General features: G+C 39.0%; 1 protein-coding gene across 6 annotated transcripts; it reads left to right on the top strand.

Annotated features, from left to right (window-relative positions):
- Nucleotides 1–40,202: 40,202 nt before the first annotated feature.
- Nucleotides 40,203–122,750, top strand: fgfr3 (fibroblast growth factor receptor 3). Of its 6 annotated transcripts, none has more exons than XM_049481322.1 (18): nucleotides 40,203–40,781; nucleotides 50,441–50,712; nucleotides 67,893–68,165; nucleotides 71,168–71,233; nucleotides 83,595–83,761; nucleotides 94,325–94,448; nucleotides 94,564–94,754; nucleotides 100,245–100,389; nucleotides 103,866–104,041; nucleotides 105,890–106,038; nucleotides 107,608–107,729; nucleotides 107,923–108,033; nucleotides 109,442–109,632; nucleotides 109,804–109,926; nucleotides 111,181–111,251; nucleotides 114,309–114,446; nucleotides 115,555–115,660; nucleotides 117,494–122,750. In XM_049481322.1, the coding sequence occupies exons 2-18, from the start codon at nucleotides 50,571–50,573 to the stop codon at nucleotides 117,656–117,658; spliced, it is 2,460 nt and encodes an 819-aa protein (XP_049337279.1). In that variant the 5' UTR covers nucleotides 40,203–40,781; nucleotides 50,441–50,570; the 3' UTR covers nucleotides 117,659–122,750. The 6 variants fall into 6 exon arrangements, with proteins under 6 accessions (XP_049337279.1, XP_007230953.1, XP_022540650.1 ...); XM_007230891.4 differs by having other exon boundaries at nucleotides 83,592–83,761; XM_022684929.2 differs by lacking the exon at nucleotides 100,245–100,389 and adding an exon at nucleotides 98,373–98,517 and having other exon boundaries at nucleotides 83,592–83,761.
- The last annotated feature ends 2,276 nt before the right edge of the window (nucleotides 122,751–125,026 follow it).

Below are 125,026 nucleotides of genomic sequence, written 5' to 3'. Positions count from 1 at the left end.
GAAATCTGGTCCACTCCTCCTTTTAATACAGACACGTTGAAGGTGTTTCTAGCATTGACTGCCTGCTTAAGCTCATCTCAATCAGACTTTGACTAGGCTACTTCAAAACCTGTTTTCTTTTTAAACCATTCAGAGGTGAACTTGTTTGTTTGCTTTGGATCATTGTCCTGCTGCAGAACCCAAGTATGCTTGAGCTTAAAATCACAAACTGATAGATGGGCATTCTCCTTCAAGACTTTCTGGTAGACAGCAAAATTCCTGGTTCCATCTATTACAGCAAGTTGTTCAGTCCCTGAAGCAGCAAAGCAGCCCCAGACCATCACACTACCACCACCATGTTTTTTTTAAGTTCAGTATGATGTTCTTTTTTTATTGAAATTACTGTGTTTGTTAGTTTTACTGTATGTAATAGTTCCACTTTTGTCACATTAGTCCATGATCAAGATTTTTTTTTTGCAAATATGAGATGGATTTGGAACATTGGAACCCTACTGTGGATACCATTTTTGACCAGTCTCTTTCTTATTATTGAACCATTAACACTGACTTTAACTGAGGCAAATGAGACCTGCAGTTCTTCGGATGTTGTCCTCGGTTCTTTGGGGACCTCCTGGATGAGCTCTCCATGCCCTTTTGGAGTATTTGGCTGGTTTGGAGAGCTTTTTTCCCTTAATGAATAAAGTCTTCATTTTTATATTCACTAAGATTAATTTTGTCTTATATTTAAAATGTGTTTAAGCGATAGCATCTTCACATTAGGTTGTACAGAATAAGTTGGCTGTACAACGAACAGACTTAAATAGGGATCACATGTGTGGTACATGGGCTAGGTCAGTTTCAGGCAGGCATGGCCTCAAAATATGGGTTTATACCTGTATGTTATGACTGGGAGACAGTTGGTCTTCCCAAAAGGGCCCCATTGCTACATTGTTGGGCTGTGAAGCTTTGGGACTCGCACAATTCGATTCAGAATTGATTCTTGGGGTTACGATTAGATTTCTTTTTCTTCATCCTGCATACTTTAGCGGCGCAACAACAAACACCGCAACAGACACTACACGCCTCTCTGTAGCCTAATAGGGAGAGGCAGTAAGAGCAAAAACTTTCCCTGTCCTGTTGCTGCTGTCTCGCGACACTCACCTACGGTCCTGCAGAGCTCACCTACTGTCCCATGGAGCTTTTTAACTGTCTCACCGAGCCTTTTAACTGTATTGCGAAGCATTTTAACTGTACCGCGGAGCTTGTCTCGCAGAGTTCATCTACTGTCCTTCGAAGCTCAGCTACTGTCCTGCGGAGCTCTTTAACTGCAAGACAGTTAAAGAGCTCCACGGGACAGTTAAAAAGCTCCGCGAGACAGTTAAAATGCTCCGCAATACAGTTAAAAAGCTCCGCAAGACAGTTAAAGAGCTCCGTGTGACAGTTAAAGAGCTCCCCGAGACAGTTAAAGAGCTCCGCGAGACAGTTAAAGAGCTCCGCGAGACAGTTAAACAGCTCCGCAAGACAGTTAAAAAGCTCCGCGAGACAGTTAAAGAGCTCTGCGAGACAGATAAAGAGCTCCGCGAGACAGTTAAAAAGCTCCGCGAGACAGTTAAAAAGCTCCGCGAGACAGTTAAAGAGCTCTGCGAGACAGATAAAGAGCTCCGCGAGACAGTTAAAAAGCTCCGCGAGACAGTTAAAAAGCTCCGCGAGACAGTTAAAAAGCTCCACAAGACAGTTAAAGAGCTCCGCGAGACAGTTAAAAAGCTCCGCGAGACAGTTAAAAAGCTCCGCGAGACAGTTAAAAAGCTCCACGAGACGGTTAAAGAGCTCCGCGAGACAGTTAAAAAGCTCCGCGAGACAGTTAAAAAGCTCCGCGAGACAGTTAAAGAGCTCCGCGAGACAGTTAAAGAGCTCCGCGAGACAGTTAAAGAGCTCCGCGAGACAGTTAAAAAGCTCCGCAAGACAGTTAAAAAGCTCCGTGAGACAGTTAAAATGCTCCGCAATACAGTTAAAGAGCTCAGTGAGACAGTTAAAAAGCTCCGCAAGACAATTAAAGAGCTCCGCGAGACAGTTAAAGAGCTCCGCTAGACAGTTAAAAAGCTCGGCAAGACAGTTAAAGAGCTCCGCGAGACAGTTAAAAAGCTCCGCGAGACAGTTAAAGAGCTCGGCAAGACAGTTAAAGAGCTCCGCGAGACAGTTAAAGAGCTCCGCGAGACAGTTAAAAAGCTCCGCGAGACAGTTAAAAAGCTCCGCAAGACAGTTAAAGAGCTCCGTGTGACAGTTAAAGAGCTCCGCGAGACAGTTAAAGAGCTCCGCGAGACAGTTAAAGAGCTCCGCGAGACAGTTAAAGAGCTCGGCAAGACAGTTAAAGAGCTCCGCGAGACAGTTAAAGAGCTCCGCTAGACAGTTAAAAAAGCTCGGCAAGACAGTTAAAGAGCTCCGCGAGACAGTTAAAGAGCTCCGCTAGACAGTTAAAAAGCTCGGCAAGACAGTTAAAGAGCTCCGCGAGACAGTTAAAGAGCTCCGCGAGACAGTTAAAAAGCTCCGCGAGACAGTTAAAAAGCTCCGCAAGACAGTTAAAGAGCTCCGTGTGACAGTTAAAGAGCTCCGCGAGACAGTTAAAGAGCTCCGCGAGACAGTTAAAGAGCTCCGCGAGACAGTTAAAGAGCTCCGCTGCACCTGCAAAAAAAAACGCTTTCATTTGAAAATGAAAATTGATTCTGAATCGTTCGATGTTAGAAATGCGATTCCAGCTCGAAACGATTTTTTTCCTGCACCCCTACTTCATTGTATAAATAATTACATGAACTTCAGAATTTCCTCTAAAACTTTATTTATATAAATTATATTAAAATATATTATTATAATTATATTATTATAATAAATATTTATTTTTATAAATTCAACAGGGCTACATGATATTTTATGTTAAATGTGGAGGCGGGTCAAAATGAGTAATTATGAAATGTGAAGAGGACAAATCCCCCTCCGATATAATAAGGGCGACGCCCATGCTATATGCTCTGTATAGAAGCTGCATTAAGTTTTCTTCCTGTCTCAGTCAGAATACAAAGGCAGTCTCAGGCGCACGCACACACATACACACACACACACACCATCGTTACAAACACACCATCTTTCTCTCTCCATCTGTGTCTTACACACTCACTCGCGCTCTCTTTCAGCATTACACACACACACACATAATCACACCTGGTCTTCATCAGCCAGCGTATTCTTCAAAGAGCGGTGAGTGCCCAAGACTTAGAGGAAAAACACAGAGCTAGACAATCTGGCAACCCGCGGCTTTCTCACAGCCTGGCACAGAGGTGAAAGGTTTACACAGGCGCTCAGACGGCCTTTCTGAGCATGTGCGCGTGTGTGTTTGCCTGAGTGAAAGAGAGAGAGAGAAATAGATAGAGATACTGAGAGAGACAGAAAGAGAGAGAGAGTGACAGTTAGAGTTAGTGTATTAGATAGGGCTGCATTTATAAAGCTCAGACTTTCCACAGCAGCTTGGGTGAAAGTTTGTTGTTTAGTGAACCATGAGAAGAGGCTTGTGTGTATATATGTGTGTGTGTGTGTGTGTGTGTGTGTGTGTGTGTGTTTTCAGTAGAAGATTTGATGTAGTCTGTAGTCTGTCAGAACTTTAAGGGCCATCTCAAACACTTTAAACCCCCTCAGTTTATTCAGTAGTCCACTGGCAGTATTGCACAGCCTAGGCAAGTTCTCTTGTCTATCTTAGAAAATACTTTCTTATAACCAGAGCGACCCATCAAACCTGCAGGTTGAGCACTTCTTCTCACAGCTAAAATACCTCCAAAAGACTTTCACCAGTGTTTATCTGTGCCGTCATGTGTTGTCATGTGAGCCGCCTATTACACAAGCTCCAGTAGTCTCTACACGAGCTCTAGAGTCTCTGAAATGTGTCTTCTGGTGTTTGCCGTGGAGTTAGGCCAGCCAGACCACATCCTGTCACAGTTTCCTCCAGTTTCCAAGAGTTTCCAAGATTCATCTGATGGTTCAGGTCAGTATCTCTCAATCCCGGTCCTGGAGCGGCATTTTAGATCGTTGGGCGAGATTTTAGTTATTTAATTAATATATTTAATATTTTAATACATTTGCCCTGGTGATAAGAAATGAATGCTAACATATAGCTTTATATTTCTGTGTATTTCTGTGTTTTAAGTTTTATTTAATTGACGGGCAGCACCAGACACCAGGGTGACAACTTGCTTTATTTTTCAGATAATAATAAATAAATAATAATAATAATAATAATAAATAATAATAAAAGTGAATTTCAGTTCAATAATAGCAAAGTGAAATAAAATTTATTTATGTTCAATCGAAGTTCTTTTTTCTTTTAATTTTTTATTTCTAAATCTCCAGCATTTGAGTGAGAATAAGCATCTGTTAAAATTCTCAAACAGCAGAATGTCTATATCTGCTATATTAAGCTACAGTTATTAAGTCTGTGTACTGAACATAAATATAAATTCCTTATAAATGTCAGAAATGGCCACGCCTCGCGCAGGGTGAACAATAAGGCCCTTAGAGGTGCAGGCAGGCTGGCCTGGGGCCCACAGACAACTACTGGTTATGAATTGAATGCAAAGACAAACTGTGTGAGAGGACATTTATATTCTGTGACAGTCAATGCAAGAAAGAGGGGGGCCCTCCCACTAGTTACTGACAGTAGAATATAACCAGACTGGAACATGTTCAGCAGTATCCATGTACACCAGAACGGATAAAGCTACTGACCAACTGACATTAGTTTCACTTTCTAATCATGTGGTGGGGTCCATTTTGCTTAGGGCCACCACATGCCTTGAAATGGCTGTGGGTACAGGGGGTGTGTTAAAGCAGGGAATCCACAAAAATGTGAAAGACAAGGGTTCCTCTAGGGCCAGGATGAAACGAAACACTGGTTTAGGTAACTGTACACACTGACACCATGACTGGAACAGCTTCTTTAGCTGATCTGAAGACCGAGTTGCATTTTTCTAGCCACCGTGATGGAAAGATGGATGGATAGATTGACAGGTGGACAGTCAGATGGACTGAATGTGAAAATGACGTGAAAATGTCCACAAAAATGCCCTGTGAACTATGTTGTATTGTCCATGTGGGTTTCTTCTAGGTACTCAATAGTACTCTGTGATTGAACTGACTAGAAAAGAAGTGTACTAGTGAAACTTAAAGAATTAGAAAAACATTGAAAAGTCACTTTACTTACATAATTCAGTTCAAAATGAGAAACTCTATATATTATATAGATGTATTATACAGAGAGTGATCTATTTTAAATGTTCATTTCTTTTATTGTTGATGATTATGGCTTACAGCCAAAGAAAACCCAAAAGTCAGTGTTTTCTTGCTGGAAAATGAAATCCACATCTTTATAAAAGTTGTCAGCAGAGGGAAGCATGAAGTGCTGTAAGATTTTTTGGGACTTTGGACTTGATAAATCACAGTGGATCAACACCAGCTGATGACATGTCTCTCCAAACCATCACTGATTGTAGAAACGTAACTCTAGACCTCAAGCAGTTTGGACTGTGTGTCTCTTCGCTCTTCCTCCAGACTCTGGTCCTTTGATTTCCAAATGAAATGTAAAATTTACGGATGATCAGTGACGGTTTGGAGAGACATGTCATCTGCTGGTGTTGGTCCACTGTGTTTTATTATCATGTCTAACGTCAGTGCAGTGTTTTCCCAGAAAATCTTACAGCACTTTATTCTTCCCTATTAAGTAGACGAATGGATGGATGAGTATACATTATTATTATTCTTTGTTTATAATCTTCTTCTTTTACCCCTCGGCAGTTTATCATTAACCTTTGTACCATTTCAGGCTTTTTAAGACTCTTTTTAAAACTGCTCAAATGTCAACATGTGAACAAACAACTGACAAACGTGTGACCTTGGGAATAATGCCACACTCCACACTTTCCTGCTCCTCGTTGTTTTGTCAGCAATCTCCTGCAGCTCAAACCTGCCAGCTGTTCAAACCAGAACTGGGCCAAAAGATTTCCAATAAAAATGTTTCTTTAACAACAGAAAAAAAAACCTGAGAAAACTGTCAAATCATTCTTTAGGCAAAATTTGCTCCTTACCAAGAAAAAATATTTGAGAAAAATGAGGATAATCACTGCAAAATATGTACAAAATATTATTGAATAGTCAGTTTATTTTAGAAGCCCCAAATCCATGTATTTCCGTGTATCCGTGTATTTTCTTACTTTTTTGTAGAATCGGCTTATGATGGGTATATATGGGTTAATGTAACAAAAAACAAACAAAAAAAAAACATTTTTACAGTAAATGTTTAGTTCCTTAAAATTCTCACAGTTTGTCACACTTTCTGAACCTATTTTTGGGCTGCATTACCCAGAATTCTCAGACCACAGGCACACGCTCCTTTACAAACAACCACAGACATTTCCCACACTCATTGTCACCTGAATGCTGATTCTCTGCACCTGTAATTATTAAATCACAGCTTTTACCTGATTGCCTGTGATTTAAGCCCTGTTTGTTTGCACTTGCCCTTTGCCAGGTATTGCTGAAACTGTTTGTGTTTATTTCTGTATTTTGACCTTTGTGTACTTTGTGTTTTTTATCTGCTTATTTGGATTTGCCCGTTTGCTCTGTTTGTTGGATTTTCTGCATGTTTGGCTTTAGATTTTTCCCTGATTTTTGTCTATGTCCATGCTTAGTTGTTAAGAGACAATGTGCACTGCCTGGAATTGACTTAAAAATGTAAATGTAAGAAGAAACCATAACCAGTCAAATGGATCTAAGCTGGCATGGATTGGTACAATGCAATGTTAGTATCTATTTGGCCCTGCAGTGGAAAAGTTTCTGGAGTTTCCAAAATATATCAAACTGGGCCTGTCATGATAATGTCATGATTGGGCATTTATCTAAACCTTTTTCTGTTACTTTTCTTATGCTGGCTTCATACTGAGCATACATGTTTGTGCTCTATTGTCAACAGTTTGAGTTTAAATTTCCACAAGGAGCATGATGGGAAATAATCTCAAAAGAATTCAACTAGCACTACTTTATGCAGTAATGAAAACTCTTTAGATGCGAGAACTTTTAGAGTCCTTTATAAAAAACTTACTTGAGAAGTCTCTGAGTTTACACAGAGGACAAGTCCTAGAATACACGTTTTTAAAGATGCAGCCTTCAAACGAGGTCCACCAGGGCTTTCAGAGCATCAGCAAGTTCAGAGCTGCGGCATTAGCGTCTGTGTGACCTCCTAACTGCTTTCTGAACCTATATTGCTCTTCATACTGACTCTGGGAAAAGTGTGCAAGATGAAAGCTATGATCTATTAATATTTGATGCTGATTGAGTTTTTTTGATTACAGTTGAGTTGCATCATTTGCCCATCGCCAACGTCCACTTTGCCCAATGTTAGCGTTTCTGCTCTCTCTCTCTCACACACACAGAGACACACAGAGACACACACACAGACACACAGAGAGAAAGAGACACTCCAGCGAAGATGAGGCAGATGAATAGACAAAGTAAAAGAAAGAAAGAGAGAAAGCGAGAGTGAGATAAAGAGGGGAATAGTAAGAGGGGACAGAAAAAAAGAGCGAGAGAGATAAGAGAGGAATATAGAGCGAGAGAAACAGAGAGTGACAGAGAGAGCGAGTGTGAGAGAGAGAGAGAGAGAGAGAGAGAGAGAGAGAAATGAGAGTGAGAATAGGGATATGTGTGTAATTTGTATTTTGCCAACAAAGGCTCTAATCCTCTATACAGCTCCTGCTCCTGAGGCTGGCCTTTGTGCGTCCGGCTATTGTTAGACTGAGCGAGAGGGATTTGGAGCTGGGCTCGCTGGGGTCTGCGGGGTTTTTTGGGGTCTCTTCGTGTGTCAACCACCCACCAGTTTCTGCCTGATGGAGTTTATTTGAGTTGAGCTTGCCCACCCCCCGCCCCTTTGTCCCGCTGTGGGGTTAAGGGGTTAGTGGGGGGCTGGAACACGCCTGTTTGACTGGTTTAACACAATCAGATGATCAGATGAGCTTAGTGACATGAGTGAGCTCAAATGAAGTCACCACAGTATGACACACACACACTCAAACAGAATCACACACACACTCAGAGTGAAACACACATACGGGTTTGAACAGGTCTTGAATTATAGAACCAGTTTTAGTTTTTTTTTTTTTGTTTTTGCACTGCTTGAGAAACGATGAAAAGTTGTAACATGTAATGGCTTTGTGTTTTCATTGCTGTGGGTTTTCGTTGGTGTGGGCATGTCCATGTGTGTGTGTGTGTGTTTTCTGACTGCTCTTGATTCGAAAATTAAAGTGCTGTATTAAATACGTCTCATCTAGTCCTTGACAGTATACCGGTTCACCCAGTATACCAGAAGGAAAATTAAAACCGTTATGCATTTTTCTCATACCGCCACACCACTAGAGGCACTGTGGAACGCTGTGTAGAACAGCGCCACCAAAGAAGGCTCCAGAATCGGCCTTCATAGCCACATAAAGGGGCACCAATGGCTCCTCTACAGCATGATACTTAATTTTTTAAATCACTGACTCTTTGGCCTCATATTGAGAAACTTTTTGTATAAATTAACACATGTTAACATTACACTCAATTGATTGAAAACTAGATGAATCCCAGTCAAAAGTTTCTACAGCCAGTCCAGACAGAAACATGGGCCAGGTTAAAATTTTCATCCAAATTCTCATCCAAATGTTTGGAACTAGTTTATTTACTGTATTATTACTGTAGAAAGGTAAAACGTTGTTTTAGGACTAACTGGGTCCTTCTGATCCCAAATGGCAAGGATATTTTTTAAATGTTAAAATAATCTACTCTCCCCATATGTTTTTTGTTGTTGTTTTTTTTTTTGCAAAAATACTTACTGTACAAAGACAAAGTTTAGGTTTCATACTTGCAATATGAGTATTTTTATCCGAATAAAATGGAAAAACAACATCAAACAGCTATTAATCCCTTAGAAATAGACTCATGGAATTACTCTATCGATCCACAGCTCTGAAAAACTTCTTAGATCCTACTTATTCGGTCCTACTTATAAGCTAGGAGAAATTAAAAAAGCACACCAAGCTCCCACGTCCCAGCAGGCTAGCTCCTGTTAAAATACATGTTATGAATTTTTGTTGTGTGTAACTTACTTTTCATAGGGATTGTAATTAATTTTAATATATTAATATTAAATATATTAAATATATTAATATTTACAGTCATGTGCACTCTTTATCACTAAAAGAGTATTTAAAAGAACAAAAAAACATGAAAGAGCTGCTCAATTAATTGAACTGATTCACCTTTAAACTAACTTGGTATCAACTTAAATCTACTCTGGGCTCTTTTGAGTTAAAGCCTCATTTAGGCCTCAAACACAGCCCTCCACCGACCGTGCTCTGATCAGCTCCACAGCTCCACAGTGTAAGAGATCATTGTGTAAACGTTGAGTTAAACGCACAACAGTGAGAGTGTATCTGATTCTGACCGTTCGACTGACGTGACGGACGAACGAGAGAGAGAGAGAGATAGAGGAGAGGAGAAATGAAGCACTTCTCTCTGCGCGCCCCCGCAGTCATTAGAGCAGGCAAAGCCCCTCTCGCGCTTTTCCTTTCACCCTTTTCATCTTCTGCCATCTCTCCAAGTCCCTTTCTCTCTCAGTTGCTGCAGCAGATTACTTCACTATCAGGCTCATCTCTCCCTCTCTCTCTCCCTCTCTCTCTCTCTCTCTCTCTCTGTCTCTTTCTCTTTCGCTCTGTCTTTTTGATGTTGGCCTGATCAGTGGGGTTTCAACTGAAAAATTCACCAGCTAAATATAGAGCCTGCAATAGGCTGAAAATAGGCTTTCATCTGCTCTTTCATAAAGTGTGTGGTTGTGTGTGTGAGTGTGTGTACCCTATGTGCGTGTGTGTATGTGTGTGTGTGCACATATTAGCGCACATTAAAAATCCTACTGTCTAAACATCCATAATAATCACAGATTAATTCTGACTGAGACGTAACTGGAATCAAAGGGTACTGGTTTATATAAGCTTTATCTAATACTTATCTGTCCAGTGGGCGTGGTCAGCTTCTCTGCTGCTTCTCTGCTGCTTTACTGATCTAACACCATAGCAGAAGCAGCATTAGCAGGTAGAACCATGCAGATCTTAGACACTGATGTCCCTTTCATGCACTGTATCAACGACAGTGAACAGATAGTCAGGCATTCTTTAATACAGCATGCTTTACAAGCTTGAAATTATCTTTCAGGCAGATATGTAAATAATTACAGGTGTAGACTAGTTAGACACTGAGGGCCCTATTTTAACTCTTGCAGCTAAATTTAGGTGGTGTCGGTGTGTCCTTAGTATCGTGATGGTGCAAAAAATACGCTTGAAACGTGCAAAACGCATGTACTTATTCTCTTAATTAATCATGGGTATGTTTTGGCTGAAACATGAAATGAACCAATCAGTGAGTCACTTGCCTTTTCTTTTAAGAGACAACTGTGCACTGAGGCTACTGATGTTACTCCAGCAGCTTATTAATGGGAACAGCATTGTTATTTTATTCTATATTCTTTTTTTTTTTTGGCGTATTGCTTTTTTGTGCCACTAACTGAATGAACCTAGAATAATACAGTCAATCATCAGAGTCCATTCCTATAGTGCCATGCGTGGCTCTCAGGGGCTACCTTTGGGTAGTGTACCTCTTGGTGAGAGATCATTGACTGCTAAGCATGGCTCTACGAGGCACTTAAAAACTTTTTGCTCAGTTGACAGAGTCTTCATCTCTATCATTATATATGCTGTCCATATATTTGCAGTGGTATCGGGGAACAAGTAACCTGGACTGCTATGAACTGGAACCGTATATTCTTTAACTGCAAATCCAGTTGTTTCTGTTTGAGTTTTGACACTGGTCGGGTGGAATACATATATACAATACGTATATGGAAATCAGTCACCCCTAGTAGTAATGTGATTAACACAAGCAAGATATTCTGGTATTCTGTATCATATTTTTCAGCAGGATAACGCTCACTCACACACAGCAAGGATTTCCCTGGAATACTGTCTGGTCACCACAATGTACAAATAAAAAAGTTTTCATTTTTGAGTTTTGAAGTAAACTGCAACCAGTTGTGCCAATTAGAAATCTGTACTTCAGATCATTCATTTTCATATGTATAAAAACTTCAAATATTAAGTTTCACCAAATTAAAAATTCACTTTATGTATTTATATGGCCTAATTAAAGTTCAGTGAAATGTGTATAAAAGTGTGTGATAAAAAAAAAGTTGTATCAAAGACATTTTTTTTTCATGAATCAAATTCATGTATTCATTTGTGGATTTAAGTTAGCAGTAATTAAAATGTGACCAGCTGGACCTGGTCAGCATATAGTTGCACTCAATAACACAGAACATATCAACCTGCTCTTATAGTCTTAACAATAAACAAAATTAGGTGAAAACCCCTGCAAAATTGCTCAGTAGACCCCGTCGAAATGAGCATCTGCAAAATAGCTGGCTTAACTAGGCCTCAACTAGGCTTCAACTACAGTTAGTAAATTAAATATTTTTTTGCTCAGTTGACTTTATTTTTATTTATTTATTTTTTTTTTGCAGATTTTTTGCCAATCAAGCAGCATTTATAAGACCAGCTGTGATGTCAGCTTCAACAGCTGCAACATCTGTGGGCAAACGGCTACAGGTTGCCAAACAGAAACTACTGTATATTCCTACATGTCTAACCATATCTCACCCTGTATCCTGACTAAAGCCAACCCAACAGGTACTAGAACCTCCTTTCAGTTCAGTACAGTTTCCTCAATAAACTTTTATTAAATAACTTTTTCCTTTTCCTCTAATGTTGCCATTACTCACATATACTATATAATCATCATTTAATACATTCCCTTACTGTATATAACGTTTCATTCTATTCCTCCTTGGGTCGTTATTTTCCTGTCAGTGAAGTGTACAGTAGTTTGTATCAGGAGCGCACGGCACACTTTAGCGAAGCTGTCCATAAGCCAGCTGGTAGATTAATGGAAGTCACAAGGACTGCTTTCCTGGAACATTAGTATTTGTATAGTACATTGACTTTGTTTTATTATGTACAGTTACGGGTAGCTGTCCTGTTCCACTGCTGCCATGAATCATGTGAGACAGACTGAAACAGAAAAGTGTGGGTGGTAAACAAACAGCAGTGTGAGTATTTAGCATTAGCGCTGGCAGTGGAGGAACAGTACAGGATATGTATTGATCGTGATCAGTAGCAGCTGTAGTCAGTATCACACACTCTAAAAAAAATACTTCTGATGTCCTTTAGCCATTAGAGTAATTAAATAAATACCCAGTTGTAAGATAAAAAAAAATAATTAGTTGAATTTGGGAGGATTTTGATTTTCATTTATTGTTTATTGAGTTGTTGTGACATAAAAAAAATGGAAGTCTTGTATCAACAAACTTTTCTGACTAACCCAGACTAAATATATTCCATTAAACTAACACTCAGGGTTCATACACTTTTTTAACCAATAAATTGCCCATACCATTTTTAAAACAGTGCAGATATGGCCAATAAAACCAAAAATCAACTAAACTATAATGAAAATTATTTATAGTAGGCTTAAAATAAACCTGACACACAATTTCTAAGAAAAAATGCGTATCAGATCCTGAGAGCTCAATAATGTAGGGCTAAATTACTAAATTATCTTTGAGCTGACGTATTTTATTAGCTCAAAATAGATTTTCTCCATCAATAAACGCAAACACAAAGATATGTGGACAAAATTTAAATGGCTTTTCCAAAACTTTCTGGGTATTTTTTATTTTTTCAAAACTTATCCAGCAAATTTTAATGACCATACCATTTTTAAAACAATGCAGACATGGACAATAAAACTAAAAATCAACTAAAACTATAATTAAAATTGATTATAGCAGGCCTAAAATAAACCTAACACAATTTTTAAGAAACAAATGCGTATCAGATCCTGAGAGCTCCATTATGTAGGGCTAAATTACTGAATTAACTCTGAGCTGACATATTTTTTTTTTAGCCCAAAATAGATTTTCTCCATCAATAAACGCAAATACAAAGATTTGTGGACCAAATTTGAATGTTTTTTCCAAAACTTTCTGGGTATTTTTTATTTTTCCAAAACTTATCCAGGGCTGGAAATTGCTATTTTCAAGTTTCATGACTTTTTCAGGTTTTTCATGACCGTATGAACCCTGAACACTTTTATTCCATAAAAAAAAGACATTTTCTGGCACTTTAATGATCTGTTTTGGAGAACGTAATTTTCTCATCCATCTAAAATTCTTCCGCCAACTCAGACATGTCAGATATCACTCATATCACACAGAGAAGTAGAGAAACTCCACCAGACACCAGTTTTAATTATGTTAGGGATGAGCCGTGTGATGAAAGTACTGTATAAATCTGATCATACTGTTGAGTATTGACATATTGTAGTTTGACTTTATTAGGACAACTTATTGTCAGCAAAACTGACATTATAAGGGCAATAGAGACGGCTGAGAAAATATATATTATATGAGGAAATCAATATAATTAATAAACCCATTTTTGGAAATGATGACAAAATGACAAAAAAACAAACTTAAAATTGTTCTACTTAAGGTGACTTTTAAGTCAGCTGAACATGAAATATTGAATTGCAACATACACTATAGCAAGCTAACTGCCTCAACTAACATTATTATATAGTTTCTTATTATGTAGTTGGCCTAAATAAATCATTTGTGTTGCAAAATGTACAAATTTTACAAAGTTAATTCCAAGCCAACTACTCCACACTACTACTGCACATGCTCAGTTTGACTCTTTAGTTAAACGTTGTCTACTGGGCAATTATGCAATGGTTTTTAAACTGATGTTGGTCATTCTATTTGCATATTTTGAGGCGTGTCCTCCAACCTCTCACTCACCATCAGTGTGTAGTCAATCCCTATATGCTGCCTTCTCCTGGGATTTATGCAATAACTGTCTGGCCTCCGTGTTTAAGGCTATAAGAGCAAGTTACTGTGTTTTGTGTTGTTGAGTGTATATACAGTTTTTTGCCTTGCAAAAGTATTTGGCCCCCTTGAACACTTCAACCTTTTGCAACATTTCAGGCTTCAAACATAAAGATATGAAATTGTAATTTTTTTGTGAAGAATCAACAACAGGTTGGGACACAATCGTGAAGTGAAATAAAAAAACTAAAAATAAGTGGGGCGTGCAATATTATTCGCCCCCCTTGCATTAATACTTTATAGTGCCACCTTTTTGCTGTGATTAAAGCTGCAAGTCGCTTGTGGTTTGTCTCTATCAGTTTTGCACATCGAGGGACTGAAACTTTTGCCCATTCTTCCTTGCAAAACAGCTTGAGCTCAGTGAGGTTGGATGGAGAGCATTTTTAGCTCTTTCTACAGATTCTCGATTGGATTCAGGTTTGGACTTTAACTTGGCCATTCTAACACCTGCATCTCAGCGCTTTAAACAGAATTCTATCACAGACTATCACAGAGCAGGTGCATTTATACGGTGACTCGATTACACACAGATGGACTCTATTTATCACTGGATAAATTAAAAAATAGATCACCAATGATCACCAGCATTGGATCATTTAGAGATCCTCACTGAACTTCTGGAGTGAGTTTGCTGCACTGAAAGTAAAGAGGCAGAATAATATTGCACACTTTTCAGTTTTTTATTTCCAAAAAAAGTTTAAAATATCCAATAAATGTCGTTCTACTTCACGATTGTGTCCCACTTGTTGTTGATTCTTCACAAACGAATACAATTTCACGTCTCTATGTTTAAAGCCTGAAATGTGGCAAAAGCGTAAAAAGTTCAAGGGGCCCGAATACTTTTGCAAGACACTGTAGAGTATATGCTGTCTGGGTCCAGCTGATCATATCTGCATTAGTGCAATATTTATATGACTGACAGTCAGATGTGACAGATAAGTAATAGTGTAGTCATGAATTCTCAGATGGTAACATACATACATACAAAAATATAGTGTTGTGCTCATTATGTGAGTTTGCTTTATGTAAATATGTTTTTTTCAAAATTTTTGTGCAGTTTATGTAAAAATATTTGTTATTAAGTTCATGCTATTTAAAATGTGTTCTAGTATAAATGAAAAAAATAATTCACCATACTTAAAATACTTTTTTGGATCAATGTAATTCTAATGGAAGTTGACAAACTTAGGAAGTCTATTTTTTTTGTTGTTGACCCAAGTGCACTTTTGGCTATTATTAGCCATGGGTAAACGCAGCAGTAAGGCTTTATACGCATCATCAGAACAATCACTACTGTAGAAGTATGTAGAATATGGATTATGGACTTATTCTGTGCCCAGAAACCATCATATTACCCCTGCAGGTTAATTTATGGTCCATTTGTAATAGATATTATGACGTTTCCATGTGCGTACCTGAATGGAAAGCACAGCTTTCTCTCATTGATAAAAGCTCTCCGCGCTCCTGCTGAAGGTTACGGGGTCCTCAGCTACTGCAACTCCAGCCAAGAGTGAACGCACACACGATGCATTTTAATACAATCCTGATACTTGGGCAAATGACTTTCCTATCTAAATGAATGGGTGTGTATGTTGTAGACGAAGTGTGGCCGTGTATATAAATCTCTGAGCTGATGGGCTGTGAGCGTGCAGCAGCTGGCCGCCTGGCTGGTAAACAGCAGATCAATGGAAGCCTCCTCCTACAGTCCTCTGAGCGAAGGCAGCCATTTATCATACTAAATCAAAACAGGCCGGGCAGCTCAGATTATATATATATATATATATATATATATATATATATTTCTTTCTTTTTCTTCTTTATTTCATCTAGCTCCCAATTAAAACGACAGCGTTCCCAATTTTCCTAGGTGTGTCCTTTCTTTTTAAATGTACCTTTAAAAGTAAGTGCATTGCGATGACTGTACCCGCCGAGATGTCTGCTAGACGTTCCCTCATTAAACGCTGACGTGAAGATTCACTAAATGCTCCCGCTGAGTGATTCTCTCTGCTCAGAGCCCGGGGCACGAGTCTTCACGGACAGACGTGAGAAAAGCCGCTGAGGGGGGGAACTGTCGAAAGCAAATGATACTGATGCGCTTATTATAGAAAATATTTCATAACTGGGTGTCAGGCTGAGACCAAACAACATTAGAGAGCTTTGAAATATATATATATATATATATATATATATATATATATATATATATATTATTATTATTATTTTTTTAAGCATGATGTCATCTCTTCCTTGGAATTGCTTCCATGCTGGGATGAGATTGAGTCTTCTTTAGAGACGGCAGGTGGCAGAGATGGCCATGGGTTTCTCAACCGTTTACGTCTTTATTTGCAATTTAATTTTAATCCTTTTTAGGCCCAATTTTTTCCCTTTTTTGGTTGCTACAAATTCCCACCCACCAACTAAGTAAGTCTCAGTCTCAGTTGGGTGGCACAGTGACTTAGTGGTTAGCATGTTAGCATGGTTAATTTCTGCATACAGTATTACCCAATTACAATTACTTAATTTATACAATATTACTCAAATAATTTATGATACATAATATATTATGATTCCTGAAATGTATATATTTTTAGTAAAAACACACACATTAAACTCTCTCAACAAATGGATGGCATGTAATTTAGTAGTATACTCAAAAGAATGTATTAAATGCCATCCATGTGTTAAAACAGTGAGACTTGGTTTGTTTACAAAATAAATCTTTGAGATCATGTAAATATATGAATGTGTGTTTTAACAAAAAATATTTACATTTCAGGAATTACAATATATTATGTATCAGAAATTATTTGAGTAATATTGTATAAATTAAGTAATTGTAATTAGGTAATATTGTATGCAGAAATTAAGTAAAGTTTAGTAAAAGAAAGGATTGACTGAAGTTCAGTTCACTTATTTACTCTATGTAATATTTAAGTCTTGAAACCGAGTTGAAGTTACTTAAATGTATCTGAAATTAAATTGACTTAAAATTAGCAAATGCAGAAAGTTGCGAAACTATTTTTAAGTAAATTTTACTCATCATTTTTTTCAGTGTACAACTAAACACATCACATCAAAATGTGTTACTGCTAATCAACCCCAGGCTACAGATGAGGTTGAAACGTGTTGAAATGCTGTGATATTTCTGTAAAATTCATCCTTATGTGCCTTTATGGAGCTTTATAAGCTTTTTTTTTTTTTTTTTTTTTTTGCTAGAACTATTGCTCCCAATGCCCATTCATCTTAATAATGCCTCCAACCCACACCTTTATTCAATAAACCCTTAACTTACTGCACTCCGTCACAGGGGCAGGGTGCCAACACAAACACACACATAGATACTCATACACACACACACATACAGTACAGCACACACTCGTACGCTGAGTCTATTTAAGTAAGATATCTGTCTTGGTTTCTCGCCTGGTGATTAGATAAAGCCGGCGGTTTGATAAAAACGAACTACATCATAGAGTGAAGACATTTAGAGTGCCAATCCCCCCCTGCCCTGACCGCCCCCCCACCCCCTCCCTTTACTCCATTGCAGTGGTTTGTGTTGGGCTCCTAAGCTGCACAGTGAGTGTACAGTGGTGTCTTTAGAGCCGGGGCAGTAATCCGGCTCTTTCACACGGCTCAGTTTGAATCTCAATAGGAATGTAGGAGCAGATTTACTCCCAAAATCCTTCAGCAAACAGCACTGTGACACGCCGCTCGGGCTACTAACAGGACTGCCGTGTTCGCTCCCTGTTTGTGTGCCTGTATGGGTGTGTGTGTGTGTGTGGGTGGCCGTGTGTATGAGTGTGTGTGTGTATGAGTGTGTGTGTACTCTGTGTGGACAGCTGAGGGTGTTTCTTTGTTTGCTTTAGTGACTCAAGGCTCACGGCTGAGAGTGTGCAAAGCCTGATCAAGGACTGCTACAAGGGCTACTTTCAATTCCATATTTGATATTCCGTGGTTTTTATGGCTGCTACTGTTAGAAAAGGTGAAATAGTACAACCTTAAATCTTATGTGTAAGTATGAGACAGTACAGAAAATTTAAAAATATTTTTTGTACATTTACTTTGACTTTTATTTCAATTTAAATCAAATGAAAGTTTATTTGGGTCTATGCATAGTCAAATACAATACAAGTAACAGTAAAATGCTTTGATAACTGTTCGCTTACATGAAACAATCCAGTCAAAAGTTTAAATCCAGTGGTTTTCCATTATTTGAAAAGAAATCTGCTTTGTTGATTAATACTAAAGTCATCCAAACTATGGATCAAATGGGATTATTTAGTAAACAAAAAATAGGTTTTATATCAAAGTAGCATCTCTTGCTTATATGACAGTTTTGCACATCTTGGCTGGATTTTCTCGGTCGGTTTTATGAGGTAAAGTTACCTGGAATGTTCAGCGTTCAGTTAACAGCTGTGCTGAACTCATCAAGAATTAAAGTAAAACTTTGAATTGAATTGCTTGTCCTCTTAATGTGTTTGAGAGCATCAGGTGTAAAGTTATGAAGAGGTAGAGTTGATATACAGTAAATAGCTCTATTTGAATAATGTTCTAATCCATATTATAGCAGGAACTACTCAACTAAACAAAGAAAAAAATACTCTATGAAAGAAGGACAGTCAAGAACTTTGGTAGTTTCCTTAAGTGCAGGTGATAAAAGATCATCAAAAACGTCATGATGAAACTTGCACTCATCAGGACTGACCCAAGAAAAGGAATACCCAAAAAAATGACCTCTGTTTGTGATGAAGACAATAGTTATCTTCATCACCAGCGTTGATACTTACCTGTATTACTTACCTTTTTGTACCTTTTTTTTGTCTCTGGGGCAAGCTGAAGGGCCCTCGGCTACCTCAGGGAGGGGTAAGGGGTAGAGTAATCCCTAAAAGGTAACATCAAAAAGTAATGTTAGCATTCATGTCGACATTTGTAAAATCGTTCTTTGTAAGGCCTTATGTAAATATTATAATTTCATGTCTGTTATGTTTGAAACCTCTGAAGACTAGCTATTTTCCCCTGTAGATCTAGAAATGGTGTGATCCATTAAATTAGGGGCGGGGCTAATTGATTAAGAGGGACTGGGTAAGCTTTGGTGGGGAGGGCTGGCTCAGTTATGGCTGATCGATGCTGAGAGGGGGCACAGGTGCGGGTCGAGCTGGAACCGAGTTTTGAACCTATGGCCTTGCGGCCTTGGTTTATTTACCTGTACTGAAACCAGTCAGGAATTTGAACTGCGTTTATTTTCCGTTTTTGCACAGTTTTTGTTTGTATTTTTTTCACTCGCACTGTAAATAAAAGCTCACCATTTGAACTGCTGGATTCACTGCATTTTTTCCCCCTTGGTCACTACCTACCCGCTGACTTCGTGTCCCTGAGCTCGGGGTTCGGCGAGGCAGCGTCACACTGTTGTATAGGATAAATTCACCAGAGTAACCAGCCTCAGAAACCAAGTTAGCAGCACCCATGAAATAAGAACTTATATACAGTCGAGACCCAATGGAAATACAAAGGCATGTGAATGTAGGTTTTATAGAAAAAACATTCTCCTTAGGAAAAGATAATGAATGAATGAAGGGCAGAGGTTTGTAGTATGTGAGATGTAGTATGTATATATGTAGTATTAAGACCTAGTGTTATTAGGTTATTAATTAGTAGTATTCAAATCCAGTTTGGGTCACAATCTCATTTGGGAGTGGTCTTGTCTCAGTCTTGGGATGAGGTATTTGAAAATTGTTGTTGAGACCAGTCAAGTTTAATGCTCCTCTCTGAGGAATTATTAAAGGTCATAAAACGATTTTATTTCTGTTTTTTTTTTTTTTTCTTTAAATTTTTATTTGACGAAAAGAAAATTGTCACTCCGTTAGTAGTCTTAGTCTTGGACTTGACTACTAAAAGTCTTGGACTCGACATGTTCTAGTCTTGGTATTGGTCTTGGACTTGGACTCGGCTCTTGACAACAACACAGTTAAGAACCTTTCAAGTTAAGAAACTTGATGTAAAGAAGATTCTTGACTTAAATCAAAACTGGTGCTTCTGTGGAATAGCTGAGAGCTCATCTCTCAAGCAACTTTATTTTTATTTTTATTATTTATATCAATAAAGAACACAGCACTTGACATGATGAGGTCAGCCTGTATTCATGCACACCACATGAGATGCTACTGAAGGAGCTTTAGAAGTTTAAATTGGAAGTAAAAAAAAGCATCATTTACAAACTGAAAAGTTCCACGACTAGAAACGACGGGCATTGTTCATCAAAAGCTGTCAGCGAGTGGGAGGAATAAGCACTTCAAATGCCAGGTTGCATATTACCTCCGTGGCATGAAACCATCAAGCCTCTTGACGTGCGTGTGCATCTGAAAGTGGTGCTCCCCGTCTGATAAATGGGCTCTAATCGCGTCTCGGACGTTGAGCTGAAATCACTAGGGAGAAACGCGGCGTGTAATCTGTCTGTTGACTATCAGCTTTATAGGAGCCCGATGCTTCAGAGGCCTGCATTAAACTCTTATCAGCGCAGAATGTGGCGTTAATTCTGGGTGTCTGAGCAGGAGATTAGGGGAAGACGGAGAAGGGCTTTGGGGTGGAGAGGGCAGAGGGGGGCAAGAATTCCAGGGATGCCTCCAGGATCAGGGTCCAGTGCTGCTGTGTTTGGATATGGATCAACAGCAGCTCTTTGCCATCACAAGCTCTCGCCTCGCGACTCTACAGAAGCCTGCAGTCCCACGCTGTTCAAAACAGAGGCGGAGGGGATCATGATCTCAGCCTGACTTTAATTAAACACCAATTAAGTTTGGGAGGTTAAAATCTGTTGTCTGAAGTGCAGCACTACCATGTTATTATTTAGTTGTTAAGAAGAGTTATGTTTTAACTTATTAGTCTAAATCAAATTAACTAGATTTTCTCCGTAACCCAAATGTAATCAGTCAGCTAAGATGTGTTGGTTGGCCTAAAACTGTTTTTTCAGTTTTGTCCGACAAGGTGATAAATAATGTTTATTGTAAGTTCAAAGTCTTGGTGAAGGCCTTGTTGTTGACCCAAGTCTGTAACATCTCACAGACCCTCGCAGATCCTGCTGTACATGGATTACAGGGGCGGAACCAACCACCCCTAGGCAGCCGATGGGACCAAACTAGAAGAAGTGTAGGATAGGAAGCAGTTTAAAAAAAAAATCAGCATCTAAAAACTCTAAAATCTGTCATAATTCCTCATGGATTCTACAAGTTGTTTGAAATATACTGTATCTTTGGGATCAGGGGAAGTCTACCGAAGATCAGATAAAATCTCCTGGAATCTAGAACGAGTGGCCACGCAAGCAACACAGATTTTTTTTCCCCAATCACATGTGTGAAAGAGAGGGAAAGGGAGGGAAAAGTGTCCCCTGGTTTGCATATTAATAAAGCTCATGCAAAACAGAGAGTGTTCTGATTGGCCTGTTCTCTGCAAAGAGTCTGTAAGTCAGCCAGACAGTTTTTAGTGTGGGCGGACAGTGTTTTTTTTCCCCTCCTGGACGGGATGTATTCAAGAGCATCATGGCTCCCATCAAAAGTCATTTAACCTCAGACTACTCTAAAGTATATCTATGGCTGGTAAAAGTAAAAAACAATGAAAGTCTTGCCTGCTGTACAGTTTGTAATAGTGATTTTAGCAATGCCCAAGGGACTACATGATTGTAAAAGGCATGTTGAGGTGAGTTAATGTGACGATAGATAGATAGGTAGATACAAAGAGTGGTCAGAGTAAACAGGGTCAATGCCAGTAAACAGGAGCCAACAGGGAATGACATACCGTACATGGGAAACAGTCCAGGGTCAAAACACACGCAAACATTTAAGTAGGGCAGGCAAAAGGCACACGGAAAAAGGGTCATAAACAAGAAAACAATCAGAGCATAGAAAAAGGGCATTGTAATGCAGGACGAACCAAACAATACTCGGACAGGGGAGAATGAATTGAAGGGGTATATATACAAGGGGGAACAGGTGAGGCTAATTACATTGATTACTTCCTGAGTGGGTGCAGAATCATGTGGTCTGATGAGTCAGTGTAGTACAAGTGTGATGCGTTTTGGGTTTTGTTGTTCAGTGAATGAAGAGTGCAGGAAGAGCTGAGTACGAAGGAGATAGAGACGTGACCGTTTTTTAAACAGAAGTTTGTCTATGATAAGCTAAAAGTTCAAATCTTAAAAAGTATATCCTTTAACTGAAATTTAACAATGAAAATTTAGCAGTCTCTCTGTTCTGCTGTGCTTCAACCACACACACAAAATTAAACAGCACTATGTATGCTGTTATTGTCTGATGCTTATGAATTTAGAAAAATAATACAGCAGACTGACAATCCGCCACTGGAAACTGGAGTGAATTATCGTTTTATCTGCTGAAAAAATGAAAGTAACTCACCTGCCTTCAGTACATGATAGTTTGGGTCTATTTTTTTCTGATGTGATTCACTCAACTCTCCTGGCAATGACCCTCAGTTTCCTTTACAGTCATTTTTTTTTCCTTCGACACCCCTAAAACTCCAATACTGTAATACTGTGAATATGGTTGTTATGCTTTGGTTAACTTGCTGTCTGGCTGTTAGAGGACTGGTAAACTGTAGTCATGAAGGGATGCACATGGTCAGCAACAATCCTCCAACAGACTATTCCAATGGCATTCATGGTTCGATCATTAGAATTATCCGGCCCAAAGTGTTCCAAGAAAATATTTCTAACACCAGTACACCACTTCCACCAGTCTATCTGCTTCAATGAGGCTGCTCTTTTTGTTGACCTGAGAATCACTGAGATGTAAATGAATGATGTTTTTTCCTCATTCTGATGGTTGATGTGAACATTATATTTTCAGATTTCAGATTTGTTTTTCTTTCTTGCAAAATTACATTTCCATTTCCAGTTTTCACGCTTTGATCTGGTTTAGAGGTCTTTTGGTGAGTGCATGCTATCATCGCTCATTAGTGGCAATAGCCTTAGGGCTAAACTAAAGCAGCAATTATTAAACATCATTATCAGTCAGCTTTATTTGGGGTGAGGGGAACAAATGTGTAAATGTGATGTTTCCCTGTATCAATAAACATATAGTATAGTATTACTATTCAGTAACTACATGCAGAGGTAAAGGGGATGATGAAACCTACAAACTTTTCCATTTGTGTTTCTTTGATGAACGTTTAGACAAATTTATGTTTCTGCGTTGAACCTACGTCGTAGTCTATGCAAATGCAGTGAGAGTGCGCATATAAGTGTCTCTGCGTGGCCCTGCAGTTTAAACTGCAGGCGGGAATGTGTGGTTGGGAACGTGAGGCCTGGTGGACCAATCACAGCTGCAGCAACGTGTAGTTACTTTTTCAGGGAGGTGTGCATTGAGCTATGGTGTAGGGTATGGTGTCAATTTCTGTCAATAGTTGAGAGCGAAGTTTTTAAATGCAAGAGCCAATTTCACGCAGGGCTCACAAATTTTATTTGTTCACCTGTAAAATATAGGTGTGCTCTCACTGATTTACCATGCTCTCTCTCAGATTAACTTTGCTCTTGTACAAAACTGTGCACGCGCTCTCAGATAAATCATTCTTGTGTACTATCTGTCTGTTCTTAATGTTTTGAGAGATTTTCACTGCAACAAAGCTGCCAAAAGTCTCCAGACAATCAGAAGTGGCATCAGGGTTTGACCAGTTAAATTCTTAATGCCACTTGCTCTGCATTCTCATTGGTTGGAAAAAACACAATGAAAGCCCCCATCTCAAGCCTCCCCCCCTGTCATCCTGCCCCCTGTAACTTCTCCAAGATGCATGGTTCAGGTCAGCGGCCTCAGGTAAAAAGATATATGTATATATATACATGGGTTGGACAATGAAACTGAAACTGTCATTTTATTGTGGGAGGTTTCATGGCTAAATTGGAGCAGCCTGAAGGCCCATCTTCATTAATTGCACATTGCACCAGTAAGAGCAGAGTGTGAAGGTTCAGTTAGCAGGGTAAGAGCACAGTTTTGCTCAAAATATTACAATGCTCACAACATTATGGGTGACATACCAGAGTTCAAAAGAGGACAAATTGTTGTGCACGTCTTGCTGGAGCATCTGTGACCAAGACAGCAAGTCTTTGTGATGCATCAAGAGCCACGGTATCCAGGGTAATGTCAGCATACCACCAAGAAGGACGAACCACATTCAACAGGATTAACTGTGGACGCTGTAAGAGGAAGCTGTCTGAAAGGGATGTTCGGGAGCTAACCCGGATTGTATCCAAAAAACATAAAACCACGACAATAAATTACTGTGGTCTAAAACCAGGTTTTTCAGTTTCTTTGTCCAACCCCTGTATTTATTCTAATGCTCATTTTGAAGCTATATATGATGTTCTGTGGAATATAATTATATATATATATATATATATATATATATATATATATATATATATATATATATTATGGTATTACGAATGCGAGACAGATCTAGAGACTACCTAACTAACATAACCATCCATCTTGGAGAAGTTACAGGGGGCAGAATGGCGGGGGGGTTCTTCGAGATTTTTTCCAACCAATGAAAATGCAGAGCAAGTGGCATTAAGAATTTATTTGGTCAAATCCTGTTGCCACTTCTGATTGGCTGAAGACTTTTGGCAGCTTTGTTGCAGTGAAAATCTCTGGGGAAAAGTCTCAAAACATTAAGAACAGACGGATAGCACACGAGAATAATTTAAATCTGAGAGCATGTGCACTGTTTCGTACAAGAGGAGAGTGAATCTAAAAGAGAGAGCATGGTAAATCTGTGTGAGCACACCTATAATCATATTTTACACGTGAGCAAATAAAATCCGTAAGTGCTGCATGAAATAGGCTCTTGCATTCAAAAACTTCGCTCTCAACTATCGACAGTAAAATGATGACATAGTAAGGTAAACAGTGATATGTATGCTATGGTGCAGAAGCATATGTTGGCTGTTTGTAGTTTTCTTTTGCTGTGTTGCTGAGTTTCAAATCAAAATGGATTAGACTTAATGCTTCATTCTCTCTTCCCTCCTCCTCTTCACATTGTGTGTTTCAGTTTCTTTCACTCAGCATTGTTTGTCTTCTTGGTCAAATAGGAGAATAGCCCTTCCTAGTTCTTCCCTCTGAAACTCACACACACACACACACACACACACACGCTCACACACACACACAAACACAAAAAAAGACAGAGGAAATTGAGGGGCTCTCAGAGTGAGATGACACCAGTCCCTGTGGTGCAGAGAGCATGATGGGTAATGTGTTGTCATCAGTGACCTGCTGTTATTCTCCTCTCTCCACTTTCCTCTCTATCATGCCTCTCATTAATGGGAGAATGAGGAAGAGTGAGAGGGGATGAGAGAAAGGATGTAAATAGAGTTCTGATATGAACGCCCGGCCGTTCCAGAGAGGCTCAATTCTGGGCGATCTTGCATCATTTTGGCTGTCGAGGAGGAGCGGCTAATATCAGGCTCTATGAAGATCTTCATTTCGCACATCTCAGGAACGTCAAACCTCAATAAAACAAGAGGGTTTTGCTTAACCTTGCTCCCTTAGAAATCCCTGCACGGCGGCTGCAGCGTGAATGTGTGTCTACTATGTTACTGTGTGCAAAATGATATAAGGGTTGCCTTTGAATTGCAAGGAAATATAACCTTCTTGTAGTTAAAGAAAGAGATGATTAGCACTTGAACTAAAAACGCTAAAACTGAAAAAAATCTTTAGCTTCAAATGTTCTTAGCTAAATGTTCTCATAAGCATATTGTATACAGTTGCACCAACATGCCACGAACATTTTGAAATTACCTAGATTTCTGCATTCATTTACTAACTAATTAAAAATGTTTTCTAATCGTTATCTAATACAGACAAAAAAATAAACTGGAATTTTGTAGATATTGCTGCACGATATGACTTCAAATATACATCATGATTAATATAGCAATTTTACAATAATAACTATAAAGTAACAATTACTCTTATGAACAAAAGACACAGGGCCATGTCTTACACCCTGCACAAGACACGTCAAAATGTTCATTGCTATGTTACACTCTACCAACTACCAACAGTCTATTTTCACGCCTTCCACTTGCATCGTTTAAATAGCAACGGTGCTTGTAAATATATCCACACCAGTGGGAGTGGTGTCCTTGAAATGAAGTGTGTTCAGGAACAAGTACATTTCAGGCGTACTGCAATCTTGGCAACGGAAAGCACAGGTGTGCCACTGACTTTTAATTTTTATTTTCTATTTTTTTCCCTCCTTTCTCTTAATTTAGCTATGCCAATTGTCACACCTATCACTGGTATATCCCCCATCATTGATGATGCCACACCACAAGGAAGGTGAAGACTTGCTATCTTCGACTAGAGCCAGCCACCACCTCTTTTTGAGCTGCTGATGCAGCATTGCCGAGTAGCATCACAGCGCACTCGGTTCACGATAAATCAGCTCACAGACGCCTTATGCAGACCGACATCACTCTAGGAATGATGAGGGGAAGGAGTGCCTTCTACCCACCAGAGAGAGCAAGGCCAATTGTGCTCTCACAGGAATCTGGTATCTGATGGCAAGCTACATGCCCAGGATTCGAACCAGTGATCTCCCGATCATAGTGGGTGCATCACTGACTGAAAGCAACCTAGACAACAGTCAACTGTCAGATGTTCATTGCTATCTTGGCAGTGTATTGTCAACATCGGCATGTTGGACACATCCAGGTAGCTGCGCCATTGAAAAAGCAATCTGCCAAAGTCAGAGCATACCTCACTCTTAAAGGGAATGGCAAATGAGACACTGATTGGTTTATTGCATGTTACACACAAATGACCTCCATGAATATTTTTATTTAAGTATAAGCTGCTCGAGTTGCTCTCCATGTTATCTTCAATCCACATAGCAATCTACAAATGTAGAAGCTAATAAACTCTGCTAAAGAAGATCCTATGAGAGCTTGGTTCAGAAGCCTCTCTGAATGCCTTAAAGATCTGTACAGATTCATGTACAAACATTGGTATATCAATGTAAACAGCATGAGATTGTGTTGGGTTTTTGGGGAGAGCACTTGAAAGAGGCTTTAGAGAGTACATCAGTGTAATCAGTTTATCAATGTAACTGAGTTTATCAGTACTGTCAAATCATTCATCAAATTACTGAGAGCATAATATAATTATGCTCTCAGTAATATATATATATATATATATATATATATATATATATATATATATATATATATATATATATATAGGTTACACACAGGTTAATGTTCTTATAAACTCAATGTGGGCATTATTAATCTGGCCTAATTGCTTGATTAGAGTAAGAAATAAATTAACCCAGTTTAATACATTTTCAATATTGTGCAATTCATGTTTAGCTGTTTCTTTTGTTTTATAGTTTTAAGTTTCAATTCATCTCTTAGGTATTTCTTAACTACCTTTACAATGTAGGCTGAGAGGAAAAACGGCGGTGATGATTTCATCTGATTTTTCTTCTTGTAAGAAAAGGGTTTAACTGCAAGATGTTAAACTGTTTCTTTAATGATTACAACACAGAGAGAGAGGGAGAGAAAGAGAGAAAGCTGAAAAGAAAACAAATACCACATTATCAGCTTCTGAGGTTATCAGTAGAAGTATGCACACTGATAAGAGCTGAACTGGGAGAAAGAGCCAACACACACACACACACACACACACACACACACACATACTGTTTCCGACTTATTTTCTCCTGATTCCGTGTTTCTGACACTCTGACGCATTTAAAAGCCAGTTCTTCATACTGTGCCGTGTCTCAGGTGGAACATTTTTGGGATGTGGTCACACTTTAAATCAGTGTAAACTCGCTCTGATGAAACTTGGCCCTCAATAATCGTTCAGAGTTCAGTGGGTTAATATTGGACTATGCAGGTCTATAGTAGAAAGGAAGTGGATAAGTAGATTTGAGCAACTGGAGGTAAACAGGAACAGGTTATCTTAAAACAAGCACTAAATACAGTGAAAATAAATAATAACCTTCTACAAGCAGATTCTTACCTGTGGAAAGAAGCTATAACAGGACTATAACAAGACAGGACTGAGGTTTAGGCACATACAGGAGAAACTGATGGAGAATAAAGTGGTAATAAACTGACAAAATATATATTTGTTGACTTAACTTATTTAAGTTGTCGTTTTGCTTTGACTCTGAGTTAAGTTTTAAATACATATTATGTAAATTACAGGTTTATTTAACTTATTATTTTAATTTAACCAAATAATTTTGTTTTCACAACTTTCTAAAGAAATCAAATTCTTGCACAGCCTACAACACTGAGGCCTGGCAGCAACCCAATACATAAAATACAAACACAGACCCAAGAGACGGTAGGTTCAGGGAAATGACTACACACTGATGGTAAATGCTGAGGGAGAAAATCTAATATGTGATAATAAGTTACCAGAAATCAATGGGAAAGATGTGTGTTTTAGAACCAACACAGAAAGAAAAAAAAGAGCCTCAGAAAATGCAGAGTGAATAAAAATTTACTTTTCAATTATTTACAAAGTTTACTTGGCATGATAATAACAGTATCTCACCTGACACACAAAATCACTTTTTATAGTGTAGTATAAACAGTGTGCAACAAATTAGGAACACAAATCTGTAAAAAAATAAATAATCACAAGCCTGTGTAAAAAGTTTTTAAATCTAGATTTAAAAATGAGTCTCAAACTGAATCACAAACTCTAATGAGACGGCTGCTCCTAACTAAGGAAGCTTTAAGAGAGAAAACTCTTCTTTCTTCTAATTTTAGAAATTGACAGCAGGCCAGCAGTTTGTGAGGGAAGTGTATGTGACAGGTTGTGTATATTGTGAGGCCAAACCACTGAGAGCATTGTAGATCAGGAGAAGTACTTTATAATCAATGCAAAATTTCTGGCAGAGGAGTGGAGGGGGGCAGTAGAATTTTGGCTCTTGCTCATGAATATTATTCATACATGCAAACATATCGATTGCCTCTGATTGGCTAACAGCACTGTGCCGCAGCGAGACGAACAACAGTTAGAAACATTTTAAAATAAAGACATTTTCCACTAATAACAGTCTTTGAAATGTCATATGTTACTTTACAACATGTGTAACGCCCTGCTAAGTGCAGCCACTGACCTAGTCTTAGAGTCTCTGTAAAACACAAAATCCACTGGAGATCCTATGTAAAACCGTAAAAAAAGTCACGAGGCAAGGTGGGCAAGGCCATTAATACTAATTCACAGGTTGAAGTACACACAATGCTTTTCCTGATTGACTTGTTTTTCTGAATATTTTCTTTTATTAGCTGTTGCAGACAATAAAGGTTGAGGAAGAGTTTCATACACAGCATCCTTATACAACTCAGAGAAACCTACTGTATTTCAAAAAGAAGAAGAAAAAGTGGATTTTAGCGGAAGGACACCTTTAAAAACATGACATATAAAATGTTAAGAAACTGAATACATATACTGTAATGCATGAGAGTTTAAAAAAGCTGTTTTTGATTGGCTGAAGGTAGCTGTCAGTCAGTGTTAGGCTGGTATTCACCTGTTGATTGGTGCTGTGTCTTACTTCTAGACTCCTTAGTAGTTAAAGCTTAGCCCTTCTATTCATAGATCTCTACTGATGTCACTGATTACATTACCTCAGTAATGGACGGCTTGGGAACACCCACACCTGTATAAGTTGCGAGGTGTTATCTTGCGAGTGAGGTTTAGCACTGGCCAGACATGGCAAAAGTCATGGGACACAATATCAGTTCCTCTTGCATATTTTGTGTTGCCATTTGAGTTAATAGCTTCGAGCAGGTCATTGTACCATGATGTTAGCCTTTCATCCAAGATTCATTTCTTCTTGAACGGCGCAGCATTATCTAAGTTTGAATGGGGCACAGACTATAGATTTTCTGTTGCATGCTGAAGATCTTCAGGCTGTGGCGGAAATGAGTTAATGGTTAAGTGTGGAAGATTATCAATAAATGCATCTGCTGTTGAGGTTGTTATGCTACGCTTGGTAATACAGTGCGACAGCAGGCGGATATTGTGTTTTAAAACCACCTCAGACATGATTAGGTTTTCTCAGGTTGAGGAAGACCACTCAATACCCAGAGTCAATACTAAATGTAAGGTACGGTTACATCAGTGATTAGGTTCCATAACATTCGGAGTGAACTCCAAAGCATCTAATATTGATTCAAAAGAGGTTTTTAGCCGGTCATGAATCTTCTCAAAGTGAATATTAAAATACGTAATGATTTATCTTGTCTGTAGAAAGAATAATATCTGATAGAAATTCAGCAAATTCAGCAAAGAAAGTCTGTATAAGAACCAGGAGAACATAACGCTGTACATTTCAAAAGATCTGTATTTGAAACTGTGGCCACACCATTGCTGTGACTGGTCTGATGCAGTTTTTTGTAATAGCTATAGCCTAGAGAAGTGGATTCATTCAAGGCTGTGTAATTATTTGGTTTGGCCCATGTTTCAGAGAGAAACAGTACAGTGAAGCATGTAGTGAACACCAATATGGTTGCCCCAATCAATGAGTCAGCAATGAGAACTACGATAAACAGTTCATTTACTACAATAATTAATTCAGTATTTACTACAAAAGATTTGGTAGGTTAGAAATTGATTCAGTATTGACTATAAAAGATTTGATTACTATATATGTTTCAGGAACTATGATAAATGATTCAGTATTTGCTATGATTTGATAACTATTATAAATTATTCAGTATTGACTATAAAAGATTTGACAACTACTATAAATGATTCAGTAGCAACGATAAATAATTCTGTATTGACTATAAAAGATTTGATAACTACTATATATGTTTCAGGAACTATGATATATGATTCAGAATTTGCTAAGATTTAATAACTACTGTAAATGATTCAGTATTTGATATGATTTGACAACTACTATAAATGATTCAGTAACTGCGATAAATGATTCAGAATTTGCTATGATTTGATAACTGCTATAAATAGTTTAGAACCGACAATAAATGATTCAGTGTTTACTATAAATAATTTGATATATATAAGAATTTGCTATGATTTCATAACTACTATAAATGATTCAGTTTTTGCTATGATTTGACAACTACTAGAAATGTTTTAGTCTCTTACATAAATGATTTAACAATTTGCTATGATTTGATATCTATGATAAATAGTTCAGAAAATACTATAAATTATTTGTTATTTACTATAATTAATTTGAAAATTACTATAAAGGGTTCAATACATATAATAAAAGATTCAGTATTGACTAAAATATTTGATATTTACTATAAATATTTAATAACTACTATAAATTGTATGAATATTGTAAAAATATGATAAATGTTCAGTAACTATAATAAATAGTTCAGTAAATAAGATAAGTGATTCAGCATTTACTACAAATGATTTCAGAATTACTATTAATGATTCAGTAGCTACGACAAGTGACTCAGTATTCACTATAAATAATTTGATAACTGTTACATACTTACTATGAATTATACACAATATTTGAGAGCTTCTTGTAAGTATTCACTAACTACTACAAATGATTTGGTGTCTGCATATGTCACGCCTGACGCTTTCAGTCTGCCTGCTCTAGTCCCTGTTACTCCTAAAGACTTTAACTCCCAGCATGCTCAGCTGGACTACAATGATGCTGCTGAACATGCGACACTGTCGCGCTCTGCCTCTCCTGACTATTGATAGGTTGATTACTTGATTACTTCCAGGTATCTCTGTGTATTTAAGGCCCATTGTTCCTTTCTTTTGTTTCCGAGTATTACTTGGTTCTTCAGCTCTGTTACAACACATTTTTCCTTGCTATCCTGTTTCCCTGTTTATGACCTGTTTTTGTTCTCTCAGTACTCTCTAGCCTAGCCCTCGTACTTTTGCCTTACATAATTGTAATATTAATACAATAATAACATCTATGTTATTTAAGTTAATTTACATGTGGGGAACATATTGGACCTCACAGTCTTTAGGGTTAATTAGAGTAGGGTATTAGTGTGCTTTAGTACCACTACTACACTGGTACAGGGCCAGGTGGGGCAACTGCTTAAAAGAGAATTCAAAGCGTCTGCAGGGTCACAGGGGCGGTTGCTGAGGTTAAGGCCATTTTGAATGTCAATATTTAAAACGTCAGAGTCTGCGGTCTGTTTGACCCTTTATCATCATCCTCCTTTTTCACATAAACACACCATAATCTGCAGGCATTTGGCACAGAAACATACAAACTCCATTCTACACTGCAGTGCAGTCACAGAGGTCACATCTTCAGTAGATATTTCTATTCTATATTTATATATTCTCTTATTTATTCCATCAGTTGAAACGGTGCTGCTCATATGATTGGTTCCTGTAATATTCATTCCCTCTAATGCAGTAGAATCTTTGACTGGTTTTGCCTTTTTAATGCTGGTGCTGCTGTAATGGACATGGTGGTTCCACTGGTGTGTGAGTGCCGCTAAAACGCCACCATAAACACCCACACACAGGTCAGCGGTCACTGCTAACAGCACAGAGTCAAGCCTGTCAATTAATGCATGAATATATTATCTCCCAGTAGTGGTTTGACTGGTTACGTCATTACTGGCTCTGAAGTGCTAAGTGCTAAGAAGATGCACTGCAGCAGTGGGCTTTTATGCCTTAAAAAACAGCGGTCGGCAATAGGCGGCCAGATGTGGCCCTCAAGCACGAAACAACTGGCCTGTGAGGTTGTTTGAAATATAATAAACGATAATGAAAAATATACAAAATAAAATGCTTCTCTGGCAAGCTTTTGTTTACATTCCTACACTGTCTCTCTGTCAGGCTCAGCGTGACTTCAATTTCCGCCCGTTTTCGTTTTTCCATTGGTTTTTAGATAGATAGATAGATAGATAGATAGATAGATAGATAGATAGATAGATAGAGTGCCCTCCATAATTATTGGCACCCCTGGTTAAGATGTGTTCTTTAGCTTCTCATAAATTGAGTTTTGTTCAAAATAATATAGGACCACGATGGAAAAAAAAGAGTAAAATACAACCTTTAACTCAAGTGAATTTTAAGGGGGAAATAAAATCCCTGACTAAGAAATAATTATTCTTCATAAAATCACCTGTTCCACAATTATTGGCACTCCTAACAATTCTTAGGAAATAAATTTAATAAAAGTATTTCTGTCACTTCTACAGTAGTTTACGAAGTTGATCAGAGTATGTAGGAACATTTAATTAGTAATTCACAACTTCCTGTTTCCCTGGGGTATAAATATGACGTGACACAGAGGCCATTTATCTTCAACATGGGAAAGACAAAGGAACATACCATTCAAGTGAGGCAGATGTGTGTTGACCTTCACAAGTCAGGCAATGGCTACAAGAAAATCGCTACTCGCCTACACCTGTCCATATCTACTGTCAGAGGAATTAGTAAGAAGTTTAAAACAACTGGAACAGTGGTAAACAAGCCTGGACGAGGACGCAAGTTTATTTTGCCACCACGCACAGTGAGGAGGATGATAAGAGAAATAAAAAGTTCTCCAAAGCTCACTGTTACAGAATTGCAACAAATGTTAGCTTCTTGGGGTCACAAAGTCTCCAAAACAACCATCAGGCGCTATCTACATGCCAACAAGCTGTTTGGGAGGCATGCACGGAAGAAACCATTTCTCACTCACAATCATAAATGCAAACGTTTGGAGTTTGCTAAGCGGTACTGGGACTTCAACTGGGACCGTGTGCTTTGGTCAGATGAAACAAAGATAGAGCTTTTTGGCAACAAATGCTCTAAGTGGGTCTGGCGTAACACAAGAGCTGAGTATGCAGAAAAGCACCTCATGCCCACTGTGAAATACGGTGGGGGATCAGTGATGCTGTGGGCCTGTTTCTCTTCTAAAGGCCCTGGGAACCTTGTTAGGGTGCATGGCATCATGAATGCTCTAAAATACCAGGACATTTTAAAACAAAATCTGGTGGCTTCTGCCCGAAAGCTGAAGATGGGTTGTCACTGGGTCTTTCAGCAAGATAATGACCCTAAACATGTGGCCAAATCTACACAGAAATGGTTCACCGCACACAGAATCAAGCTCCTCCCATGGCCATCTCAGTCCCCAGACCTCAACCCCATTGAAAACCTGTGGGGTGAGCTGAAGAGGAGAGTGCAGAGGAGAGGACCCAGGTCGTTGGATGATTTAGAGAGAATGTGCAAAGAGGAATGGTCAAAGATCCCTCTTTCTGTATTCTCCCATCTTGTGAAACATTACAGGAGAAGATTAGGGGCTGTTTTGTTGGCAAAAGGGGGTTGTACAAAGTATTAACATCAGGGGTGCTAATAATTGTGGCACACATGATTTGATGTTAAATAATTATTTCTTAATGTGGGATTTTTTTCCTACTGAATAAATTCACTTGAGTTAAAGGTTGTATTTTACTTTTTTTTCCATCGTGGTCCTATATTATTTTGAACAAAACTCAATTTATGAGAAGCTAAAGAACACATCTTAACCAGGGGTGCCAATAATTATGGAGGGCACTGTAGATAGATAGATAGATAGATAGATAGATAGATAGATAGATAGATAGATAGATAGATAGATAGATAGATAGATAGATAGATAGATAGATAGATAGATAGATAGATAGATAGATAGATAGAACTTTATTGATCCCTTGGGAGGTTCCCTCAGGGAAATTAGGGTTCCAGTAGCAGCATCAATACAGTACACGCAGATAGAAACAAAGAGTAGGTGTATATAAAGTGTATATAAACAATATAAAGTGCAAAGCAAGTAGACAAAAGTATAAAACAGCAAATATAATTAGTATAACTATAAATATAAATATGCAGTGAATGTATTTGAATAGAATTTTTATTGCACTTATTCCGTATGTATTATTTTATTGCGCTTAGTCCATATGTGTTATTTTATTGCACTTAGTCCATTTGAGTTGCTACTGCTCCTCCTCATCCTCTGTCCTCCTGTTACTCCTCCTTCCCCCAGGGGAGGAATTGTAAAGTCTGATGGCATGATGGACAAAGGAGTTTCGGAGTCTGTTGGTCCTGCATTTGGGGAGGAGCAGTCTGTCACTGAACAGGCTCTTCTGGTTGCTGATGACGGTGTGCAGAGGGTGACTGGCATCGTCCATGATGTTCAGCAGTTTGTCCATAGTCCTCTTCTCTGCCACCGTCACCCAGGAGTCCAGCTTCATGCCGACCACAGAACCAGCACGCCTGATCAGTTTGTCCAGCCTGGATGAGTCCTTCTTTGATATGCTGCATCCCCAGCACACCACAATGTAGAACAGGACACTGGCCACCACAGACTGATAGAACATCCACATGAATTTCTTGCAGATGTTGAATGTCTTGATGTCTTGGGTTCTCTATCTCCTTATAAGGGCATGGATTCGATCCCATGTGACGAACAGTGTGTTTATTTATTTATATTTTCCTTTCTTTGAAAATGCATTGAGGTGAATGGGATAAACAAGGAATAAAAAAAAGACAAACAGGTGAGTATGGGTCAGTATTGCTGTGTATTCAAATTTGGGGACCTTCTCTGAAGGAGTAAATGCAATTTGGTGGTTGTTGGGCAAAAGAGGACCTTGGGATTTGGTAGGGGTGAAAATAATTGGGAGTGAATGGGAATAAGGAGGAATGATGATAAAATGACAAATAAATTGTCCACAAACTATAACAAAATGTGTGTGTGTTTGTTTGTTTTGGTACACTTTCAGGACAAAATTGTCTAGGATTATTACAGTAAACTTAGGACCAACAAAATGGTCCTTACTTTACCCTACAAATCATTTGGGGTGTGTTTATGGTAATAAATATGTTTGTGCTATTTTAAAACTATGTGACGCATTTTACTGTCTGTGTAAAACAGTGTGTAAGAATGTGTATTTTACTGTGTGTGTGTTTGAAGGTGCTGACGTGAGTCAGGTCAGTGGGCGTTTCTCTGGGTCTTCGCGTTTACATGCTGATTATAACACTTAGGAGCCAACGGGCCTTCTCCTAGAGTAAATACAGATGGACAGCTACTGAAGGACACACACACACACACACACACACACTCTCTCTCTCTCTTACAGCACCCGCCCCCTCAGCGTGCCTGTGATTAAGACGAAATTTCTCCTCTTTATGGTCTCATAAAGCTCCCAGTGCAAACATGTTTACAGCTGCAGCAGTAATTGAGTCTTTGTTTGGTGCTTATTCTACAGAATTACAGCACTCATCAGCACTTACACACCGCTAATCAGCCTTCCTGAGACACACGTGGGACAGCTTTATGATCCAGGTAGATACGAGGAGAAACACAAACACTTAGGCACGCACTGAGCCGCACACTTAGATTTAAACACAGTGTTTTTATCCTTCACTCAAATCAGTTGGAATTTGTTGTGAATGCCAAAAAAATGCAGTAAATAAAGATTCTCCATTTCATTTACAGTCAGCGTTTGTATCAACTCTGCCATTTGAGCTTCAAAACACATTTTATCAGGCTACTGACTAAAACAACTAAAGCTCAGTCTGCAAATTTACATCTCTGGGACTTTCCTCCAGCTTCATCACTGTCACCGCTTTGTTGTCGTAAAAGCGCAGATTGCTGCTTTGATGAATGGAGAGAAGTGTTCGAATATGACAAGTATCAGAATTAAATATTTAAGCCAAAAGATGCATAAAAGCAAAATACCTTAGACAGCGATTGCAGTAAATAATGCTGTGTTTTAAAGCAAGCAGTACACTAAATCTCACAGCTATCAGAAGTACACTGCTTCTGCTGCAGCTCAGCCTATCAGCTCTCCCTCCTGCCCTGCCTCTAAACCCATACATCACCAATGACCCTCCCAAAATACCTCTCACATTTTTAAGTCTTGTTCAAATTTGAGCTGAGGGTGAAGTCAAAACTTTAAAGATAAACCATAGTTAGGATATTTTGCTAGAGTTCTTTTGAGTTCTCTTGGATCTGGATGGAGCTATTTATCTGGATAGAGTTTTTTTTATATTTAACGATGGCAAGCCTTAATAAGAACAAGCTGAAATGAAATGGGAATAACAAGGCTATTTTTTAAATGAGCAGGAAGTTTAGATAAATGTGTTAAAATGTAAGGAGTAAAAGTAAAACTTTGTCTGAAAAATACTTACTCCAGTAAAGTATAGATAACTAATATTTGTACTTAAGTAAGGTAACAATTAAGCAATAATGCAAGAGTGGGAATGCTTTAACATGAAATATTGGCACTGCTGTATATTACGTGCCAATATTACACGTTGTAGCATGAACCTTGAGTGTATTATTGTGATTATACCACTGTTCGATTATCGCTGTTTATTGAAAGATTTTGAGTTACAAAGGACAAGAAAATATGATTGTTTGACTTTTGGTTATAAACTCTTAGCTAGTTAAAATAGTTCCTTTGCTGCTCTGTTTGTAACTGTGCTGTTTTGGTTTGTAACGGTGCACGTCCACTGGCACTTTCCTTAACGCATGTCGCCATGCCGGATCACTCGACTCACTGCGTGTGGGTGTGGGCGTGTCCGTGATGTTTTTTTAATTCAAATGAAGCAACAGATGTAGTCAATCAAGTAGTCAAAGTTTAAGATTTTACATTTTTAGTAAACCTCACTGTAATCTATAGTTCTATAAATCCATATTCTGCCATTTTTAGCCTCTCTTTTGTGTTTGAAAGGCTTCTGTTCTGTGTGTGTGAGGCTCGTATGTGTGTGGCATAGCAGCCTGCTGTTCCCTGATTGGCTGGACGCAGCATACATAGTGGCCGGACTCATTTGACTAAAGTTGAGATCTGCTGAATTTTTTTGCCTGAGGACAGGGCTGCATTCAACACAACGCAACCCAGCATGCGGTGGGTCTCTCTATTGAAATGAATGGGATGCGTTGGGGTTTAAGTGCCAGAGGAGCTGCATCATTGCTAGGTTATCTGTATGTGGCGGAGCAATACATAAAGCGCTTCAGTTACAGACTATTACCGGCTGATAATGGCACTCATAGAATCTCTTCCAGCCAATCACATTGCGGTGTCGGAACTAACTGTGGAATAATGAAGTATTTGTACCTCCTTACATGACGCCTCTGCTTGCTAGACTAGTAGATTAATTTATCACTGTCACCAAGGGCGTAGGAGCGGGCTTGATATTGGGGGGGACACATTTGCCAATATGAACCCACGCCCACCCAATAGTTTCCTAGAACAACATTTGTGGAAATTACTTTTAATTAAAAGTAAATTATTATTATAAGGTGATTTTACAACCTAAACATGTTACTCCACATTACAGCTACTGTTGTTAGAAAAATTATGCAAGCAATGTCTGAGTTATCACCTAATATTTAAAATAATATAACAGATTATTATTATTGTTATTATTATTGTTATTATTATTATTATTATTATTATTATTATTATTATTATTATTATTATTATTATGTATTGGCATGTCAATTCTGTTGTATATTTACATTTTCTCCTGCACTTTTATTTTTTTCTACTGAGAGCTCTTCTTAAGATGGTGTCCTTTTATGTAAAAGAATGTAACTTTACGTTTCATACAGACTTTTATAAACGTCAGGATAAGTGGTCTTACTGTGAAATACAAATGAACAGAAGTCACGTTACAGCAGTGTTTCTCAACCCAGTTCTTATATATTCTACTGCATATTAAAACTGTTCTGCATATTCTAGAGCTTCCTCTGGTGGATATACATGATTAATTTAGGCTCCATAGGGGGCTAAAGGATTTTAACAGGTAAACTCAGTAAATGACTGTTTATTAGCTGATCAGGTGGAAAACACTAGTTTAGGGCAGTGATCGGGGTTAAGTAACTGCTTTAAACTACCAACTTAAAGTACTGTACGAAATTCGGGCGATCATCTACATCCAGCTTCTAGATAACTAGTTAGTTAAATCAATTTTCGTTCATTATAGCTCACAGTAAGTCCTGTAATCCTAAATGAATAAACAGTTTGAAAATTAAAGTGATTAGCTGATCAGGTACAGGGAAACATTACATATATATTTTATTTTTTTCCTTTAACCCTGACTCCCAATCTAGCTAATTCCAAAGATAAGCTTACACACTAACACAGCTGCAGTTTATTAATCACAGTGGGTTTAAACTGTGTGCTGATTCAGAGACGTGTATTTTTAACCAGCTATCAGAAACATATCATCACAGTTGAAGTGGTTAGCCTATCGTTACCTTTCTTTTAGAAAAATCTCCGTATATCCATATCTGTTTTAAAATCAGCTGAAGCTGCTGCGTCCCGATCCCGCTGCTAAATCTCACAGCGAGGGGGCGGGGCTTCCCCAACAGCAAACTGCCTCTGCTCCGCGCGCCGCAAAACCAGCAAGCTGATTGGCTGTTTCTACTGAGAGGCGTGACTTAATACTTGAACCGGCTCCGTGATTGGTCCGGTCTGTCTCCTCATTAATAGTACAGCTGACCTGAGCGAACTGATATCATTTTTGGGGGGGACAAATCCACCTGTTTCTAATATTGGGTGGGACATGTCCCACCCATCCCCCCCGGTTCCTACGCCTATGACTGTCACTAAATGCACTAAAAGCTCTGGTTGGGGGCGTTGGGACTTTTATAGCCAGACCACACCAGGCCACGGCTAAAGAGCGCTAGCGCTAACTTAATAACACTGTTTATAACAGCATTATCTGAGCTGAGGGTCAGCGAGTGTGGACTCACTCTCTCTCCCTCTCACTGACCATCTGCAGCCTCAGGCCACAAACCCCGAACCGAGAATAGAGAGCAGAGAGCTGGTGCTGGGGCGCAGTTAGTTGTTGGCTGTGCGGTTATCTGTAAGGCTGTGTTTGTGAATTCTTCAGCACAGCACCTTCCTGCGGTCGCGGTGTATAGCTATATCTGAAAGGCACGCGCGGTCCTGCAGCTGCAAGCGGGAGTTCAGCGGTTTGGGATCGCTGCGCGCGGCTAATTTGACAGGGAGCAGCGCGCGCTGGAAGACAGAGAGAGAAAGAGAGAGAGAGAGAGAGAGAGAGAGAGAGAAAGAGGGAGAGGAGCAGATTGGGTGGTTAGATTTGGGCGTGGGGCGTGGTCGTGTTCGTAAACCACGCCCCCTAATTTCTTTCACTCTCTCAGTGAGTCTGTGAGCCCGTGCCCTGTGTGAGCTCTGGAGGGGGCAGCGGCGGCGGCAGCAGCAGCAGGCAGGCGAAGGGACCGGGGGCTGAAATCTGATCCCTCGTGTTTTTTTTCTTCTTTTTTATAAACCTCCCCTCTCCCTCCATCCCTCTCCAAACTGTTAGTGGCAGCCCGTGGCAGGCGGGCAGGCTTTCACACAGCGCGAGGCAGGAGGAGCGCGCGGAGCACGGAGCTCTCTCTCTCTGCTTCTCTCTCTTTACTGAACACGCGCACACCTCCCCGGAGCGGAGCCCCTCAGCCCCGCGTCCCCCAGCGCCCGGAGAGACCTCTGACTGGAACCGGGGGCTTTTCTAGCCGCCGCTTGTTTATTTGGACGAGTTCGCGTGGAGCGGCTTTGCTGTGGAGTGAAGTTTGTTGGATGAGCTGGAGACACGCAGCGCTGAGCGCGAGCGAGCGCGTGAACACCGAGCACAGAGCAAGGTGGACTGGACCTGTGTGTGTTTATGAGTGCGTGTGCGCGTGGAGGAACTGTTTATGGTGATTTGTGCTAACTAGCTTTACCTGCTGAAAAAAAAGGATTACTGAGAAAACGGAGGGAGTTTGGGTAAGTAGTCCTATTATTGTGCCTCTATTTTCACTAAGATTCATAACCTAGCGTTATATTACAGAATACAGCTCTGAGAAAAAAATAAGACACCACTTAAGAGACAACATGATGAGTTTCTTTGATTTTACCTCTGGAATATAATCAAGAGGAAGATAAAGGTAACCCAGGAGTGACATACAGTTATCCAAAAGCAGTGTGTAAGACTGTTGGAGGAGAACATGCCAAGATGCATGAAAAATGAGATTAAAAACCAGGGTTTTTTTATACCAAATATTGATTTCTTAAAACTTTATGAATATGAACTTGTTTTCTTTTTATTTGAATAGAAACTCTGCATACTGTTTGTTATTTCAGACATTTCTCATTTTCTGCAAATAAATACTCTAAATGACAATATTTTTATTTGGGAGAACTGTTGTCAGTAGTTTATAGAATAAAACAGCAATGTGTAGTTTCACTCAAAAATATACCTGTAAGTAGAAAAATAAGATAAACTGATTTAGAAACTGAGTGAAAAGTGGTCTCTTAATTTTTTTTCAGAGCTGTATGTATTTTATCTATCGATTTATGATTCTATTTTCCCTTTATTCCCTGTTTGTTGCTGTTATTATTTTAACTAGCCCTCTATGGCATTAATTATATATATTTGAAAAAATATATATCACCACCACTGCTTTTTTGGCATTATTCCCCTAACAAATGTGGTCTAACCATATACTGTTGCCCAGAGGCAACAAATGAAAAAGAAAAACAATGTTTAAATACGTAAATAAAAATGTCTATATAAAATCATTAAATAGCGACAAATGCTTTTTCTTTAATGTGTTTATGCACAATATTTTTTTTATTATTTTGGTTGTTATTACACCATTCAGTACCATACCTTATTTATTATTTATTTATTTATTTATTTATTTATTTATTTATTTATTTATTTATTTATTTGTATTTTAATTTGTTCCCATTGGGCAACATTATATAGGTCAGTTTTGTTAAAACAGTGGTGATTCAAATAATCAGCTTGTTATCAAAATAATAAAAAAGTGGTCTGAAAAAAAGTTCGGAAAGTTGCTAAATATCTGTTTTGTTTCTCCCCAAAAATATAATCCATGCCATAGAGGGTTGACCTATAATAATAATAATTATTTATTTATGATTTTTTTTATGAGTCAGTAGTAGCTCTAGATTAGCTAAGCATGTGCCTTTTCCTCATTTCCTTGTCTTCAACTCAGACAGACAGGTCTGTTGAGTTTTTTAGGCTGCGTCCAAAACCACATATCTAGCTATTAACTCTAACTACCCTAGAGCTTACAGCTCACAGAATAGTACAAATACTTTCATTATTAGAGTAACATTGAACAACCTTTCATACACAAAAAAAAACCTTCAGTTAAGATGTACTTTTGTTTTATAGTTAGTATAGTCCACTCAGTGTTGTATATTTCAAACATCTAAATCATTTCAAGCCAAGTGAACTGTGTATTTGAGTTGATATCACTCAAATTCACACTAGCTTCTTTACTTAATGCTTTGATATGTTAGGGCCAGTTAACCACTTAGACGTCTAATGACTGAAACATTAACCCTCTGGAGATGCCACCTTTTCTAATGACGTAATTCTACATTAGTGTGTCAGTGGTGACTGTACCTTTTAGCCAACATTAATCCACTTTCAGCAGCAGAGGAAGTGTTATTTTGCCCTTACAGCCTTTATTGATGAGACCAAAATATCGTACAAGCAAACACATAGGGAAAAGGGTAGCCTGGAGGGAATGACTACACACTGAAAGTGAGTGAGAGTGAGGTTGGAAAGACACACCCAATATGCATATATATACAGTATATATAGATGGCACCGGGAGCCTATGGTAAATAATTATTTTGCTGTAATTATGTCAGCTAGTAGCTTTTACAGTACGGTACATGTACAGGAGATTAATGTGGTGTATCATAGTACAGTACTGTGATTTAGGACCTCGCTGTGCCTCATTCAGTCAAAGCCAAGTGATTGTTATTGCGTCTGGAACTCACAGTGCTTTCCCTGAGAGTACCTGAGCTCCTCCACTGACCCAAACAGACTAATTTCTCTTGTTTGGATTTATGTAAAAGAGCTTTTTAGCTTTTAGCATTTAAACATACAAGAAATCCACACATGCGTCAGTTCTGTGAGATGTGCAGGAAGCTCTACAGTCCTCCAGGCTGTAGTATAAAGAGGATGAGTTCTGCTGAGTGTTAATAGATTAATGTCACAGGCTAACTCATTAGTTTAATTTTCCCTCCTGAACTACAGCAACACAAACCACAACAGAGCCTTAGCCGTGAGGCGTCTGATGTAGCTAGCAAGCTTTTTCCTGCTGGGAAGAGACTGTGAGGTGTGTGTGTGTATGAGTGTGTGTGAATGAGTGTGTGGGTGTGTGGCATCTGTCTAAAAATAGCTGTAAGAATAGAAAAGGGCTAATTTGGGCTACTACTTTGTTAGCCAAATATTCCTTCAGAAGTCACTGGAGAAGGCTTGTGTGTTTTTGGTCCAGCTGAACGAACCCACAGTGTGTGTGTGTGTGTGTGTGTGTATATGTGTGTGTCCGTTTCTGACCCGCATAGGCGCAGGACATCTGAAACCAATTGTGCACATTAGAGTGAGTTAACGTCTCCCCAGGTGTTAACGGGGGGCTTCTGGGGGTAATTAGCCACCACCACTGAAGTAGCACTCGTTCAGGACTCACTCGTGTCCCTCATGGGCCATGTAGACTACCTCAGCCAGACAGAAGGAGAGTAGCAGGAGCTGCTGTAGCAGAAGCTGCTCTGGAGCAGGTGTGTTTGTTTTAAACTCTCTGGCTGATATAGGATAAAGCTGTGATGGTCTAATGTGGTCACAGCTGGTCAGAACAGTGGCTTAGATTATCCTTTGGAGACTGTTCTGTTTTAAAGAATGATTGTTGGTCCAAATGAGGAGCAAATCTTAGGATTTGTGGAATCTGCTGAACTTGTGGAATGGAGTTCAGGTAAAGGTGGGCAGAATGGCATATTTAATCATATTGCGATAAGGTTTTTTTTTCTGTTATCGTGATACATTTTAAGGCTTCCTGAGCATGTTAAGTATATCGCTGACTAGGGCGGCACGAAATTGGAAAAATTGTTCTATTTCTGACAATGCCCCCACCCGAGCGCTGTTTCGCGCCATGACCGATCAAGAGCTTAGTCAGCATGGAGCACTCAAAACCAAAGGAAAACAGCAATACAACAGTAATCAGCCCTTTAATCAGGCATTTAATGTCTCTTTAAAAGTTAATAAGAGCATTTTTCTGGGATTAAAAGCAAGAATTCAGCTGTAACTGGAAATATCTGTGCAAAACTGTGCTGACTGAGGTGCACAGCTTTCGACACATGCGTTTACAAGCGCGTGCCAAACCATGTGGATGGAGGCCATGCGGTTACCTCGTGTTTACTGCGTGCAGCCCTATCGTTGTTAACAAAATGATTATTTTGGTATTCGACTAAACTGACGATTATTTTTTCGATTAGTCGATAAGTAAACGATTATTTCTGCCATGTCCTTCATCACTAAAACCAATAGAAACAGCTGAACATGAGATTTAAAAAGGCATTTAAATGTCTAGATGTTGTTTAAACATGGAAAGTACTAATATTTAGTGAGTAAATATGTAATCTGTTCTCTGTGGGCATTTTTGGAGGGAGTTGAGCTGAGTGAGCCATTTACCCCCATTTATGTCCCACTGCACTTCTGTCCTCAGCACTTGTGGTCGACAAATTTAAATAATCGACATTGTCGATTATATCGACAAATCGTTGCGTCATTAATGACACGTTTCATTAAACAGTGCCACTACACTAATTACCGCTGTTTAGTTAGATGAAGTGCAACATATCATGAATGGAGAATATTTAAAGTGTACTTTTAAGAATCTATTTCTCGATTTCTAAAGCATCTGAAAGTCTGCAGTCATGGTTATCGCAATAGATATTGTGTAAAATTGTGCAAATGTCTTAAAATTATACAAATTATACATTTTATGCTTTATGTTTAGCTCTAGAATAATAGGATAGAAGTTCAGGTGTGATTTTCCTCTATCAGCCCATCTCTTTTGACATTTATTATGCATACAAATAAATATAAAGAGAAAGAAATTAGGGCAGAAAATGCACTGATCATACTCTAGAAGAAACACAGCCTTTCTATATTGACTGGCCTCCTTCACTCACTGTGGCAGCGCTTAAAAAGCCGACTCCCCGATTGGGCCTGACTCAAGCCCAGCGTGTCACCTTGTGAGGATCTTCTCAGAAGAACTCGGAAAAAACTCGGCACAAGCAGACCCTCTGATCAGCCCCCCGACTTTTGGGCTCATCCTGTTTTTAATCAGCCGCTCTTTGCGTTTTCATTTTGCAAGGATAACAGGCTCAGCAGAAGCCTGGCAGACCTGAGTAACCACCTTCATATATGGCTACAGCGAGCCTCCAGTGACCTGCTGACAGGAGCCGTAGATCCACTTCATGAAATGATCTTTTACCGTTTGCCTCGGTTGTCTGCTGTTGTTGAGGATCAGTGGGCTTTTTTTTAATATGGAACGTGGTGAAAACGGCTTACGGCGTCTCCTCTGCAGCACAATATGCAGCTTAATCAGAGCAAACTGAGCCACAGGAGAGACTGAGAAAGACTACTTTCAGAGAGTAATAGAGACATCACAGACTTTTCACACAGATTTTCACCTGCTCTGTACTCTCTGATCCCTGTATTAACCCTTTCAGGCATGTGCAGAGGATTTTTTTATAATTTATTATTTTATATAAACGTCAGAACAGACTTACTGTTCTGGGAAATTACAAACCATTTAATCCAAACTATTTATTACAAAATTTAGATGCAGGGCTGGATGTCATTTCTTTAGTGGATTCTCTGAGCAACCAATGTGAATTAAGTGGCTTTGACTATATGATTTAGCCTATGTTTTTTTAATTAATGTCGTAGGTAAAAGAAGCAGGCTGGAAAGTTTTTCTTGCTTTTGTGCTATACAGGTTGGTTTATGCACAAAAAAAAACGTCCATGGGTCTGGTCAATACATCATCGTTAGAAGACCAAGACCCAGCTTTTCAGAATAAAAAAAAACACTTCCTGTGTGTTAAATCTTTCAACTATCCACAGAAAACATCAAGACTTTTAGAAATGTTTCTTAAAGTTTCTATAGCATAGGTAGAAGAAGCAGGCTGGAAAGTTTTTCTTGTTAAAGCTCCACTAGGTAGGATTGAGATTTTGTGCTCGTGGGCTCCCCCTACAGTTTTAGAGTGTAATAAATGTTTCAGGCGGATTAGTTACTCTATCTCATTTTCTGGCTTTCACAGACATATTTGGTCTCTTTCCAGCTTCTGCCAGAGTGTCTGTATGTTAGTTTGTAAAGAATGAAGCAGTAGTCCTTGTAGAACTGTTAGAACTAAAGGTCGGAAAGCAGGTCGCAGTTCTCGTGAGCGTTGGTCACGGCCGCCTCGGAAAACTTACAGAGTCTGGTTTGAGCTCAGAGGAGCCCGGCACAGACACGAGAACACTGCTATTCCTCCTATTACAACTCAATGGAGCACTGCAGTGAGTTTCAAGCTGTAATTTCACTTCTTTAAAAAGATCAAAAATCAAGGAAATCCTACCTAGTGCTGCTTTAAATCTTTTAGCTATCCACAGAAAGCATGAAAACATTTAGAAAACACATAGATATCCCATTTAAACATGAGCAAATTGAGAAATTAATAAAGAAAAAAAATAAGAAAAGATTTCTTAAAGTTTCTTACAGTGTCCAACTGTCTAAAATGGTTAAATGACACTTTAGCTTTTGGCTTCGCTTAAAAAGTTCCTACAAAGTCTTATACTGGCCCTTTTAGCTGAATATTTATTGTTCAGAAGAGAGCAATTAAAGTTTGTGTACATATTTTGAGTGCCTCGGTCATCTCCACTAAATAATCACAACTTCATACACGCACAAACCCTCTCTCCGTGCCAAACCGCCTAGCGCTTCAGTCCAGCCTCCTGTCACCAGCAGTGTTAGGCCCAGTATGTAGATGTTTTTCATGCATATTTCCCTTTGATTCAGATCAGAGAGGCGCAGAGGGAACAACACAGCGAACAGTAAAAAGCAAAATGTGGAAGCTAGCACCTTCATTTATGAGCCCCCAACAAGCAGATTCAGGTTTCAGATCAGATTCTTCACAAATCCTGTTGGATAAATACGGCCTATTCCGCTCACATGCGCAGCCCATTTACGCTGTTAACTGTTAATCAGTCATAATGCCCTGCCTCGCCCCGCCACCCTCACCGCCGTGTGTTTAGACTCCAGAAGCTAACTTTAAACTGCGCTAAAGCACAGGCACTATGTTACGCTCGCTGTAAGCGACCCTCGTCGAGAGGCCGTGTCGGAGACTGGATCCAGCCGTGTGGATTTAACTCGACCTCCTGCCCTCTCGCAGTACGTGCACGGCTTTATATGGGCACTTTGATTCTTCTAAAATAATAGGGATAAAAACAAGAACTTCATGTTGTAACAAGTGGTTTGGCTGCTTTTAGCCAAGTCAAATGAAGACTCTGATCAATGCTTTATACCCTGGAGGTCTGAAGACGGGCCAACTCACTTTTATAATGGCATTGCATTAGTTGTGTATTAGTTTTAAAGCAGTTGGGAAGGAAAACCTTAAGGTAATTACTGAAAATGAGGCACACGTGCAGCATTAAAGGACATATCAGAGATACCCCGGTTGTTTCTATTGAAAATGAAAGAGACTGATGGCTTGGATTGTAAACATTCACTTAAAGAGTACAGAAAGATGACATATGTAGAAATTCTCCTGAAAAATGTACAATTCATTTTTTTCATTTTGTGATGTCATAAAAACCAGGGACATATTCACAAAGTGAGTTTTAAAACAAGACATTTTTCATAGATGCATTTGTTTCCTCAAACTTCAAGGTTAATAATGAACAGTTAAGATTAATTAATATCCTTAAAAAATCTTCTTTGTATGTTTTTTTTCTTTTTATGTAAAAAAAAGCTTGAATTTAACTCAAGCTGCTTTAAGCTGTGAAATGCAACATGACAAAAACTTGGATAAAAATCTTAACAAAACCTTTAACACTTTCTTAAAATTTAAGAACGTTTTGGCTAAAAAAAATAGCATGTACAAAAAAAGTTATTATTTATTTTTAAAGTTTATTTTAAAAGTTTTTTATGGCTGGTGAATCCAGTCCCAGCATGTTTAGTAACACACAGTATGGACAAATGTATTGGGAGACCTGCACTTGATTTCTAAAATCATGGGTGTTACAAAAAGGTTATCCTGGAGTTTTTGGAGTAAATGTCTCTACTGTCCGGGGAAGGCTTTGTACTATAGTTTGGATAGCTGTGAGGATTTGATTGTTTGATTGATTAGTGCCAATAGATTCATGGTTATCAGCTACAGTCCTATTTTGTTGGCAGTAGCTGTGTGCACAACTGGGTGTTACTTAAAGTAGCTGGGGGCTTCGAGTGATCCAGCAGGCTAAGTGCTGCCACTATGAGCAGGAGATTGCCCGTTTGAATCCGGTTCATGCAGCTTGCCATCGGCTACCTGAGCCCTGAGAGAGCACAGTTGGCCTTGTTCTTTTTGGGTGGGTAGATGGCGCTCTTTCCCCACATCACTCCAAAGGGTGATGTTGATCAGAACAAGGCTGCGTCTGTGAGCTGATGTATTGGAACCAGATTGCTGCGCTTTCCTCCGAGTGTGCTGTTATGGTACTCAGCAATGCTGCATCAGCAGCAGCTCTAAAATAGGAGGATGAACATGTGTTAGTCTTCATCTTCCTGGTGTGTTGGGGCATCTTTAGTGATGGTGGGAGTCCTAATGAGTGGGTTGGGTAATTGGCCATGTAAATTGGGGAGAAAATGGGATTAAAAAAAAGTATAGTAGCTGATTATTATGCATTTATTACATGTTTACAAACATAGCCTATGGATTTTCAGCGTACAGCAGTCTAGTCCTGCCCATTCACATTGAAGAATTATTATTAATTGTATAAAACTTAAGAAAAACATAGGATATGAGCAGGAACAGCTACAAGCTTAATTCAGTTTAAGCTGAAGCAAAAGCAGAGTCAAGAGTAGACAGATCACTAAAGACCTAGATATACAGTCTCCACGGAAAATCAGCGCTAAATAAAACTAAAACAAAAAAAAAAAACACAAGTGACATTTTCCATCAAACCATCTCTCTCTCTCTCTCTCTCTCTCTCTCTCACACACACTCCAGCCTTTTCTGTTTTTAACAGTGGTGTGGGTTTGGGTCTGGAGTGAGTGAGTGAGTGCTACGTCAGCTAGAGCTCCACTCATCAGTGTGTTACTGTAAGACTGTAAGATACTCCAGGAGCCAGCCAGACACACACACACACACACATGCTCACACACACTCACACACACTCCAGAAATACACCCTTCTCTCATACAAACAGACCCAACCTGATACACTATCACTCTACAGCGCTGAACACACTGCTGCTCTGCCCAGCCAGAAAAAACACACTGTTACTCAACACGCCAGCCCTGTGTGTGTGTGTGTGTGTGTGTGTGTGTGTGTGTAAGTGTGTCGGTGTGTGTGTGTGTGTGTGTGTTTTTTAGACCTTTCCTCAGTATTTGCTGACCAAGACGTGATCCTGTACTCATCACGAGAAAGGAAAACAGCACCACGCCACCCTTAGGGAGGGTGCGGGTGGGTCATCTGTGGTCGTCCTAGAAAAATGCCACCGTTTAACGTTAATCTAAACACTGTGTGTGTGTCTGTGTGTGTCTATGGGTCTGTGTGTGTGTGTCTAAGCCAAGGCTGCTCTGAAATAACAGGAGTTAAGATGTTTAAGCAAACACACAGTTCTCTTATTCTCTATAGTGGGATATAAAATAAAAAAATATACTATATATACACATTCTCATCTCTGTATTTGAGTGTACTTGTGTGTGTGTGTAATAAGTGTGTGTGTGTGCATTTTAGACCACTTTACATTCCTCGTATTGTGACTAATGTAAACTCTCTATGTGGCAAGGCCCAATCTCGAAGACACACACACGCACAGAGGCCGCAGTGTGTGAGGGGAGCGTGTGTTTTCTTTACAGCGATAAGTGTGTTTGTGTTAGCTCAGCGAAAGACGTGTTTGGGAGCAGTAGGAGAGCGAGTGAGTGCAAGAGAGAAGGAATAAAAGAGAATAAGAGAGAGAGAGAAGCTTGAGAGAGAGAGAGAGAGAGAGAGAGAATGAAGTAATGAGAAGAAGCGTTTACAAGAAGTCGGGCCGTGTAAACCTGCGTCGGACGAATGCAAGTAAATAATTCCATTTTTATTCAGCGCAGGCCCAATTATCACCTTGTTCCTCTCTGGGCGCAGAGCTCTGAAGCAGTCTGCAGAAAGCATTTCCACGTCAGCGGCCCAGAGCAGAGAGTAGCTCACACTCTCTAATAGCGTGTCTCGCGAAGAACGACAAGCAAACACTTCTTATCGTCTTGTTCCGTTAACATTCTGTTTACAGCCTTTTCCACTTCTCTCCTCCTAAACCTCTTCTAAACCTCTCAGCTGTTTGTTTTCCCGTCACAAAGAGTCTGAGCTCTTTTATAAATCCAACTTTTTTCTGCTGTTGTCTTTTTCAGGTGGCTGGTGGACCCAGGACACGTGTGTGTGTGAGTGAGTAAGCGTGTCAGTGTGTGAGGCTTCACGCAGTGTGTGTGTGAAAGTGAGTGGGAGTGTGGTTTGACGCCATGCAACGCGGGTGTGCGGCGGATGTGTGATCGTGGTTGCTGTGGTGAGGAACCTGGGCCCCGCCCCCAGGCCGGGATGATCGCGCTCTGCCTCCTCCTCTACCTCTCCTCCGTCATCCCGCCATCCGTACTCAGCGCCCACCTGCCCCCGACAGAGCCCACGGGTAAGTTCTAGTTCTCTCCCACACACAGTACACTACAGTATCTCTCTTTCTGACCTTTCTGTTTACACCTGGTCACAAACATTTGAGTAGTGTCTAAAAAAATCTGGATTATTTGATTCTGGATCCTGATATGATCTTTACTATGGAATGGAATTAGTGCCAAATTGAAAAGCAAACTACACTAGAGCACACTACCATGGAAGAATGCAAACACAATGCACAAAATGCATTGCTTTTCCTCACTAGCATGCAGAATATGTGCTAAAATGAAATGCAAAAACACTAAAACATTACATTTAACTGCACTTTATCTCTTTGTTGATAAAGAGGGAACAAGAATTTACATTTTCAAAACCAGGAGTAAACACTAGCTAACCTCATGGCTTCTATCCACATGGTTGGGCACGTGCTTGTAAACGCACGTGTCGAAAGCTGTGCACCTCAGCCCAGCACAGTTTTGCGCAGCTGAATTCAGATCCCAGAAAATCCCAGAAAAACGCTCTTATTCGCCTATTTACCTGATTAAAGGGCCGAGACAGCTGGTTGGTGGGGCGGGGCTGGTGATGTCACAGGCCCTGCATTGTTTAATATCGCGATAGAGTAGATTATATTTTATCAGATCAGTTTGAGACAGCTGTTTTAAAAGCTTTGAACCTGAAGAACCAACCCATGGAATTTCTTTCTCACAAAAGCTGTCAAATCATGAATGACTCTTGCGCAAGATCTACTTTTCATACCAAGCAAGACACTTTGATGGAATTAAACTCACTGAGCACTTAATGAGGAAATAAATCTGCTAAATCTAGCAGCCTCTATTCTTAGTAGCATGGATTCTTTTCTTTGATTGTTTGCCTTTTTACTGCATTCCAAAAGACTACTGAAGAACACTGAACTCTTTGTCATGTTTGAGTTCTCAAAAAACAGTTTGAGTTGACTTTTGAGATGAGCCTGTGCTCATGATGAGATGCTTATGATGAGACTTTTGAGATGGGCCGGTTTGCGACATGCTTTATTTTATTAAACTCATGAGAGCTGAACAATGGAGACGCATTGATCTTTTGAAAAAATTAGCTACTGCATCTACCTCATCTGTTTTCATTTGATACATATATATACCACTAAAAGGTCGTAATTCTCATTTGTGAATGTCTGGTTTAATGTCACTTTGAAATGAAGTTGGAAAAAAGTAAGCAATTATATTATTTTGTCATATAAGAATAACTTTAAAAACATATTTAAATGTGGTGTATCATGATATATATCGTTATCGTGATATTAAAAAATTCCATATCGTGATATATGATTTTTCCCATATCGCCCAGGACTAATGGCAACTTCTGCTGTTGTAGCCTGTCTCCTGTAAAATTTTACATGTGCATTCTGGAATGTTTTTGAGCTCACCACAACTTTACAGAGACCAGTTTGCTCATAAGAATACATATAGAGGGATATAGATTTCTCATTGTGAAACTTTTTCAAACATCTAAGAATCATGTTAGTGCTTTAGTAAGGACCTTTTTGGAAAACCCGTCCCACAGTAGTTGTAGTAGAATAGAATTACTGTAGACTTTCTGCCAGCTCCATCCAATTTGGCCAATTTCCACTGACAACTCTCACTGGATGTTTATATTTTGTTAGTATTTTGAATAAATAGTAGACTGTATTGTGCTCAAATATAATTCAATAGCAAACTTTCTATATAGGCTTGTGATTAAAGGCCATGCTCTCATCTTTAAAGTGATAATTCTACTTTTAAAGGGAGAATCTTCTGAAGCTTTGAGGGACTGTTGTCAATTAAGAAAGTATAGTGTGGAGATGAGTAGAGGCGATGGAGTGGAGTGTGTGGTGTGTGTGAGTGGGAGAGGATGAAGAGCAGTGCCAGCGGTCTAAGCACTTTCAGTGAGAGCTTGTAGTCATTATTGAGCACAGTCTGAGCTGGTGATTTATTACACAATCCTGAGCCTGATGGATTGGGCGCTGCGGAGTGGATTACATGACAGATAGGGGTGTGAGGGTGCGCATTACGTGTGTGTGTGTGTGTGTGTGTGGGTTGTGACAGGCTCAAGTCATGGCCTTAGTCAGGGCATGGGATGCTGCGTTTTTACTTTATGCTGAATAATACCGCCATCCAATCAGATTGGACTTCATTGAGTTAAGTGTATTCCAATTAAAAATTAGAATATTTTTTTTACATATAAAAAATTAATCAGCTAAAGAATTATGCCTGTCATGATAACTTTATTTTTTCGGAATTATAAATAATTCCAAAATAATTGAGATCAATTATATTGTCATGTTATATTGTCATGCTATTCTGTGTCTCTCCTGTAGTTCTCTGTGTTTTTACCTGTGTTCACATGTAGCTCCGCCCACTCATAACCTGTCCCCAGGTGTTTCTTGTTTCCTGTTACTTCCATGTGTGTACATATAGTCTCTTTGTTTCAGAGTCCTTTGTCGATTCTTGTGCGTGTTTAACTTGTGTAGATTGTAGGTTTTACTTTGTTTTCTGTCTGAGTGTATTCTGTGTTTCTCATAGTAACCCTGTCTGTTTGTTTATCCTATGTTGTGTTTACTGTAGTTTATTTCTTTTATTAAAGTACTTGCATTTGTGTCTCCCTCTGAAAAATAGTATAATAATAATGGTATAATATAATAGTAATAATTAAGTAATAGTAATATTCTGCAGTTCTTTCCTTTTAAAGAACAACGTACTTTGAATAATTAGGAATATTCATACACATTGGTTTGTAAAGAATGGTTAAATACTGATATCTCCTTGGAAATTGTTGTATATTGGAAATATTGAGCTCTACAGGAATAATTGAGATTATAAAATGTAAAGTTAATAGCATAATTATTGTGACAGGTATACTTTGAAATTACCACAACTGGTTTGATGATCATTTGCCAGGGTTTCTTGGTGATCCAACCAAAATATCCCCACTTTTTATGTTCCAGACCAGCATATTTAGCATTGTGCCAATTTAGCATTGTACTGTGTTTTTATTACTTATTTAATGACACACAAATCAATAGATGTGATAATAAACTTTATTTTCTACTTTCTACTGTTTATTGTTGTTGTACAGTGAAGCAATCTCGGGTTCTAGATTTGTTGAGGCTCCCCCAACTTTCCAAAATGTCCCCATTAAAAATCACCAAAAACTCCCATATTTTAATGCTTAAGATGCTCATTTCACGTTAGGTTGACTTCACACTTAAATGTGTGTGTTCTGTGAGTTTCTGGCTGTTGGTTTCAGCATTTAATGCTGAACTGAGTGATTTTCTCTGTATAGAATGCTGAGCTGGGGCCGCCGCCTCTCTGAAATCCCCGCTTGTGGGTTTAATTAAGACAGAAGTTGCTGAAATTTGTTTGGTAAAGATTCTTCTGTTGGAGGAATTCCTCTCTCTATGTGTTTGAGGCCGTTCAACATTACAGCATATTAACTTTAGTCGGGAAAGGAGTGTAATGCTTTGCTGGCCTAAATTATTGGTGTGTGTGTATGCTTTATTGGTGTGTGTGATCACTGCTGTGTGTGTGTTCAGTGATGTATGTGGTTAGATTGGGGTGTGTTCGCCTCATTAATGCTCTTTGAAATCTCGCTGCAGGTCAGCCAATGAATTATGGATGCACACAGTGACTTTCGGAGCATCATCTAGAGCCACCTGTTCAGATACACACACACACACATACACATGCCCACACACCAACACACACACACAGACACCAACACACACATCTGTTTGTTTTTAAAGCTTTTAAGGACGTGGGGGGTTCCCCAATATGTATAATATGTAAATGCAGTTTAAACATTTATATATAATGTGTAGTGTTATGTTTGCGGAGTTATATTAGTGTGAGACACATGGATATGGGTTGAGTATATAATAATAATAGAAAACTTGAAGTAAGGCAACCTCAGAATGCCCAACTCCACAATTAACTCTTAACCCTCCTGTTACGTTTGGAGTAAATTTGACCCCATTCAATATTTAAGGCCTTTAAATAAGCAGTTAATGGGGAACAACTGTGTAAACATAAAATTAACATGATGAATTCTCCTGTACACATTTTGTATGCATCTGACATAAAGTTGGGTAACAATTTAAGTATTAGGTACCACTTTAAAATAAGACTACCTTTATAAAGGGGTTATACATGGTTTACAGTTAGTTTATTAATTACTAATTAGGTTGTAAATGCCTTAAAATCATTAATAATCAGTTATAACACATAGGTAGAAAGGGCATCAATGACCTGTTGTTTGCCAAATAGAGATCCCACAGCCATCTATATTATTGGCCTTTCTACGTATGTGTTATAACTGATTATTAATGCTTTTTAAGGCATTTACAACCTAATTAGTAACCATTAATAAATTGATTGTAAACCATTTATAAACCCTTTATAAAGGTAGTCTTATTTTAAAGTGGTACCAATTATTATATAATCATTTTCTATAGGTTAAAATGTCTTGGGACAAATTGGCCCCAAGCATAAAAGATGCTAGTGAATTTGTAGGTAACAGAAGGGTTAAAACATCAGTAACTGTGTCAAAATAAAAGTCACTGATACAAGTTAACACACACAGACCAAACTTGAACTTCAGTGGCAACATGGAAGTTCTAGCTGTCACATCCTGGACCTGTTTGATTTCTGTTCTCCTTTCTGTGCTTGTGATTATCTCTGATATTTACCCTTTTCCTCCTTGCCTGTCATTCTCCCACATGTTCCTCCTGAGTGTTTCTCCTGTGTCTCTACCCTCAGTGTTTTCACCTGTGTCTCATTTGTAGCTCCGCCCTGTAATTATCTGTTGTCAGCTGTTTTCTGTTGTCCGTCTGTATTTATAGTTTGCGCGTTTCCTGTTCCAGTGTAGGTCTTTGTATGTTTATCTGTTTGTTTGTTAAGGTTGCGTGTGTTTTTCTATGTCCTAAGTGTTGCTTGGTTTATTCAGTTCTTTGATTGTTTATTTTTGTATTTTCTATTATTTACTTTCTATAATAAATACCTCACATTTTCGTCCGCTCTCCGCGTCTTCTCCTTGCTCCTGCTTCACAAACCTGACACTAGCTTACTGTATCACAATATATTATTGTCATATCTGATCATGTCCCTTAATGTCATTAATAATATAACATTGTCAGCCTAATACTAATAACATGACCCTGTTCCTTACACTGTTTACTCTAGGCTGGTGGTTCTAGTATCTAGTCCTTTTGAACTACATTATATTTGGCTGTATTTTACAAAATAATGACATTGAAAAGACCTTAAAGTAAAAAGATTGAAAACACACCCACTCTAACACTCACACACACACACACACACACACACACACACACACAGAGCTTAAACACACTAATCCTTTGCTCCATTGTGTAGGACTGTGGTGTAAATTTCCTTCAGGGAAGCTGTGATTGAAACTCAAACTCCCATCAGCCCACCTGACAGCAACCTACACAACCTGCTCAACATGCTGCGCAGTCTCCTCAGCAACCTTCACCTCTCACACCACGCTCACGTCCATCACACACTCCATCAGAGCTGTCTGAGCCTGTGTGTGTGTGTGTGTGTGTGTGTGAGTAAGTTCTGGCTGACTGTATCTGTGTCTCTGGAGGGAGAGATGAACGTCTGTGTTATCAGTCTGCTCTGTAAACCATGCAGACCGTTCTTCTGTGATTCTGATTTTTGGACACCAGAACAAAACAAAATTGTTTGTTGTGTTTGATAAGCACTGTCTGAGACTCTCAGTGTGTGTGTGTGTGTGTGTGTGTGAGTGTGTGTGTGTTCTTGATTTCCCTCAGCTCTCTTATATTGCTGCTGGCAGTCATGAACAGATGGCCCGTTATGTGCTGTAAGAAATCCAACACACACACACACACACAAACACCCCTCCTTAGCCACCCATGAAACGACCCTGTGCCCTGCCATCCCCCCACTGCACCTCGGAACACACACCCTCCGATACACACCGATATTCACGGAGCCGCAGAGCAGGGACTGTGCTTTTTAGCAGCAGAGCAGCAGACGTGCACATATGTGTTCATTAACTTTATCTGATCACTATAGTATTACACACAGCTGTGAGTGTGAGTGTGTGTGTGTGTGTGTGTGTGTGTGTGTGTGTGTGTTTCTCTGCTTCTCTGCTCTTTGACTGCCCGCATTTCTCTCTTTCTACAGACTGCTGTTTAAGAAAGTTAGCCAGTGCATTAATAATGCATTATAGAGGTGTAATGAGGCTTGTACTACACAGTAACAGATCCTATTGCGCTTAGTGAGACTGAGCTCTGTGGGCACCGATCTGTCTGTGTTTAAAGTTTTTAGGTCCCTATGAAATCAGATTTTCTCCTTTTCATTTTCTTCTGATTGCATTTTAATTATTTTTTTTACAGTTTATTTATTATTAATTATAAACTACAGTTAAGTACACTGTAACTCAGGATGCACAGAATATTAAACATATGAAAAAATGAAAAAAAACACTTCAGTTTCTGAATCAGTTTCTCTGATTTTGCTATTTATTGGTATATGTTTGAGTAAAATAAACATTGTTGATTTATTTTATAAACTACGAACAACCTTTCTCCCAAATTCCAAATAAAAATATTGTAATTTACAGCATTTACTCGCAGAAAGTGAGAAATGGCTGAAATAACAAAAAAGATGCAGACTTAAAACTTCAGACCTCAAATAATGCAAAGAAAATACGTTCATATTCTTTAAGTCTTAAGAGTTCAGAAATCAATATTTGGTGGAATAACCCTGTTTTTTAATCGCAGTTTTCATGCACCTTGCAATCTTCTCCTCCACCAGTCTTACACACTTCTTTTGGATAACTTTACGCCACTCCTGGTGCAAAAATTCAAGCAGTTCAGCTTGGTTTGATGGCTTGTGATCATCCATCTTCCTCTTGATTATATTCCAGAGGTTTTCTGGATTTGGTAAGATCAAAGAAACTTGTCATTTTTAAGTGGCCTCTTATTTTTTTCAGAGCTGTATTTGGTAATTTTGCAGCTTAAAGTACGTTTATGAACTGTACTGGGATAAGATGAGTGAAGTGAGCTTTAGCATCATTTTAAAAGGCAATTTTGTACTGTGTAATTCTGTGCAAGTTAGCCAGCTACATTTGACTTCAATAGCACTGCTGAGGTATATTTATGACTAAACTTTCACTCACTTACAATAAGTTTCTGATTAGCATGAACCAATCATATTGATCATTTTTTAGACCAGAAAAAAAAACAATGGAAAAAGTGTGAAAAGAGTGTGTGATTTAATAAACCACTGCTTAATGATGTTGCATCAGGTGACCTGCTGATGGAATTGAACACATCCACATGCTAACTGGAAGATAAAATATTACTGTACTTATGTTTATATGAAGTTTATTATTAAATTTATTTGTAATCTGCTTTATCTGAATTTTAATTAGCAACAGATGCTTGTTTTGTTGAGATAAATGCTTTTGAATAAATACGGTAATACTGTTACAGGTGCCTAAAACAGCACAGTGCTGTATATGGATGTATGCGTGTTTAAGTGCAGTACAATTATATGTTAATTATATAGGTGTGTATGTACAGAGAGAGAGAGTTCATGTGTGTGAGAGAAGGAGTTGATGTGTATGTGTGCATGTATATCCGTGTGTGTGTGTGTATGTGTGTGTGTGGATGTCTTAGAGCAGCTGTTGCCAGTTGCTTGTGTGTGTCAGAGGCTGTAGGGAAGGGAAGGAGAGGATTAGGAGTGTTCCTGCTCCGAGAGACCCCCTGCCCCCGCACACACACACACACACACAACACACACACACACACACACACACATACACACAACACACACACAACACACACACACACACACAACACAACACACACACACACGCACACACACGCACACACATACACATACATGAATGCACACAGACTATCTCTTAGTCCAAACTACTCACTTCATATATTGTTCAGTTTTAGCTGTAAAGTTAAGTAGTGAAGAGATAGACAAGTGTTGGTGTTGTTTTCTCTCTATTTCTCTCTGTCTGTCTCTTTCTCTATTTCTCTCTCTCTCTCTCTCTCTCTCTCTCTCTCTCTCTCTTATATACACATATAAGAGGGTTTCTTTTTCTGTTCTGCTTATCTTTCACTCTCTCTGTTTTTCTCTGTCTATTTATCTTTGTCTTTCTCTCTCTCCTCTCTTTTTCTTTGTTCTCTCTCTCTATCTCTCTCTCTCTCTGAGATGAAAAGAGCAGCAGAAGGAGTGTGAGGGAGTGATGTGATAACTCTGTTAGGGCGCTGCCTCATTTCTTTGTATTGCACTGCAGGCGTGGTCCCTGCTACTAAAGCTCCCAGCAGCCGTGCAGTGTGTGTGTGTGTGTGTGTGTGTGTGTGTGTCTGTGCATGTCTGTGCGGTTGGATGCACACTCCCCAGGGTCAGGAGGTGAAAGGGCAAAGTGTCAGCTCTGCCTAATGTCCCTTTCCACTGATATGCAAATGACCCACTACTGACCTATTGATCGTGCTCTAATAAGAGATGTCTTACTCTGCAGAACAGAGCGGGACACCCTCATTATGAGCGCTTGGTCACTGGGGTAACGCACATTGTAACTTGTTGATTCTGTAGTTTTTTTCACGCTGTTACTTTATGATACATGAGCTTTATCTGATCAATATGAATAGACATTTTAATTCTGGGATTTTTTTATTAGTATAACTAATTGAAACTGAGGGAACCAGGCAAAATATTGCACAGATCATTACATTTTAAGACTTTTGTAGGATACACTATATTTTTTAGAATATTGTGACAATAAATACTATACAATACTAAATTGTCCACCCACAAAATGATAACAGATCATTTCATAGAACAATGGAATATCTCAGATATGCTACATTTGAATGGAGGAGACAAAGCCTTAGTTGAAAGCAGACTGGAGTTCTGCAGATGTCAGCCCTGTTTTGAGGGTTTAGGGGCAAATCCCTGTAGTGTGTTCTCTGTGTGATAACACAGAGCTGTTATTGATAATATCAATGGAAACACCAGAGATCAATAATGTCAATTCATATGATGGATCTTGCAGCTGTTTGAGCTGTTGTATAATACATATAATTAACAATACTTACTTTTACAATATTAAGATTTTGATCATTGTTGGTGTTTTGTTGTGCTTTACAGTATTAACATTTTTACATTTAAAAATGTCTATAAACAGTTGATTGAATACTTAAAACGAAAAAAGTTCCAGCACTGATCCAGCACTTGCGACACAAACACCCGGTGAAATAAAGCATATATTTATCTAAAAATAAATCCTACCGCTTCTAACAACTGCAGCGTCATCGCCCTAAGGTGAGGATCTGTGATTAATTGTGGAAAATAATAATGATCACTCCTTTAAAGTTTTTCTGTGACTCAATAAGTTTGTTATTTCTCAATGTTCAGTCACAAACCCGCGTTCTAAAGGATAATCCAGTGTAGACACGAGGTCAGGAACGTTTTGAATCATTGATTTACTCAGTGTTTCGACTCAACCCAAACAGAACATATAATATATATATATATATATATATACCTAGTTTGGAACCTGAAATGGGCCATAATCATAATTTTAACATTTTCCACATTTCCAACGATCAGGCAAAACATTAAAATCGGTAAGGAAAAGTCAATAGCTTTGATTCTATGGTTACAGTGGTCCTTGTCAAGTTATGGGATATACAGTATTAGGAAGTAAATAAACAGTCAGTTCTTGAAATTGATGTGTTGGCCTCCTAATGATATATAACCCTTCTGTTTAAATTTGACATTGCATTGTCTTTGGCGTTGTAATCTAGTAAAATATTCCTTAGACTGGTATTGCGCTTCCTTTGCGATTATATCAGCTGTGTTTGTGTGCTTGTGAAAATCTCTATCAGCACCTCAGGGCACCTTAAAGAACACACTTGCTGTAGCTGCAAATGATTGTAGTCACTGACTCCCAGTGTTGGGAGGACTTAATGCAACTCTATGGCTTTTTGATATGTTGAGTTTAGACTCCTGAACTTATTATATTGAATTATCATTCACCTATATTCACCTATAGATTAAACAAGGTGCACTCTAAACTAGCTATTATAAAGTATCATTATTTGAGGATTGTGTGGATACTTTGTTACTCATAGTATGGCTGAATACACTCATTATAAGAAGGTGTCCTCACCTGTGCTGTCAAGTGTCTTCTCCGTTTCCTAGAGTTCCTAGAGTTCATCCTGTCAATAATTCAAGCTTCTAGACGCTCATGCATTGACATTGACTTTATACCCCAAATATATGAAATAAAATTGCGTGTATTGAAGGTTTTGATGCTGCTTTGCTGTGTATGAAACGATACAGTGAGAGCTTCTGAGTTCTGGGAGGGTTGAGTGCAGGGAGTGTAGGGAGTGCAGGGTGTGACCCAGAGCAGAGAATTAACTCAGACTAATTGGAGGAAAAAAAAAGACAGAGCTGTATTCAGTATATGAACGTGTTTAATGTGGCTTCCAGTGTTTATTCCGTACAGTTTATGGGGGTTTGAATCTAGGCCATTTTGTCTGTGGAATGACAATTAAGACACCCTAATTCTTGTTTAGTGCGTGCGACAGCGAGCGAGAGACAGAGGGGAAGGAGAGAGAGAGAGGAGAGAGAGAGAAATACTTTAAAGTGGAGAGACAAGTGAGAGTGAGAGCGAGAGTGAAAGAGGTGAATTTCTTTGCTCGCAGACAAGGTGTGTGTGTGTATAAGTGTGTGTGTGTATAAGTGTGTGTGTGTGTGGATGTATTTTTAAAGGTTTTGGCAGAGTATAGGGGCTGGGAGGTTGAATGCTGTAGCTTCCGTTACTAATTAGTGCAGTGAGGCGGGATTGTGTGTGTGTGTGTGTGTGTGTTTGAGTGTGTGTGTGTGTGTGTTTGTAAAGGGGTCTTTGGATGCTGCAGCCGTCTTTAACTTTCCTTGGGGGTGCTCACACACACACACACGCCTCAACAGGGCAGAAGAAAAGAGGCAACAAGCCGAAAAGCTCTCCTCTCCCACCTCCCATTCACATCGAACCCCGATCACTCATCTCCCCCTCTATCTCTCTTTCTCTCTCTCTCTCTCTCTCTCTCTCTCTCTCTCCCCTTCACCCCTGGAGCCTTTTCACAGCAGCCACGCACACACACATACACACTCAGGACCTCATCCACAGGTGTTTACATCCACCCACCATCTGAGAGCACGCACACCAGCAGCTCCACCTCCAGCTCCCTGACACCCCACCTTCACAAACACGTTCAAAAAATTGTGTATTTTAACACACTTTGAGTCACTCTGTGTTAAGTGTGTGTTAAAACAAAACGACAGCGAATGCGGCGTCCCGCAGCGCTCACGCTACAGTGGTAGAAATGACACACTACGTGTTGTTTTTAACACATCTTTGTCTGTAAAACACACACAAACCCCAATTGAATACACACAGAAACACAAATTGTGTAGTTAACAATTATGTAACTCATGTAAATCATGCAAGAAGTGGCTGGATGACGAGAGAGAGAAGTGTGTATGATTTAATCAGAGGAAGAGTGTGTGTGCGTGTGGGTGTGTGTGTGTGAGGTTGGGTTGGGTTGGGTTGTGTGCACTTTGAAGGTCGTGTGACAGTAGGGGTCGACAGCTAATGTGATCATGCCAAATGGTTGGTGACAGCAGGAAACAGGAGAAAAAGAGCAGAATAGTCGTGTGTGTGTGTGTGTGTGTGTGTGAGAGAGAGAGAGAGAGAGAAAGAGAAAGAGAGAGAGCGGGCTGAGTGTGGGGGGGTGTTCTTGTGAAACCTACTATTGCAAAAGCCAACATTCAGCAAAGATCGTGCTATAGATATTATCAAAAAGGTCACACACACTCTTAATACCTCTGTGTTAGATTTATGTCCTCATTATAATAATGATTATAGCTCATACTCTAGTTCATTTAGCTGATACTTAATAAAGAAATCCATACATAATCCAGTATATAGCTGCCAGTCAGAGACTGGGGTTCAATTCCTGGTCTGGGTGACTATGCAACGCTACACTAATCCATTGTGAAGAAATGTGAACCTCACTTCCCCTTATACTTCTATGTATCCTTTACACTGGCATGAATGCTATTAGCAATACTGTAGCACTGCAGCACAGCTTAGTTCAATAAAACACGTATCACGTATATTCTAGACTAGTCATGTAAAATTGTTTAATTATTTAAAAATTCTTAATAATATGATGAGGTGAATGTACTGTAATTTCTATATGTTTCTATAATGTGTGTATGTTTGCATTAGTTGCATTACAGTTAGAGTTAAAGTTAACTTCCACTTAGTTCTGAATGTGCTGGTTTAAAATAAGACTGCACGATATATCGTTTAAGCATCATCATCGCGATGTGCGCATGCGCAATAGTCACATCACAGGACGTGTGATGTCACTTAAGGCAATTAAATAAAACATGTCATGTTGCAGTGTTTTGATACCTGACACAAGAAGTAGACACACAGCGCTGTCTCTGTGTCTGTGTAAGTGAAAGACTGCTGCTGCCTGAGAAGCACAAGGGGGAGGGGGGGGAAGGGGGGGGCAAGAGTAAACATGAGGTAACCGCCGACTTAGTTCTTTATGAAACCAAAAGTGTTTTTCTATGGAATTGCTTAAAGAACTAATTATAGCACCTTTATTTTTAGTAGAGTAAACTGTTGGCATTCTAAAAATATACACCAATATTTTTTTTATTATAATAAAGCTTCAGAAATTCCAGTCTTCCACAAAGCAGCTGACTGTAAATCACGCCTCCAATCCCCTCTGTAGGCCATGCATAGCACAATAACATTTCATCATTCACTGATCAAAGAAACACTGTCCTAACTGTGCGCCTGTGCGCTTGTGTGTGTGTGTGTACTTGTTCCGAGGCTGAGGAGGAAGGCTTGTGCTAAGACTTCATAAACGGCTGAAGCGTGGCTGAGCTACGGCCCCCGCGAGGTTCCAATATCAGCGCTGTAAAAACACACGACACACACTGGCCCCATTCTCCACCACACACTACACCTCTCCACAGACTCCACGCAAACTCACAGGAGCCCCTTATGATATTTATTTATTATCCTCCTGTGTATATTAGGAGAGATTTGCTCCCCTGACGTCCTCACGTACACACAAATTTAAATACACACATTAATTCAATGATCCACGTACCAAGGACGTACTATTACCAGTAGAGGAGGGTGTGGGGATGAATTGGCCTCGTGAGCAGCGGTAGGTGAAGCACTACTTAAACACAAACTGTGATGGAGGGAAGGATGAGGACGAGTGCAGAGCCAAAGTCAGAGTCAAACTCAGTTAAATAAAACACATTACAGTCATTGTTTAGTCTTTGCTTAGTCTTTGATTACACAAAGAGGCAATTCCACCCAATTACATGCTATTACATGCTATGTCTCAGTATATGTGTGAATGTGTGTGTGTGTGTATAGATGTATGTGTGTTATATGTAATATGCGTGTGTAGGGCTGGGCGATATGGAAAAAAATCTTATTACGATATAGTTTTTCATATCAGCCGATATCGATATGTATCACGATATAAATCAAATCACTTTCTGTTACACTTAAAGGTTTCTATTTTTACTCAGAAGTGACAGAATAAGGGAGTTATGGACAAAATCACTAGCAGGCTCAGAGCCTTGTGGACAGACACTAGGATGTTAACATCTTGCCAGGTGGGTACAGCTTTTAAATTAATTTTAAAAAGGGGACAAATATATAAACTAAAAAATATGTAAGACCCTTTACATTATATGTCTGTTTAATTTAAATTGCAATAACACTTTATTTATTTTTATAAAATTATATTTAATCAAAAGATCATTCCCCTCCCTGAATGCAGGCAACTACATAAAGCAAAATACAAGAGTATATCACAGTGTTCATTTTGACAGGTGATTTTGATACAGTCTTAGTCTTTTCACTAAAATGTATAATAGTTTTAGTTACATTTTAGTCTATCGGATATTATTAGTTTTAGTCAGATTTCAGTCTAGTTTAATTTTGGTCATATAAAAAGTATGTATTACATATGTTTTACTGTTTTTCTATTTTCTATTTGTTGTAATTTTAGATAATTTACTGCTTATGTTTTTTTTTAAATAAGAGCCTTTAGTTTTTTTTTTCATTTAAATTAAGCTAACATTTAAATATTTAAAAAAAAAAGTGGCCTATAATGGAGGTGGGAGGAATAAAGTCAAGTTTCTGAAATGATCCACTTCTACTGCAGTACAGATTTATACTAACATTACTGGCTTTCAGTAGACTAGACTTACATTACTTAAGTGTATTTAAAACTCCAGTTCAGTAACAGCAATGTTTAGCTCAGTTCAAATACAGCTAGACAGATTATATAATCTTCTGTATTTAGTAAAATATCCAGCATAACAGACTCTCTATCTGTTAAAAACTATAAAACACAAAGACAGAGGAGAATGCTGCCCTCAGGGTTTTCTAACAGAAACAGTGAGAGTTAGGAAAAAAGATGGAAAGTGCTTCCTTTCTGTGTGTTTATATACTAACCCCTCACTCGTGCTGAAGTTAACCTTAATTTACACGAAACGTGGATTAACACGGCTAACGTGCGTTACCCATTAGTTTATTAGAATGTAAAAAGCAGTGAAAGCATCTTAGCTAATGATGACAGATTGCACAGATCCCTTTTACACCTAAACATCGCTAACTTTAAACTGGAGACAAGCTAATCTAACTAGCAGCAAACAGAGCAGCGTTTACCTGCCTTCAGAAATCTGAACAAGCTCACCTCTCTAAATATCTTGGAGACGCATGCCTCATATTTAAAAGGTGAGTTTTCCAGTGTAGCGCCGCTGAATAGTATAAATGAAGTTTATCCAGTAAATGGGAGAGAAGGAGCCGCTATGTGAGGAGTTCAGAGTGGAGGGGCTCGGGGGGTGGGGCGGAGGGGGATGGTGGAGAGGGGAGGGGAGGGGTTGTACTGGGCTGAGCAGCAGTTCAGCGTGCTGCCTGATCTCGTGCTGCGCCTTTTCACTTAAACGGGAAATAGAAAATTTAGTTTATCGAATTTCTCGCCCCGACTTATCGCGATATATAGTTTCCTCGATAACTATCGATATCGTTTTATCGCCCAGCACTATGCGTGTGTATATGAAGTGTGTGCTGCACACTGGTGATCTATAATTCATACCACTGATTCAGTATTCCTCTCAAGTTTCGAGTCTCGTCTGAGTCTCGTCTGCAAACGCCGCTCTACTCTTCCACCTCTCTCAATCTCTTACCTCTCTTTTTCTCTATATCTCTCAATCTCCATTTCTCTCTCTCTCTCTTTTACAGGCAGAACTATATATTTCTGTATGGCAGACGCAGCTCTTTGGTGACAAGATGAATAGAAGTGATGTCACTCAGTCACAGAGAGGGAGAGTAAAAAAGAAGTACAGTGTTATAGAAAAACAGAGAGAGAGAGGGATAGAGCGAGAGAGAGAGAGAGAGTGAGTGTGAGATGAAGGAAAATCTCTGTCAGGCTAAATTCTTGTTTGCGGTTGGTGCCTGCCTGCATCTCCGTCTCCGCGGGGTCTCCATGCTGATCAGTGGGGTGGCTGGTAAACATGTTTGTTTGTTTATTTATCCCGCTATGCAGTTGTGTGTTTTGGACCCGACTGCAGGATGACCGTTGAAGGCTTCGAGTCCCGCTCACACACTCCTGGCAGCACTATTGCGTAAAGGAGAGGGCAGTAATTACCGCTGGTCACTGCCGCAGTTTCCATTTCATTTTTTTTCCATTTAAGTTTGGCTTCGGCTTTTTAATGCAGAGCTTTTTCTTGTTTGTCAACAAAAAAAAAGCCTTAAAGATATTTTGGTCATTGATGGTCTGGCTTCAACTCGGACTTCTATTAAAAAGAACTATTTTTATGACTATGATTATGGTGATACAGCTGTTGAATGCAGTCCTGTGTGAAAAGAAATGAGTAAAATAAATATTGTATTATGATATTAAAAGACATTTTAACAAAACACTACTTTTATAGCAATATTCTGAAACTTGTGGTTCAAATAATATGCCGTATAAAGTACAATGATTGGTATTTAATCTGCTAAAATATGAAGTTGGCCACTGTTTTTTAAGAAGTGGAAATATCCACATTTATTTTCAGAAACACCCATAAATACAACAAAAAAAATAAGAGACCACTTAAAAATTATGAGTTTCTTTGATTCTACCAAATAAAAAGAACTCTGAAATATAATCAAGAGGAATATGGATGATCACAAGCCATTAAACCAAGCTGAACTGCTTGGATTTTTGCATCAGGAGTGCAGGCATAAAGTTATCCAAAAGCAGTGTGTAAGACTGGTGGAGGAGAAAATAACGAAATGCGTGAAAACTGTGATTAAAAAACAGGGTTATTCCACCAAATATTTCTTTGCAATTTTTGAGGCCTGAAAGCTCTGCATCTTTTTTGTTATTTCATCATTTTTGATTTTCTGCAAATAAATGCTCTACATGACAATATTTTTATTTGGAATTTGGGAGAAATGTTGTCTGTAATTTATAGAATAAAACAACTATTTTCATTTTACAAAATCTGAGAAACTGATTCAGAAACTAAAGTGTTCTCTTAATTTTTTCCGAGCTGTATATTGTGCAACACAATCACAAAATCACATGATCACATGATCAAATATTGTCATATTGCCCATCTCTAGTTAAATGTGTAAAAAAACTAAATGACTATAATGAAGTTATAAAACTAGCGAGTATAATGGGTATAATGGGTGAAAAATTCCCACATGAGGTTTTACATGCCTATTCTTAATTTATGGTAAAAAGAAAAGAACAGCTGTGCTCTGATAGGCTAATTCATGTGACCAGGATGACTCCTGACAGAAATGTGATATCTGTCCTCTCAGTGTCCACTCAGCATGACATGTGGTCACTTAGTGGAAAAGACTGTAGTTAGCTTTAGCTTTTAGCCTAGCATGGTAATTTCAAAACTCTTTTCAGTGGGTTTAGTTTCCTTGCTCAGCACTTTTGAGTTCAATTTCTAGGATGTGTTTAGCTGTGATTTTGATATTGATCACCAATCCCATAATCCCGTTCAGAATGAAGTATCCTGACTTTCTCTCTCTCTCTCTCTCTCTCTCTCTCTCTCTCAGACTGGCAGTCGAGTGAGGCGGAGGTGGAGGTGTTTCTGGAGGACTATGTTGCGGGTGTGGGGGACACACTGGATCTCTCCTGCACGCCACAGGACTTCCTGATGCCTATTGTCTGGCAGAAGGATGGCGGCTCTGTGTCGCCTAGCAACCGCACGCGGCTGGGACAGAAGATGCTGCGCATCATCAACGTGTCGTACGAAGACTCGGGGGTTTACTCCTGCAGACACGCCCACAGCAACACACTGCTCAGCAACTACACCGTCCGAGTCACTGGTCAGTACCACGCACACACACACACACACACAAGCTTAATCTCTGCAATCTGCTCACATTCAACACTTCTACACTTATCCCTCACTTTCTCACTCATTCAATCACTCTCTCTCTCTCTCTCTCTCTCTCTCTCTCTCTCTCTCTCACAAACACACTTTTGCTTTATTACGTTGGCACTTAAGGATTGTCATTTTTCAACAATAGAGCCATGCGGCTCCTGTAGAGGCTTGCAAAGCATTGATAGTTGTGTGTGTGTGTGTGTGTGTATATGTGTGTGTGTGTATATGTGTGTGCACACGAAAGAGAGTGTGTGTGGCTGGCAGCCAATCAAAATTCTTGTCGCACTGCTCTTATGAAATAATCCTGCCAAAAACACCTTCAGGTAATCAAGCATTGCGACATCGCAGAACAACAAGAGCAACACACACATATATTAACGCACACACACAGACACACACACACACACACACACAAACACACACACACAGACACACACAAACTCAGTAAACTCTAATAAAGGTGTGTCAAACGACATTTTTAAGCAGTCAGAGCCAAACTTCTTTTTTCATAGAGAAAGAGAGAGAGAGAGAGAGTGAAAGTGATAGAGAGACCTAAAGAAAGAAGAGGAGGAGTATTTTGTCGTTTTTTTCCATATTTCCAGCAATCAGCATTGCGTCCGCTTCCTGTTCTAAGCAGAACAAATATTACAGTACAGTTATCTGTCTAAATTAGACCCCCAAACACGCACACACGGCACACCCACCACACCCACCACCCACACACACACACACACACACACACATTCACAAACACACAGTCAGGCGGATGGGGCAAAACACATTTATACTCTGAGGACAAAATATAATTAACTCAGAGAAAATAAACTCACTCTCACTCCAATTATGGAATGCTCAGATCTGTATGGGTGTGTGCTCTCGCACATGTGTGCAAGTGTGCGTGTGTGTGTGTGTGTATGCATGTATGTGTGTGTGTGTGTGTAAACGGTAGCCTGGGTTAGACTGAGGTCCTGTAAACTCAGAAAACTGAGGGACACCAGCTGAGTCGCTCATTGACAACTAATTAGAAAGCAATTGTCTGGAATCACCTCATCATTCAAACCAGATGGAGAGAACGCGGGAGAAACGGAGCGCGCAGGAGAGAGAGAGAGAGACAGAGAGAGAGAGTTTTCTTGCTTTCGCGCACATGTGTTTGGCATTAGTCCAGCTCCAATCTGCCCATTCTGCAGCCAGTCAGTAGAGGGAGTGGAAGACAGAGAGAGAGAGAGAGAGAGAGAGAGAGAGAGAGAGACAGAGAGAGAGAGAGGGAAGGCGAGAGAGAGAGAGAGAAAGAGAGGGAGCTAGAGAGAGTACGAGAGAGAGAGAAAGAGGAAGAGAGAAAAAAGCGAGCAAGAGATCAGCTCCAAATTCTGCCCCAATTACTATACATCGATAAAACGTCCACAAAGACAGCAATATCCTGTTCTAGCCACTTAAACACATGCCTTGACAGCCAGCAACACACACACACACACACAGTCAAACATGCAGCAGAACTCTCTCTCAAACAGCACAGAACAAAGACGCCAGCAGCACAAATACACACTGTGAGCACTTCAAAAGGGGGCATGCAGTGTAAAACATCTCATCAACAGTTTTGCAACAGTAAAACAATGCAAACACATAAATACACACACACAAAAACACACACACTCTTTGAAAGCCAGGTTCTTTGATAAAACACTATGTAAACACTTTGAAATGTAGCTGTACTAAACTAAAATACACATAAACACTCAACACACACACACACACACACACACACAAAAACACCCAGAAGGAAGCATCAGATTGCGATGCTATTTGGAAGGAAGATCCGAAAAGTTAACAGGATCGATACATAATAATTAAACATATAGACTGATATTTGCAACTCTTGGTCATATTTATTGAGATACACATACAGAAGTAGTGTGGAAAGCATGTGTAACACAACATGCCGGACATCTCGGCTAGGAGCTGAGTTGTAGAGGTTCTTAATGGTGTCCTGTGACGATCTGTAGCATACAGCTTGAACAGAACATTCAATCTGTTCCTGCAGTAGAGACGGAGTGGCAATAGCGTGTCTAATAGCATCAAACGCATATTTTTATTTATTTAAACCATGATACGTCTGGCTGGCTGCAGTATGTGGACGAGCATTGTCCTGTTGGAATTGCGTACACCGGGTTGTGTTTTCCCAAAAAAACTGATTGGATTTATTTTTTTTTAAGTTAAAACACGCTGAAACACCAGCGTCAGAGGAGAACAGGGTGCTTATAGTGAATCTCATATAGAGTCCCAGGCAGGTAAGGCTTAGAGCCGGGTGATTAGCTGCGAAATGGGGATGTGTGTGTGGAAATGTGTGTGTGTGTGTGTGTGTGTGTGTGAGCCACTACCTGTGTGAACGACTGTTGAGGTATGGTGTGAATAATCTCCCTCTTTTTCGGGGTCATGTTATTTTTTCCTCCCTCTGAATGAGTTCATTTAGAACTACCATACGGGAGTGAGCCTGTCAGTGTGTGTGTGTTTCAGAGTGTGTATGTGTGTGTGTGTGTGTTTCAGAGTGTGTGTGTGTTTCAGTCTGTGTGTGTGTGTGTGTGGTTGTGTAATAATACAGCTGTTGTCAGAAATCTCATGGACGTTTTGCTTACTGAGTGCCTATGCCTACCAACATCTGCCAGCCATTAACCACTGTGTGTGTGTGTGTGAATGTGTGTGTGTGAGTGTGTGTGTGAGTGTGTTTGTGTGGCTGTTTAGGAGGAGAGGGGGTTAGGGGGTCATTGTGAATGCCTGTGTGTGTGTGTATATTTGTGTATGCAATAATTATTTTTGATTTGTTATCAGTTCACTTTTCCTCACTCAGCCGATTATGAATAGATTCATTGTTGTGTGATAAAAGCCACTACTGTGCCACGAGGTAATTTAATCTCTCTCTCTCTCTTTCTCTCTCTCTCTCTCTCTCAGATTCCCTCTCGTCTGGCGACGATGAAGACTATGACGAAGAGCCAGATGATGCAGGTAATGGAAATGGTGTGTTCCCTCATTTCATCCTTTCAATTTGAAATTCCTCCTTTTGGAATTGGATGTTTGGGTCCATTTGTCTGTATTTTAATAAGCTCATTCTGGGCCTGTCATTCATGATTTTAGCTTGCGTTTCATTTCATCATCTACTCTCCCCTGGTACCGAGAAACAGACCCTCGCAAGCAGCTCTGTGTGTGTGCAGCAGGGAAGAGAGAGAGAGAGAGAGAGAGAGATCATTGGAGTTTTGCTGACAGCTCCTGTGGCTCTGTGGACAGAGGGGATTGGGGGTACAGGAAGCTCAGAGAAAGCTCTAATGTGAATCTCTAAACTGGATCTGCTTGGCTCTGCAGTTTGATTCAAGTGAAATTTTAAAAACTGACAAGCTGAAAAGTTTACGAGGAGTATTGCTGCACTTGTGTGTGTCCTTGTTTTTTGTGTGTAAGCTATGAATAAAATTATATTTTACTATTAGTTTATAGGTTTAACCCTTCTGTTATATCTAAAGGTATAGAACAGTTAATGGAATAATGTTTCTGGGTCAGACTGACCTGGTTTAGAAGTAGAATATTTGTGTTTATTACATTAAAACCCCCGGTAATACTTTGCTTGGATGGTCTATTTGATGATGCTTAACTGACATTTAACTAACATTCAACTGCATGTCTAATAAATGCAATTGATCTGAAATGTGAAAGTAAATTATTCTCTATTGAATGTAACCCAAAATTCAACTCTTACCCAAACGCTAATCTTAACATTTGGAGTTAGATTAAAAGGTTAGGTTAGGGTTAAGTGTAGGGTTAGATTTTAGGGTTGAATAAGGGTTAAGGTTAGGGTTAAGTGTAGGGTTAGATTTTAGGGTTGAATAAGGGTTAAGGTTAGGGTAAGGTGTAGGGTTAGATTTTAGGGTTGATTAAGGGTTAAGGTTAGGGTTAAGTGTAGGGTTAGATTTTAGGGTTGATTAAGAGTTAAGGTTAGGGTTAGGTGTAGGGTTAGATTTTAGGGTTGATTAAGGGTTAAGGTTAGGGTTAGGTGTAGGGTTAGATTTTAGGGTTGATTAAGGGTTAAGGTTAGGGTTAGGTGTAGGGTTAGATTTTAGGGTTGATTAAGGGTTAAGGTTAGGGTTAGGTGTAGGGTTAGATTTTAGGGTTGATTAAGGGTTAAGGTTAGGGTTAGGTGTAGGGTTAGGTTTTATGGTTGATTAAGGGTTAAGGTTAGGGTTAGGTGTAGGGTTAGATTTTAGGGTTGATTAAGAGTTAAGGTTAGGGTTAGGTGTAGGGTTAGATTTTAGGGTTGATTAAGGGTTAAGGTTAGGGTTAGGTGTAGGGTTATGTTCTATTTTTAATTATTTACATTCAACATAGGGTTAAGTTGCAGTTAATAGACATTCAGTTGAAGGTTAGTTGAATGTCATCAACAAAGCCATCAAATGGACCATCCAAGGGGGTTACCAACCCCCTAACAGGCGAGGACTTTTGTCAATTTTCTGCCTGACACCCCTAAATCTGTAAAAGCTTTCATGTTTGATAAGAAACATTATTGAACTGCATAATTATAATTGTAATAGAAAGTATAGAAAAATAGTCTAATAAATCTGCAAATGTCAAAATTTAATAAATAAAATTATAAACTTGAAAATCAAAACAAATCCTGAATACCAATTAAACAATTCACCGCCTCCAAGCATTTTAGTTTCTTTATGTTTGTCTAGTTTTTACGGCTATTTTCAAATCTGCAGAATTTGAGTTGATTCATGTTACTGATCTAAACTTATTATGTGAAGTAAAGAGAATTCAAGCAGCTTCTCCAAGTGTCCTGTAGGAGATTTTAAAGCCCTTAAAGCCCCTTTACAGAATGTAAGTTGTAATTTATTTTACTGCAGAGAATAAGGGTTTTGTATCACCTACACCTGTAGCAGGTACACGGGTTAAGGCATGTTAACAGGATGAGCGGTCCCTTAAGTTTTATAGTTTTTTTTTTGTCTCAACAAATCACTTCTGCCTAAATTTTTTTATAGTTTTACATTTTGTAGCCTCTATACAGGTGTGGTTGGTGTGGTGCAGTGGATAACACCACTGCATGCCAGTGAGCAACCACATCATGTGGGAGACTGGGGTTCAGTTTCCAATCTGCTACACTGCTACACTGCTCTACACCAATAAGAGTCCATGGACAAGACTCCTAACCCTACATTGGCCAAACTCTGTAATAGGAATAAAATTGTAAGTCGCACTATATAAGAGCTTTTAGATAAGTGTCATACATGTAAATGTATACAATGTTCTAAATTACACAAGTATGGGTTTAATGCAAACGATTCACATGCAGTATTGCATTAGTCACTGTGTGTGTTATCCAACATTTTTTGCATGTTAATTACACTCATTACACCCCAAAATTTAACTCTGCTGAAAATAAAACAGGCTTAAACATTCCTGTGTTTTTTGACCTTTCAGATCAGTTTGACTACATTCACACAGCATGTAAAGAGACCCAAATCTGTGTTTTTTAGGTTGTTCATTATCACTACATCACTATATTTTAACAAAATGAGAAAAATTAAGCAGCTTCAGTGGCTGACAGCTAGGCTTTTCACTGAGCTTGCTGTAAAATGGCACTTTATTTTGCCATGGCCACTTCTTTGATTTGTGGCCTTAGTATCTTTAACCTTTTTATGTCTCTTGATGCCGCAGACATGTTTTTTTCGTGGCTGCGTTTGGCCATTTCTTTACAAACCTTTTCAATCAAAAAGTGGTTTGCAATATGTCCTTTTAGTTACCTAGAAGTTTGTTACCACACTATTCCAGCACTAAAAACCTTCGTCAACAATTTCTTTCATTTTACATTGTGTCTAGTCAAGGTCTTGATGCTAAAGTCACATGAATTCTGATTAGGCTGTTCAAACTAAGTTGCACTGTGATGTATTGGATACATTTCAGATTTTAGTACCACAGTGTATGAAAGTGGCCCAAATCAGAATTGATTTATTGATGTATTTTTTTGCTGTTCACACTGCAGCACAGATCAAGATCAGATTTGAGAAACTTTTACCTGCTCTGTGAATGTATTATTTTACTTGCAACATAACAGGTGGGTTCAAATTTGAATTAGGGCTGCATAGTATATCATTCCAGCATTGTCATTACAATGTGTGCTTATATAAATAAAGCAAATTAAATCAAACAAACTTCATACTGCAACTTTTTTCTGCTTAATACCAAAAGGAAATATTGTATTATTAAAGGAAAACTCCGGGCTTTGGGTGTAGTGAAACATAATACGAGTACTAACCTTTTATGAGTAGCTGACCTTCGTGTGTGAACAGCATTCCGGAATACAGAATTATTTCCAGTTTATCCAAACAGGTTTTAGAATGGGCGCAATGGGGCATATTTTTGAAGAGAAATTGTTTTTTTCAGGGTCAAAATAGCACCATAGTTCATTGGTGGAATTCGGAAAGCCTTGGCATCTAAAACGTGGCATTGAGAACTTTGAAAGTGCACAGAAAGTTTTTTTAAATAGTCTTTTCACATTGCGTAGCACTAACTAGTTCTCCGGATGCTTCGGATCTTAGTTAGGTCCTGGCAAGTCAACTGTCAAGCATGAACGAATAGGTAGGATAATGGAACCGGCTCTACCAATTCTACCAATGAAGTGTGGAGGTACAGGGGTTGGACAATGAAACTGAAACACCTGTCATTTTGACATACCAGACATACCAGAGTTCAAAAGAGGACAAATTTTTGGTGCACGTCTTGCTGGCGCATCTGTGACTAAGACAGCAAGTCTTTGTGATATATCAAGAGCCACGGTATCCAGGGTAATGTCAGCATACCACCAAGAAGAACCAACCACATCCAACAGGATTAACTGTGGATGTAAGAGGAAGCTGTCTGAAAGGGTTGTTCGGGTGCTAACCCGGATTGTATCCAAAAAGACATAAAACCACGGCTGCTCAAATCACGGCAGAATTCAGTGTGCACCTCAACTCTCCTGTTTCCACCAGAACTGTCCGTTGAGACAATAAACTATTGTGGTCTAAAACCAGGTGTTTCTGTTTCATTGTCCAACCCCTGTGCTTTGAGCTTGTTAGTGGTGGAAAAAGCGATTTTTCAACAGGGACAAATATATGCCCCTATAGCGCCAATTCTAAAGCCTATCTGGATAAACTGGAAACAATTCTGTATTCAGGAATGCTCATAATTAGTACTCGTAATTACGTTTCACTATACCCAAACTTTATTTCACACCGGAGTTCTCCTTTAATGTCACACCATGTTGAATTTTTAAGAGTGCAAAGTATAGAGCAGATATAAACATATTGCTTTATCACTTTTTTTTCCCCAGTATCAATTTCTCCTCCACTAGTCTTACACACTGCTTTTGGAAAACTAACAAATTTGAGTGAGTTTTGGTTGGACTATCAACTGATTATGCATGTAGATGTAGAAATCCTTATATTGTCCTATTTGAAATCAAATCACTTCTTTCACCATAGTTACTTAATTAACTTACATTAAAAGTTAGAAGCCTGATGTTGCACTGATAAATCCATCTGCTTTCACACAGTTCAGCGTCATATGTGTGTGGTGTGAGTTGCCTGCGGCTGCTGGATTTCGGAGCAGGGAGGGGGTGGGGGGTGGATTAGGAGAAAACTTAAAACCCCCTTTAGAGTTTAATGACCAGTAATCCACCTCTAATGAGAGAGAGAAAGAGAGAGAGAGAGCGAGAGAGAGAGGAACACATCATCATGATCATGTGAAAATTCAGCTTTGCTGTGAGTTTAGAACATGTGAGTTAGTCTGATGACATCACTGTCTCACACATCAGGGATCTGCGTGCACACAAGGTTCTGCTCTTCTGAAGTGAGAAGAAAAGAAAAGATGCTGTCAGATCCAGCGCAGCTCGGGAGGGGTTATTACTGTGAATTAAACAAGAAGTGACTGCGCTTCAGAGACAGCGGCTTTTTTTCAGTGAAATTGATGTAGAACACCTTGATTTCTATAAACTGATAAACAGTTTCAGAGTTTTAAGGTGTTTGTTTTTAAATTACATTGCGAGTGGCAATCAACTGGTCTAATCGCTATGTGCCATTTTAGAGCTACTTCAGCTCAAACAATGTGCAGTAATGGCTTTGTTTATAATATAAGTGCAGTCTTTAAAGGAGATTTTGGGACATTGCTCGAATTTGAACAGCTGTTAAAGTCTTTAGAGTTTTAATTTTCACCACCGATGCTCCCCTGAGCTTAGCCCCGCCCCTCTCTCCCTCGCGCAGCCCCGCCCCTCTCTCCCGCGTGCAGCCCCGCCCCTCTCTCCCTCCCTGCTCTTATAATAACATTAAACAACACGTCAAAAAAACTAATTTATGTAGTTTGCGTAAAAATAAAGTTATTTTGAGACGTGACTGCCTGTTTATAAAGCAACAGAAGTTCATTTGTTGAAGTTTATTTGTATCATTTCTAACATATTTAGAGTGTTTTTTTACTCACTTTTTTCTCTCTCACAATATTAATCCTTTACAGCTTCAAAAACATGTATTATGCAAATTAGGCAATGACGTCATTTAGCGACTTCTAGCGAACTCTAGGAGATTTATAGTAGGGGAAAAAAATCTATTTAAATCGAAAATCTGATTTTTTTTTTGGGCCATATCGCCCAGCTCTAATATATATATATATATATATATATATATATATATATATATATTATATATATATATATTAATAATATATATATATATATATATTACCAAATTGAAAACCTCTGGAATAAAATCAAGAGAAAGATGGATGATCACTTACACTTATAAATAGCAAAATCAGAGAAACTGATTCAGAAACTGAAGTGGTGTCTTAATTTTTTTCAGAGCTGTATATGTAACAGTGTGCGGAAAAATAGTGGGTAGTGGCTAATGAATGTGATCTGTGACCACACAAATCCCGCAAGCCAGGGCCATAGAGTTCTTCAGCTTTCTTATAAAATGCCAAAAGTGATGGTACATTCGTCTAATCAGTGTAGAAAGTAGTAGAATATAGGTAAGACAGGCAATGCATTCAATATTTGTATATCTAAAAATCTCTCTCTCACTCTCTTTAAACTTTATATTATTATTTATATTACACCAATCAAAGTGCAAACAACTGCACCGTGCTAAAACCGTATTCATCTGCGTTTGCACTAGTTCAGATCAGTGAATGAGTGTGTTTGTGCCCTCCTGTGCACCGTCTACACTCGCACAGTTAACACTCTGTTCACCGGTGTTTGAGGCGGCTTTGGATAGCGGTGCTCTGCTTATTTTGGCAGGGAGACCGTCGTCCACTCAAAGCTCTGATTGTCCTTAGTGAATTCTACAAGAGTGTCGGAGAGGGCAGCCACACCACACACACACACACACACACACACACACACACACACACACACAGGGCTGAACCATTCTTGTCCTCCTGCTGGATGCGGTCCACTAAGCGGCAGCAAATCATCTGAGACTTTCACAGAAGTGTAATGTAGCAGTGCTGCATGTGTTTGTTTGTTTGTGCGTGGGTGTGTGTGTGTGGGTGTGTGTGTGCTTGCGTGCCAGGGTATGTGCGTGTGTGTATATGTGTGTGTGTGTGTGTGTGTGTGTGTGAGCTGGACCTCTGTACCCATTATGCCAGAGGAAATTCCAGCATGCAGATCACCCTTCACACTGTGATTCCTGATACCAGCTTTATAGCAGCTCGAGAGGGAAAGCTGAGAGGGTACATCTGAGCCAGTCACGATAACTATTTATATAACTTCTGGGATGATATATTGTCCTAAAAAGTATTGCTTTAATTTGTATTATTGTAATTTTAAGGCCATTTCAAGCAAATGATATGATAGATTTGACAATGATAATATAGTAGGATAATAATATAATAACATGCTTTAAATCAGCATTGAATCTAGGGGCTCCTAAGTGCTGCTACTGTGATCAGGAAATCCCCGGTTCGAATCCTGTTCATGTAGCATGCCATCGTCTACCGGAGCCCTGAGAGAGCACAGTTAGCCTTGCTCTCTCTCTAGGTGGGTGGGTAGATGGTGTTTCCTCCCCATTATCACTCCAAAGGATGATGTCGCTTAGCACAAGGCTGCGTCTGTGAGCTGATATATCAGAACCGAGTCGCTGCGCTTTCCTCCGAGTGTGCTGTGATGCTACTCGGTAAAGTTACAAAAAGAGAAAGTTACAAAAGTGGAACATGTATCTGAGGAGGCATGTGCTAGTCTTCCCCTTCACTCCTGGTGTCGGGGCATCACTAGTGAAAGGGGGAGTCCTAATAAGTGAGTTGGGTAACTGGCCGTGTAAATTTGGGAGGTAATGAGAAAAACAAAATTCTATTAAAAAATTGTATTAAAACTGTATTTATTGGCTCAGAGTGGTCCAACAGGTTAAGCACTGCAACTATGATCAGGAGATTGCCCATTCGAATCCTGTTCATGTAGCTTGCCATCGTCTAATTGGCCAAGTAAATTTGGGAGATAATAGGAAAAAAACAGTATTAAATATGTATTTATTAGGAATATAATGGCATCTTTTAAATATTATAAAAAAATGATGCATACATAAAAATAAACTACTATTTAATTCTAAATAACAAAGTTTATATACCAGCTTATTCATATAAATACTTTAATAGTTTAATCATAGTTTAGTTTATGTTGCTTTTTGCAAAGCATACACACATGTAAGAAAGGTTAAAAAATAGATAATAAAGAAAAGAAAAAAAATCACATCCTTTATCTTGTATTTAAACATTTAATACAAACCGAAAAGGTATAGGCTGAAGCTTTAGCTTATTTTGCCTACCCTTTTTACCTAACTAATGTATATATATTTATAAATGTTTATGTTGCAGAGTGTAGTGACACAAAACAAAACAACAAAAAAAAGTAAATAAAGATCATTAATCACCTAAAATAGACTGTCCTTGGTAAGAACAATATAATAGATATTATTAAAAGTTGGCAAAATGAATTATAGTCACGTCTATGAACGTTGTTCATATTTCATCTGTTCAATAAAAATCAAGGATCTCCAAAATGAGGAGCTTATCTTTTAATGGAAAATTTTATGGGAAAAAGTTTAGTTCAGGTAATTTAGAGCATTTCTATTGGTCTATCCATCTAGAATCGTTTACAAAAAAAATTGTATGTTTTTTTTTCATTGGACAGCAGAGATATATTGTACAATAAATTAATAATGTAATTATCAAGACAGGTCTATTACCAAAAGTTACGACTGCTTTAGGTCCACGGCTGTGCTTCAAATGTGCTCTAAATCAGTTTTAAACCCAGTTTATACCCAGACCTGTCTTAGATTCATTTCTGTAATATCTCTGGGCTTAATCTAATCTCTGCAGTGAACAGACTGAGCAGATATGAAGAGCTGTTGGCTTTCTTGGCTCCGATCATCCTAAAGTCCACTCTAGAGTTTCCACTTTAGATTGTGTCCGTTCACTCGTCCAGCGCTCCCCTCAGCGGGCTGTGATTAAGTGTGGGGTAAAGCAGCTGCTGACAGCTGCAGTGGTTTTAGAGAGGACAGAGCAGAGCGGGCTCAGGATTAGACATAGATGGGGGGGTGGGCAGTGGGACAAAATTAAATCAGGATACTTGAAGACCTTTACGCAATACAGGAAATGTGTACTGATATTAAGTTACAATAGAAAAACGTCATCGGCAGTCAGAGTTTGATATGTGCAGTTTGTACAGTGTTCAGTGTTATGTGAAATAATTTATCAATAAAAAAAAAATATTTCCAACCCCTGTGCAGAGAGAGAATAGTGTAAACTGTAGGTATAAAACTATGAGAGAACTATGGACACTAGGAATACTGAGGGCCTAGCATATTGTGTCATTAGTCAACCATTAACTCTGTATTTTGTATATATATATATATATATATATGTATATATATATATGTATATATATATATATACATATATATATATATATATATACATATATATATATATATATATATATATATATATATATATATATATAAACAGCTCTGGACAAAAATAAGACACCACATAAAAATTTCTTTGATTTTACCTGATTTAATTAAAAAAAGAGGAAGATGGATGATCACAAGTCATTAAACCAAGCTGAACTTTTTGAATTTTAACACCAGGAGTGGCATAAAGTTATCCAAAAGCAGTGTGTAAGACTGGTGGAGGAGAACATGCATGAAAACTGTGATTGAAAAACAGGGATTTGTGTACTCTTTATGAAAACTTTATGAATATGAACTTGTTTGTTTTTTTTTTTTGCATTATTTGAGGTCTGAAAGCTCTGCATCCTTTCTGATATTCTGCAAATAAATGCTCTAAATGATAAAATATATATATTTTTTATTTGGAATTTGGAGAAATGTGTCTGTAGTTTATAGAATATAGAGTATATAGAGAATATGTTTTTTTTATATATATATTTTTTTGTAATTATCTGACGAATAAACCCATTTTGATATAAGTTCAGAATGAATAGGTTGATACAAATTTCAAGGCAGAAACTTTTTTTACATTTAATTATTTATTCAATTTAGAGTTTTTATATTGTTCAATGAATAAATAGTAAGTACATTATTTAAATTCATTGTTTTAACCTATTTACAACCCTGTTACAGTGTTTTGCCACAGAATAAAACACACTGATTTTCTTTATGAAGGGTCAGTTTCCTTTCTAGTGTGTGTTTAGCTCCAGCATGGCAGTCAGATGTGGTATTTTCAGCCGTTGTAGAGAAGTAAGTGTTGGAGAAAACACATAGTAATAGCTTAAGCTAGCTTTAGCTTTAAAAAAAAAAGAAAAGCCATGTTATGAGACCTGGTTAGCATAGCAGAGTCTAGAGGTCATGTGCTGCTCTCCAGTATCAACAACATCATATATGTTTTCAGGAGTCATTATCACCTTTATCCTTTATGTATATTTGGTGATATGATTGTAATTAATCAACATGTAAAAAAATTGTAGTTTTTGGTAGAACTCTCTTGTTTTCCAGCTCTGTTTCAGTTTCCAAGTCTCATTATTCAACTATACCAACGTTTTAAAGTTTAAAATAAAGTTTTCCATCCTAAGACACCTTTAAACTTCACTTCAGAATGTGCTTTCCTTTTTTAAAGTTAGCGTTTCTGAGTTAGAACATACACTAAAGAAGATTCATCTTGACGTGTAGAAACATTACAGCGGGTTTGAAGTTAGAACAGGTTCATCATGCTTCTCAGCGTAGGTGCTGATCTAAGAGATTAAAAAAAAGTTCAGGCAAAATCAGGGACTGATGTTTAATGGTTGAGAAAGAGCTACCAGAGTGCGTTAAAATTTCTGAAGAAAGATTTTCTTTTTTGGCTCTCAGGCGTAGATTCACACTGTTGGTGTGTGTGTGTGTGTGTGAGTGAGGGTATGCATGTGTGTTTTCCTTTTCAAACAAATCTTTATTCAGTCTGGGAATTAGGCAGCCAGTCTGACGCTGCCACAGTGTACAAGAGACATTTTCCATAAACATTCACCCACACAGAGACTCCACACACACTCGTACACTCACACACACACACAGAGAAGGGGAACACCCCCCTACCCTCACTGTAGAAAATGGCTATAGACCCTGACAAACTTTTACACACACACACAGTCATACACACACAGTCATACACATACATCTTGAGCAAAGCAAAGCATGCACTCTAGATTATATCTGTAATTTTGTACTATTTGATATGGTCTGCTAACATAGAATAAATAGGAGCTCTTGTATACTCATTTGAAGGCATAATCGAGGCAGTGTTTTAGAAAAGTAGGCTTACAGCACACTGTAGATGTCTGGTGTGATTTGAACCCCTTAAATAGGGCTGGGCAGTAAGGTTAAAAAACACGATCACGATATTTAAGGACAATTTAGCAAAACGCAACATTTGAAGACAGAATACACCGGTAGAGGCAGATATAAACACTATCCCATGCTTAGTACAGTGATTTGTACTTGCTTAGAAATTGCTGCATTCCAGAGGACTAGGGCACTGCCACTATGATCAAGAGATTGCTGGTTCGAATCCCAGTCATTATCTCTCAAAAATTCTGGGAACCAATCACGAAAACCCATTGTGCTGTGCAACTGTGAAGATATGTCCTTGCTTATTTCTGATTGGCTCTTTGAGTCATAAAAAAGCGGCAGACTGTTTGGAGAAGTTCATTCAGAGTTCACTCTGGTTCAGTACAACAGTTTCTGTCAGTGTGAACATGAGAGGCAAGAATATAAAAAGGTGAATTGAACACTTCTTCCAGTTTAAACTGACTTCCACAAGCAAAGCAGTCTAGAGCCAGGGCTGCTCCAAAGGTTGATGATGATCAGCACAAGGCATCTATGAGCTGTTGTATTGAAGCCGAGTCGCTGCGCTTTCCTCCAAGTGTGCTGTGATGGGACTCAGCAGTTTTAAAAGTGATGCTGTCGGAGGAGGTGTGCTAGTGTGCTAGTCTTCACCCTCCTGGTGTTGGGGCATTACTAGTGATAGGGGAGTACAGCTGAGCAGCTGAGTGGGTGAGATAATCTGCATAGCTTAAGAAGAGGGAAGAAAAGTGGGAAAAATCATAAAAAAAGAAAACTGCTGCATTGCATCTAATAAAGCAAAACAAGTTACACAATGGCAGTGATTATATTCACATTATGCCCATTATAACAAATTGTACTGTATATCACAATAAAAGTCTTGATAGAGTAAAAAAATTGTTGGATTTCCCAGCTCTTCCCTTCAGTCCTGAGTGCTTTTATGGGAGATACATACATTTGATACGATCTTGGTGAGTGAAACACTATGGCCAGATCCAAATAACTCCCTGAGGCTTTCAGAAAGAAGTGTGTAGATGCAGATGAGTCTGGAAAGCTATTTTAAATGTCTCAAACAATTACAAAATCAGCTGTTCCACTGTCTGAATAGTAATTTAAGTGTAAAACAACTGCCAACATGGCCAGATTAGACTGTTCTAGCAAGTTTAGCCCAACTGTAGAAAACAAGATATGTAAAGAAGTCTACAACAATCGTTACGTGTCATCATGGGACCTGCAGATAGCTCTTGCCACATTTTATGTCAAATTTCATATAACTTTCTTGAGACCACAAACAAATCTGATTGCCAATAGAGACGTCGAAAAAAAACATGGCTTTCATAAAACACCTTAGAACTTCTGCTTTAGAACTTAAGTCTTTCCCTAAATCTCTTTTTTTTGTGACAGGAATGTACATATTAGATGCATAGTGAAACTTAGAATACTGTAAAATGAGTCTTAATTTTAAAAATAACTGTATATTAACTCTAGTGTTCAAAAGGTTAATATCACACATCTCTGTCTTCAATCAGAAGCTCCCTACTGGACACATCCAGAGCGGATGGAGAAGAAGCTGCTGGCTGTTCCTGCGGCCAACACGGTGAAGTTCCGCTGCGCTGCTGCTGGAAACCCCACCCCCACCATCCACTGGCTGAAGAACGGCAAAGAGTTTAAGGGGGAACAGAGGATGGGCGGCATTAAGGTGCGTCTTTCAGTCATATGTGTATGTCTCTCTTTCTCTCTCTTTCTCTCTCTCTCTCTATGGGAAGTGTGCACCTGTTGCTGTCTCTCAGGATGGTAGGAGTTAGGAGTTGTAACAGTGATTAGTGCACTCTGTGTTCTTCCTGCTGTTATTTACTATCAGCATAAATCAGTGGGACAAGTGTTGTCCTGGAGAGAGACGTTTAGAAACAAAACATTGACCTCTTCCACCTCTCAGGAGGTTAGGGACACACCACTTACATGCAGCCCTCACACACACAAAGGGGGGCTTTATTTTGGTAAAGGATCCCAGATATGTCACGCTGTTTATGTATTTCAAATATCAAATACATTAGACGAGACAACTGCTCTAAATCTGATGAAACAGTATCAATCATGCTCACTCTATAATAAAACATGTACATTTATTTAGTTATTATATAGTAAAGATATACTAATAATGCACATATTGGAATACATTACATGTAATGTAATTTATACCAGTAATAACAGCAAATATCAAATATCATTGTTCAGCTTTGCCTATTTAACCCTGTCCAGGACATGCTGTATGCAAATGTGTGCACAAATCTGGTAAAACAACATTTAAATGTTTAGCTTTATTTAAAAAACACATTATCATTTTCCAGCTTTGTCTATTTGACCCATAAGATACATAAAGAAGTCTACAACAATCGTTAAGTGTTGTCATGGGACTCACAGGTAGCTCATGCCACATTTTATGTCAAATTGTATATATCTTTAAGTATATTTCAGTCTTTTGCTTTATTTTAAAAAAGGACGAATCCACAGAAATCCTACAGAAAACACAATATCATTATTCAGCTTTGCCTATTTGACCCTGACCAGGAAATTCCTTTTGCAAATGTTGCACAAATCTGGTAAAACAACAGTTGAGTTTTTTGACTCATTAAAAGAAAACTAAGAATAATAAAGAAATAAATCATACAGTAGATATTTGAAACTTGATTTTTTTTCCAAGAAAAGCATTAGTTATAACCACATGTAATTACACCAGGAGTACCAAAACTTTGCTTTTCCCTAATTGATCTTACCCTTGTAGTACAAAAAGGAAAGATCTAGCTTTTATCCTTTACAAGGTCAGTACCGTTTTGTTGGTCCTCACAATGCAGGTGTCTTTTCTAGTGTAAGGACATTTTTTGTGACACGCACACAATCACACACACACACACACACACACAAATAGACTTTAACAGAGAGAGAGGAGGAATGTTACGAGCAAAGCAGTTCTAACTCATATAGAGACTCACATCTGTGCTGTAGACGTTCAACTGTTCCTGATGGGTTTTATTAGCACTACGCTTAGACTTTACTTCAGACTCAATAAAGCCAAGAGTATTTCACTATTAAAAACTCGCTTTTAATAAAGCCAGACCTACAGCTTTAATACCACCACAGAGGTTCCAAATTATGAATATAGTGCGTTTAATTGGAGCTGTGTAATGTGTATTCCTCTCTACTCTCATCGCCGCACATCTCTGATGCCCAGCTGCGTGGTGATAAGTTCATCTGTAGGGTCAGAGTTGAAGATGGCATTGACAGCTTTATTGTTGTTGGACCCTCCCCCCAACCAAACACTCACCCACACCCACACACAAACAGGGTCAGGGTCAGGGCTCGAGACTCGGCCTGACAGCTTCACAATGAGTTCCTTCAATCTCTATTAAAGCAACAGGCTTAAAGTCATAACCTTCAAAAGCTATGCATATGTAAATATGCCATGAATGTGTGTGTGTACTGTTTTATTCTCTTTGTGAAGATGGAGGATCCTGACACAGTGGGGACACTTTGCTCATCTGCATGAGGGAGACGACTTTATTACTCCAAGTGAAACTTTCATTTTACTATTAAAACTGTTACTTAATTGTTGCCACCTTAGACAAGCAATAATACAAAACACACAGAATTCACAGATACAAAAGTTCTAGCAAAAGTTAAAGTGTGTAAGAAAGTTAATGTTGGTGTTGTAGCCCATTTATTGAGCTAAAGCATTGATATAGATCAGTGGTTCCCAGCCCATAACCTGGAGAACCCTCTGCCCTGCACATCTTCTGCCTCTTCCGCACATGTCCAGATATATTTAAGTGGACAGATATATTTACAGAGGATTTTTTCACCCATCCACACAAAAACATAATTTTTCATAACTGAACATGTACATTTTGGGGAGCTTGAAAACTCTAACATGTTGCCAAATGTAATGTAATGTAATGTATTGTAATGTAATTAGTGAACCACATAAGTTAACACACAGACAGCACTACATTTCCGATTTCCACATAGAAATAAACGTAAATACTGTATCTATTACAAAAATACATTGTTCTGTTTGAATTTAGAGTCTGTAATTTACTGACTAGCATAGTTTACTACATAGGCATTAGTGTGCAGTTTGGAATAAAACTTATGGTTTCTTTCTTTTCTGTGGTGTTGCAGGTGATGTGTCATTTTATTCATATTACCCCATAAAAGTCTAGGATGCTAATATATGTTAGTTTTGTATCTTTGAGTTTCAAGAATGAAACACATTTAGGAAAAATAACTGAATATGTGTGCGTGGATGTGGTCTTATGTTTACCCTGATTCTAACAGATCTGATCCAGCTAATCGGCTAATTATCAGCCTTTTAATGAGTGAAAAGTGGTGTGTTAAAGGAGAAATCTGGTGTAAAATGGACTTTTGGTTTAGTGAAACATAAAAATTAATATGATTTTTTGTCAAATTGCCCATCTCCGTTTACCCCCAGCATTCTGAAATACAGAGCTTTTATCCAATGCTTCCAACAGACTTACTATGCTGACAATAGGGGCATAGCATACCATTACCATAAATATACCATTAACAAGCTCAGAGTAGCTCCACACCTCATTGGCCACCAACTTAAATCACGGATTAAGTCCTAATACATTGACTGACAAGCTAGAACAAGTTGGTAGGATAGGGGAACAGATTAATTCAGCGAAATTAATTCTGTAAAATGTTTGAATTAGATAGATAGATAGATAGATAGATAGATAGATAGATAGATAGATAGATAGATAGATAGATAGATAGATAGATAGATAGATACATAGATACATAGATACATAGATAGATACATATATAGATAGATACTTTATTGATCCCCAAGGAGAAATTTTGGAAAATACCACCTGTTGTGTCCCTGTTTTACCTATTTGTTCATGCTCATCAGTCAATTTATCGTGACTTAATGTCAAGATGGCAGCACATTGAGAACTACCTCTAGGTAATGTGTGCATAAACACACAGTGTGTGTCTTTTTTAATAAACTACCTGTTTGTTTTCAAAGTAAAGCAACTTTGAGCTTGTTAATGGTGTAAAAATAGTGATTTCTTGGTATGGGCAATGCTATGCCACTATCACCAGCATTGTAAGACTATTGGGAGCCTCAGCTAAAAGCGCTGTATTTTAAAAATGCTGGTTATGAATGGAGGTGAGCTATTTGACAAAAGTCAAAGTTTGTACTCATTATCATGTTTCACTACATCACATACAGTCCGTTTCACACCAGACTTCTCCTTTAAAGCAGTAAACCACTATAATGTACAGGACCAGGAATGGAAACAACTGCTTTAGACTATTAAGCAGAAATTTGGAAGCAGAAAACGGGTGATCAGGTTTAGGTTTCTCCTTTGTTTAAGATAAGATAATGTACTTTTGTTTGGCTACAGGGAGCTGTGGTCAGGAGTGAGGTAATAGGGCTTTTGTTTTCAGGACTGGTGATCAGAGCTTGATAAATAGTGTGCAAATGCACTCTGAATGCCTAATGAGCTCTAGATGTAAGAAAATTAGCCGCTGCCTGTAGTCGTATTGTTTAAAACTGTCTAGTCCGCTGTTGAAACAGTTGACTTTCCCACAGCTTTCTCCTATATAGACAAACACACACACACACACATACACAAACACACGTGCACCAAACTCTACACTCACTGGCAGGGCTATAGGGTCAGAGTTCACGCCTCTATTGAGTCATCAGAAAGGGGCGGGTCTGTGTGGGTGTTGCCGTGGCGATAGAAAGTAGCTGATTGACAGGGGAGGCGTGGCTATCGTCATGGTCACATATGGCTACCAGGGTGTCATTGTTCGAATGCTAATCTACAGCGCGACAGGTTAGTCACGCCGCGCACACACAAACACACACAGGGGCTTTTGTGCGAGAGTGTGTGAGCCGGGCTGGTGTGTGCCGACGTCTTACGGCCCGTTAAACAGCTCAATCAACAAGTGCGTCCGTCCGTCCGCACGACTGTATTAAGCCATCTACATCCCTGACTTCATTTCTTAAACGGCTCTCGACGGGGGGGGCGCTCTTACTTCCAGCCTCAAGCCCATTATGCACAATTTGCGGAAAGTGAGCGTGCATGCATTTGCATTAATTCCGTCTAATGAGATTGCCTTGATTATATTAAAAGTATTACATATTAATTACTCTTAAACAAAAAACTAAATCAGAGTGTCATTTTCATAGTAAATATAACACAGTGGCATGATAAAAATGTGGACGTCCCTTTTGTTACAAGTTTCTGTGTAAAAGTAAATAATGAACCAACCATTTAAACAGTTTAATCCATCTTTTAAAGGGAGCTTTAAATTCTGTAAAATTCTCAGGCTGTTAACATTACTGTTTATAGATGATTTGTGAAGTGTCATGGTGTGCACAGAATACAGACACTCGCGGATACAGTAAAATGGGTTGTTTATTCAAATAAAAGGCAGATAAAGAGGAGTGATACAAAAACAAAGTAGAGCACCGGTAAACAGAAGCCTCAGAGAATAAACCATACCATTAACGGGAAACAGAGATAATCCAAAAATTGAAAACGTTAAACAGTCCAGGTCAAACACAGTAAATCAGAGGTACAGCCAGAAATCGGCAGCTAAAAAACAAAGAGCAAGGTCATACACAGAAAAACAATCACAGAGTAGGTAACGCTTTGTTAAGTGGTAGAAACCAGGCAATACGCGGAACCTGTGTGTTAGTGAAGTGTCCTTAAATACTCAAGGGTCATTAGTAATCCGGGCGTGTATGTGATGTCAGCGTGTGGTGCGTTCTGGGTAGTGTAGTTGTCTAACTGCAAACCTCCGTTGGAGCTCAGTGTGGAAGGAACAGAAGCGCCTACAGCACCAGATGTGACATGAAGTAAAAAGGTCAATATGAAATCTAAAAAAAAAAATGCACAGGCATCCAGTGCAATGGACAATAAAAATAAATAAATCAAATTAAATATTTTAGTTATGTGGATTTATTTTTTTATAAAGACTTCTCTTTGGACTATTAGATATTTATTTTGTGTGCACTGCAGACAGAAAACAGCATTCTTATATGTTTCACTGGTCTGAAAGGGTTAAGCGTCAAAAATGAGCATTATCAGCCTAGGTGTAATCTAATCAGAAGTAATTAATCAATCAAGCTAAGAATCTTAAAGCAGCATGTGATGCCCTTCTTATGGCATTCTTCCTATGGTGTTGCTGTTAAGCCTGAGATAAGCTTTTTTTCACGAGCTTTGGTGTGTTTAGACTGAGAAAACCAAAAGAAATCAGAGTAAGAGTATCCATGAGCTGGGAACTCAGAATGCTTAGCCTAAATCTAGGTCTGTTTGTCAGGGTTTAAATCAGGTTTCTTGACCATAATCAGATCTAAGAACGCTTAGTTGAATATAATCAGATTATTGTGTGTATGTAAACACACTATAGTATAAGGAAACCAATGAGAATGAATAAATTCCTGTGTTTAAAGACAGCTTTTCATGAAAGCTGAATACCACAGATAGTTCTAGGACAAGATAAATATACAGAATATTAAGACTACATGAGGATTAAATGGATATGTGTGTGTTTGTGTGTGAACTCAGAGGACAGTGAATGTGGAAGTGCAGGTTCTGTGCTCTCTGCTGGTACATGTTCTCACTGACTTCCTTCAGTTTCTAAACGTCTGCAGAGTTTGTGTGTTTTATTAGTTTAGTCTTGTATTTATATCCGCCTGCTGGCCTTTAGTTGGGCCTTTAGAGCTCCGATCAATCTCTGTGTCCATATGTGTGTGTGTGTGTGTGTGTATATGTGTGTATGTGCATCTGTGTGTATGTAATTATAGGAAGTTTGTAAAATGATTGATGGATTTGTTTGATGCTGGAACTTCAGCGTCTCCAATTAGAGCCATGCTTTCTGCTGCACTCTGAAACGCAGCGCGAGAGCGAGAGCGAGAGGAACAGAGGGAGAGCCTAAGAGTTTTGTTGTTTTAATGACCGGCCCAGGGGTCAGTAGTTTTAGCTTCCTGTCTCTGCGGGTCAAATTAAGCAGCACTGTGCCTGTGTCTGAATGAGCCCGCGCCATCCTGACACCCCCATAAATCCTCCCCTCACCCGCATTACAGAAACCTCAGCTCTCAGCCTGCCCTCTGTTCCCCCCTTCTGTTCCTCTCACCTGCTGTCACTCTCTACCCTCTACCCCTCTCTCTCTCTCTATCCCTCTATCGCTCTCTCTCGAGTACTGTCCCCATCTGTTTGTCTGTGCCCCCCTGTGTGTGCTATCTCTCTCTCTCTCTATGAACTCTACTGCAACTTCATCCCTCAACCCTTTAATCCACACCTATCTCTCTGCTGAGAGGTGTTAGACTGGGGTGAGCACACTGAGCTCTCTCTCACACATTTTGCCGTCTCATTTTTCCTCTCGTTCTCTCTCTCTTTCCATTCATTCATCCTTTCGCCTTCCATCCATCCATCTTATCTATCCATCTATCTATATAACTTTGCAATCTCTTTTTTACATCTCTCTCACTTTGATATCTCATTCTTGTTCTCTCAGTTTTCTTTTCTCTTTCAGTTTTGGTCCTTCTTAGTTTATTATCTCATTGTCAGTCCCTCTAACTTTGTTACATCATTTTTGTTAACTCTCTGTCCCTTTGTTTCCTCTTTGTCATATCATTTTTGGTTGTTCTTACTTTGCTGTCTCATTTTTGTGTCACTATTTCACTGCTATCTGATCTATGGACTCTCTATCTTTGCTATCTTACTTTATCTCATTGTTACTCCCTCTAACTTTTTTTATCTCATTTTTGGTTCCTCTTCCTCTCTTTGTCATCTCATTTTTGGTTGTTCTTACTTAGCTGTCTCAGTTTTGGTCCCTATCTGACTTTATCTCATTTTTGGTTCTTCTTCCTCTCTTTGTTTTCTAATTTTTGGTTGTTCTTCCTTTACTGTCTAATTTTTGGTCTCTCATTGTTTTTGCTATGTCAATTTTAGGCTTTTTTCTCTCTTTCTGCTATCTCATTTTTGGTTGTTCTTACTTTGCTATTTCATTTTTGGTCCCTATCTCATTTTGCTGTCTGATTTGTTTACTCTCTCTCTTTGCTATCTCATTTTTTCTCCTTACTTTGTCATTGTTAGTCCCTCTAACCTTGTTATCACATTTTTGGTTCCTCTCCCTCTCTTTGTCATCTAATTTTTGGTTGTTCTTACTTTTCTGTTTCATTTTTGGTCTCTCTCTGTTTTTGCTATCTCATTTTTGGTTTCTCTCCATCTCTTTGCTATCTCATTTTTGGTCTTTACCACATTACTATCTCATTTTTGGCCCCTCTCTTTTTGCTATAAAATTTTTGGTCTTCGTCTCTCAATTTGCTATTTACTTTATGGTCCCTCTCTCTAACTGTATCTCATTTTTGGACCCTCTCTAAGTTTTTGCTTTATCATGTGTAGTCCTTCTCTTTAATTTTACTATCTCTTTTTGCTGCCATCTATAGTCTCTCTCTTTCTTATCTCTGATCTCTTATCTTGTCTCTTATCTCTCTATCTGGCTTCTCTTTCTCTCTCCCTCTCACTTTGCTTCATTTTCTTTCTCTTTATCCCTGATTCTTTTCCACTTAGTCTCTCTCTCTCTCTCTCTCTCTCTCTCTCTCTCTCTCTCTCTCTCTCTCTCTCTCTCTCTCTCTCTCTCTCTCTCTCTCTCTCTCTCTCTGCTCCCCTCTTCTCTCAGTAGATAGTATTTGGATTGATTTACCGTTTCAGGAACAGCTGAGAATTCTTCAGAGTTTTTTTTTTTTTTTGGACTGAGGCACTCGGATGTCTTACAGACTCACATGATACCAACCTACGGCCTTCCACCCCTAACCCCCCCCAACCCCCCGCCCCCCAGCACCCTCTCGACCCCTCTCTCTCCCTCTCTCTCACTTACACACTCTGATGTGGCGTGTCCGTCAGCAGGCTCTTAAGAGTCATTGACTCGGAGAGCACGGGAGAGGGAGAGAGAGAGAGGGAAGAGAGGAGAGGAGGAGAAGAGGAGCAGTGGAACGAGAGGAGGGGTGCGGGGGGCACACCGGACACACTTGCCAACTTTCTGGGGCATGTGTGTGTGTATGTATGTGTGTAAGACCGGTCAGTGTTACCATGCGACTGTGCGAAAACACAGCCCATAATATTTACACAGTTACATTTTTTTCCACTCCGACCTCCAAAGTGCCAGGCGAGGGAACGAGAGACAGAGAGACATAGAGAAAGAGAGAGGGAGAGAGAAAGAGAGGCTTCTATAAGTACAGGCTCTGGCAAAGCAGCATGAATGGGTGGTAGGCCCATTGTAAGTGTGTATAAGTAGGTGAGTGTGTGTGTGTGTGTGTGTGTGTGTGTCTAGAGGTGAAGGGTTCGTGTAAACACCAAAGAGGCGTACTTTGTGACCCGTCGGCACATTTTCCAAGTCTGGTGATGTTAAGTGTTCCATGTGAGTGGTACTGTTGACATGTGTGTGTGTGTGTGTGTGTGTGTGTATAGGAGTGTGTGTATAGGAATGTGTGTGTGTGTTCTGTCTGAAGCAGTGTTTCATATACATTATACTGTAATGTATAATGTATATGACTTTATACCCTACTTACACATGAATTTACCAGCCACTGTATAACACTAGGGGTGCACAATACAAGAAATCAGTATTTTTAATATAATTCTGCATATTACAGTTGCCAAATGCAGTATATAACAATTATATTACAATCCATCATGTGCACTGATTTATTATATATTATATATACAGTTTTATTGTATTATAGTGAGATGTAAATACTTTGATTTGTAATGGTTTTATATAGAACCACCTACAAAAGGGTTTTCCATCAATCCGAAACCCTGTAACCAGACAATATTCTATGACTAATGAGTAATATGAAAAATAGAGGATTGTTCTAGTAATATATTTACAATATTCAGGAGCTGCTGTAAACTACACTCTAAGCAGAAAACGTGTTCTGTGGATATCAGTGTTGTATTTAACCTTTTTAAAAAGGTTTTATAGAGCACTGAAAAGAGTTCTTCTAGTTATATTGGTGTTGGTGGTTGGTCCTTTCTCTCAGTTTACTATCTCATTTTTTATCTCTCTCTCTCTGTCTCTCTTGCGTTCTCACTTTACTGACACAATTTTGATCGCTGTTCTTTGCTATCTCATTTTTGGTCCCTTTAACTTTGCTATCTCATTTTTAGTCTTTCTCTCTAACTCTTTGTCTGTCTCTAACTTTGCTATCTCTTTTTGTCTCTCTCTTTCTCTCTTAACTTTGCTATCTCATTTTTGGTCTTTCTCTCTATTTTGCTATCTCATTTTTTAACTCTTTGTCTCTCTCTAACTTTGCTATCTCATTTTGTCTCTCTATCTTACTCTCTTAATTTTGCTATCTCATTTTTGACTCTCTCTCTTTCTCTCTAAACTTTGCTATCTAATCTTTGGTCTTTTTCTCTATTTTGCTATCTCATTTTGTCTCTCTCTTTTTCTCTCTAACTTTGCTATCTCATTTTGTCTCTCTTTTTCTCTCTTAACTTTGCTATCTCATTTTTGTCTCTTTCTCTCTTTTCTAACTTTGCTATCTCATTTTAGGTCTCTCTCTTTAACATTGCTTTCTCATTTTTACTCATTCTTACTTTACTGACAACATTTTTGTCACTCTTTTTTTGCTATCTCACTTTGCTATCTAATTTTTGCTCATTCTCAGTTGCTGACATATTTTTGTTCAATCTACTATCTTATTTTTGGTCTCTCACTCTAACTTTGCTATCTCATTTTTGATCCCTCTCACTTTGCTATCTCGTTTTTGGTCCTTTCTCTCTGACTGTATCTAAATTTGTCCCTTTCTAGTATTTCTAGTCTTTGCTGTCGACTGTTTGGTTCTTTTTCTTTTTTTCTCTCAATTAATCTCTTTTTACACTCATTAACGTTGCTCACATGCTCTCTCTCTTTCTCTTTCTCTTTCTCTCCCTCTCTCAATCTCACTCTCTGTTATGCTCTATAACTTTTGGTTTTATTTAAATTTTTGTTCTATCTCACTCTTTGATATCTCATATCTGGTGTCTCTTTCTTTCTCTGTCTCTCAACATTCAGTATCTGCTGTTAGTAGTTGTTTAGTTGTTGCTTCATTCTAAGCAGTAAAGTTCTATAGTACTGAAAAAAGTGTTCTATGGATATCAGTGCTCTTAAAGAACCCCCTTTATATGATCAGTTCTCTGTTGGATGAATAAATCTCTCTCTCTCTCTTTAGCTGAGGCATCTGCAGTGGAGTTTGGTGATGGAGAGTGCTGTTCCGTCAGACAGAGGGAACTACACTTGCGTGGTGCAGAACAAGTATGGGACCATCACACACACTTACCAGCTTGACGTATTAGGTAAATAAACACACTTGCGTTCCCTCCTTCAACTCAAACTCATTCCCTCCTTCCATTCATTTCATCTGTGCGTTCCACTATTCACCTCTCAATCTTTTCTTTCTCGACCAATCAGAGCGCTCCCCTCACCGGCCCATCCTGCAGGCGGGTCTGCCTGCGAATCAGACAGTGGAGGTGGGCAGCAATGTGGAGTTCTACTGTAAAGTATACAGTGACGCGCAGCCTCATATCCAGTGGCTCAAACACATCGAGGTGAACGGCAGCCGCTACGGCTCCAACGGCGCCCCCTACGTCACTGTTCTCAAGGTACACCACTACCCACCCTGCTGAACTTCTCTCACAATCTAGTCTAACACTACTAGTCTACTAGAGGTGAGGACTGCTTTATCAATGCCATATCTGAAAAAAAAATTACACAAATAACACATCTGTGTTCTGAATGTCTAATGAAAAAAGTTGGACATAGGTCACTTTTACCTGCTGTGTGGACTTACCCTTAGTTTACAGGTTTATTAGGTTTGTTAGGGGCTAATTGACTAATAGAATTGTTCAATAGAGTTGCCTTATAGAATTGTGCTACATGAGATTGTTCCCATTGTCAGCATTGCAATTCTTCCATTTAAAATGTGTAACTTCTTCCTAATTAAGCTTTTTTAATACAAATTTTAAAAACAAAGACACATATAGCACATGCTAAGGTTTCCAGTGTAAAGTAGGGTGAATGTTGAGTTAAGGCTATTTGTGTTCCCTTTTTTTGCCTGGAAATGAACATATTACCTTCACATGATGTAACTATCTCTGCCCACATACTTCAAGAGAGGAATGTTGAGCTATACATTCAGGACAGGGCAGTTAAAAATCATAAGAATTGCACATAAACAAACATGACAATGGTGAAGGTTGTCATAATTGATGTTGATGTCGTTGTCAAGGCTTTAAACTGTGCAAAAATGTTCTGCTATCTGTTTGTTTTCTGTCAGAATTTGTTCATCATTTCTATTCAGCAGTCACGTTATTATATATTTTGCTTGGACTATTGACTGCACTGCCCCTATGATCTATTCTATTGGTACTCGTCAATCTGTCCATATTGATAAGCTTTTAAAGAACATGCACGAATATAAACGAAATGAACTCAGTAGTAGGGCTGCACGATATATCGTTTAAGCATCGTCATCACGATGTGCGCATGTGCAATAGTCACATCGCAGGACGTGAAATGTCACTTAAGGCAACTGAATCAAACATGTCATGTTGCAATGTTTTGATTTTTGACACAAAAAATAGATACACAGCACTGTCTCTTTATTTATTTATTTTTATTATTTATTTCATTACTGTTAGGAGTGTATATAATATGAAACACTAAGGCTTTCATTTAAGGCTTTCAATTAGTATTAGTCAATTCATTAGTATTCATACTTTGCTTTTTCCCCCCTTATTTAAAGTCTCTAGATTAGGTTTTTAACCTAGCGTTAGGTACTTAATGCTAGCTAACTAGTTAACTAGGTTAGCCAACTCAGGTTAGCTAACGGTTGACTTGTATAGACGCTGCTCCCGCAACCACACATTAGTAAGAGCCGTCTCAGCAAAGATAAGCCTTTCTATCCCGTGTAGATCCTTAAAAACTACAGTTCAAAAAAGTTCGAGCAGATGTCACGCAATTTGAGAGAAAGAAGACTTTTAAAGACTCTACCTACCATCACTCGCTCTCAACCAACTCTGGAGCGAACAGCGGGAGCTAGCTCGGGGCGGCATGCTAATGCTACGGCTACATCCGGCTCTCGATCTGCTGCTGCGGGCAGCCTTACTCTAGATACGCTGAGGTCCCCAGAGAGGCCTGCTTCACCAAGCGCTATCACCATGGCTAACCTGACTGATGCCCCGACCTGGTTCCTCCCCGCGCTGGAAAATCTGAAAAGTTCCTTGCTTACGGAGCACGCTGCAGCACATTCTAACGCCTTGCAGCCCATTTCCGGCTCTCTGGATTCGATTATACAAACGCTAGACTCTCACTCAAGTAGCATCAAGGCCCTTGAAGCTGCTGCCTCCGACCATGGCGACAGGATAGCCCAGCTGGAGAAACAGTGTGGTGCATTAGCTACGAAGAACTGGGCTGGGCAGGTTTTGGGCAGGTCTGGCTCCAATTTGTCTGTACTGCGCACGCAAGATGGCAGCTTCCACTTCGGCCATATTTTGGCTTCAAAACGCTTTAGTGAATGGGGATGCCCTGTCCATACTTATATACAGTCTATGGTTTGACTCCACAGAACTGTGTGTGTTTCTTTGATGGTGCTGTTCCGCACGGAGCTCCTCAGCGCCATCTAGCGGTATGGCGGTGTGAGAGAAATGCATACTGGTTCTAGTTTGCCCAGCACTACTTCCACGTGAACTAATCAATGAGTAGCCCCATGTTAGCTTCTTCTTTAGCAGAGCCCCTGTGTCTTACCACAGGAGAGGAGAGAGATGGCAGAGGGTGGGTTTCTCTCTCTCTCTCTCCCTCTCTTTCTCTCTCTCTGTCTTTCTTCTGAGACACACAGAAACTCACATCTGGTTTGGGCTAAGCTAACCGCCGCTCTGGCGTCGCGCGGGGAGACAGCCGCTCTCTCTCTTTCTCTCTCTCTCTCCGCAGAGAGAAGGAGGAGGAAAGAAGAGAGAGAGGGAGAGAGGGCGCACGAAAAAGCCATGGAAAAAATGAAGCGGGGAAGCGAGGGAAGGGCCGAGTCAGCAGTGCAGAGGAGGGGAGAGAGAGTCGGCTAGCCAGACCGCCGCTCTATTTTCGACTCCATATAATTGAAACAGTATTTTAGCGGGAGCCGCGCACCCATCCCCGACGCGCTCCTCTGTGCAAACCCTCCAATCCAAAAACCCCTCCCCTCCCCCCGGACCACAGCACACAGTGACAGATCATGTGTGGCACAGAGTCTGGGGAGAGGAGGGAAGCAGAGAGAGAGAGAGAGAGAGAGAGAACAAAGCAGATGTGTAATTGAAGTGAAAATAAAAGAGGGGGAGATGTGTTGGGAGGAATGAGAGGGAAAGTGGGATTGTGTTGAAGCTCATCAGCACTTAGAAATGTGTGCGAGCGAGAGGAGAGGAGAGTTGCGGGGTTTGGGTTTGAGGTTGGCATCAATGTGGAGATCAAACCTGGCTCAGATGGCAGCGACTGCTCTGGCTTGTTTCCGCACTGGTTACTATTGACGACAGTGAAGAGGATGAAATGGTGTTGAAGTGGATGTGTGGATGTATTTGAGAGAGAGAAAATCTATATACGCTATATGAACAAAACAAATATTGGGACAAATACACATGACAGCTACAGGAGCTTTTAGGAAGTGACTATCTTATACAGTGCTGGAAAAAATTAGGAGACCACTCCAGTTTCTAAATCAGTTTCTCTGATTTTGCTATTTATAGTTATATGTTTGAGTACAATTAACATTGTTGTTTTATTCTATAAACTACGGCCAACATTTCTCCCAAATTCCCAATAAAAATATTGTTATTTAGAGCATTTATTTGCAGAAAATGAGAAATGGCTGACATAACAAAACAGATGCAGAGCTTTCAGAAATCAATATTTGGTGGAATAACCCTGAATTTTGACCACAGTTCTCCTCCACCAGTCTTACACACTGCTTTTGGATCACTTTATTTCACTCCTGATGCAAAAATTCAAGCAGTTTATCTTGAATGAATCTTGTGATCATCCATCTTCCTCTTTATTATATTCCAGAGGTTTTCAATTTGATAAAATCAAGGAAAAACATCATCATTAAGTGGTCTCTTATTTTATTCCAGAACTGTACATGTCATACAAATGTCAGGTATTGTGATATTTCATATTGCCCAGCTCTGGGTTCCCACAATTCCATGAGTGCCACCACTTACTAAGTTATGCATACTTGTGTGTGTGTGTTTCTGCAGAGTCTGAACAGTACAACTAAGGAATGTCTTGTTAGACTCGCTCTGTCTAATGTGACAGAGGAGGATACAGGACAGTACTGGTGCTCTGCCTCCAACTTTTTGGGCAAGTCAGAACTCTCTTTCTGGCTCACACTGCGGCGACCAGGTAAACCCCGCCCCTAAACAGCTTGGAGAGACTCCGCCCCTCCCTAACAGCAGCTGTCAGTCATGTTCTCCTGTCGGTGGCGGTGGTTTCTTTGGACTTTTTTGGATTTAGTTTTTATTTCTCAGCTGTTTTGTTTAGGAATGGACTGAATGTCAGGCCTGCTTTGAGGATATGGGGCATCTCTGTGCTCGTTTGTGTTTGTGTGTGTATAAGTGTGTGTGTGTGTAAGTGTGTGTGTGGGTGTGTTTATGTGTGTGTTTGGCTACTTCATTTTACTCTACGCTTCCTCATCTTCTCCAATCGATGCGAAACACAACAAGGTCTGAACTATAATGGAAACCAGAACTGCACCACACACACACACACACACACACACACACACACAGATTCATATTGATTTCCCATACACTGCTACCCACAACTGAACATTGCTTTTTTTTTCTTGACGCACACACACAGAAATGCACACAAACTTGGCAGTCTCTTCTGATGAATGGAGGGCAGTGTTAACTATAGAGAGCTTGAAGAAGCTTTAAAGACATTAATGACCATCTCACCACAGAGTATTTTAAACTCCACTTAAATAAGAAACAGACACAGATCCCAGTCACTGAAGCGCCACTGAAAACACACCGTCTGGAAAGAGCGGGCCCCCTAAATCTCTGACAAATCAGCCCCCCCACTCCGGATGCAAATCCTGGCTGCGTCCCAAACCAGGCCCTGTTCACTATATAGTGTATAGAGTACAGTTAAATTTTTAGGGAGTTGAAAAAAAAAACTAGTGATGAACACTATGAGTGTGCTTTTATGGTCTGGAAAAAAGTACAAAAAAAGATTCTCCTACAGGAGTGGTTCTCCAACTGGTCTTTTAGACCACCCAAATACAATATATTAATATTAATACATAATATATATATAATATATTGTCACTGTTGTGCAAAAACGTTGTGTCTCCTAAATGGCGTATTTTCAAAAGAATAGAAAATGGAAGTTAATGTAAAGAGATTTTACTAGAAATTAAGAAGTGAATTTTCTTGGCATTTGGCTGATTAACATTTTTTTTATCATAATAAATAAATGAAATAACAACAAAGTACAATACATTGACATAATCATGAATCTACTTCAGCTGTGTTTCATGTAGGAGTATGAGCCTGCCACTGCTGCTGAAAACAATACTAACTTTAGAAGAAACACTAAAATATATAACGTAAAATATATTTTGTGCATCCATAGATTTTAAGCCATTTTGGAGCATTTCTATTAGTCCTTTAATCATGAAATTTTAACATAATGTAAAGAACACCTGATTCACAGATTTACATTATGTTAAAAACAAAACATAACACAAATACAAAATGATATACATGGTTTACCTTGATAGCAACACTATGAAAAAAAGATTCTGTCATTGTTTATATTTTTTCAGTGTATAAAAAAAAGTTGTTAGGGACTTCTTTTTTTCTACTTGTCTCATTTCGTGTGGCTTGCTGGTGTTAAAAGCAAGGTGGAGGGTCTGTATTTTCTTCCTGGTGTCAGTCTTATCTACAGAAAGCTTCTCTGATGTTTATCTGGTGATGGGATAACTGCTTTTTTCAGGTGACAGGCTCCATTTTCACAATTTTTTCTCACTCAGGGGGCTGTGGTTTATATCTGTCTCTCTCTCTCTCTCTCTCTCTCTCTCTCTCTCTATCTTCCTCTTCCCTCTCCCTGTTCCCCTCATTCAGACGGCTGGCATTAACACTACGGATAAGGAGCTGGAGGTTCTCTTCCTGACCAATGTGTCCTATGAGGATGCGGGCGAGTACACCTGTCTTGCGGGGAATTCTATTGGCTATGCCTATCACTCTGCCTGGCTAACCGTTATACCAGGTACAGCTGTTCTCTCTGTCTGACCAATCACTGCCTTCTGTCCACTGCCTCAGGGATCTTCCTATAGCTCTAACATGAATTTCTTTTTCTCCAGTGTGTTTCATGCTAACCTTTTGAAGTCAGAGCCTCTGAATATAATGAGAAAGGTCCAAAATTCAGACCTAAACCTGCTGATTCTCAATAGATATCTAAATATAAATCTAACTTAAAGCATAATTAACAATATTATAAATAATTTATTCAAAAAATGACATCAATATATATATTATAGATTTTTCCTTTGATTCTTTGATGTGTTATATTTTAGTTTCTCGTTACTCACTATAATCATACATATAAACTAGAATTGTCAACATCAATATACAGTTTTTTCTGATTTTGCTATTTATAGGTATATGTTTGAGTAAAATGAACATTGTTGTTTTATTCTATAAACTACGGACAGCATTTTTCTCAAATTCCGAATAAAATATTGTCATTTAGAGCATTTATTTGAAGAAAATGAGAAATGGCTGAAATAACAAAAAAGATGCAGAGCTTTCAGACCTCTAATAATGCAAAGAAAACAAGTTCATATCATAAAGTTTTAAGAGTTCAGAAATCAGTATTTGGTGGAATAACCAATTCTCAGTTTTCATGCGTCTTGGCATGTTCTCCTCCACCAGTCTTACACACTGCTTTTGGATAACTTTATGCCTTTACTCCTGGTGCAAAAATTCAAACATTTCAGCTTGGCTTGATGGCTTGTGATCATCCATCTTCCTCTTGATTATATCAAGAGCAAACTTTTTAAATGCTCTTTTATTTTTTTCCAGAGATGTATGTCAAATATATAAATGTTATTTATAGTGTAAATAACAACAGGATAAATTATTTATTCGTAAAATGAAATCAGAAAATAGATTATAGATCTAATTAACCAACACTTGACTTCTAAAGATTTTTTTTTCCTTTTGTTTTTTTTTCATCTTTTCATTTCTTATTACTTGCTATAATTATACATATAACTATAATTGTCAAGATCAGTATATAAAAATATAGTACGTCTAAGTAGTATGTCTAAATGTATGGGGACACCTCTTCTTATAAATCCATTCAGCTACGTTAAGTTTAAGTTGTCCAGGTTGCTGACACAGATGTGCAAGTGCACACACAAACACATCTTGTCTAGTCCCTGTAGAACAATATCGCCAAAAGAATAGATAGAATTCTCTGGAATAATTATTTAGAAACTTACTAGTATCAGGCTTAATGCCAGTATAAAGCCCCCAACATTAAACTGTGGGTAGCTGAACTCCATCCATCCATCCATTTATTCACCAGTACCTTTAGGATAGGGATATAAGTTGAGGAGTCAGAGATGTTGTGGTGGGGTGGTAATCCATCTCATTCAACATCCTGTGGCTAAATGCAGTCATATCCTCACAGCAACGCTCCAAATGCACACATTTCAGAAGAAACAAACTGAACAATAGGAGCAGGTGTCCCAATACTTTTGTCCATGCAGTGTACAGTGGTTTAGGCTGTGTGGTGGATGGAGTTTAGTTCCCTGATTCTGTTTGAGGTTTTATAATGTGTCAGAAGCTCTTAGCTCAGTGTGTGGTGATGCTATTCAGCCTCACTTTCATTACTCTACTCTTAATGCCCCTGCGGGAAGCTGCAGTAAACAACGGCACACACACACACACACACACACCACTCTCTTACTCACACATACACACACACACACATGCCTTTCTCTTTTTTAATTAAAAAAGCTTTTTTTCTCCTCGTCTGTTCTCAGGAGCTTTGGGATGCACATGCTACATGAGTAACGGTCTCCCTTGGGACAGGAGAATTATGGGATGTGTGTAGATGTGTGTACCTGCAGGGGCGCATGATAGCTGCTTAATTAGTTTGTAATGAGGCTTTAAATTGATTGTGGGCTTTTGGCTTAATGGCCCAGCTCTCTGGAAAACACTCAGAACTGATAGACCTCACATTACTGCTGATTAAAACTGATCGATCAGGAGTTTAATAGGGCTTTTAATTGTTTTTACTGTATTTGCAAATGTAAAACCATTAAACAAAGGGTTTGATGTTCCTTGGAGTAGAACAGTTTAGATGTTATAAGAATGATAAAGCATGATTGTCAGCTTAATTAAAATTTCAGCCTTGTGTTTAGGATATACAGTATTAAATTGAGTTAAATGTTAAATGTCCTGTCTGAATTATACTGCTGCATACACTGTAATTGTCACACCTTAGCCTGTGTCTGTCTTATGTTTTCCTTTTTTTTTGGCCCTTCCTGCCCCTGTCCTCTTTTCCCTTGTTTTATTTACCTCTCCGTGTGCTTCACATGGCTCTGTTTTGTGTTTGGTCTTGTCTCTGCCTTAGCCTCGCCCTCTCATCTGTAATCCCTCCTGTCTCACTTGTAACCCCTCCCCCTCGTTACTGCCACAGGTGTACCTTGTCTGTGCCTGTGCATAAATACCCATGTGCTCCTTTGTTCTCTGTCATGCTTTATGCAACGCGTTGGCGGCAGGATGCAAATCCAAGTGGGTTTGTTTTTTGACATTTCAAAAAAACGAACAAAAACTGAGGCAACGAAAGGTCTTAAAAAACAAAGACTTTAAAACAAATGATAACTAGTTCTTAACAAACAAAGACGAGAAATGAACAAACAAAGAAACAAACAATCTAAAGAAAACAAACCAGAACTCTGTAGGTTCAACAAACACCAATAAAAAAAGATCCAGACAGGGTAGAACAGGGTCAAACAAAAAGCACGACAAAAAACAAAGAAGCACATGGGGTATATATACACAGGCACAGACAAGGGACACCTGGAAGTAATGAGCGGGCGGGGTTACAAATGAAACAGGAGGGATTGCAGATAACAGGGCGGGGCTAAGGCAAAGACAAGACCAAAAACAAAACAGAGCCATGTGAAGCACATGGGGAGGTAAACAAAACAACAGAGAACAGGAGCAGGAAGGACCAAAAAAAGAAAAAAAAAAACTTAAACACAAGTTAATGTGTGACAGTAATTCAGTGTACAACTATACAGTAACTGATTACAGAGCATTTTTAAATAACTCAATTAATTTATTTAATAAGTCAAAAGTTCTTCTAACTCTAGCTCTATGTTTTACTCTGCACTTCAGTGTGTTCAGCAGGATGTATTGAGTTGAGCAAAGTAACAAAACGATAGATGTTTAGTCTGAAGATCAGCACCACCATCACATGACATTCCAAGATTGGGAGGCTCTTGTGGGCACTCTGGAGCTGTAGAATTACAATGCGTAAATTAATTCCACTTAGTAAATATATATATATATATATTCCCTTCTTTCTTGGCCACATAACTCTGTGTGTGTATATGATTTCAGAGCTCTAGGGTGGCACAACAGTCTAACTGCCTGCTTGTCTAGAGACATGCGATCAATACACGCCTCTAACTTTCACCCCTGTGCGTCCCCTTATGTGTGCGTCAGCTGTGGAGCTGGATAAAGAGGACGACTACGCCAATTTCCTGATCTCCGGGACCGTATGCGTGCTCTTCGTCTTCACTATCGTCATTATCATTCTGTGCCGGTTGCGTATGAGCACCCAGAAGACGCTGCCCACTCCTCCTGTGCAAAAGCTCTCCAAGTTCCCCCTCAAGAGACAGGTAACAGAAAGTAGATACAAGATTTGATCAACCTACCCCCTTTTCTCACACTCTCTTCCTCTCTTACTTCCATTTTAGTGTGTACTTTTGTTTAGTGTGTGTGTATGTGTGTGGGTGTGTGAGAATGGAAGTTTGTCATAGTTGTAATGTAGCAGCAGGTTATTCATATTCTCCCATGACTGCCAGAGTTTGGATCATATTTCACTTTCACTGCAACCCAGTCTCTCTCAGTTGTTTTAAAGATTTTAAACGGCAGCAGCTGCAAGCTGAACACAACACACACACACACACACACACACACACACACACATATATATATATATATATATATATAGATTCTCCTCTACCATCTCCCATTCATCCATTCATTCTCTCCTGTATACACAGTTATCTCAGCCTGCTTCAGTTTCAATCAGTGCTTATTTAACCTGTCCCCATTCATCGTCCTGTTTGTCCAAATGTCTTTCTATCATTGTCAACCCGAGTGATGTCTTTTCCTCCCTGTCTGCCGGTCTTTGACATTTCATACCCAGGTGTAAATGGGAGTGTGTGTGTGTGTGTGAGATGCTCGTGATGAACCCTGTGTTCCTGCTGTCTCTCAGGTGTGTGAGATTCCTCTGTTGAATCGACTATAAAAGCGGCTCTGACAGAATTAGATTGAGTCATCAGTGCCTGGGCTTTTGATCTGCACGCCGCTACTGACTGAACACTGAGTGAGAGAGCTAGAGATAAACAGAGAGCGAGAGAGAGAGAGAAAGAGAGAGAGCAAGGGAAGAGAGACAGGCAAAAGACAAAGAGAGGAGAGAGCGGTTAGTTTGTTTTTAATGAGAAATAACTGTAGGCTACAAAGAACAGGAGACAAGACAAGACAGACATCTCCTCTAGCAAGACCATCCATCAGCTTGAAAAGAGCTGAAAAGAAGATGAAAAAATGAAGAGACCACTAAATCAGTTTATGTGAACATTGTTGTTTTATTCTATAAACTATGAACAACATTTCTCCCAAATTTCAAATAAAAATGTTGTCATTTATGACTGATATAACAAAAAAAGATGCAGAGTTCATATTCATAAAATTTTAAGAGTTAAGAAATTAATATTTGGTGGAATAACCCTGGTTTTTAATCACAGTTTTCATGCATACCGGCATGTTCTCCTCCACCAGTCTTACACACTGCTTTTGGATAACTTTATGCCTTTACTCCTTGGGCAACAATTCAAGCAGTTCAGTTTGGTTCAATGTTGTTTTATACCTGTAAACATATACCTATAAATAGCAAAATCTGAGAAACTGATTCATAAACTAAAGTGGTCTCTTAATTGTTTCCAGAGCTGTATAGAGTGTGTATATGATATTGAGATCTATAGTGTGAGAAAGAGAGAGAGAGAGAGACAGAGAAGAAGAAGACAAGAAGCAGCAGGTGAGCCGAATACCCCTGAGGCATTTCCTTGGGATATGAGATGACAGCAGTAGTACGTGTGTGTGTGTATATGTGTGTGTGTAGCAAGGAATCGTTGCTCCTCATGTCTCTCCGGTCCATCTTGGCTTAGCTGGCAGGTGCGGGCTCTTCTCTCGGCGGATCTGTGGCTGAAGAGAAAGGACAGCCGTCGTGTTTCTGTCTCTCACAAACAGAGCAGTTCCGTCCAGCACACCACGGGCTATGCTGCGCTGCCTTCATAACACACAATCTTTATCTCTTTACTGTCTCTGAGACACCTCACACACACACACTTCTCTTCCCTTCCTGCTTTCTCTCTTCTCTCTATCCCTCTGTCCATTTCTTACCCTTCCTCTTGCTCTTCTCTCGGACAGAGATGACAACATGCTCTTCTGTTTCTTCCCTTAAGCAGGTGTCCTTAGAGTCCAACTCCTCCATGAACTCCAACACTCCGCTGGTCAGGATCGCCCGGCTGTCGTCCAGCGACGGGCCCATGCTGCCCAACGTCTCCGAGCTGGAGCTGCCCTCTGACCCCAAGTGGGAGTTTCCTCGCTCAAAGTGAGTTCACTTACTGGATATTAGTTAGGGTTGCCCTGCATTAGTGATGGGTGGTATACTGGTTGATACGGTATACCGGACGTCAGTTTAGAACCGCTATGGATTTTTCACATACCGCCATACTGCTAGAGGTACAGTGTAGATGTGGAGCGCTGTGTAGAAGCGGAGAACTGTGTAGAAGCAGAACAGCATCGCCAAACAAGCATGCTGGGACAGCTTACTAGATAATGCTAGCCAGTTAGCACAACACGCTAACGCACTGGAAGCTCCGCTGCATACGCGCAGACTACAGCACATTTGTCCCCCGCTCCATCCGAACACCACTTTATCCCACAGACTAGCCCAGAATTGGCCATAAGAGCAGGTTCATTTATTCAGCAAGTAATAAAACTCCTTAAAACTCAATGATACGAGGTGAACAGTAACTATAACCCTGTTTGAATATATATTAATACTGCAGCTTGAAGGATAATATTAATACACACTGAACTGAATGCATTTTTTAACTAGACAGAGAAGGGAATTGTGGCTGATTTTAATACTGTTGCTTGAACTCTTTATTAAAATATTTAGTTTTGTAAAGGAAGTCGTGTTAAAGTTGTTGGCTTATCTCCTTTTAAGGTAATTTTTTTTTATCCTTAGCTGTTTTTCTGCTAATAAGCTAATGATTTCGTCATATATTGTGTAATTTTGTGGGACAAAATAAACCCAGTAGTAATCAGAGCCTTAGTTTAAAGCCTTAGTGTTTTATATTATTTATACATTTATTATTAATACATTTAAAAGGGCTAAAATTACTCTGATAAAAAAAACACTCAAAAAGTGAGGAGCAGCAGCAGGAGAAGCTCTTCAGACAAAGTGCTGTTCTCATTTCTCTCCAGGCAGGACAGAGCTAGGCAAGCATTTGTCTCCACAGAGCTGAGCTTTCACTATATTAGCTTGTTATATTAGCTAACTGGCTAGCGTTAGCTAGGGAGCTGTATCTGCTTCTTTTGCTTTGCTGTTCTACACAGAGCTCCACAGCGCCTCTAGCGGTGTGGCGGTATGAGAGAAGTGCATACTAACGGTTCTAATTCCTGCCCAGCATTCGTTTATATACTGTTATCCCATAAGTTTTCATGTGTCTGTGTATAAGAATCTTATATGCATCATATTCAATTCTGCTGCTGCTGCTGATGATGATGATGCCAAAATATAAGTATAAAATACTGATAGTAGGACTAGATTTCCCTGGAGATATATAGTATTCATATCTGTGTGCTTAGAAGTCTTGTACAGAAATTTAAAAATAACAATGATTAAATGAATTGGTTTGAGTAAATCTTTTTGAGTATATTATCAAATATTTGTAGAATTTGTAGAATCTGTCAGTACAGACATCATTTCCATATCGTTGTGCAGTCCTATTGAAAACCTTCAGCAGATGACATATTCTGCCCTACTAGAACAAGTGGGAACAGTCTGTGAAAATAGCATCACATTTCAGAAAATGTGACATTTAGACACTGTGTTCAATTCTTAGATACTTATATATAAACTATGTGTGTGTGTGTGTGTGTGTTGCTATAGGCTGACACTGGGGAAAGCTCTTGGAGAAGGCTGCTTCGGGCAGGTGGTGATGGCTGAAGCTATCGGAATCGATAAAGAGAAACCCAACAAGCCTCTCACAGTCGCTGTCAAGATGCTCAAAGGTCTGTGATTGTGACACAGCTGATGATCGTAGCATGTATTTCTGTCTCAGTGCTTCTCACCCACACAGCAAAGACCACGGATGGTGAAAAAGCGTAGATATATTTATTAATAGATATGAAGGATTCAACTGTAATTATGGATATAATAATAATACAGTATCTTATAATAATTTGTTTTTTGTTGTTGTTTCAGATGACGGCACAGACAAAGACCTGTCTGATTTGGTGTCTGAGATGGAGATGATGAAGATGATCGGCAAACACAAGAACATCATCAATTTGCTCGGAGCGTGCACTCAAGATGGTTTGTGAACGCATATATTTTTAAAATATACTATTAAAGATATACACTGCCTGGCGAAAACAAAAGTCGCCACCTGGATTTACTTAGTAAATTATGCAGGGTTGATGCTGTAGTTGGTCAGGTCTAGGTTTCTAGATTCAGCAACAGTATGTGCTGAAAGAATGAGGTCAGCTAACTACCTGAATATACCGAAAATAGACCAGGTTATTCAGCCAATGTTTTTTTTTCCTTCGTGGATAGAGAGTTCACCACAGAGTCCAGACCTTAACCTCATTGAGAATCTTTGGGATGTGTTGGAGAAGACTTTGTGCAGTGGTCAGACTCTACCATCATCAAAGCAATATTAAAATAAAATGTTGTGACATCGCAGAAGCTTATTAAAACAATGCCACAGTGAATGCGTGCCGCAATCAAAGCTAAAGGCGGTCCAACGAAAAATAAGTGTGTGACCTTTTTTTTGAGCAGGCAGTGTATTATATTGTTTAGATGTACTTTATGAATGACTTTAAGACCTGATATGTACAGTATGCTCATCATCAAAAACATAGTTGCACCTAGAAAGAGGTGTCCGAATCCATCCCATGCAGCTTGAATATTCCTGCAGATTTTGAGGTAGGGATGGAGGGTTCACAGCACGTCCAATAACATCCCACACATTTTAAACTAGGGACAGGTCTTGCAATGAATGCTTGTGGCCATGTTATAGCATCTGTGTCTTAGAGGTAAACTCTGGTATATGTGTTATATGGATGAGCATTGTCTCTATCTCTGTAGGAATTGTTTAGCAGAGTGTGTGTTCATAAAAGGCTGGCCACTGTTTTCTGGAGCTCTTTATAAAAAGTTGTGCTGCAAAAATGCCTGTAATGAAGAACAAAGATGGCATCATAAGAACTGCACCCCAGACCATGACAGATATCAGGCCTTCTGGATGTGTGATGACAAACTGACTGATCTGATCTTGGCACTGACCACACACAAGCTTTTTTCCCAATTTTCTCCCCAATTGAACTTCCCCTATCACTAAAGATACCCCAACACCAGGAGGGTGAAGACTAGCACGTGCCTCCTTCGATACATGTGTCAGCCACCGCCTGTTTTTAAAACATTGCAGAGTAACATCACAGGGCTTTCGTAGGAAAGCGCAGCGACTCGGTCCTGATACATTAGCTCACAGATGCAGCCTTGTGCCGATTGACATCACCCTTTCGAGTGATGTGGGGAGAGAGCATCATCCAGGGAGAGCAAGACAAATTGTGCTCTCTCAGGGCTCCGGTAGCTGATGGCAAGCTACATGAACAGGATTCGAACCGGCGATCTCCTGATCATAGTGGTTTGTTGATGAGTGCAAAAAATGAGTTGATGATGATTATGATTGTAACACCTACAGTAATTCTATGTTCTTTTGTAGGTCCTCTCTATGTGCTGGTTGAATATGCATCTAAAGGCAATCTGAGAGAGTATCTTCGAGCTAGACGGCCTCCTGGCATGGACTACTCGTTCGACACCTGTAAAATCCCCAACGAGACACTAACCTTCAAGGACCTGGTGTCCTGTGCTTATCAGGTGGCCAGAGGCATGGAGTACCTTGCTTCTCAGAAGGTAAAACACACACACATACACACACACACACACACACATACAACAGTATAACTAGTTTAACAGCTCAACTAATGCAAATGTAATGGGTGTTTTTGTACTTGACATTTGTGCAGGGCTTCATGGTCTGTGGGTCTTTTGTAACTTCTCCTGTTTGTGTGTTTGTGTGTAAAGTGTATCCATAGGGACCTGGCAGCCAGGAACGTGCTGGTGACGGAAGATAACGTCATGAAGATCGCAGACTTTGGTTTAGCCAGAGATGTGCACAACATAGACTACTACAAGAAGACCACCAATGTGAGTTTGATTATGGCACAAGCAGAGAAGAATTATCTTAGTATATGTGTTATTTAAGTGTTTTAGCTTTTATAACACTGTTATTATTATTATTATTATTATTATTATTATTATTATTATTATTATTATTATTATTATTATTATTAATATTAAGCACTGTTTGCTTACTTTAGAATTCATTAGGTTAGATTAATGTCTAAGTAAGATCAGTGTGATTAGAAGTATTACAGTAAAACATGCTATATAGGTTTGTAGTGCTTGGAATATCTCATCGACAATATCAAGAAGGTTTTTGGGTTAATTTGAAGCATTTGATTTGATAACTGTACTTGGACTGGTTTAAGTTTTTATTATGATTTGATTTATTTAGATAATTGTAGATTATGTGGTGTGTTTCCTGATAATTATTTACAAACAACTTCAATAAATTTAAAAGTATTTTGAATGTTTTTTAGTCTCCAAAATTACAAACATAAAAATTTACACGTAGTTTTTGGTAACTATTCTAGAAGTAGCGATTTATAAAACAGTATTTTTTTTATTATACTTGATTATACGATAATCAAGCATTAGGCATTTTTTAGTATTAAAAAATAACCAATACCATATTTTACAGACTATAAGGCACACTATAAATGAATGTCTATTTTCTGGTCTATTTTCATACATAAGGCACACCTGATTATAAGGCGCCTTTTAAGCAACAATAGGAAGGAACAGGGGTGTCACGTTTCCACCAGGAAAAGTCCGTTCCGGATCCAGGAATGTTTGTTCGCTGAAAAGCACCAGAGTTCGTATAAACCCGAAAGAAACTGGTTCAATTCCTTGTACAAATATGTCTCTTTATGGAACTATATTAGTATTTTTTTCTAGGTCATCTCTCAAACCAAGCGTTTGTAGCGCCTTTATTTTCAAGAGTATAGTAGTTATTGAATAACATGTCGTAAGATTAATGGCTGAATATTAAGCCTGCAGTGCAGTTAGAGCAGTGAATATTGACTTTTCTTGCAGTAAAGTGCAGGAAAGATCTGCGCTGCTGTGGCTGCTTATGAGAACAGCTCTGGATCTCATTGTTTTTATAATTTTTTGTTTAGTTTTTTTATCTTCTGGTGGGAAAGATGATCAGATATGCTCTGCTGGAGGATCTGTGTATTAGATGGGACAGTAGAGGATTAGGTCAGTCCGCTGGCCGTAGTTTTGTGTCCTGCTGGTTCAGCTATTCTCTTGTTCTGACGGAACTGTCTGTGCTTTCAGGGTCGTTTACCCGTTAAATGGATGGCACCGGAGGCGCTGTTCGACCGGGTCTACACGCACCAGAGCGATGTGTGAGTTTACACTGCCCTGCATATCCCTTCTTTTCCCCTTCACTCCATCTTTTCTCTCTGTCCTGCCGTCGCTCCATCCGGTCCGCTCATAAACCGGCAGAGGAATGCTGCTGTTTGAACACTGTGACTGTGTGTGTTAGCATCAAACGCAGCAGAGCATAGGTTTGTAGGGCTGGGAAAATGTGTGTGTGTGTGTGTGTGTGTGTGTGTTATGTGTGTTTTACTGTCCAACATGCTCTTTTATACCTTATCCTATACAGCAAGACACTAGCATTCCATCCTGCTTTATTAGTGAGGGGGGTGGAGCCAACTTCCTATGGTGTAACAGTGTGTGTGTGTGTTGAATCCTTTGGAATCCTAACTAATCTTCATCAATTTCACAATAACAGTACCACTCACAACTTTGGACACACCTTCTTATTCAATCTTTTTCTTCATTTCTTTATTTCATTTATTTTCCACGTTGTAGATTTATATTAAATACCTTTAAAATTGATTAAGGGACAAATATGGATTTACATAGTAAACAAATTATGATTTGAGGTGATTTGGGATGAGCTTGAGCTTCACAACATGAAGGAAAAGCAGCAGCTATTGTTCAGTACCTCCAGGAACTCCTTCAAGATGCTAAGAAAACTATTCCAGGTGACTCTCCCTCATGAAGCCACTAAGATATAAAAAAAAATCTGTCCTCAAAGCTAAATATGGCTCCTTAGAAGAATCTAAAGTATAAAACATAAATAACACTTTATTTTTTACAAAATAAATCCACACATGTTCCTCTTTAGCTTTAATATAGTATTCAAAATTATTTTTTTACAATGTAAAACAAATCGTAAAAAAAGAAAGAAAACACATTGAATAGAAGGAAGAGGTGTGTCCGAACTTTTAACCGGTACTGTATGTTACACAAACACAACCTAACACAACTAATCTGGTAAAATACAAACATTTGTATAGTTTATTTGTATTGTTTATCTTTTTAATTGCACATATTGAGTGAACATCCACAGTGCAGGCTAGAAAAAGTAAGTGACTTCTTCAAGAGCTATTTGGCAAAACAACTTTATTGTTTAGTAATACAGTTGCTAACAACTTTTAGAAGACCTCAGAAAAGCTCAGAATTGCTTTAAAAGTGACAGAGTGAGTGTGTGTGTGTGTGTGTGTGTGTGTGTGTGTGTGTGTGTGTGTGTGTGTGTGTGTGTGAGAGAAAGAGAGAGAGAGAGAGAAAAAAAAAGAGGAGAACAGGTTCCTTGTCATTGTCTGCTTGAACAGCAGGTCTTGATTAGCATGTCAGCGTGTCAGAGGGTAATACAGTAGTCTTCCTTGTCTTTATGACGACAAACACACACACACATACACACACTTTGCTGTTTTTTTGCCATGCGTTTCAGTGGAATGTAATCATTCTTGCCTAAGCTCAGTCAGATTGCAGTAGAGAATTGGTATTATCAGCACACTCCCTTAGGCACTGCTGGGCTGGGAATAGGCCTGATGATTTGTATTGTTTTTGGTTCTGTATGTGTTTGTGTGTGTGTGTGTGTGTGTGTGTGTGTGTAGGCCTATACAATTCTAGTCTCATTGCCTGCTGATATGAATGAATAAGATTTGAGTCTGACATAAAGCTAATGAATGGATACTGATGTGCTGATGGGCCAATTATTCAGCATTCATTGAGCTTCTTATGGCGTGGGTGTGTAAATGAGAAGGAGGGAGTGTGTGAGAGAAAGAGAGCGCGAGAGAGAGACAGAAAGAGAGATAGAGAGAGAGAGAGAGAGAGAGAGAGAGAGAGTTTAGCTGGCTAGCGCTAACTGGCTCTTAGCTCCTGTTGGGTTTTTTTAGCGTGGCTAATTTGATTAGCGCTGCTCAGTGGTGGTGTGGAAGGAATGAGGCCAAACAAAAGAGCCCTGGGTTAACAGAACAGCTTGTGATAACACATACACACTCACACACACACACACACACACACACATTGGTTTAATAGACTCGCCTCTCGTATCACATACACACATTTTAAGCCTCACTGAGAAGCGACAATACTGTTCTCTCACATCCGCCAACACCCTAACATCCCAGAGAGAGAGAGAGACTGAGAGACACTGAGAAAGACTGAGAGAGAGAAAGAGAACTAATATAAGAGGATAAGGAGATCTTAAGGAAAAATACACACAAGAGAAAAAGTGACAAATATTGTTTTAGCTCATATGCACAACACTATGTTTGGTCGAAAAAAAAAACACCAACTAACTTTATCCTAACTTTAAAACATGGTGGAGGGAGCATCGTGGTTCCTGGCTTATTTGTTGCCTCAAGACATGATCAATACTAATCACTGAGGAAACAATGAATTCAAAAGTCATTTGAAAACAATCTGCTAAAATCATTCACATATATGTCGCATGTCCATGGATCAGATACGTATCCGATTTAGGACCACATATGAAAGTGACTCAAATCTGATTTGAAAAAAAATCGGATTTGGCACGTTCACACAGCCATGAAAAATTCAGTTCTGAGCCACATTGAGCAAAAAAAAATCTGATTTGAGTCACTTCAGCCTGATAATGCGAACGTAGCCATTGATGAACGTGAAGATAATAGTGACAGTGTGTCTGTTTACTTATTAAACTCAATAAAAGACATGTACAGTTTTATAAACTAATGTTTTTTAGTAGTTTAGGTACATTATATATGTCTAAAATTGTGACTCAGATCAGTAATTCCAGCATGCTCGACTGTGGCTCATTCAGTTCTTAATACATGTGGAAACATGGTCATGCAGAACTTGCATCATAGTTGGCTCTTGTTGTAACTGTGCACTTGCACTGAACTCACCTCATTTCTCAGTCGATTTGCATAAAAGTCAAATAAATAAATGCAAATGGAAATATAAATGGAAATTTAATTCACACCGCTGAACTAACCGTGCTCTCCACAGGGCTTCATGAGTCTACGCGCCATTTACCCGCCCACATCTCTATCTGATGACTTCTCTCAGTGTTACAGCGGTGCTGTGTGTGAGTGTGTGTTCACCTCTGGCTTCTTCTGCTCCTGCAGCTGGTCTTACGGGGTGTTGCTATGGGAGATCTTCACACTGGGCGGCTCACCGTATCCCGGCATCCCGGTGGAGGAGCTCTTCAAGCTGCTGAAGGAGGGCCATCGAATGGACAAGCCCGCCAACTGCACTCACGAACTGTACGCCACTCATCTAACTCAACTCACTTTTCACTCCAAAACACGTTTACTGTTCATTCCTGCACACAAGCACACATGCTCTGACATTTCATTCACTGTAATCAAGTATTCAATCCTGAGAAAGCTTAGAAATTACTGTTATTTAGATAAACAGGTTGGTTCAGAGCTGTCTAAGCATCTATAAGGCTTATTATCAGCACATCCCTGGTTTGATTCCTGGTGTTGCCACTGCCGTCTGCACTGAAAAGAGTGATGAGTAAAATGCAACTTTCTGCATTTGCTTTTTTAAGTAAATTTAAGTAACTTCAACTCGGTTTCAAGATTTAATGTTACATAGAGTAAATAAGTGAACTGAACTTCAGTCAATCCTTTCTTTTAGTAAACTTTATTTAATTTATTTTTGCTGAATCAATCCTTTCTTTTAGTAAACTTTACTTAATTTCTGTATACAATATTACCTTTAACACTCTGTCCTTCACTTTAACTTATGCACTACCATATGATACATACTGAACATGCTACAGGACAGCATCACTACAGGACAGTGTGTGAATGTGTGTTTATTCATCTGACATTATTTACAGGATGTAATGCTGGGTTAGTGCTGGAGATAAAACTAGATCCTTTCATTTTAAAAGTGTATTTTTAGCTTCTACAGCTCTGTTCCAACCATTTTAACATCTTAAATGCTTTAATAAGATGTTTTACATTCCATGTAACTAGTTAAATAGTTCTAAAAATTTTGGATTTGGTATCAATATTCAGAACCAGGTTGAGAATTCTAGATACTGCATAGGAATTTGGGTAAGAATGACTAAAATAAAAAAAAAACAAGGCCAACCACAATAATGCTGGTCACTGTAATAAGAATATATATATATATGTATTTATTTGTTTATCACTAAGGAATTCACAAATTCCTAACTTATTTACATTTTCCCTAACTACATACTACTACATATGATATCCAGATATCTTGCTTCAGTACATTAAAAAAACATAAAGTGAAGTTGTTCCCACGTTCTCCTGTATCATTGAATTGTAAGATGAATGTAATGTGAGACAGTGATGTTTTTCAGCAGAATAAGAGACTGTGTGGTTCTGACAGGTATATGATCATGCGGGAGTGCTGGCATGCTGTTCCATCTCAGAGACCCACGTTCAGACAGCTAGTGGAGGATCACGACAGAGTGCTGTCCATGACATCAACTGATGTAAGATCTCTGTCATTTCACTCTTTCTCTCTCTCTCTCTGTCTTTCTCTCACACTCATCTAAAAGATTGTTCCTAGCCAAACTGTTTTCTGAGCTTCTGATTGCCATGTTTTGCTCCTTGGCTCCTCCTACAGTGGGGAAACATAATTCATGTCTTGAGCCATCACTAAAGGACAGGCTTTACACATGCATTTCAGGACAAGCTGAGAGATACAGAACCGTCACAGAAAGTGAACAAAAAACGACAGATTTAACAGGCACTGTTTGTGTATTAGGTATTGAGTATTAGGTATAAGACTCACACTACATTCTTTGTTGATCATTTAATTCCATTTAATTGGGTTAAATTGATTTAAATTGTAGATAAAAAGCTAATTTAGCACAATGATTCAGATCGGCGAGCCTTCAGGAGCATCTAAATAGAACAATCAGTTGGATATGATTGAGGTTGCAGTGATGCTCTGCAGGGGAAAAACACCAGGAGCTAAACTAATTCAGGTGATTAAAGTAATCAGTTAGGTGCACACGACTGCTGCATACATTTACTATTTACTGTGGTTAAATGGTTTGTAAACATACATATGTATAATTACCTGCTGCCTTTTGAGGAAAATAAGGATTTGCAAAGTTAGCATCACTGCTTGCCAAGTTTCTTGTCTTACGTAGCAAAGCAGTGTGTAGTGCTTAGCAGTGGCGTGCAGTTGATACAGTGGGTACCCCTTCTGCAAGCACCTCCACCCCCCCAACTGACCTACACATGTATAAATATTACAATAACTACATATTCACTTAATACAAATTAACAGCCCACAAACACAGCTAGAAATGACAAATGATGTACAACAGACAACAACAATCAGTGCTTAATTTTCGTAAAGTGCAGCCGCTCATTAAAGATCACTCATTTGTATGTCTACAGTACGCCAGGTCGGCCAAAACATTAAGTACATTTAGCCTATTATTGTGAATTAGTTTCATATTGAAGGACAGCCCTGAAAAAAGACTTTTTAATTTGATTTGACACAATATCTGTCTCATTTACAGTCGCAGTTCCATGATAGTTAGCTAACTACTGAACTAATCCAGCATGTGCTCTATTTTACATTACATTACATTAAATTAGGCAGATGCTTTTGTCCAAAGTGACTTACAATAGTGAAGTAAAAAAATAAATGAAAGTTAAAGGTAAAAACATCTTTAGATAGGGCCTAAAGGAGGTCAAAGGGAAATAATGGGACAGAGGAGTGAAGGAGGGGAAGAAGGAAATGAGGTTAGAAGTAGTTAGTTTGTTAGAGATGTTAAGAGAGTAAGTGCTCTTTGAATAGAGCACTTATTTTATGACCAAGCAACGCGTAGCCCTTTCATCAGAATGCTGAGAAGGGGTTAGACAGTCATGGCCCCGCCCCCGTAGTGAAAATCATGAATCTGATTGGTTAGATTGTCCTACGACTTTGCTAATAACCTCATTACTACATGCTTTAAAAAATCAGTAGTAGGGGAATGCAGACACGTGGGCAGAAGCCATTTTTATAATCAGATATGAGTCCTATAGGAACTGAAAAATGCAGACTAATGCTTAGAATTAGTTGCTGTTTTTTTATTTTAGTTCATTTATAAAATATATGCGTACAATTTACAACTATAAAATGTATTTCCTGATTAAATATTATGTAATGATTTACGAGCACCTATTGTCACCCCTTCTCTGAAGGGTTAAAAGGGTCTCACTGAACACCACTGGTGAATAATGTATTGTATATACAGCTGTTATGCTATATATATATATTATGTTAACCCTGTGTGGGTGTGTGTGTGTGGGTGTTAATTCCACAGGAGTATCTGGATCTCTCTGTGCCGTTTGAGCAATACTCCCCCACCTGTCCAGACTCCAACAGCACCTGCTCCTCCGGTGACGACTCTGTGTTTGCTCACGACCCCCTGCCTGACGAACCATGCCTACCTAAACACCACCACAGCAACGGCGTCATACGGACATAGACAGCCTGCCTGAACTCCTGTTTCATACACACATCAGATCTCTGGACATCCAGCATAGAGAGGGGGGGGCTCACAGAGACCCTGATTTAGGGAAACCCCCACCTACAGCTCTCTACATAACTGTGTGGACCAGCCTGAGCATCTTCACGCTGCACAGAGCGCTCCAGCCCTCTATCCCCACACACACACAGTGAGGTTGGAAGGTGGGAAAAGCTGTGTGCACAGTACACTCAGTACCAACTGAACGGCCCACTTCCTCCTGCTCCTCTTCCGCTTCCAAGCCGACATCCTGCTTTTTAAATCCTGTTTCAAAAGAGAATTCCTATTTTTCTACTCGGCCAGTTAATTTTTCCTTTCCTCTCGGCATTTTGAAGGGTGAAACCATTCCGTGCCTACCGAACAAGTGCAGAAACAGCTGGAGGGGACATAAAAAAAAAGAAAGAAAAGAAAAGAGACATGTGTCGAAGAGCCAGAGTGCCATTCCATACAGAACAATGTGGGAAAAAGAGGGAAAAGTTCAACTTATTTAATACAAAATCTGATTTAAACAAAGACAAAAACGTTGCTTTTCAAACACATGGCCAGTTTCTTCTTTTAGTTTTTTTTTTTATCTACAACCTTTTTCACAAAGAACTGTGTTTTTGCCATTATGAAGAAAAGGGTCCCAGGTGTGAGATTAGATTCGAGCAGACTGTGTGCTTTGTATGTATCTAAATTTTCTATTGTAAATATATATAGATATAAATATGTATCATATTGCAGTCAGCAGCAGTGTATGTAAGAGCATATGTAAGGATCGGATTTTTTAAAAATGACGTTTAAACAAAAAAAAAAAAAGAAAAAGAAAAAAAAAACAATGCATTGCAAAGGAAGCATACACTGTTGAGGTCGTGTAAACATTTAATCTTAAAGAAGCGAACACAAAAGTTTTATTTGAATTAACATGTATATTTGTAAAGCTATTTATAGACTTAACATAATTTTAAGGTCTAAAATTATAGTATAGGGTTTTTGGTACTGTAAACAAAGGGGTTGTGTTTTGTTTTTTTTCTTTTTTTCTTTTTATGTTCATATTTTATTTTGTAAGTTATTTACCACAGAAGTGCAACATTTTCTCAGCCAGTGGTTTTAGTTTTTTTTTTTTTTCTCGTTTGTTTGTTTGTTAGTTTATTTGTTGTTTGTTTCCTTCTTTTGTTCCATCTTTTTTGTTTACAGTGATGAGAATGTATACAAACACTATTGGCAATAGTAGTGCCCTATGATTTCTGAGATTCCGAGGACAAGGACAGGATTGCGCAGTTGAGATAAAAAATAGGGAAATATAAATCAGACATCATAGGGCCCTATATATTATATACAGCTCTGGAAAAAATGATGAGTTTCTCTGATTTTGCTGTTCATAGGTATATGTTTGATTAAAATTAACATTATTGTTTTATTCTATAAACTACAGACAAGATTTTAACCAAATTTCAAATAAAAATATTGTTATTTAGAGCATTTATTTGTAGAAAATAAGAAATGGCTGAAATAACAAAAACTTTCAGACCTCATATAATGCAAAGAAAACACGTTTATTTTCATAAAGTTTTAGGAGTTCAGAAATCAATATTTGGTGGAATAACCCTGATTTTTAATCACAGTTTTCATGCATCTTGGCATGTTCTCCTCCACCAGTTTTACACACTGCTTTTGGATAACTTTATGCCACTCCTCAAGCAGTTTAGCCTGGTTTGATGGCTTGTGATCATTTTCAATTTGGTAAAATCAAAGAAACTCATCAATTTTAAGTGTTCTCTTTTTTTTCTCCAGAGCTGTTTATATTAAGTACCAGTTTAACACAGTGAATCAGAACTCCAATTCTGAGACATGAACAAAGAATGCCAAATGTTTTTCTTTTACATTTTGACTGTGATTTCAGTGTTGAATTGTGCAGCTCGAGCACCACACATGATCGATTTTCCCTGGAAAGAAAGGAAATTGTCCCTTAATGAGAAGAATTCTCAGAGCTAGTGAGTTAAGCACACAATGCAGAGTGCAGCACTTAAAAAGAGACACTTACATATTCCTTAGCATTTATCATTTTCTACAAGCTCTAATAGAGAACTATATCTTTAAAAATTGACACGTAACCCCTAAGAAAGCATTAGAGTAACGTATTAAAAGTATTAAAGTGGCTTTTCTTCTTCTCTGAGGATTCATCGTCGCTGTGGTTCTGCTTGCTGCTCTATGATATGAAGGAGTGCTTTGTGTTTAAAACCCAAATGGCGTAAACTAAGATAGTAGTAACTATATGGTCAGACCGTTTTATAAAAGTGTGTTTTATGAATGCTTTTTTCTATCGGATTTCATCTATGCTAAGCGGAAATGTAACGTCGAATAACTGCGAGGTAATCTTCCATCGCTACATTTGTAAAGTGCCAAAATTCATCCTTTCCCTTGCTGTTCTGAGTATGTAAATGAGCACAGGTCATTTGGTTGTCGCTGGATCCGAGCGGGCGTCGCCGTCTCTGGCCGTGCGGAGCAAAGCATTCTGGGATGTCTTGGTTGGGTCTCAGGGTGTGTTAGTACAACTGCGCTCAAACAGACAACCGGCAATAATTGTGTAAAGGGATGAAGGAGGAGGCGGTATGGTGATGTGATGCTGCTAAAACGTAAAAACTGTAGATTTGATATCTGATGAGTGTAATACTGCTCCTCTCTCCTCTCCCATTTCTTCTTATCAGCCCATTTTTATATTCATTAAGTGCCTGGACCCCGAGAGAGTGATATTCTGCTCGAGGTCTGTGAATGTACAGCAACAGCAGCAGGGACATAAGCAGGGTGTTTCTTAAAAAAAAAACATTTTTTGTAAGGCACTTCTTTACTGATGTTCTCAGATGCTTAATGAAGCATCACTGACCTTCACATGGAATGTTCCATCTTTTCTTCTTCTTCTTCTTTTTCTACTTCTTCTTCTACTTCTTCTTCTTCCATCTCTTCCAGGTGAGAATCTGTGTAGACAAGAATCAAGCACCAATGTATTCAACTCCACTGAGAATATAGGAGCAATTTGTAGATCTATAATTACATACAGGTGAGTGGATCAGATACAGCAGTGCTGCTGGAGTTTTTAAACACCTCAGTGTCACTGCTGAACTTTGAACATTGTCATGTAGGCAGGGTCCTTTGGAGATTGTCCTGTGGGCAGCCAGCATCCTGTAGACAGTTTCCTTTAGGTAGTGTCCTGTGGGCAGCCAGTGTCCTGTAGACCGTGTCCTGTAGACATTGTCCTCAGGGCAGTCTCCTGTAAACAGTATCCTGTTGGCAGTGTCCTCTAAACAGTGTCCTGTGGGCAGTCGGTGTCCTGTAGACATTGAACTGCAGGCAGTGTTCTGTAGTCAGTGTCCTATAGGAAGTGTCCTGCAGGCAGTGTCCTTTGAACATTATCCTGTAGGCAGTGTCCTCTAAACAGTGTCCTGTGGGAAGTCAGTGTCCTGTAGATATTGTACTGCAGGCAGTGTCCTGTAGATAGTGTCCTGTAGACATTGTCCTAAAGACAGTGTACTGTGGACAGCCAGCATCCTGTAGACAGTGTCCTGTCCTTTAGGCAGTGTACTGTAGACAGTATCCTGTCCTTTAGGCAGTGTACTGTAGACAGTATCCTGTCCTGTAGGCAGTGTACTGTGGGCAGTCAGCGCCCTGTAGACAGTGTCCTGTAGGCAGTCAGTTTCCTGAGACACTGTACTGTAGACAGTGACCTGTAGGCCGTGTCCTATAGACATTGTGATGTAGGCAGTGTCCTGTAGACATTGTCCTGTAGAAAATGTCCTGTAGGCAGACATTGTCCTGTAGGCAGTTTCCTGTAGGCAGTGTTCTGTAGACATTGTCCTGTAGGAAATGTCCTGTAGGCAGACAGTGTCCTGTAGGCAGAGTCCTGAGTAGAATAATAAAGTATGGAGAGAAACAGAAGATCTACAGTCTGTAATTATAAAACTGCAATATGCTCTTAAATCCTCAGTGAAAATGAATAATAGGTATTGAATTCAGAAACGCTGGATCAGTGTGAACAGTATATTTGGTTACATTAAAACTGTTTAGATTTTTTTCCTGATCCACCTCTTCATCTTCTCCCTGCTCTACTACTGAACGTCCTGCTCCACCCTCCTCCAGCAGCTCGGAGCAGTTTCCTCAGATACTGCTGGCCACACCCCCTCCCACCTCCCCCAACCAACCACCAACCTCCACCCTATCCTGCTCTCATTAAGCAGTCAGCTTTATTTATTTCAGCGTATTTATGAATCAGTCTCAGTTCCATTTAGACGGAGGCGTGGCCTAGAAGAGTTGAGGCAGCATAGAAGATGTTTACATTCTTTTTTTTTTTTGTAAGAGCGTTTTCCCGCCCTTTTTTTTAAAGGGGGGTTGGAACAATACGAGCAATACGGTCTGAAGACCATTTATTCATTCTTTCATTTATTCATTCATTCATTCATTTGTTTGTCTTTCTAATTTATATTCTTTTCTTTTAGCTCTGTTCTCGGTTCAGTAGTGCCGTTCAGCTCTTATTTAGAAGAAAGGTATTAATTTAAATGATAGATTTAATTTGCAGATGAATGCTGCACGGCGTGTAGATTATATAAATATATATATACATATATACGTAGGCGTGTGATTGAGTCTTCTTTTAAGTAGAAGTGAACACGATCTTTCAGTACTTTAAAAAAAAATGACTTACTCCAACAATGCATTCCATGTAGGTTTTATTTTGTTTTGTTTGTTTGTTTTTTTATTGTTTTTATGTGTTTTTTTTCTCGTATGTCGCGAGGGAATAAAGTTTAAAGCTGAATTAAAGAACCCGAGTGATTCAGCCTTCATCTACTCCCCCCCCCCTCTCTCTCTCTCTCTCTAACTCACAAAACAAAGTTTACTAACAGTGTGAAATGAATCTCTTCTCTCCGGCCCGCGTCTCTGCTCTCCGGAACATTCCGCTGTATTCCGGTTCCACCCCACAGAGACGGTGGGCTTTAAACCCCTCTCTACGCTCGCAGTCTGTGCCTGACAGAACTTTTGCTGTCAATCAAAAACGTTTTCAATAAACACACTACAAAATGAATATTTTGCTGATTTTCTTTCCCACCGTCATTTTCCATTATTCTTATTGATTGATATTTTCTATTGTTGTCTGCTCGCACCAATGCATTATTCAGCAGCGGCTTCTTGTTATACTTTCCATATTCCTCATTTTAGACGTGCTGCTTCAATCCTGCTTCCAATTCTTGCTTCATTTTTCCCTGGTAGACGCAGCCGTGGCCCCATTTACCGCTAAATAGACAAGAAATCACAGAGCGCATAAACAAAAAGAAAGAAAATGATCAAAGAGCATAAACAACAACAGAGGCTGCTAAACAGAGAGAGTGCAAGAAAAAAAGCCACAGCTGAATTTATATTATACATTATTTATTATTTATGTATATATTAAACGACAGACCATAATAAAGCATTAAAGCATTTTTGGTTTAGTGCTGATAATTTTCTTTAAAAAAAATTTAGTTGATCTGGTTATTATGACCTTCCATGGCTTTGTCCACATCAAGCATCTGAACACACTAAATTAATTCATTATTAGATCATTTTTATTCAATTGTGAGGGTTTTGTTTACTTCTGTACACGTTTGGTATTCCCGTTCATTAGAAACAAATGGGTGACCCTATAATAATTGTATTAAACATATTAAAAATGTTATAAAATAAGTAAATATATTATAATAAGTGTTTTCAGGCACACGATATATAATACACACACACTCTCACTCTGGCACTCTCCTCACAGGCATGGTGTTTTTACAGCACATGTGTGGAATAAGCTTAGAGGTGAATTCAGGCTGGAAGCAGGGGAAGATCTTTAAAAAGAGAATAGTTTATGTTCTATATTCAGATTATTCAGTCTGATTGTGAGAGTCTGGATTATTACAGGTTTATTAGATTTAGTGGTGTGCAGTGAGGCCTAACCCTTCAGAGAAGGGGGGACAATAGATGCATGTAAATCATTACATAGAAATAGTTATTGTAAACTATTAGCATATATTTTATAAATTAACAGAGCCTTTCTAGCACCCAGTAATGCTTTACAATGAATATTAAATTCAGTTTTTACACTCAGCACTCAACAAACTCACACTGGCAAGAGGTGACAGCCAATTACGCACCCCACCAATCCATCTCTGGCCATAGAAACACACACACATCTACAATTCCTGAAAAAATAAGAGAAAACCTCTGGAATGTAATCAGGAGGAAGATAGATGGTCACAAGCCATCAAACCAAGCTAACATGCTTGAATTGTTGTGCCAGGAGTGGCATAAGGTCACTCAAAAGCAGTGTGTTAGACTGGTGGAGGAGAACATGCCAAGACGCATGAAAGCATGTGACTAAAAAAGATGGTTATTACACCCAATATTAGTATTGTTGGTATTGTTGTTTTGAACTTTTGAATATGAACTTATGAAGTTTCAATATACTGAAAATATACCTTTAAATAGTCAAATAAGAGAAAGTGGTCAGTTTAAAGTGGTCTTCTTTTTTCTGGAGCTGTATTTATGAGCACAGACACTCCTTCTTTACAAATCAGTGAAATGTAAAGTACCTAGTTCACTGTTACTGTGAGAGAAAACCCAAGAGAACCCGTTAGAGACTCGAGGAGAACATGGAAACAGATAGGGGCTCGAGGAGATGTATGAGCCTGTAGGTAAGTCTCAAATATGACCAGGAAGGCATCATCCTTCACAGCACTGAAGAGGTTCATTCATCGTGTGTGTACATATATATATATATATATATATATATATATATGTATGTGTGTAGCTTTCTCTGCAGTTGAAGAGCGTCTTTTACAAATGTGTTTGCAGTCTTTAGGAGAGCCAGAATTACATGGATGTTTCTGTTGAGGAGTCGTGTTTGCACTAGGCCCCAGTTTTTTTTTTCGCTGTTGCTTTTTCTTCGCTCCGTGTTTGCTGCTTTATCTTGAGTGTATTTACTGAGTGTACAGAGGAAACGTAGCCTCAGCTCCATCGCTGCCATCATTGTGTGAATGCCTAAACGTTCAGTTAGTCCTAAGCCCTGGACTGATCCCTGCATAAACAGTAGAGCTGTCTCAAGCTAATGTAAAGGTATCAGTAGGCCTCTGATCATGCTGGTACTGCCGGAGCACTGGATATTCTAAATCTTTAGAGAGTCTTTAGAGAAACAGTTTACAGAGAAGTCTTAGCAGAGAAACTGAATCAGAGCGCAACAGAGCATAAAATAAAACTTACCCTAAATCTCCTGAGATGGTATGAAGATAGAGAGGATGCAGAACATTACAGTATAGTTACAGCACTCATCTTCATATG

The sequence above is a fragment of the Astyanax mexicanus genome, chromosome 7 (genome assembly GCF_023375975.1).
Source record: "Astyanax mexicanus isolate ESR-SI-001 chromosome 7, AstMex3_surface, whole genome shotgun sequence".
NCBI lineage: Eukaryota > Metazoa > Chordata > Actinopteri > Characiformes > Acestrorhamphidae > Astyanax > Astyanax mexicanus.
Note: the sequence above shows the minus strand (reverse complement) of the source record. Positions and strands in the feature narration are given on the sequence as shown.

Bases quoted from the DNA above. Each gene is read 5' to 3' on its own strand.
- fgfr3 (XM_007230891.4), top strand. From the start codon at position 50,571: ATGTGTGATCGTGGTTGCTGTGGTGAGGAACCTGGGCCCCGCCCCCAG. The intron at 108,034-109,441 runs GTTTGTGAACGC...GTTCTTTTGTAG, and splicing joins CGGAGCGTGCACTCAAGATG to GTCCTCTCTATGTGCTGGTT. The intron at 109,633-109,803 runs GTAAAACACACA...TTGTGTGTAAAG, and splicing joins AGTACCTTGCTTCTCAGAAG to TGTATCCATAGGGACCTGGC.